Source organism: Pongo abelii, chromosome 13, assembly GCF_028885655.2.
Source record: "Pongo abelii isolate AG06213 chromosome 13, NHGRI_mPonAbe1-v2.0_pri, whole genome shotgun sequence".
NCBI lineage: Eukaryota > Metazoa > Chordata > Mammalia > Primates > Hominidae > Pongo > Pongo abelii.
In genome coordinates this window covers 77,464,433-77,608,611 of record NC_071998.2, presented here as the reverse complement: position 1 = coordinate 77,608,611, position 144,179 = coordinate 77,464,433, and the positions used below count along the sequence as shown (strand labels likewise).

The 144,179-nt window shown below is 39.5% G+C and overlaps 1 long non-coding RNA gene and 2 pseudogenes across 1 annotated transcript; 1 reads left to right on the top strand and 2 right to left on the bottom strand.

The window, feature by feature from the left end:
* Nucleotides 1-25,549: 25,549 nt before the first annotated feature.
* LOC100438985 (nuclear transcription factor Y subunit gamma-like) lies at nucleotides 25,550-26,771 on the top strand (annotated as a pseudogene).
* A 63,641-nt stretch (nucleotides 26,772-90,412) lies between these two features.
* LOC100448211 (cell division cycle protein 20 homolog) lies at nucleotides 90,413-92,124 on the bottom strand (annotated as a pseudogene).
* Nucleotides 92,125-107,782: 15,658 nt separating this feature from the next.
* LOC129047904 (uncharacterized) lies at nucleotides 107,783-122,181 on the bottom strand. The gene is made up of 4 exons (XR_008509779.2): nucleotides 121,559-122,181; nucleotides 118,447-118,550; nucleotides 110,074-110,163; nucleotides 107,783-108,883 (listed from the first exon to the last, which is right to left on the bottom strand). It is a non-coding gene; the product is annotated as an uncharacterized LOC129047904 (long non-coding RNA).
* Nucleotides 122,182-144,179: the final 21,998 nt, after the last annotated feature.

Sequence of the window (144,179 nt, the reverse complement as noted above, 5' to 3'; positions counted from 1 at the left end):
CTGGGAAAAATTTCCACCTGACATAAGACTTGAGCTCCAAATGGTTCCTGTCCTTTAAAACAAAGTGACAAAATAGAAATAAAATAAAAGTTAGGTATCAGAATGTGAAAAAGAATCCCTAGGTCGGCAATACCCAATATAGTAGCTACTAGCCACATGTGGCTACTATTAATAAGTACTTGAAATGTAGCTAACCCCAAATGAGATGTGCTAGAAGTGTAAAACCCATGCTGTATTTCAAAGACTTAATGCAAAAGAAGAAGGAGAAAAAAATAAAATATCTCATTAATATTTTTAATAATGATTACCTGCTGGAATGATGATATTTTGGGTATATTGAGTTAAATAAAATATATTACTAAATTAATTTTACCTGTTTCTTTTTGTGGCTACTAGAAAACTTAACCTTATTCACCAGGCGTGATGACTCACGCCTGTAATCCCAGCACTTTGGGATGCTGAGGCAGGCGGATCAGGAGGTCTGGAGATCGAGACCATCCTGGCTAATACGGTGAAACCCTGTCTCTACTAAAAATACAAAAAATTAGCCAGGCGTGATGGCGGGCACCGGTAGTCCCAGCTACTCAGGAGGCTGAGGCAGGAGAATGGCTTGAACCCGGGAGGTGGAGCTTGCTGTGAGAGGAGATGGTGCCACTGCACTCCAGCCTGGGTGACAGAGCAAGACTCTGTCTTAAAAAAAAAAAAACAACTTAATCTTATTCATGTAGTTTGCACTATTATCTGTTTCTGAGTGCTACTTTAGACTGAGATTTGGAACATTTCCTCCCCTCCTTTTTTTTTTTTTTTTTTTTAACAGGAATTGGAAAGTTTTCTATTAAAGGCAATTGACCTGCTTTAAAAGAAAATCACAACCACATGGGAATATAAAAGAAACTTAATTTCATTTTCTCATGTTTTGTTTTGTTTTTGTAAGAGAAAGATACCTGAAATGTCATGCTCAGTTGATCTTAAAATTTCGAACAGAGAAGATAAATATGTTTTTTAAATACAATGTTAAAGGCTCATAATCCACTTCGGTTCAAGTAGTGCTGATTAAGGGAAGGGAGCAGGGGGATGTGCTGGGAAGAATGAAGAGTGCTGTATTTTGGATATTTGTCCCCTTCAGATCTTATGTTGAAACTGGATTCCCAATGTTGGAGGTTCCACCTCATGGCCCATGTTTGAGTCTCGGGAGTGGATCCCTTATGAATAGATTAATGTCCTCCCCCTCACCATGAGATCTCTGCACATGGCTCCCCTTCACCTTCAGCCAAAAGTGGAAGCAGCCTGAGGCCCTCACTAGGAGCAGATGCTGGTGCCATGCTTCTTATACAGCCTGCAGAACTGTGAAACAAATAAACCTCTTTTTTTTTTTTTTTTTTTTTTTTGAGACAGAGTCTCTTTCTGTCACCCAGGCTGGATTGCAGTGGCACCATCTTGGTTCACTGCAACCTCCACCTCCCAGGTTCAAGTAATTCTCCTGCCTCATCCTCCCAAGTAGCTGGGACTACAGGTGCATACCACCACGCTCAGCTAATTTTTGTATTTTTAGTAGAGATGGGGTTTCACCATGTTGGCCAGGCTGGTCTTGAACTCCTGACCTTGTGATCCACCTGCCTTGGCCTCCCAAAATCCTAAGATTACAGCCATGAGCCACCACGCCTGGTCTCTCTTTTCTTTATAAATGACTCAGCCTCAGGTATTCCTTTCTAGCAACACAAAAATGGTTGAAGGCAAAGAGATAATGACTCATTGCTGATTTCAGAGCACTAATTTTACACTCATATTCCTAAAAACCTCGAAGGAAAAAAGATATGCATATGAGACAAACAAATATCTTCTTATACCATATATCACTTATCCATGATAATTACGGCCACTCAGGTGATTCACCTCAAATTATATGCAATGACTGTACCATTCAAAGTCTACTATGGATGTCCTATGGATATCCAACTATCTGCTATCCATAGTAGACTTTGGTACAGTCATTGCACATAATTTGGGGTATAACAAGATATTCTTCTGTGTATAACAAGATATTCCCTCCTATGAGTGCAGAACGAATTTTTCTGGTCAGGAACAAAGGTTTATTGGGGAAGGAGGAGGAGTAGTCACAGGGTCCATTTGAGCTTTACCCTTAGTACAACAGGTTTGATTTGGTCTTCTGTAGCTGCAGGGTCAGCACTGACACACTCCTGCACAGAGCAAAAGAGAAAAGGCATCAGACTTGGACTCCTTGGTTTAGGGTTTTCTCCCCAGATTACTGATGGGGGCCAAGGGCGAAGCTGAGAGCTGTAGGCTTTCCCTTGGTGTCCCAATTACCACATATTGCCAGCCCATTGTCTAATGCAACTGTTTAAAACTCTTATCAAAGGCCTTGGACAATGGTTTCCACTTCTACTGCCAACCCAGAGGCCAGGAAATGAGTTATAAAGCATCAGCTTAAGTTCAACACTGTCATTGATGCTATATGTAAACAATACGAAGCATTTTACAATTTTAGGCAATCTGCAAAGCAAAATAAGACAAGCAATGGAAAAAAAAATAAAGAAACGATTGACTTAGGAGATGAAATTGACGCACATGATTTTATTCTAATTCAAACTTCACTTTTCATGGGTGATAAAACTGAGCCAGCAAGGGGCTGAGCGATTTTCCAAACCACATCCCCAGTTGGGATTAGATTAGCTCTTAGTGTAGCTCCTCTTAGTCTCCCAGGGCTCCTTGGTCACTCCATAGTAGTTAAACTCCTAGGTAGTTAAATACACTTTGGGCCAGGCGCGGTGGCTCATGCCTGTAATCCTAGCATTTTGGGAGCCCAAGGCGGGAGGATCACGAGGTCAGGAGTTCGAGAACAGCATGGGCAACATAGTGAAACCTCATCTCTACTAAAAATACAAAAATTAGCCGGGTATGGTGGCATGCTCCCAGCTATTCGGGAGGCTGAGGCAAGAGAATCGCTTGAACCTGGGAGGCAGAGGTTGCTGTGAGCTGAGATCGCCCCACTGCACTCCAGCCTGGGTGACAGAGTGAGACTCCATCTCAAACAAACAAACAAACAACCACTTCAGGGCAATCTAACTCACCATGAATTACCTGCTTTTAGTTCCTTTTCTAAGCATACTAATAGCTGCCCACAGTCTGTTAAATATTTGCTGTACTGGATTTTACTTAAGAATCCTGTGAATTATTTTCTTACCATATGAGTTGAATGCTTAAGCAGAATCAGCTAAATTTGTTCCCAAACCTGTCTCTGTCAGTTGTCCTTATTATTATAATCGTCTAATTAAATTAAATATAAATCAATGAAAATTAAATTTAGAAAAATAATTTTCTCTGTAAAAATTAAGCTTAATGCTTTGAACAGTTCTAGGAGAACTGTAAAGTTTTTGGGAAAATAATCTTCAAATTCCAGAGAGATTCTGCTCTCTCATGGTTTTCTTGGTTTTGATTTAAGATCTTGCTTCCTTTAAGAAGAAATTGAAGCTGGGAACTACAAAATACTTATTTTTGTTGTGGTTCATGTATGAAAGACAATACAAAACTTCAATCAGCTATCTCCAAAACCAAAGAATAATCCTGGCCCTGCATCAAATGTTGGTAAACAAATGTAAATGTGTATATTTTGAATTAAAATAAATTACACAAAGTATGTATCATTTTTGTAGTGTATCTTCATGATATCTGTATTTTCTGATTGACCTGCTAGGTATTTGTCCTATGACATAAGATAACAAGAAAGCTGCTACTGTAAAAGAAAAGGAGACTATATTACAAAGTATAAAAGGTTAAGCCTGGGCGTGGTGGTTCATGCCTGTAATCCCAGCTACTTGGGATGCTGAGGCATGAGAATTGCTTGAATCAGGGAGGTGGAGGTTGCAGTGAGCCGAAATGGTGCCACTGCTCCCCAGCCTGGGTGACAGAGCGAGACCTTGTCTCAAAAAAAAAAAAAAAGAGCCAACATCCCCGCAAAAGTATTTTAGAGCTTTATTAAACTCGGCATTCTTTAATTCAGTGTTCATGGCAACTTTGTAGAACATAACTTCTATCAATAATGAGACTGTGTTTGTCTTTGGACATGACTAATTTGCATTGCCATCAATAATCTACAGCTTACAAAGTTGTAAAATAGTTCAAAATAAAAGACATAGATATCCCATGAGGGTACTCTGGGCACAACGCCCAGTTATCTTTTTTGCCAATTTCAAAATCTTACACAATTTTTTCTGACATGAATATTTTTCTTGGTCACTGGGTTGGTTCAGTTGTTTTGATAAAGTGAAATAAACAGCGGTTGTCAGTCTAACAAATAAGTTCTTTTAAAATATCTACTTGCCTACTAAATCCTAATCCTTTCACATTTAAAAATAATGTGATCTCACTTGTAGTCACATTTGCATATATCAATCATTTGATGATTTTTCTTGGGAAATTATGAGGCAAATGGAGTCAAAGGCAGGTGAGGAAGTATTAGGTAAGAGAAAGCAGGAGGTAGACAGATAAATGAACTCATTCAACCCTGGAACATCTCAGGGAAGCAGATAAGATTTAGCCATTTTGCAGAAGAGGAAACATAAACTCTAATAAGTTAAATAATGCTTAAGAGGTCACAAATGAATAAATGGATTCAATTCAGTTCTTCTGGATCCAAGCCCAGGGCTCTTTCCACCCACAAATACCCTCTCTATGTTCTATCACGAGTTATGAAAACCATTTGTCTCACCTTTTCCCTCTGGGTTGGTGGTAATGACTGGAAGACTGATTCATAGTCTTAGTGCATTATATTAATCTCTATGCCAAGTATCCTTGTTTGTTGTATGAAGCACTGTTTATTTGTTGATTTTTATTTTTTATTTTTGTTTTTGCCTATAGTCTCAATTTTGTTTTTTTACCTTAGAAAGAGGAAAGGAAAGTAGAATTGTTGGGCTTGGCTCTGAGAAAAAAAATAAAAACAAGCTACAAGTCTGAAGAATCTAGGAAGTGCTTTGAGAGTCAGAAGCTGAGCATGAGAGCTTAACAAATTCCCAATACTCATGTGTAGTTAGATATTTTTGTTTCTTTTGTTTGTTTAGTGTTTCTGTGTTTCCTATCTGTACCAAGATGTAATCTCTAGAGGCCAAAGTGAAGAAACAGCTTACATAACCGTCGATTCTTTTGGCTTTTGGATGAGTAACAGGTGTTTAGTAGTTAAAAAAATTACTCAGAGGTTACACCACCAATTTCTCAGTCTCTCAGCTATCAGTCTTTAGATATATGGCTGTGTGCTCATCAAAACTGTCTTTCTTAAGTGTATGTAGCACTCTCTGATTTTAGATAGTAAGTGGTAGGCAAATAGATAAATGATAGAAGATGTTAGATGGATAGATAGACTTTAGATGATAGACAGATATTAATGACACATACGTGTATACTACCTACATACATAAATACATAGCATAAATTTTTTTTCCTTTTTTTAAGTTCAAGGGTACATGTGCAGGATGTGTAGGTTTGTTACAAAGGTAGATGTGTGCCATGGTTGTTTGCTGCACAGATCATCCCATCACCTAGGTTTTAAGCCCAGCATCCATTAGCTATTCTTCCTGATGCTGTCCCTCCTCCCACCCAACCTCCAGCAGGCCCCAGTGTGTGTTGTGCCCCACCGTGTGTCCATGTATATCATTTAGCTCCTACTTATAAGTGAGAACATGTGGTATTTGGTTTTCTGTTCCTGTGTTAGTTTGCTGAAGATAATGGCCTCCAGTTCCATCCATGTCTTTGCTATTTGTTACAAAGATATTAGTGCCATGTAGATCCTGAATTTTCTCTAATCCTAATTTACCTGACATATGTTATGCTCAAGGATCTGTTTTGGCTGCAAGTATGATCAATAGACTCTACATTTTATATATAGGTGATACACAAATAGACAGGTAGCATTAATTTATTCCAATAAACACAGTATAATGAGACAATGATCCAAGGCAATGGCATACTCAAAGTGACAGAAAATCAATAATTCCATCAAGGAAATCCAGGAAAGGCCTCTATATACATATTCTTTTATATTTGTCATAAAGAAAAACCAAAGGCATCTGTGAATACAACAACAGATGTAACGTAGCATGGTGAGTTTTTACTTATCTAAGGTGGAGCTGGCTTTCCAGACTTCCCTTCACTGTTTAATTGTGGGTCAGGATTGGCCATAGGGAAATGTGTGTGAGATTTCAAAGGTGGCAGTGAGGCAATAGCCATTACACCCCTAAGGTCAACGTAGGGCACCTGGTGTCACAGCAGCTCCCCATGTGGGTGCTGATTAGTGAGCTCCCCTGATGGCAAGGGCAGTGGCTGGGCTTCAGGTGTCTTGGCTCCTGTCCATCTCCTCCTTCTGCCTGTCTGCATCCTGGGCCAGATGCAGGTGCACCTTGTGGTGAAGACTGCCAGCTTGTTATCAGGAGTCACCTACATAGCTGAGGTTGAAGGTAGAGAGACAGATGCAGGCTGGAGAAATGAACTTCAAGTGGGGAGATGGATTCTGGTCCAGGTATTACCACAGCCTCATTGTGTGTTTCTGGAACATCACTTGACTTCTCTGTATCTCTGTTTGGTCAGATTACATGAACGTTAGTTGCAGCTCCAACTCAAAGTTTGAGAATGTTAATAAAACACCACCATAGCATCTACAACTTATTGAGACATTATGTTCACCAGGAGTTTTAGAATTAGAAAAAAACAGCCGGGCGTGGTGGCTCACGCCTCTAATCCCAGCACTTTGGGAGGCCAAGGAGGGCGGTTTGAGACCACCCTGGCCAACATGGTGACACCCCGTCTCTACCAAAAATACAAAAATTAGCCAGGTGGGGTGGCGCATGCCTGTAATCCTGACTACTCAGGAGGCTGAGACAGGAGAATTGGCTTGAACCCAGGAGGCAGAGGATGCAGTGAGCAGAGATCGCACCACTGTACTCCAGCCTGGGTGACAGAGCGAGACTCTGTCTCAAAAAAAAAAAAAAAAAAAAAAAGAAGAAAGCTAGGAGAATGTTTTAGTCAAATGAAGCTATGAATCTAAGATCCCCATTAAAATATAACTTTGCATATTAATTTTTTTGCAAAGTTTGAAATTAACTTTGAATCATTCAAAATAGCAATCTAAATATTCACTGACGAATGAATGAATTAAGAAAAGGTGGTATATACATACAATGGAACATTATTCAGCCTTAAAAAAAGAAGGCAATTCTGCCATTTGTGACAACTTGAATGAACCTGGAGGACATTATGGTAAGTGAAATAAGCCAGACACAGAAGACAAATATCTCATGACCTCACTTACATGATGAATCTTAAGAGTCAAACCCATAGAAGCAGAGGGAGAACCGTAGTTGCCAGGCGCTGCAGGGAGGGGTTAATAGGAAGGAATTAGCCAAAGGTTACAAAGCTTCAGTTATACAAGAAGAATAAGTCCTAGACATCTACTGGATAGCATAGCGCCTATTGTTAGAAATGCTGTATTGTACATTTAAACTATTTGCTGAGGGCAGATCTTATGTTAAGTGCTCTTACGACAAAAGACTACAAATAATAATAATAATAAATAAAGAAGGCAGGAGGAAACTTTTGTAGGTAATGAATGGGTTTATGGCATAGCTTGCGGTGATGGTTTTCACAAGTGTAACTTATCTCCAAACTCATCAAGTTGTACAGATTAAATATGTAAAGCTCCTTGTATGTCAGTCATTCCTCTGTAAAGTAGTTTAAAAAATAAAAAAGAAAATTAACTTTGTTTACTTGATGTTGAAGTACACTTTTGTTATGTTTTTAAAAATTATTAATACGGGACAAGTACAGAGTGTCATGTACCATATGACTAACTCCAAAAATCTAAATTCCCAGAGCATATGTGCCTGTGAAACAGCCAAAAATATCAATTGCTGTAAGACCTGTGGTGTCCTAAATACCTGTAGGTGTCTGAATTACAGGAATCCTGTAACCGTGACACAGCACAAGTTTATGCTCTGTTCAATGAAGGGTGGCAGGAGAGTGTCTGTGGGTCATCTGATAGCCTTCCTTTCTTTGCCCTGCACATTTTTGATAATTTCCCAGGACATCTTATCTGGGCCATTAGGGTACAAACATTTCCCAGGAGCTCTTTCATTCTTATACATCAAATAACAGAGATGAAATGCAAAGTTGGAGTAAAAAGCAGATTGGCATGATTGTAGGATAGAATAGGGGCCCTCTGACAACTCTTTTCAATAAGAAGACAATGGGGTGAACTCTGGCAAGACCGCCCCACCCACCCCGCAGTGAAAAGCTGCATGTTGAAAACATGCTGGTGAGATAATTTTATTCGTCACCACCATCTCAGTACCATGATCCATCATCAAAGAAATCATGATGGTGTTGATAAGAGCTACTGCAATAACACCACCTTGCATTTCCAAGAGGCCCATTTCTGAGCTGCTATTGTGCTATTTCTTCCCCCATTTAATGACACAGATGTCTACATCCAAATGCACCTGTGTTTAGAAACATAAGGTTCATTATGAGAACAGAGCCCTGAGCCCCTCCTGACCATTCCTCAGGCGGGAACAATGGCCACATACATATAGCCGCAGAGCCAGCCAGCCCCGGAATTAACTTCCTCGATGGCAGATGTGTTCTTGGACTCCAAAATTCTAAACAAGTAAGAGCAAATTACAGGATTAAGGGATTTAATTCTTATTACATGAGGAATGCATGCACGTTGATTCTTTTCTGCTAGTGATGGGTAAACAATGGTTTTCATTTAAAACACAAATATCTCATTTAACAGAAAGGACAGGGGAGGGCAGGGAATAGAATGTGTAGGTGATTCTCAATAGGGTTGAAGGAGCTGAGGGATCATCTCTCAGGGGTCTGGTTTCTTACAAAGCGAGAGTGAATTTCTTTCCATATCTGAAGCATTTAATTCAAGAGTTATGCAAACATCTTTTTGGCATCTAATCTGTATTAGGCATTGGGGCCATTCTTGGAGAATTTTTGGTACAGCAAAAAAGAAACATTGGTTCTTCATCCATTTTGCTCATCTCCCTCAGCTGCCCTTAGCTTATTCTGTAGTATCAGTCCTCGGGGTGGTTGTTTGTGTTACCAGGAAACGTGAATAATTTTGGTGAGACAGTTTCCAACACAATTCCTTTGCAAGTACAGAGAACTCAGAAACTAGGCATAGGCCGTCGTGAGTGGTAGGGTATGTATTCCTGGGTACATGGGCTCAAGGTCTGTGCTTCCTCAGTAATTCAACAAATGTTTATTGAGTGCCTGCTAGATAGGAGGACCTGCCTGTATTCTAGGAAGGCAGACAGAGAGTCTGCAAGTAAGTAATACAGAAAGTATCTGACAGTTGTAAGTGTGATGAAGAGAATACAACTGGGTGATGTGACCAGGTGAATGGGAGACTCTTTTAGCTAGGATGGTCTAGGAGGGCTTCTTTGAGGAAATAACATTTAAGTTGAAAACCGATTGACGAACAGGAGCCAGACATGCAAAGAGGGAAAGGGAAAGGGATTCTAGGTAAGGGGAATTGATTATGCAAAGGCCCTAAGAGAGGAACCCACTTGGCCTCTGCATGACATAGAAAGAAGGTCAGTGCTGCTATGATCAGAGTTGGTGTTAGAGAGATGACAAGATCTTATAGGGCCTTGTAGGCCCTGGTGTGGAATTTAGATTTTAATTTATTTTGGTGTTTCTCAAACTTTAGTGTTAAAACACAGACCAATGGAACAGGATAGAGAATGCAGAAATAAGGCTTACAACTATCTGATCTATAACAAAGCTGACAAAAACAAGCAGTGGGGAAAGGACTTCCTATTCCATAAATGGTACTGGGATAACTGGCTAGCTATATGCATAAGATTGAAATTGGACCCCTTTCTTACATCATGTACAAAAATTAAGTTAAGATAGATTAAAGACTTAAATGTAAAACCGAGAACTATAAAAATCCTGGAAGACAACCTAGGCAATACCCCTCTGGACATGGAAACAGGCAGAGATTTCATGACAAAGATGACAAAAGCAATCACAATAAAACCAAACACTGACAAATAGGATCTGATTAAAGAGCTTCTGCACAGCAAAGGAAACTGTCAACAGAGTAAACAGACAACCTACAGAATGAGAGAAAACGCAAGCTATGCAGCTGATAAAGGTTTGATATCCAGTCTCTATAAGGAACTTAAATTCACAAGAAAAACAACCTCATTACAAGGACATGAATAGATACTTTTCAAAAGAAGACATACACACAGCCAACAAGCATATGAAAAAACTCAACATTACTGATGATTAGAGAAATGCAAATCAAAACCACAATGAGATACCATCTCTTAGCAGTCAATGGCTATTATTGAAATGGCAAAAAATAACAGATGCTAGCTAGGTTGTGGAGAAAAAAAAATGCTTATACACTCTTGGTGAGAGTGTAAATTAGTTCAAGCATTGTAGAAGACGGTGTGACAATCCCTCAAAAACCTAAAAACAGAAATACCATTTGACCCAGCAATCCCATTACTGGATGTATACCCAAAGGAATATAAATTGCTCTATCATAAAGAAGACACATGTACATGCATGTTCACTGCAGCATTATTCACAACAGAAAAGACATGGAATCAATCTAAATGCCCATCAATGGTAGACTGAATAAAGAAAATGTGGTACATATACACCATGGAATACTATGCAGCCATGAAAAAGAATGGAGTCATGTTTTTTGCAAGAACATAAATGAAGCTAGAGGCCATTATCCTTAGCAAACTAATGCAGGAACAGAAAACCAAAACATTTTCTCCCTTATAAGTGGGAACTAAATGACGAGAACACATTAACACAACAGACACAGGGGCCTATTGGAAGGTGGAGGGTGGGAGAAGGGAGAGGATAAGGAAAAATAACTAGTGTATACTAGGCTTAATACCTGAGTGACAAAATACTCTTTAAAACACACCCCCATCACAAAAGTTTACCTATATAGCAAACCTGCACATATACCCCTGAACTTAAAATAAAAATTAAATTAAAAAAACAACAACAACACAGATTGCTGAGCCCATCCCTAGAGATTCTTTAGTGGGTCTAAAGTGGGCCCTAAGAATTTGCATTTCTCCAAGCTGCCATGTGATTCAGATGGTGCTTGCTCACAAACTACTTTAGAAACAAACAAACAAACAAAACTTTATTGAGAAATAATGTACATACCATACAATTTACCCATTTTGAAGTGTAGAATTTATTTTTAGTATATTGATGGATATGTGCAACTGTCACCACAGTTAATTTTAGAATATTTTCACCCTGTAAAGAGAAACCCTTGACTCTGTAGCTAGTTCCCTGCCCTGCTGCCACCCACCCCTCCCCAGCTCTATGCAGTCACTCATGTACTTTCTGTCTCTATTGATTTGCCTGTGCTGGGCGTTTTGTATAAATGGAATTATGCAATATGTGGGCTTTTGTGACTGTCTTTTTTCATTTAGCATAATGTCAAGATTCATCCATGTTGTAGCATGTGTCAGAACTTTCTTCCTTTTTATGGAAAAATAACCTATAACCTTCCATGATATGGATATACCACATTTTGTTTATTCATTTGTTAATTTACAGACATTTTGGTTGTTTCCATCTCCACTGACCATACTTTGGTTGTCACTCATCTAGAAGCAGTTGGAGGACACTCACAAGAATTTGCATATTTTAAAAACCACTCAGCTTGCCATGTGGAAAGTGAGCTGCAGAGAGACAGGAGTGGCCACAGGGATGCTGGTTGGTAGGTTACTGCCCTGTCAAGGCAAGAGACCACTGTGGTCTAAACTAGTGTGGGTGATAATGTTAAACAGAAATAGAGGCGGAATCAGCAGGGTTTATTGATGGATGGAATATGAGGTAGTGAGAAATCAACATAGTGCTGGGTTTTGGACTTAAACAACTGAGCAAAGCACAGTGCTATAAACTCAAATGAGAAAATTATTATTATTATTATTTTAGATTTCTGGGGTTCTGTTTTTGGTGTGGCCATTAAGAGGGTGTTAGTCCAAAGAAATGTTTCCCAGCAATAAAGAACACTTTTTGATGAATGACTACTAATTCTATTTTTTTCCTAATACACCACTCAACCAGTTGTGCATGTTGCTGTATTGTGTTTGTTGTATTATTTGAAAATACTCAGTTCTGCTATAGAAAACAAATGGGATAGATGCAAATCATAAGATGTATAGGCAAGTAGCTTATGAGGAATATACAGATTCATGACATGTGTTAGATACAGATACGTTAGTAACCTGGGAGACATGTTATGCATGGACAACAAGAGTCTATGTGCACTACACAAAGAAACAAAGGGAAGTAGGGTGTGCTGTTAACTTTAGGTGTCAGCTTGGCTGGATTAAGGGATACCTAGAGGGGTAGTAAAGCATTTCCTCTGGGTGTGTCTGTGAAGTGTATTCAGATGTGATTGTGAGTCCATGGACCAAGTAGGGAAGACCTACTCTCATTGTGGGCAGGCGCCATCTAATCGGCTGGGAGCATGGATAGAACAAAAAGACAGAGAAAAGGTGAATTATTTCTTGTTCTCCTGGAGTGGAGACACCCTTCTCTTGTCCTTAAACATCAGAACTCCAGGCCTTTGGGCTCCAGGACTTACTCCAGCATCCTCCCTCAGCCCCATCTCAGCTTCTCAGGCCTCCCCCATCAGACTGAAAATTATACATTGGCTTCCTGCTTCTGAGGCTTTTGGAGTTGAACTTCTTAGCCTCTACAATCATGTGAGCCAATTCCCCTAATAAATCTCTTCCTATCTATCTATCTATCTATCTATCTATCTATCTATCTATCTATCATGTATCTGCCTAATCTATTCACCCATCCACCCATCTCATTATCCTATTGGTTCTGTCTCTCTGAAGAGCCCAGACTAATACATAGGGCAATAGAAACCAAATATCCATGAGCTATATGAGGCTCTGAATATTCATGACACCCTAAATATTCCCTAAATATGTAAGGCACTCCATATTCATGAGGCCTTACATCAGTTACCCATTAGTGACATCTATTCTGGCCTAACTTGTCCTCTCCCCAAAAAAGGCAGATAAAATCAAAAGCTATTTATCAGGCTCACAGGCAAGCTACAGCTTGCATCTGTGCAATAGAGTATGTATTGTTGGCTGTAGCCTATTTCATTCACTGGGCTTGCATTGGGCTTGCTGAAGCCTCACTCTTATGTCCTTAACATATGCCTGTCCGTGGGAAGGCTCAGGTAGCAAAGAGGAAGAGAGAGACGGGGCTGATCAATACTGCACGGCTGAGGATTCTGAGTGTAGTCCTTCCATCCTTTCGTGTAACTGGGTTGGCTTCTTACCCATCTCTTTTCCTTTGCTTCTGACTAATGGTTTAAATTGAGTTAATAAACTGTGTGACTCAAGGATATTCATTTGGTTTTGTCCAAATTGGTTGGGCATTAATTTGTGTCCAAATTTGGTTGGACATTAATTTGTGAGTCTTTCCATTCTGTGACCACTGGGAGTCTACCTGGAGGCCACTATCTAGATAAACTTCTCGTGCAACCTTACAAACTGTCACATACCAGAGAGCAAGAGAGGAAGAAGGCCACCTCCCTGAGATCCAGGGATGGAGATGACATGGAGTTTGTTCTCAGTGCATCAATCTTGTGAGTCAACTGCACTAACTTTAAAGATTTCCTCTTTCGCTCATATTTACCAAAAAATTCGAGGACTGCTAATCTGAAATCTGATGAATATATAATATTCATCTGTATTGATTATCCCAAAAAACACATCAGTGAACCACTTACACAAAGAAGGTAGCTACAACTCCAACAACGCAAATGTGGAGTGAAACTATTTCCTTAAGAATTAGTGTAACTGTGACAACTTACAAGAAAATGCTGAATTCAGAAAAAAGCAAAAGCAAAACCAAAAGGAAACAAAATCACTTATAATCAAACCTGGTTGAAAGTAAATGTTCAAGGAAGACTTACTCAAGGAGGCTGAGGCAAGAGGATCGCTGGAGCCCAGAAGTTTGAGGCTGCAGTGAGCCACAATAGTGCCACTGCACTCCCGCCTGGGTGACAGAGGGAAACCCTGTCTCAAAAAAAAAAAAAAAAAAAAAGACAAAGAAAGACTTGTTCCTTACTAAGAACCAAAGTGCCAAAAGAGGAGAATAACGTTAAGGGTTAGCACTAACTGCTCTCCTCTCTCTATCACCACCCTTTGAACCTCTTCTTTAGGAATGTATTGATAAAATTTTACAAAAATACAAGATTTGACCTTATTTCACATGCCCTCAAAAACCTATAGAAAACCCAAACCAAAATATTTTATGTAACATATAAATACTAATAAAATGGTTACAAAATAGTTCAGCAAAGGAGAGGAAGTCAGAGAATTCAAGAAAGAAAAAACAAAATGTTATCCTAGTGATGAGAGGCTCTTGGCACTTAAAATTTTCCATTTGAAATTTTATTCTCCCACTGTGGATTCTGAGAGCTGTCTAACACTTTTGAACAGATTCTAGGTCGGAAAGCAAGGAAAAAAAAGTTTTCCATTCAAAGTTCCCACCTTTCAAATCTATTTCCATTTCTTCATTTGGCACAGCCAGTATTGGATCCGGGTCTTAGTTCCACATCCATCTGGGGGAGTCATTTGGCCAAAATAAGAGGGTTAGCAAATTTTTCCCAGATAATTTATATTACATATTATGTGGCAATTTTGTCCATGTTTAAAAAATACATTTTAAAAGGGACTAGTAATATAAAGTCAAGCACTTAGCAGTCATATTAATTTTTACTCATGAAAACCTTCTACGTGCTTTTACATGTCATCTTGCTATTTTATCCTCAACACAACCCTGTTCAGAAGGTAAAATAGGATAATGTATCATGCCAGGAACTCTTATCTGAGAGATGCTTGAATAGTGCTTTCATCCAAGGGAAGAGCATGCCTTCCTTACTCATGTCTTTCTCCATGTTCTGCCAAACTTCATGAGCTGGGTACACAGATGCCATCTAATACAGTACAGGAGGGGCCATCAATGCCTCCACCTTAACTCATTCAGGGGCCCCATCACTGCCATGTGTGAGTCCCAGCAGTAAGAGTGAATGATGCTGTCAAACAAGAGCCAACATTCAGGATGACTGTTATTGCACCCTAACATCTAGAGTCTTGGTGGCTTAGCTGCAATTAGGTTGAGAAATAATATGCCTCCCACCTCACAGATGGACACAAGCTTCTCTGCAGTTCATGCCAGATGATGGTCAGGACTCTCCTATCAAAATAAATGGATATCAAAATCCCTTTCCAGGAGGAGCATGAGACATGGGATTACTGACAAGGAAATGCAAGATAGTCAAGGATCTTCAGACAATCATGTTCTGGGAAGCTTGAGGTCATGGTAAGAGCTTAGAATGGGGACTTTGAGAATTGACTGCAAATCTTGCTCCATTACAGACAAGCTTTTGACTTTGGAAGAATCTCAAAATGGAGAATTTGGGCCAGACAATTTCCAAAGTCCTTTCCAATTTCATCTCAAAAAACAGAATCACTGAAAACTGAATTTGTTCTGCAACGTGCAGTTGACATAACAGCAATTGTTACTGCCTCAACAAAACATCATACTTCTACTTTTAAAATAGAATGGAATATAACCGGATTACCATGACAAAAACTGGTCATAGCCATCCTAACACAACCAGACTAGATGCATGAAGTGTTGTAGCAAGGAAGGAAGCCATAGGATCAAAAGAATTAACAGGCGTCCTGACCTACAAATTCACAGTGTGGAGGCTGCCACTGTGAGGAGGCGAATTAGCTGCTCTGGGCTTCAGTGTGAGAAGGAGAACAACAGAGCCATTCTCTTGAGTGGGACATCAGGATCCCAGACAGGGGCGGTCATGCCAACGTAGCACAGAAAATCTCATTTGGATAAATGATTAATTTCATCCACGAGAGAGAAAAGAGATTTGGGGCTTTTGACTCCTGGGCATATTTGGGTGTAAGGAGACTGTACAGTGATAAATGAACAATTGCCAAACTTGTAACTAAAACATGCATTCTTTTTAATAGCTTCCTGTATTGCTGAATCGGGTGGAGGAACCAGTGCTGATGGAAGCATATTTCTCATCCAAATGTATATAGTATTCTCTCTCACTTTGCAGTTTCTGCAAAGTCCCTTGGGAACCAACTTTGGCATTGTGACTTGGGCTGGCTGCACTTGGCTGGGGAACAATTCTGGAACCAACATGCCAGTTGTCCAACACCAAGGGTGCTGTCAGCACTCTGAAGATAGCAACTCTAATCATATTTGTTTTGGCCTCTCAGCCTCAAGGGCAGATGGTTGTCATGCTGACTGAGAGAGAGGTATTGTGGCAGGAGCCAAAGCTAGCCAGTAAAGGACCTTGGGAGGCTTCCACACAAAACGACTATTTTCTAGAAACTTTCTAGACATTTCTAGAAACAAATGAGGCAGCAATCTGAGGATCAAAAATTTTCTCAAATTCACGGTGCAGCAGGACTCAGGTTTGAATGGAGGCCAATGGGAATGTGACGTAACGGGCTCTCTCTTGGGTAGAGGTAGCTTCACGACCCTCACCTTGGAAAATTGGATCCCATCCCCTCATATCATGGGGATTCATCTGGTCGATGTGGCTTTGGGGCATGGTCAACTTCTCTTGCATAAGAGTTAAGGGGAAAACCTTCATGAGGGGTCCACAGAGTGTCACAGATAGCCCTGAAGTTGCTGGACTTGGTATAGGCTTTTCCTGAGAATTCAGTAGCTCCCAAGAGAAAGAGTGAGCTGGGGTTCCACAGGGCCACAATTCCTGATGGGAGCAGTTCTACTTTTCCACATTCTTGATGAGCTCCTTTTTGGAGGAATTACTCCTTGTTACAATATGCAAATCAGAAAATATCTATTGGGCACCTATTTGGCACCCAGCACTATAGGATGACAGGATCCTCAAGGATCTCACCACCTGATCATGAACTTGAACTCCGATTAGGGGCTCACATGATAATCACATCATCCTACTACAACATGGGATTGTCAGTGGACCACTTAATAACACTCATAAATGAATATATTGCCATTTCTAGTAGTACTTTTATTTTCTAGCTTAGCTCCTAACCTTACGTATATGAGTTTTCTAGGGCTGCCATACCTAATTTCCACAAATTGTGTGCCTTAAAATAACAGAAAGGTATTCTCCCACAGTTCTGGAGGCCAGAAGTCTGAAATCAAGGTGCTGGCAGGGTGCCACTTCCTCCAGATTATGAGGAAAGATTGTGACTCCTTCAGCATATGACAGCTGCCAACATTCCTTGGCTTTTGGCTTCATCACTCCAGTCTCTGCCTCTGTGGCCACATTACTTCCTCCTCTTCTCCTATCTGTGTCTGTCTTGGGAAAATATATGTGATTGCATTTAGGGGTAATTCAGAATACCTCTTCTCATGATCTTTAATGTGATCACATTGGCAAAGCCCCTTTTTCCAAATGAGGTCCATTTAGATGTTCTAGGAATTAGGAACTGGACTTACTCTTTTGGAGACAACTATCTAGACCACTACATCTTATATTTTATAGTTTTCAAAGAGGTCTCACATGCACCATTTTATTTTATCACCTTAATGTATTTACTTAATATATTATTGAAAAAAGTAATCCAACTTTGAAGTCTTTCCCAACTTTGATTTTAAAATATAATTTTCACAACTCTATGGCTCACCAGCCTTTTACTTGCCCTAGAAGATGGGAGACAGCCCGATTTATGCTGACCTTTGTCATCTCCTTCCTCTCCACGTCGGTAAATACTTTCAGTTCTTTTTCATCTCCCTCCTCTCATTACAGCTCTTTATAACTGAGCAGAGTGGGACTAGTGCAGAGAAGCACAGGACACACAATTTAATGCTTGTTTCCTGCTATTAGCTGCCAAGTAGACTATGAAGTGTTTTTTGGCCTCTGGCCTCTAGCTCTTCTCAAGATCTGTTAATGAATATATTAGCTTTCCATAGCTGCCACAAATGACCCTAAATTTAGTGGCTTAAAATAATGCAAATTTATTATTTATAGTTCTGTTGGTCAGAAGTCTGACATGGGTCTCACTGGGCTAAAATCGAGGTTTCAGCAGGGCTACTTCCCTTTCTGAAGTCCAATGCGGGGAGAATCCATGACCTTTTCCAGCCCCTAGAGGCAGCCCACATTCCCCCATTGGCTTGTGGCCTCTCCCTCCAGTTTCAAAGCCAGTGACGTTGTATCTCATCTAGATAATCCAGATGAGCCCAGTCTAATCTGAAAGACTGTAAATTTACTCACATTGGTAAAGTCTGCTGTGCCATGTAAGGTGACACATTCACAGGCTCAGGGATTAGAGTGAGGGCCTTCACAATGGGTGGGCACTAGGCCAAGCTGACAGAGAGTGCAAATACAGCTCAGCACGACACATCCGCTTGGGATACTTCACCTCTAGACCACTGAAAAATGGCCTCAGCCAAAGGCCAGGGCAGAGAGGACTGGCATTGGAAAGCCCACGACGAGAAAAGGGGCAAAGCCACCTTGAGCACTGGCTCTGGCTCATGATGGTGCTTGCTTAGGTTCCCTCCCTTTCCTCCCCCTTCTGTGACTTTATTTCCCTTTTCCTTCTTGCCTCCTCTTTCCTCTGTCCTCTAAGCTGAAAGGTGCCGGGAAATATTTCCTGTGAAGGTTTGCCTATTTCTTGTCCTTGAGATACAAACGTGGCTTCCCTCGGCCCAGCTCGTCCTTTATGGATTCCTGCACTTGCCCACAGTCCTCTGCCTAGCCAGGGCGAGGCGGGTGAACCTTGGCTTCTCCTTGCTCATCTCTCACCCTTTCATCATGTGGGCGAACAGAGGCTTCCTTCAGGGCCATGAAACATCCTGGAAGAACAGGCCATTGTGTGTTATCAATGGAGGCTTCAGAAACCTCTGGGTCAGGGTTTAAAAAAAAAATTTTTAATAGGGAGGTGGGGAGTTTCTGTCTCAATCAGACAATGAGGACATTATCTTTATTTAAGAGACAGAGAGATCACAATCAAATCCGAGACACTGCTTACAGCTTTATCCTCCTCTCTGCTGTACGTTGAGCGCTCGTCCTCTGCGGATCCCAAACAATGGAAAAGGGAAGGAAAAATAAAAGTGAAAAGTAAATTCTATTCCCACAAAGCAGATTTTACTTTTTTTTTTTCTTTTATTATTATTATTATTATACTTTAGGTTTTATGGTACATGTGCGCAATGTGCAGGTAAGTTACATATGTATACATGTGCCATGCTGGTGCGCTGCACCCACTAACTCGTCATCTAGCATTAGGTATATCTCCCAATGCTATCCCTCCGCCCTCCCCCGACCCCACAACAGTCCCCGAAGTGTGATGTTCCCCTTCCTGTGTCCATGTGTTCTCATTGTTCAATTCCCACCTATGAGTGAGAATATGTGGTGTTTGGTTTTTTGTTCTTGCGATAGTTTACTGAGAATGATGATTTCCAATTTCATCCATGTCCTTACAAAGGACATGAACTCATCATTTTTTATGGCTGCATAGTATTCCATGGTGTATATGTGCCACATTTTCTTAATCCAGTCTATCATTGTTGGACATTTGGGTTGGTTCCAAGTCTTTGCTATTGTGAATAATGCCGCAATAAACATACGTGTGCATGTGTTTTTATAGCAGCATGATTTATAGTCCTTTGGGTATATACCCAGTAATGGGATGGCTGGGTCAAATGGAATTTCTAGTTCTAGATCCCTGAGGAATCGCCACACTGACTTCCACAAGGGTTGAACTAGTTTACAGTCCCACCAACAGTGTAAAAGTGTTCCTATTTCTCCACATCCTCTCCAGCACCTGTTGTTTCCTGACTTTTTAATGATTGCCATTCTAACTGGTGTGAGATGGTATCTCATTGTGGTTTTGATTTGCATTTCTCTGATGGCCAGTGATGGTGAGCATTTTTTCATGTGTTTTTTGGCTGCATAAATGTCTTCTTTTGAGAAGTGTCTGTTCATGTCCTTCACCCACTTTTTGATGGGGTTGTTTTTTTCTTGTAAATTTGTTGGAGTTCACTGTAGATTCTGGATATTAGCCCTTTGTCAGATGAGTAGGTTGCGAAAATTTTCTCCCATTTTGTAGGTTGCCTGTTCACTCTGATGGTAGTTTCCTTTGCTGTGCAGAAGCTCTTGAGTTTAATTAGATCCCATTTGTCAATTTTGGCTTTTGTTGCCATTGCTTTTGGTGTTTTAGACATGAAGTCCTTGCCCATGCCTATGTGCTGAATGGTAATGCCTAGGTTTTCTTCTAGGGTTTTTATGGTTTTAGGTCTAACATTTAAGTCTTTAATCCATCTTGAATTGATTTTTGTATAAGGTGTAAGGAAGGGATCCAGTTTCAGCTTTCTACATACATACATATGCCAGTTTTCCCAGCACCATTTATTAAATAGGGAATCCTTTCCCCATTTCTTGTTTTTGTCAGGTTTGTCAAAGATCAGATAGTTGTAGATATGTGGCATTATTTCTGACGGCTCTGTTCTGTTCCATTGATCTGTATCTCTGTTTTGGTACCAGTACCATGCTGTTTTGGTTACTGTAGCCTTGTAGTATAGTTTGAAGTCAGGTAGTGTGATTCCTCCAGCTTTGTTCTTTTGGCTTAGGATTGACTTGGCGATGCAGGCTCTTTTTTGGTTCCATATGAACTTTAAAGTAGTTTTTTCCAATTCTGTGAAGAAAGTCATTGGTAGCTTGATGGGGATGGCATTGAATCTGTAAATTACCTTGGGAAGGATGGACATTTTCCTGATATTGATTCTTCCTACCCATGAGCATGGAATGTTCTTCCATTTGTTTGTATCCTCTTTTATTTCCTTGAGCAGTGGTCTGTAGTTCTTCTTGAAGAGGTCCTTCACATCCCTTGTAAGTTGGATTCCTAGGTATTTTATTCTCTTTGAAGCAATTGTGAATGGGAGTTCACTCATGATTTGGATCTCTGTTTGTCTGTTATTGATGTATAAGAATGCTTGTGATTTTTGTACATTGATTTTGTATCCTGAGACTTTGCTGAAGTTGCTTATCAGCTTAAGGAGATTTTGGGCTGAGACAATGGGGTTTTCTAGATATACTATCATGTCATCTGCAAACAGGGACAATTTGACTTCCTCTTTTCCTAACTGAATACCCTTGATTTCCTTCTCCTGCCTAATTGCCCTGGCCAGAACTTCCAACACTATGTTGAGTAGAAGTGGTGAGAGAGGGCATCCCTGTCTTGTGCCAGTTTTCAAAGGGAATGCTTCCAGTTTTTGCCCATTCAGTATGATATTGGCTGTGGGTTTGTCATAGATAGCTCTTATTGTTTTGAGATACATCCCATCAATACCTAATTTCTTGAGAGTTTTTAGCATGAAGGGTTGTTGAATTTTTTGAAAGGCCTTTTCTGCATCTATTGAGATAATCATGTGGTTTTTGTCTTTGGTTCTGTTTATATGCTGGATTACATTTATTGATTTGTGTATATTGAACCAGCCTTGCATCCCAGGGATGAAGCCCACTTGATCATGGTGGATAAGCTTTTTGATGTGCTGCTGGATTCTGTTTGCCAGTATTTTATTGAGGATTTTTGCATCAATGTTCATCAAGGATATTGGTCTAAAATTCTCTTTTTTTGTTGTGTCTCTGCCAGGCTTTGGTATCAGGATGATGCTGGCCTCATAAAATGAGTTAGGGAGGATTCCCTCTTTTTCTATTGATTGGAATAGTTTCAGAAGGAATGGTACCAGCTCCTCCTTGTACCTCTGGTAGAGTTCGGCTGTGAACCCATCTGGTCCTGGGCTTTTTTTGGTTGGTAAGTTATTGATTATTGCCACAATTTCAGCTCCTGTTATTGGTCTATTCAGAGATTCAACTTCTTCCTGGTTTAGTCTTGGGAGGGTGTATGTGTTGAGGAATTTATCCATTTCTTCTAGATTTTCTAGTTTATTTGCGTAGAGGTGTTTGTAATATTCTCTGATGGTAGTTTGTATTTCTGTGGGATCGGTGGTGATATCCCCTTTATCATTTTTTATTGCATCTATTTGATTCTTCTCTCTTTTTTTCTTTATTAATCTTGCTAGCGGTCTATCAATTTTGTTGATCCTTTCAAAAAACCAGCTCCTGGATTCATTAATTTTTTGAAGGGTTTTTTGTGTCTCTATTTCCTTCAGTTCTGCTCTGATTTTAGTTATTTCTTGCCTTCTGCTAGCTTTTGAATGTGTTTGCTCTTGCTTTTCTAGTTCTTTTAATTGTGATGTTAGGGTGTCAGTTTTGCATCTTTCCTGCTTTCTCTTGTGGGCATTTAGTGCTATAAATTTCCCTCTACACACTGCTTTGAATGCATCCCAGAGATTCTGGTATATTGTGTCTTGGTTCTCGTTGGTTTCAAAGAACATCTTTATTTCTGCCTTCATTTCGTTATGTACCCAGTAGTCATTCAGGAGCAGGTTGTTCAGTTTCCACGTAGTTGAGCGGTTTTGAGTGAGATTCTTAATCCTGAGTTCTAGCTTGATTGCACTGTGATCTGAGAGATAGTTTGTTATAGTTTCTGTTCTTTTACATTTACTGAGGAGAGCTTTACTTCCAAGTATGTGGTCAATTTTGGAATACGTGTGGTGTGGTGCTGAAAAAAATGTATATTCTGTTGATTTGGGGTGGAGAGTTCTGTAGATGTCTATTAGGTCTGCTTGGTGCAGAGCTGAGTTCAATTCCTGGGTATCCTTGTTGACTTTCTGTCTTGTTGATCTGTCTAATGTTGACAGTGGGGTGTTAAAGTCTCCCATTATTAATGTGTGGGAGTCTAAGTCTCTTTGTAGGTCACTCAGGACTTGCTTTATGAATCTGGGTGCTCCTGTATTGGGTGCATATATATTTAGGATAGTTAGCTCTTCTTGTTGAATTAATCCCTTTACCATTATGTAATAGCCTTCTTTGTCTCTTTTGATCTTTGTTGGTTTAAAGTCTGTTTTATCAGAGACTAGGATTGCAACCCCTGCCTTTTTTTGTTTTCCATTTGCTTGGAAGATCTTCCTCCATCCTTTTATTTTGAGCCTATGTGTGTCTCTGCACGTGGGATGGGTTTCCTGAATACAGCACACTGATGGGTCTTGAGTCTTTATCCAATTTGCCAGTCTGTGTCTTTTAATTGGAGCATTTAGTCCATTTACATTTAAAGTTAATATTGTTATGTGTGAATTTGATCCTGTCATTATGATGTTAGCTGGTTATTTTGCTCGTTAGTTGATGCAGTCTCTTCCTAGTCTCGATGGTCTTTACATTTCGGTATGATTTTGCAGTGGCTGGTACCGGTTGTGCCTTTCCATGTTCAATGCTTCCTTCAGGAGCTCTTTTAGGGCAGGCCTGGTGGTGACAAAATCTCTCAGCATTTGCTTGTCTGTAAAGTATTTTATTTCTCCTTCACTTATGAAGCTTAGTTTGGCAGGATATGAAATTCTGGGTTGAAAATTCTTTTCTTTAAGAATGTTGAATATTGGCCCCCACTCTCTTCTGGCTTGTAGGGTTTCTGCCGAGAGATCCGCTGTTAGTCTGATGGGCTTCCCTTTGATGGTAACCCGACCTTTCTCTCTGGCTGCCCTTAACATTTTTTCCTTCATTTCAACTTTGGTGAATCTGACAATTATGTGTCTCGGAGTTGCTCTTCTCTAGGAGTATCTTTGTGGTGTTCTCTGTGTTTCCTGAATCTGAATGTTGGCCTGCTTTGCTAGATTGGGGAAGTTCTCCTGGATAATATCCTGCAGAGTGTTTTCTAACTTGTTTCCATTCTCCCCATCACTTTCAGGTACACCAATCAGACGTAGATTTGGTCTTTTCACATAGTCCCACATTTCTTGGAGGCTTTGCTCATTTCTTTTTATTCTTTTTTCTCTAAACTTCCCTTCTCGCTTCATTTCATTCATTTCATCTTCCAGGGCTGATACCCTTTCTTCCATTTGATCGCATTGGCTCCTGAGGCTTCTGCATTCTTCACGTAGTTCTCGAGCCTTGGTTTTCAGCTCCATCAGCTCCTTTAAGCACTTCTCTGTATTGGTTATTCTAGTTATACATTCTTCTAAATTTTTTTCAAAGTTTTCAACTTCTTTGCCTTTGGTTTGAATATCCTCCTGTAGCTCGGAGTAATTTGATCGTCTGAAGCCTTCTTCTCTCAGCTCGTCAAAGTCATTCTCCGTCCAGCTTTGTTCCGTTGCTGGTGAGGAACTGCGTTCCTTTGGAGGAGGAGACGTACTCTGCTTTTTAGAGTTTCCAGTTTTTCTGCTCTGTTTTTTCCCCATCTTTGTGGTTTTATCTACTTTTGGTCTTTGATGATGGTGATGTACAGATGGGTTTTTGGTGTGGATGTCCTTTCTGTTTGTTTTCCTTCTAACAGACAGGACCCTCAGCTGCAGGTCTGTTGGAGTACCTGGCCGGCCGTGTGAGGTGTCAGTCTGCCCCTGCTGGGAGATGCCTCCCAGTTAGGCTGCTCGGGGGTCGGGGGTCAGGGACCCACTTGAGGAGGCAGTCTGCCTGTTCTCAGATCTCCAGCTGCGTGCTGGGAGAACCACTGCTCTCCTCAAAGCTGTCAGACAGGGACATTTAAGTCTGCAGAGATTACTGCTGTCTTTCTGTTTGTCTGTGCCCTGCCCCCAGAGGTGGAGCCTACAGAGGCAGGCAGGCCTCCTTGAGCTGTGGTGGGCTCCACCCAGTTCAAGCTTCCAGGCTGCCTTGTTTACCTAAGCGAGCCTGGGCAATGGCGGGCGCCCCTCCCCCAGCCTCGCTGCCGACTTGCTGTTTGATCTCAGACTGCTGTGCTGGCAAACAGCGAGACTCCGTGGGCATAGGACCCTCTGAGCCAGGTGCGGGCTATACTCTCCTGGGGCACCGTTTCCTAAGCCCGTCGGAAAAGCACAGTATTCGGGTGGGAGTGGCCCGATTTTCCAGGTGCCGTCTGTCACCCCTGGAAAGGGAACTCCCTTACCCCTTGCGCTTCCCGAGTGAGGCAATGCCTCGCCCCTGCTTCGGCTGGCGCACAGTGCACTCACCCACTCACCTGTGCCCACTGTCTGGCATTCCCTAGTGAGATGAACACGGTACCTCAGATGGAAATGCAGAATTCACTCGTCTTCTGCGTTGCTCGCGCTGGGAGCTGTAGACTGGAGCTGTTCCTATTCGGCCATCTTGGCTCCTCCCCTCAAGCCAGATTTTACTTTTAAATATGTTCTTTATCTTCATTTTTCACACACACACACGCAAATAATGCAGGTAAGTTTTTGATATAACTACGCTCTCAGAATACCTCTTATATGAAATTAATTATAGGAGTCGGGGCGCCAGGGTAGGGGGAGGGGAAAATGGGAGACGGTGCAAACGGCGTGGCCGCCATCGTGTTTGTGCGCCAGCTTCGCGCGTGCTCCGTTCTCCAGGACTCACGCTTCCCCTTGCCCTCTGCGGTGCCTAAGCCTCTGCAGTGCCCGACTCCGCAGGAGCGCCAGGGCGGCTCCTGCTCTTCCTGGACTCCCTGAAGAGGCGTTTGTCGAAATGTCCACAGAAGGAGGATTTGGTGGTACTAGCAGCAGTGATGCCCAGCAAAGCCTAAAGTCCTTCTGGCCTCGGGTCATGGAAGAAATCTGGAATTTAGCAGTGAAAAATTTCCGAGTGCAGGAACTCCCACTGGCTCGTATTAAGATTATGAAACTGGATGAAGATGTGAAGATGATCAGTGCAGAGGCCCCTGTGCTTTTTGCCAGGGCAGCCCAGATTTTTATCACAGAGTTGACTCTTCGAGCCTGGATTCACACAGAGGATAACAAGTGCCAGACTCTACAGAGAAATGATATCGCCATGGCAATTACAAAATGTGATCAATTTGATTTTCTCATCGATATTGTTCTAAGAGATGAGCTGAAACCTCCAAAGTGTCAGGAGGAGGTGCTGCAGTCTGTAACTCCTGCTGAGCCAGTCCAGTACTGTTTCACACTGGCTCAGCAGCCCACCGCCCTCCAAGTCCAGGGGCAGCAGCAAGGCCAGACCACGGCCAGCTCCATGACCACCATCCAGCCTGGGCAGATCATCATCGCACAGCTTCAGCAGGGCCAGACCACGCCCGTGACGACGCAGGTTGGAGAAGGTCAGCAGATGCCGATAGTGCAGGTCCAGCCACAGGGTCAAGCCCAGTAGGCCCAGAGTGGTACTAGATGGACGGTGCAGGTGATGTAGCAGATCCTCACTAACACAGGAGAGATCCAGCAGATCCCGGTGCAGCTGAAGGCTGGCCAGCTGCAGTGTATCCGCTTAGCCCAGTCTGTATCAGGCACCCAAGTTCTGCAGGGACAGATCCAGACACTTGCCACCAGTGCTCAACCGATTACACAGACAGAGGTCCAGCAAAGACAGCAGTAGTTCAGCCAGTTCACAGATGGACAGTAGCTCTACCAGATCCAGCAAGTATCCATACCTGCGGGCCAGGACCTGCCCAGCCCATGTTTATCCAGTCAACCAGCCCTCTGATGGGCAGGCCCCCCAGGTGACTGGCGGCTGAGGGCCTGAGCTGGCAAGGCCGAGGACACTCAACACAATTTTTGCCATACAGCCCCAGGTCATGAGCACAGCCTTCCTCCCCAGAGGACCCAGCCGACCTCAGCAGCTCCTGCAGGCTAGGACGATGGTGCACTAGGCCCCATGCCTGGGGGCCGAGATTCTCCAACAGAAAGATGCAATATTTTTTGTTTCCTTTTTTTCTCCAAGGAATCAATATATCAGTATGCTGAGCTGTGTGTCCAATGCTATGAAATTAAAATATTAAATCACATATTTGTGGCTTTCTTGAAGAGTGTGGCTGAAGAAATATTTCTCCTTTTTTTTTTTTTTTTTTTTTTTTTTTTGTTTCTTACCGCCACTTCTTTATAGGAGCAAATCTCCCATGGGTGTACGATATTTCTTGACCCTGGGAACAGCTGCTGCCCCCAAGATTTACCATGTTGTTCTACCCTCAGATTGAATTAGGTCAATATGTGTAGCTGCTTTTTCACTAGTGGTCCTCTCCCCATCCCTTGCTCTTACCCCGGAGCTCTGTGTATTTGCATCCAGAGGCCATGGAAACATTCCTTGCATTTAAGAGACAGATTTATTCCCCATGGAGAGTGGGTGGGTTCATTGCCACACTCTTTTCTCCCAGGGACCCAGGACACTAGGACTTTATGTGTTTGCTGCCCTCCTCCCCTTTATTTTTTAAATGCATTAAAAACTGTGCTAGTCCCCTTTCCATGGTCTTCAAACTGCATGAAATGCAATAAATCTATTTTAGATTAAAAAAATAAATTAATAAGACCTTATCTTACTCAAAAGTTAGCCCTTAGATTTACTAACACAATAAGAGTTGCAAAATAGACATATGGTTTCAGAAACATGCATGCAACTGATTGTTTTTGATTATAAAATTTCTTACTTCCTTAATGATAGGAGTGGAAATGTGGATTTAGCTATTCTGTGGATAGCCACTGCAAAGATGAATTTAGCCCACGGTTTGATGATTGGACTATATTCCTTTCTTTATTCATCTGAACATTTCAACCAGATGGAAGCACTGTGCTAGGTGTTGGGGACAAAATGATGACTAGGCCCATCCCGGCTTTGAGAGTTTCACAGTTAATAATTTCTAAATAATGAAGTAAAGACAAAGAAAGAGAAATCACAGGGCCCCATGAGAGAAAGAGAAGAACATAAAACTTAGCTTGAATGTGAAGAAACGTCAGGAAGGAAGGGATATCCAAGCCGCGTTTTAAAAATCAGCAGAATTTCCAGAAAGTGAATGGAGAGTAGGAGAGTGGGGGCTGAGAAGGTGAGCAAGACGGAAGATGGAGAGGAAGAGCAAGAATGAGAGCAGGGACATGGCTTGAAAAGGACCTCAAAATGCTGGGTGTTCCTCAAGCACTGCATTAGAGGCCAGCCCGAGAGGGATGTGTGGGCTGTTGTGCACGTCGCGTTTGTTGTCTGTGCCGCATCTTCTCCCCCTTATTCTGGTAATGGCATCCTGGTTTTCTCTGGGGGAATTACTCCTGCTCTAACTTTTTTATGGTTGGGGATAGGGCTCTACCTAACTCAGGGCTCCAAAGATGAGCACATGACCCATGGCTGGCTGCTCAGAACATCCCATCATTTTTGATACTACTAATGGGTTCAACAAGAGGCGCAAATGCTCAATGGATTACATAGAATGAGTAACACTAGCTGTTGTAACAGTCTCTAAATCTCAGTGGCTTGTTTCCCCCTCACAAAAACAAACAAACAAAACATTGTGCACACTCCTGATCAGGTGGTTCTTCAGTATGGCTTCCTCCAAGTGGTGACTCAGGGATCTAGGCTCATTTCATCTAATGGCGCTGTCACCTGCTGAATGTTCTATGCCCAGACAATGAGTGAAGAAGTGAATGTGGAGTGGGTCCAGGTCTGGAGGAGATGGTCTTTCTTTTTACTTGCATTTCCCTACCTGGCACTGTGCATATGACCAGACCTAGATGCAAGGAACCTGGGAAATATGCTTAGCTGTGTGCTCGGGAGGAAAAGGAAACAGTTTGGGGAGCACATTCTATTAAGTGACTCTTCCACACTCAAGCAGGGGTAATAAGAGCCAATGAGCCCAAGTATTGGGGTCATTCTTTCCTGAAATAAATGGAAAAAGAATTTTAGGGAGGCAGAGGTGATAAGGAAAAGTCTGGTGATGTGGTAGAACCATGTCTGGTGCTTTGGTGAGCTTTTGTGCACCGAGCAAGAAGAACTCACCCAAGAAAGAAAGCAACATGAAAACAAAAGCTAAGAGAAAAAGAGGGTCCAGGGTAAGGCAGGCAAGATGTCTACAGTGCAAATTTAAGAAGGTAGGCCTGTGTACATGGGCTCTGTCTCTCAGGGCCCTGCTAGAGCAGAGTCAGTACTTGCGTGACCTGCTGCCTCAAATCTTGCACCCGAGGCACAAAGATTGCCCAGACCTCACCCTGAGACAGAGGAAATCTTGGCAGTATTATTTGAACTCCTGGATCCATCTGAAACCAGTCCCATGTGCTGGAATTTTCAGCCACATGAACCAATAAACATACTTTTAAGCTAAAGCTTTTTAAGTTAGGTTTTTGTGCCTTGCTACCAACAGAATTCTGATAAATATGCGTTAGTGCCACAGAGAATCTGTGAAACGTTTTAAGCAGAAGAGTAGCAGAGAGGGGCCAACATAGTTAACCCAATCTACGTGTAGCACATCCTGCCATTCTCACCAAAAACAGGCACTCATCTCATCTCCATGAAGGTTTTTCTCCGCATAAACAGTGTTAATCTTGCCATCAGGATTCACATCTGAATGCAAATTCAAAAGCTTTCTCTAAATCAAAATAGCCTTTATAAGACTGTATTTGATGCTTTTGACTTTCCTGCTTTTAGCTGAAAGTTTTTGAAGCTGGTACTGCAAGCAAAGGCCTTTCTGTAGCTTTTCTGGCCCCTCCAGGACCAATAAAAACTTGAAATCTTGCAGCAGGAAAATATGCTCCAAGTTAGCACTGAGTCTTAAGGAAGTGAGTAAGTGAAATGAGTGTTTGCTTTTTGGGATTGAATTTGATGCTGGGTAAGAACCAGAAAGTATACATAGTGTATTTGGGGCACTGCCAATGTTAATCCCATAGGTGGCCCCAGTGGGACAGTGGTGAACCCTACCTTGGAGTCCAGAAATTGAAATAGAACCCACTGTCACTGTAAACTATTTCCTGAGACAGTGATTGTCATTACCAACATTCCCTCTTCTGCTGTTTGTGAATCTCAAGGTTTAGATCAAAGTAACACTGGCAGCAATGGATATAAATAGCACAGTGGGCCATTTTACAGCCACTCTGTGGCCACACAGGGGCTAACTAGGGAGTGGGTAGGCAGGGAATGGTGATGTAATGACTCTTGACTATTACACAGATCAATTTCTTTTTACACAGAACAGATATGCCCTAGAATATTATGATACATGCTGCCTTCTTATTATCAAATACCCCTTTCTGTCGATGGTTTCGTAATTTGCAAGAGAGAGAAAGCAGACATTTCCCCTGAAGCTGTTCCTCCTGATAAGTATCCTAGATCATCTCAGGAATTTCCATTTGTCTTATCTTTTCAGCAATACTGCCAGGAAAAATGTCAGACTTTTCATTTAAAGAAGCCAGAAGGTATTTGAGTTCATATAAAAGATGATCAATATTTTGGTTGGTTTTTCTTTTTTTAATCTCACTATTAATTTCAGTTGTAGACTGTCCTATAAGTTAAATGGTAATTTTCCTTCAATCTTTTTATTTGGTCACCAAGTAATCTCTGAATAGATTTGAGAATGGACATTAGGAGGCTTGGATCTCCTGTCTTAGGGAAAATCCCTTAAGGAGTCTATTTCTCACGTGCTCCTGCAGTCAAACAGAAATAAAGCCATGTGACATTGTTGCCTGACAGTTTTATTTAAAGGTGAGTCTTCTTAAATTGGCATTAACATATATCTTCGTATTAGTCCAACTTCATGCTGCTATGAAGAAATACCCAAGACTGGGTAATTGAAAAAGAAAACGAAGTTTAATGGATTCACAGTTCCACATGGCTGAGGAGGCCTCACAATCATGGTGGAAGGCAAAGGAGGAGCAAAGGCATGTCTTACATGGTGGCAGGCAAGAAAGCATGTGGAGGGGAACTGCCCTTTATAAAACCATCAGACCTCATGAGACTTATTTACTGTCATGGGAACAACATGGGAAAAACTTGCCCTCATAATTCAATTACCTCCTACCAGGCCCCTCCCATGACACCTGGGGATTATGGGAGCTACAATTCAAGATGAGATTTGGGTGGGGACATAGCCAAACCATATCAATCTTCTACCTTAAAAATTGCCTATTATAGATTTCCCTTCTTCTTAGACTGTTCCATGAGACTTTTGGAACTAAGCCACTCTCTCCTTTTAAGAGGAGTCTTTTTGTTCACCAACATAGATCCAAAAGCTTTTTGCTTTGCATTATTTTTAATCATTATAATTCACCTGGGGATCCCTTGAAATGCTTTAATGAAGACATAATGAGTACTTATATGCTTAAAAACACCAAACTAGAAGTCTATGCTAAACATAAGGCTCTCTTGTCATTAGTCTAGGTATTTACCTCAGCTTATCTCTTCTTTATTTTACCAAAATACTACTTGTTCTAACGGAGTCTATCTGCATTCTAGAATCAGAAAGAATTCCTTCTCCTTGACTGCAGTGATCAGGGCTTGGAAGAGCAGACTAGCAAGAATAATGAGCCCATTTTGGGATGCTGTCAAGTAGCGTTCCTTCACACAAATCCCTAAATATTTTGCAAGGTGATTTGGAAAAGAGGTGTTTACCCCCATTTGGAATGGCTTTCTTTCTTTCTTTTTTTAAATTATTGATATTTTATTTTATTACTTTTTTACTTCCACCTTTTAAGTGCATGTGCAGGTTTGTTATACAGGCAAATGTGTGTGGTGGTGGTTTGCTGCACAAATCATCTCATCACCCAGGTATTAAGCCCAGCATCTGCTAGCTATTCTTCCTGATGCTCTCTCTCCTTCCACCCACCCTGCCCTCCGACAGGCCCCAGTGTGTGTTGTTTCCCCCCATGTGTCTATGTGTTCTCATCATTTAGCTTCCACTTACAAGTGAGAACATGCAATATTTGATTTTCTGTTCCTGTGTTAGTTTGCTAAGGATCATGTCTTCCAGCTCCATCCATGTTCCTGCAAAGGACATGATCTCATTCCTTTTTATGGCTGCATAGTATTCCATGGTGCATATGTACCACATTTTCTTTATCCAGTCTGTCACTGATGGACACTTAGGTTGATTCCATGTCTTTGCTATTGTGAATAGTGCTGCAATGAATGTACATGTGCATGTGCCTTTCTGACAGAATGATTTATATTTTGGTGGGTATGTACCCAGTAATAAGATTGCTGAGTTGAATGGTATTTCTGTCTCTAGGTCTTTGAGGAATTCCCATACTGTCTTCCTTAGTGGTTGAACTAATTTACCATCCCACCAGCAGTGTAAAAGCATTCCTTTTCCTCCACAACCTCTCCAGTACCAGTGTTTTTTTTTTTGACTCTTTAATATTAATAATGGCCATGCAATGGCTTTCTTCTTTCCTTTGGATTATTTAAAGCCCTCTTGTCTCGTCATATAAGACAGAATTCTAGACTCCTGTCAATCATTCATTCACTGATTTATCAAATATTTATGAAGCTCCTACTATGGGCCATGCCCTATTCTAGGCACGTGGGAAAGATTGTTGAACAAAATCAATCAAGTCATCAGCCCTCCTGATGCTTATGTTCCTGCTTTGAGTCGACATGGGTCTTGCTTTCTCTGAAATACTCCAACATTCACTGCTGAAAGGAACTGGGTTCTTACCTATATACCCTGATGGCTGGTGTCCTAATTGTTTCACAAGTTAGACTCACAGGGTTGTGTTAAACGAACAGGCTTTGGAATCCACTGGCCTGTGTCACATCTCACCTTGATGAGGCACTAGCTTGAGCAAAGACCAGAACTCTCTAGGCCTCATTGTCCTCATTTGGAGGTGGCACAAACAAAACCACCTAGTTCACAGAGTTCTGTGAGGATCGTATGAGAGTTCCACACGCTGTACTTAGCCCTGTGGCACACTGAAGTATGCACTGCATATTATTTTGTCTTGAATGTGAAACTATAGACTCAAGCAGTCAAGAAATACCTTTAAAATTGCTTCAAACTGACCTCATCCTCCTTCACTGGGCAGGCTAGAAAATTATTTTGAGTCACTCCTGTGACTTCTCCTTCTCTATATATTTTTCAAAAATCTGAGAGGCTTGTGTTTGGCATTCAGAGGCAGAAAAGGGTCTGTGATTTCCAGACACAGATGTGGCAGATCTCTGCTTTTGGGCCAAGCATGAGGCTGAATCTTCAGTGCTTGGGCTCCAGCCTCCCTAGGAGCCCAGTGCCACCACATTACCTCAGAGGCTCTGCAAACTCACTAGGGTGCTTCCAGAGACAGGCCTATAGGTCCCTGTTTTGCCAACAACTTTGGAACTTTACCCACTTCCTGGTCTAGGGTAAGCCGGTGCTTCCATCTTTTTGCCCTGAGAGATAAAACTCCTTATAGTCCTTTGTATCAAGGATGTCCAGGAAATTTCAATCCATCCAGGCTTTCACAAAGGCAAGAAGAGTTGAATTACCAAGCTTAAAAAGCTTCAGGTTCCTACCATACCACAAACCTCCCTGATGCAAAAGAGTTTACAGGTAGGAAGAGACCTGGAAACAGGCAGGCCAGGGGAGGAAGACTATACTCTATAGACACAATATCCTTTACAAAAATGGATATCTCCATACAATTTCCTACAACATGGAAATATTCTCTGCAGTTGGGATCACATCTTATGCTGTTGTGATATTGCTTACATCACCTGACAGACATAGCCATGAACACAATGAATAGATTTGAAATGCTGGCACAAGGCCTACTCCTACTCGGTGCATGGGGAGGTCAGGTTGAAATAGTTGAAATGGACGTGACTTACTTCCAGGATTTTGATTGATGAGTCATAGATCCAGGAAACCTCCATGTCCTGCAGTTCACTCCAGATGGCATTCCCTGAAAAGTGTCTGTCTTGGATCTTGTTCATGGAGGGGGAGTTACTAACAAGAGCCAGGAGCACCAGTTCACTTCACAACAAGGTCCTTGTTACCTGGACTCTGAGGCTATTGTTAGCTCTATGTCTTTCTCCCTTTTACTTTTATGCAAATGTTATAAATAAACTATAATACTCATCTTGTGAGATGCCCAGTTCCATTTCCTGATCCTTGGGACACACAGTGCCAACTCTGATGGTAGCATAGTTTCTATGCTCTTTCAAACTCAGCAGTCATAATTGTTTGTTTCTCTTTGAACAACTTGCATTCAGTCTTAATAGAAAGGTGTCAGACTTTATTTCGGAGAGCCATCCAAGAAAAAGCAGAAACACACTCAGAAATATTTGTTCAGAGACAAAGGAAAAGCAAAATACATATTATTAAGGGTCTGATGTTTATCAAATGACTTCTCCTTCGGCAAATTATGAAGTGCACAGACTTAAGATCCATTTATGTTTTTCTTTTTCTTTTCCCTTTTTTTTTTTTAAGATGGAGTTTCACTCTTGTTGCCCAGACTTGAGTGCAATGGCATGATCTTGGCTCACTGCAACCTCTGCCTCCTGGGTTCAAGTGATTCTCCTGCCTCAGCCTCCTGAGTAGCTGGGATTATAGGTGCTGCCACCACACCTGGCTATTTTTTCGTATTTTTAGTAGAAACCGGGTTTCACAATGTTGGCCAGGCTGGTCTCAAAGAGCTGACCTCAGGTGATCCACCTGCCTCGGGCTCCCAAAGTGCAGGGATTACAGGCATCAGCCACCGTGCCCAGCCCTGTTTATGTTTTGAAGTGAATATTTTGGAGAAAAACACACGGAGGAATAAAATTCATTTTGATTATCACTGCAGTGGTAAAGAGCACAGACTCTGTGAGCAGATGGCCATGTTCGAATCCCAGCTCCTGCACTCATTATCCCTGTGACCCTGGGAGAGTTACTTAGCTTCTCCAGGACCCCCCACTTCCTCACGCATCAAAATATATATAACAACAGATTTGCAATGAGTATTGTAGGGCTGCTGGCACCCCACTCAACCCCCCTTGGCATGCCTTCTCCCTGTGAACACTTATGTCTTCTTACCCCAGGCTCCCTACCTGTCTTTGCAGGGACTTCCTGGCCACCTAGTCATATTCAACACATGAGTGAGGCAGACCGGAGTGCTAGGAAGTCATGGCCCATGGGAGCAGGATTTCTCACCAACAAAACGAGAAGTGGGTAAGTAAGTGCTGCAGCCTTCCGGCCCCTGTGGGGAGCTGGGGGGCAGCTCTGAGGCTCTACATCCTCTCTCAGAGGTTCCCAACGGAACGGAGGCCTGGCTGCCCACAGCAGGAACTGTTCATGAACGCACCCTGTACTGGCTTCTATCCCTCCGCGCTCTCACCTCTCCAACCTTGCTAGCACTCCTTGGAATCACCTCCCAAGCAAAATTCTGGTCCCTGGGAAACACAATCTAAAACAACTATAGAGTAACGTAATGTTATAAAATGCTCTGCACTTTTCACTAAGTCACAGTAAGTATTAGGTAAATATTGGTCAAATGAAAAAAAAAAGGCAAAGTATAAGTCATTTTTACCAGCCTGAAATAGTCAAAACATAGGATAACATGCTTTACTGGCTTGGATTTGACGGGAAATCCTGGACCAAGAAAAAGTAATATTTAAGAAAAAGAGTATCTGGTGACATAAGATTAATAGTACTTTATTTTATTTATTTATTTATTTATTTATTTATTTATTTATTTATTTAGAGACAGGGTCTCTGTCACCCAGGCTGGAGTGCAGTGGCGCCATCTCAGCTCACTGTAGCCTCTGCCTTCTAGGCTCAAGCAATCTTCCTACCTCAGCCTCCCCAGTAGCTAGGACCAAAGGTGTGTGTCACCACACCTGGCTAATTTCTGTATTTTTAGTAGAGACAGGGTTTTGCTATGTTGCCCAGGCTGGTCTCAAACTCCTGAGCTCAAGTGATCCACCCGCCTTGGCCTCCCAAATTGCTGAGATTACAGGTGTGAGCCACTGCACTTGGCCAACTACCATTTTTTTTTGAGTGCCTACTATGTGCAGAACAAAAACTTTAGCAAAGATTATCGGTGAGCCTTAAAATTTTACCTCCAATTTGCCAAATTTCCTAACATTTACATATACACATACAAATTTATACACCCACGTACATACATCTATCTGCATATACACAGCATCCACACTCATGCCATGCTACTCACGCATACACAGACATATTTACTTACATTCATCAATGAGCAATGACTGGAAAGGCCATGGCCAAGGGCAGGATAAATTTCTGTAATAGGCAAGACTGATATTGGACTGGTATGGTGGAGCCCTAACCTGTATTTAAATACTGCAGTACCTCCACACTGGTTGGTAAGTAATCACTGCCCTTTACATTCAACTATTGTAACAGTTATCAACATTTCATTAGCAGAAAGTGTAGTAGTAAATTTTCAATATGGAAGTGCTCCAGTCCTAAGTGCAGAAATAATTGGCTTAGATATTCAATTAGAGCAGATTTGTTAGTATTGTCATCATAAAATTCATTTTCAATTGAGCAGCACAATTTTATAAAGTGACCAAGCAACTCTCCATCAAAAGTGGCAATTTTTGTTAAGCATGAGGTCCAATGATCCTAAATGGGAAATAGAGTCATAATAATATAATAAAATAAAACAAAATATTTAAAACTACCTTGAAATTGCTAACATTATTTTATGCCCATGTGTTCATGAGTTCCCCATGGATGCATAAGTCAAAATTTAGAAATATTTAATATAGAACAAATCATGAAAGTATATTTATAAAATCAAATTAAACATTAAATAAATCCAAATTAATTAAATCAACTTGATTTAATTTGAGCAAAATGCCCTCTATTACAGTATTTTTGTTAATTTGAATTTAATTAACTTTGTAGTTTCATTTGTATTTGATGTGCGAATATGTTTTGAGTTTGCAGTTGCATAAGCTTTGCAACTACAGAGGTCACACTTAGGTTTAGGTTTTTACATACTTAAGTGACATTCTAATAAAAATGATTTTTGTCAGGACCAGGGTTCCAGAGCATTTTTCTCCCCTTATAAAGATTTAGTGCCCACTGACTCAAGTTTGGCACTTGCTCAGTGTCTGGGGTGAACCAGCTAACTTTTCTGCGCCTACGTTCCCTCATCTCTAAAACAAAGATGTTCTCTGCTCACCACCCTGCACCCCCAACAACAACAAAACAGACTTTCTGTGGTGTCCCCAAAGCTCCAGCCCTGCTCCTGTCTGGAAAGGTCATGTGGTAAAAGTAACTTGTGTTCTTTTTCCCTTACCCCTTCACTGGGGAGACAGGTCATCTTTATCGGCATTGTGTTTTGTTTGTTTTTGCTTTTAATCTGTGAGCATTTTTTAAAAAACGAAGTCAGATAATTAACAATAATGTAATCAAAATTTCTGAGACGATAGATTTTGAACGTTCCCACTAGCTTGAGTTCATCATTCTGTATTGTATACATATTTCAACCACCACATTGTACCCTCTAAATATATACAATTGTTGTTTGTCAAATAAAAAAAAATGAGTCAGATCTTTAGAATCCCAGAAATGAGCTTCTCACTCAGGCTTGGCTGTATCATTTTTGGGGCCCAGTATAAAGTAAAATTGTGGGGGCGCCTGTGCAGAAAGCAGGGAGCAGTGTTAGGAATTAAAATATCAAGCATTTCTCCCCCTACTCCACTCCCTCTCGATCCGCGGTGGTGTTTTATAGTACCTATTTAGTGTCGCTGCCTGCAGGGCCAGTGCAGACCCTCACAAGCCCACAGAGGCCTTCAAAGCATGAGTGTGTGCACTGGCTACCATGATCCCCCTCACTTCCCTGGATCAACTTCCTCTGACCCAGGCAGATGGATGACCCCCTAGGTATTGTCACCCCTGTAACATGCAGTCAAGGCAGGCGAGAGGCTTACCTCCACCAAGTCATCCCGCCAATGCATCATGATGCTGCTGCCTTGAGACACCTGACAATCCCCATGCCTGTGCCTAGGCCCCGACCAGGGGCAGTTGCTAGGTGCAGGCAGGGAGGAGGAGGAGGCCGAGCAGGACCCAGAACTCCAGAGAGTAGGAAGGCCAAGAACATGTCCCGAAGAGGACCCTGTGTAAACCAAATCTCTAAGCCCTCAGCCTCAGTGCTTGCTTCCCTGTCTCATCAAATTTTATTTACAAAACACAAAGCCAAAGATGAGATGATTAAGAATAGCAGGAGGACAACCACACAATACTAAATTCTAAGGACAACCCTCTTGAGGGCAGGACCCTGTGCAATTGTTCTGGCCTCAGGCCCATGTTTCTGTTTCTAGTTAAGGTAGCCAATAGGCATGCTTATTGCGATGGTCATTTTCCTAATGTGAGGTCTCTCTCTCTAATGACTACACAGAAATCAGAAAATTCATTGCATGCATCAAAAGGTGTACATCTGAATGGGAGAAAATAGATGGGCTCAAGGAGAGCTATAGGTGGCAGAGCCTAACTCCTAAATGTAGCACCTCAGGGCCCTCCATCACCAGGAAACACCAGGCACACTGATGAATGTGCTAATTGCAGGTCTGGGTGGGCAGTGCATGGAGAGGCAGAGTTGGTGTGGGCTGTGTGGGATGCAGTGCAGGGAGGGTAGGCTTTCCTTCTGCTACACACACAACAGCAGTGTGGCTGGCACAGGAGCTGTCACCCTCCTGACAGCCAAGATTTCCCTTGATGTACCCATCTAGGCTGGACTCTCAATTCATTTTGGTTGTTTTATTTCCTGCATGCATTCTGTGGCCAAATGTAAGATGAGAGGTTGAGAATTTCCCAAAATATTCAATTCTGTTTATAACATCTGACTCCTAAAAAGAAAGCCAAATAAGCTGGTGTTATCAACCACCCAACAAGTCAAATTCCTTTTTTTTTTTTTTAGACAGAGTCTGGCTCTGTCGCCAGGCTGGAGTGTAGTGGTATGATGTCAGCTCACTGCAATCTCTGCCTCCTGGGTTCAAGCAATTCTCTTGCCTCAGCCTCCCAAGTAGCTGGAACTACAGGTGCATGCTACCAAGCCTGGCTAATTTTTGTATTTTTAGTAGGGAAAAGGTTTCACCATGCTGGCCAGGCTGGTCTTGAAATCCTGACCTGGTGATCCACCCACCTCGGCCTCCCAAAGTGCTAGGATTACAGGCGTGAGCCACGGTGCCTGGCCTCAAATTCCATTTTAATCCAGAATCTTTTCCTATAGTTAAAATTGCATAACTCCGGGACCTAATGCCTGCACAGGGTACACACCCAATAAATATTTGTTGAATGAATGGCTGAGTTATATGGTTTGGCTGTGGTCCCAACCAAATCTTACCTCAAATTGCAATAATCCCCATGTTTCAAGGGTGGGGCCAGGTGGACATAATTGAATCATGGAGGCAGTTTCCCCCATATTGTTTTTGTCATAGTGAATAAGTCTCATGGGATCTGGTGGTTATATAAATGGGAGTTCCCCTGCACACTCTTTCTTGCCTGCTGCCATGTAAGATGTGACTTTGCTCCTCATTTGCCTTCTGCCATGATTGTGAGGCCTCCCCAGCCATATGGAACTGTGCGTCCCTTAAACCTCTTTCCTTTATAAATTACCCATTCTTGGGTATGTCTTTATTAGCAGCGTGAGAACAGACTAATACACTGAGTAAACAAATGCATTGATTTGGAGTTTTCGTGTTTGCGTTGACACAATTTTTACCCACTTACAATAACTAGAAAAGGTAGACAGAACAAGTGTTATTTTTCCATTTTACATATGAGGAAATTGAGATTTGGAAGGATTAAGTACCTTGCTCAAAATACTCAAAGTTATTGGGCTTCCTGTGCTCAAATGTAGGGCTTTTCTGCTGCTACAGGGTACACAACAAAATTCCACCCTGATGGCTGTGCCACCTGCCCTACTTTGCTCACAAGCCACATTTATGGTTATCTTTTAAGTTTTGTCTTACAAATTTTGTCTTTTAAGTTTTACCCCTTTGTTGTTTAATTTTCTTTCAAAAATTAAAGTTGTTTTCTGGCCTTTTGAAAGACAGTTTCAGAAAATAAAGCTGAGATTGAAAAAAATCCTCATGTTGTTTTTTGCTAAATTCATCCCTAACTGTGACTGGGGATTTCATTTAAAATGAAATGACTCAGGACAATTTCTACTGGAAAATGAATTACTCCAGGCTTATGTTTCCTTAAATGTAAGCGTGTAGAAAGAGGGAATCTCTTTCTACAGCTTCTGAATGAACAGCTGCCTTGAACTTTCTCATAATCAACCACACGAAGCTCTCATCCTTTGCTTGGTTCCTCCTTCGAGATGAATCAGGGAAGGGAAAGATGAAAGGGGCTGGTGGGGAAGCATCCGAGCAATCTTCAGACAAGTGGAATTGAAGGAACACTTTCAGATCCTCTCTCAAAGCCTGGCTGCAGCCATAAGTGTGAGCTTATTATCACAACAATATTACCACAAGAGTGAACTCCCCATGCCAGCTCAGTTCTCATGGTGGCTTTACAGTGTACACGCCCATTTGTTCATTTCTGCTGTGTGGAAAACAGAACCATCCAAACCTTCAGTCACACGTTGCTTTTCTTTTGAGATAAAACCTGCTAATGGGTATCTAGAAATAGGCATCCATTTGATTAATGCTAAGCTTCTGAATAGCAGAAAAGACTAAGAAATCCAAGGAGAGAACAAATCAAGATAAAAGGATATTTTGTGATTCACTCACTTAACGAATATTGAGAACCTTCTGTCTTCCAAACACTGTCCTAGGCTTTGGGAATGGAGACATGAACAAGACAGATATGAAAACTGCCTTTTGGAGCACTTAGGTTAATGGGGGTAGACAGACATAAACATGTCTTTTAGGAAATATATTTTAGGGGCTTATATGTCAAAACAAGCAAGCAAATCACAGCCAGTGCATTTTAGCAGCTCGGTCTTCTTATCTGTGTTGTCATGCTGTGATTACTGGGAATTACCTCAAACCTGAGACTGTTTCTTCATCAGTAAAATGGGAATGATTCTACTTACAGGTTTGTGGTGAGGCTCAGATGAAACGATTGCTCTCTTAAAAGCATTGTTTGATTTTCAAATTTTGATAAGATCAATTTTTATTGAGCTACAATTTTGTATCATGCAATACACTAAAGCACTTCAATAGACAACATCTCACCCAGACTTCATGAGACAACTCCATAAAGTTGGCAGAGGCACCAAAATGGATGAGCTTAATACTAAGAACTAGTTTCATAGGAACTTATTGCCTTTACTGGAATACAAGATTCGAATAAACTAATTTGGAATAGGCCCCAATGAAATCAAACTGTTAACTTTTTCATTCTCAGATCCACTAAAAACCGGTTGTTACTTCTTTAATTCTTACCCTCCTTAAGTAGCCAAAATTAGGTTGGAATTAAACCAGTTCTGATTTGGGGATTTCTCTTTTAATAAAAATGATGATCCCCTTTGCCTCATACTTGAATGCCTAGGAGTCAACTAAGATTTAAAACATCAGTTTGAAGCTGATATAGAGACGCCTTCATTAATGGCTCATCTTCTTAAAGCTTGTGAATCCCTTTGATGGTTGGTGAGTCACTGTTAATTTCAGTTAACTCAGGGGAGAGATATAGGGGAGTTTCGAATGTGGCCACAGTTAGAATTTGGCCCACATAAAAAATTTACATTAGCTTACTCAACATACTTTTTACCTAGGGCATCTGAGTCTTGGCCATTACAATCCTAGACACAGACAAGTTTTCACTGCTCAGCATTGGGTTAGGCAGTTAAATCACTTTTGAACAAGTGGTCAGGGGTCGTTCTAGCTCATACAATGTCAGCATTTTACCAGGCTACTCTGCTGCCCGGAGAGAAATGCCTGAGAAAGTAGGGAAAAATATTACAGCCTTTGGATGGTATTTCAAGTCCTTCATTGCCTCCCCACCTACCCTCTCTATGGGCCACTATTTTCATGTTCTTAGAGAAAACTGCATTACACACACACACACACACACACACACACACACAATGCCTTAATGTACTCCAAATTTAACAAACATAATTACACATTCATATTTTAGAGAATGCTGTGTCCTATACTGGGGATGCTTCTCTCCATATTTGTGACCTCACAGAAACTTATTCTTCAAGTTTCAGCTCAAAATTCACATCTCACATCTTAGCAAGAACTTCTTTGATCTTCCCAAGTCAGAATGCACTGTTTTGGATTCTCTACTCCCTTACTCACAGACTTCCTGCTTACTAGGGACAGATGGGACAGATGGGGTGGTGGCACAGATATCCCTACATGCTGGTTAAGACAGACAAATACTGCCAACTTCACAGTATCCAAAAGCAGATCGACTATGGTAAGGGCTAGTCATGTTCACTATGCAGTGGCAGAATAGCTGTGATTAGAGGTACCCCATTAAATTCATCCATATAACAGTTAATTCATCTCCTGGTAACCCATGGTGTGTCATTCTCTCTGATTGGTCTTTTACAAATGTAGGCCCACAATCAACAAGCAACATTAGGGTGAGGCCCAACAAACTCTCCATAAATGGCAACATCTGTTTACTTCCAAGTCTTGCCATCCTTCTAGCAATTCCAAGGCATGTTCTAACCTCATTCTTATTCTCCAGGCGTTAGCAAAATATCTACCACTAATTTCTTAAGTTTCTGGCAGTGAGTACTTGTACCAGCAATTCCAAAGTCTGCTTAATTTTAAGTCCCACAGCCACAGCACATCATCTGATAGAAAAGGGCAATAACTTCCAACTAGTCTGGGCATTTCCTGCACGTACTTTCTCTTGATCTCAAAGTACCTTAATATTTTAGAACCTGGGTGTCAGAAGATGTTGGATGAAAACTAATTTTGAGCTTACCTGTTCTCAAAATGGGTTTCAAACACTGTTGTCATACAAAACTCACACAGCACTACAAAAGTTCACCTCTCCTGCATTCTACCATTCATCTCAACAGCTATTATTTGTCTTTACAACATATCTTCAGCTCTTCAGGATTATTCTGGCAATCATCAGTGGTTGGATTTAAGTGACTCTTTTGTTTTTATACCATTTTTCCAAAAATCTGCCTGCCATGGGGAAAATGCACTCTTAACTTAGGTCTAGGGTAACAGTTAACCCATGGTCTAGAAAATAGCCCCTGATATAGCCTCACTTGAAACCATGATCCATGAGGTGCAGCCTTAGAGCAATGGCACAGTCAGAAAGTGCATCTGATTAAACCCACAATAATCTTTCAATTACCCACATTCTTTATTTTTATTACAAAGGATGTACAAAACTCACTACAGTAACATTCTGTTTTCTCTCCGGTAAGATTCCCAGAAGTGTCCAACATCTTTGAGGCTTCCCCTCCAGCCCTGCCTTAAGCACCGCTTGCCTTTCTCCCCCATGTCTTTCACCATTTCCTCCAAACTCCATATCTCAAAAGCCCCCAAATCTATGTGAAAATGGCAGAGGGTTAGACAAGGATATAAATGGGATAGGCGAAGCTAGAAATGTTTTAGCAAATAATAGGATAGGAAAGAATGGAACCCTACATATATTAAAATGTCTAGTAATATATGATAAAAGGCTTGGTGATAAATTAGTTGCAAAGTAATACAAACACCCATATGAATTTGGAAGCTTTCTGATTCCATGTCATGTATGGTGTTTGGTGAGTAATTCTTATTCTGGTCTGCAAAGTACCAGTGGATGCTAACTTATCCTGAAACTTTTCTGTAGCTGGAACTGTGTGTAAAACCCAGGGAGGTCCTTGATTCTGATTTCAGTGCATGATGGTTTCAGGTCTCTTGAAGATCTGTCTTGATTCCAGTCTTTTCCCATTGGTAAGTGACATGTGCAGACTTCAGGATGAATTTGCTGTGGGTTTGTGCCATGGATTTTCCAGACTTCTTCCCCTTTCTGTTCGCTTACATATTCTTTTACATAAAACTGATTTCTGGCTCATCACAGATGTGGCTCAGTGTTGTTTTCCCGAGGACAAAAACAGTCTGATTTCCACCACTTGGGCTGCTGCAGAAGCCACGTGACTCCCTCATTTTGTGAGCTATTCAGATATTTTCTTTCTAAAATAAAGAGAATAGCACCTCTTTAATTTCTTTTTTCTTTTTCTTTTTTCTGTCTTTCTTCTTCTTTTTTTTTGTTTGTTTGATAGTTTACAATAGTATCTGCCTAAGGGACACTGTGAGTTGAATTGCTTCGGGCGCTCTTTTTAGCTACCTTGTTAGTTTTGACTACTCACTGTCTATCAGAGAACTAGCAGGCAATCCTGGAAAATAGGCTATTTTTTAAAAAAATCTAAAACACATCAGTGTTGTGTGTACCGCTAAGAAATTAAAAACCTGTGACATGGTACTCAGATGCACTCTGAGTTTAGAGATACTAAAATGTGAAAAAGCTTTCATTTAGAATCAGTAGAGTATGGTGTATACACACATACAATTTTTGTTACTTTTGCATTTTTGAGTGAGAAGAATATATGGATGGCATAAAATCCAAGAAGTCCCAAAATGGCACCCTTGTGCCAAGTTTTCCAGTTCACCATCTAAGAGACAGCCACTCTTACTGGGTTCTTCTGTTGGGCATACATTTTATTGTCATCGTTGTTGTTTGCTATTTAGTTTGTTTAAAGTCAGGTTTATGCAGATATACATATAGTAAGATTCACTCTTGTTAGTGTATAGTTCTATGAGTTTGGACAAGTTCACAGGGTCCCTCATGCTCCCTTGTACCCATCCCCTCCTTAGCCCCCAGGCCTTGATAATTACTAATCTGTTTTCTGTCCTGATGGTTTTTCCTAGTCCAGATATCATATTAATAGGACCACACAGTAGGTAACCTTTTGAGTGTGACTTTTTCACCTAGAATAATGCATTTGAAATTCATGCGTGTTGCGTGTATCCGAAGTTCATTCCTTTCTATGAGTATGTTTTCAAGTGCAACTCTTTTGAGTTTTTTTTTTAACCTAAATTGTCTGTGACTGATCTGTGAAAATTGTGTACTATTTCTGTTCTACAAACCTGCTCTAAAATCACATAGGCTGTATATTTTCCAGTGCAGTGACCACCATGCGGCATCCATGTTAAACTCTTTGGTTTAATTATAATTTAAAGTGCCTTCAAGAGTGGGAAAAAGTGTTAACTTTTCAATACCTGTGAAGCAAAAAGTGGCTTTTAAGGATATGTTTTCAGCCTACCTTCTAAGAATATTCATGATTTAATCTTGGGCCTAGGGTGGCCTCTGGTATGTAATTTAGAAGGATCTGAACAAGGCTTACAAAAATGTATTTTCTCCAATTATGTTTCTTTACTTCTTTGTGTCTCTACATTTTTCTGTCTCTCCATTTTTTTCTCTGTGTCTCTCTCTTTCTCCTGGTAAAAAGTGTTTTCTCACCTAGCAAAAAAACAAATAGGAAATTGGTGCTTTTAAATTTGGATAACCTCAAAATTTATAAACATTTTTTTCTGGATCAATTGCTAGCCATAAACAAAAAAAATTAACATGGAATGCATTAACTGGTAAGAGCGTTCTACAGAAAAGTAAATCAAGAAAGAGGACAGGGAGTGCCTGGGGAAAGGTGATCAGGGAGTGCCTTGCCAATACACCATGTGATACTCAAGTACAGCAAGTTCCAGGCAGAGGGAGTAGCAAGGTTGACACCCTGGGATAGGAGCTTGCCCGCCCAGTAACTCCTTTGCTAATGCTTTAAAAGGTAATCTGTTGGAGGTTCCTGATGATAGTAACTGTAAATCCTGAATATCCTTTGGATTAAAAACAAAAACATAACAAAATAGAAATATCAAAGCCCACAGAAAGCCCTAAATTTTGTCTTCACTGAAACTTCTATATTCTTGAGGACAATGACCTTGTCAGGGTTCCTTTAATAGAAGCTCTAACCACTAAATCACAATGCTCCGGCTCCAGCCTCTCAGACTACTCAAGGAGATTGTTGACTCTAATCCCACTTCATTTTTAGTTGAACCAAGGTTATAATGGAAACACACACACACACGCTGTACTTTGTGAATGACCCACAAGCCCTCAAATCAAAAAGTCAACTGGAAAGAATGTTTGTGGGTGTGCTATTGCAAAATAGAATAAAATGTTTTCATGATTTATGGCTATATTTTAGAAAGATAATCTCGGAAGCACTTTCCATATTTTCCTCTCATTTCTTGCTGTTGTTTCTCTGAAATCTCTTTCCACTCCTCATGACTTTCCTCCACAATCATTGACATTAACTGAGTAATATGGAGGGGAGATCTTCACCTGGAATCTGTAGTTTCAGGCTTGAATTATTTTGCAGGAGAGTTTGATAAGTAATTCCTCAGTGGATCTCCCATTAGGTCCTATGGCACTTAAGGTGTTTTTGAAATAAAGCAACATATTCATTCCCCCCAAAACTTCACATTTTGTAAAATTTTGCACCAAATATAACGAAGTTTATGAAAAAAAAGATGAGGAAGGGGAAGAGGCAAAGTGTTCAATGTCCATGCATTTCTTCATTTAGAGCACCAACGAAAGCAATGATTGGAACCTGGGGAAGATATCATGAACATTCCTGGTGACAGACACTAAAAGTGAATAAAACTGCCAGAGTGAAGACGGCCGCAATGCTTGGATTGGCTCAGAGCTGCAAAAGCTGAGTCCAGTCTGGACGGAAGTGGTTACTCTTAAGTTGCCAACTTGCCCTGAGACCAGAGCAGGACAGAGTTGGGAGCCCAAATCTTGACATGGGGTGGGAGGACGAAAGCCTGACTGTAAAAACTTGTTTCTCATTTTTTAAAAACATAGCTTAAAGGGCTCCTTCTATGATAGCAGCAGCCAAGTTAAGAGATTTTTTTCCTTTCCTACGAAGATTATAATCCTACTTTTACTTTTCTGTCTCCTCTTTTCCAGGAAAATTTGTGCATGAGCTAACATGATTTTCCTATGACACTGATGGCATTTTCCTATTTACCATTTATTTGTGAGCTTCTTCACATTACACAAACAGCACATTGCAGAGCAGACTGTACTTGACCAGTTAGAAATGGGATTCTCTTAAAGTCACAACTTCACTTATTGCCTAGACATAATAACAATAGTAACAATAATAGGGTTGGTTAATTATTTAGTGCTTTCCATGGGCCAGGCACTTTGTTAAAAGTTTTATAGATATCACCATATTTAATTGTTGCAGTGATCCCCTGTCTAAGGAATTTCTATCCCTATTTTCTGCATGATGGAATGGGAGCTGAAGAAAGCTGGATAACTGTACCCATGTTACATAGCCAGCAATGCAGAACTCAAAATTCATTTCCAAAACTCATGCTTGCCTCCAAATCATCTCTCTCTTTTTAAAAAATTTTATTTATTTATTTATTTATTTATTTTTTGAGACGGAGTCTCGCTCTGTCGCCCAGGCTGGAGTGCAAATGCTGCAATCTCGGCTCACTGCAAGCTCCACCTCCTGAGTTCATGCTATTCTCCTGCCTCCGCCTCCCGAGTAGCTGGGACTACAGGCGCCTGCCACCACGCCCGGTTAATTTTTTGTATTTTTAGTAGAGACGGGGTTTCACCGTGTTAGCCAGGATGGTCTCGATCTCCTGACCTTGTGATCCACCCACTTCGGCCTCCCAAAGTGCTGGGATTACAGGCATGAGCCATCACACCCAGCCCAAACCATCTCTCTCTTGAGTCTCTAAACTTTGAGCTGAGTCTTGAAATTCTTATTAATTATAACATTGACTTGAGACCAAGAGAAAATTATGAAGTAGGCAAGTTTTGTTGCCCGTGGCCCTTCCATGGCCATCTGTCACTACTATCGCCCCTCACTCCCATTATCCACATCTGTTCTCAAATATCTGTTGTTTCTGACCAATTCCTCTTCATATCCTGGTTACCTAGATTCTGTGTCCTCCCACCCACCCCTAAGTTAGCTCCTTCTGAAGTGCCCATGCCGCAGAATTCTTCTCTGAGCAACGTTTATGATTCCTGTGTTCTGTGTGCCTCAGGTTCCCAATCTCTGCACTGCAAAGGAACAGCTATACACTCTTAGCAGTGCATGTGTAGCATCCAACATCAGCAGGTGCATTTCACACATCGTTCTGTGCTGCATTTTACTAAATGTACTGCAACCAGAATGCCCAGAGAGGTCCACAGAAAACCCCGTCTCTACAAAAAATAAGGAAAAACTAGCCAGGCATGCTGGCATGCACCTATAGTCCCAGCTACTTAGGATTCTGAGGTGGGAGGATCACTTGAGCCTGGGAGTAGAGGCTGCAGGGAAGCGTGATCACACCACTAGACTCCAGCCTGGGTGACAGGGTGAGACCCTGTCTCACTCTGCAGGAGGCTTGGAGACCAAACTGACAGGCTATTTCTATGATTCCAGATAGATACGCTCAAAAACCGAGATGGTTTTAAAACAGAAGATTATTATTTGCATTTACTCTTTTTGAAAAAGAAAATAAAGAAATAGCTGGGCATGTGTAAAGAATATTATATGTGAAAATGAGACAAGGTATTGATAGAAAGATTTTAAAGGAGAAGGTGAAAGGGAAGCATCATGAAAATCCCAAGTCTAAGATTAAGTTGAGCAGAGGACCCCTTTATGCAGTCTTCAAACATGGTTGAAGCTCAAGGTTACAAGGTCCCTGTGTTGTGGTTACTGCAAGTGCCCTAGGGACAGTGTCAGAAGCCATAATATGCTAAATATCTATGTTTTCTTTCCATGTTCATTCATGTTTAAAACAACCCAATGCCTGATTTTTAAGCTGCAGCTAGAAAATAAAGAATGTTTTAGAGATGACGATCTTTTATTGTTTTCTCAAATATTTAGTAACTGACAAATCTGACCCAGGTCTCCAACATTACTGTATGTAGAATGCTTGCTGATATGGTGCTGTGTTCTGCACTAATGATAACATTGTGGTAATCTCTTGCTCTCTCAACTCTTGCTCTCCAAATTTTCACCATTTGAACTCAGCAGCTGAGCTTTCTAACTCTGTAGTAAAAATGAGAAGAAATTTTTGAATAAATTCCTTGCAGTCAAAGATTTGCTGCCTGCTCTCTGAAACTTAAGAGCCAAGTGGATTCAGAAGCAAGTCAATTCTGCCTCCTGTGCTGTTCAATCTCAGTAGTTGAACATTTGATATCTGAAGCAGGAACTGAGTAGAGTGGTGGGAGATGGGTATTTTAATCAACTCCCAAATGCATATTTCATGGGGAAGGAGGAAAGTTGGAGCAAAACAGTATAGATTTGAGAAGGCTTAGTAGATCCCTTTGTTTAATTGTGTTAGGCAATGAATTGTAAATTAATTAATGAGTTATTAGATCCATAATTCTATAAGAAAACTGAGAAATTATTTGGGAAATTGACACGAGGAAGGAACTCTATAGAGATACTATGATATTATATCATGTCAAAATCTCTTCTAGGCTGAGCGTGGGGGCTCATGCCTGTGATCCCAACACTTTTTGAGGCCAAGGCAGGGGGATAGCTTGAGGCCAGAAGTTCGAGTCCAGCCTGGGCAACATGGCAAAACCCCATCTCTACAAAAAAATAAAGAAAAATTAGCCAGGTGTGGTGGTGTGCGCTTGTGATCCCAGCTACTTAGGATTCTGAAGTGGGAGGATCACTTGAACCTGGGAGGTAGAGGCTACAGTGAGGCATGATCACACCACTGCACTCCAGCCTGGGTGACAGAGTGAGACCCTGTCTCAAAACAAAATAAAATCTATCCTAGTTACTCTTTAATAAAATGATTTTAGAATTCCCTACTTTCCTTTCTTCTCCTACCTCTCTTGCATCCTGCTTTTTTGTTTCTTGCTCGATAATCTAAGTGATAATTCTCCACATTGTCTCGCATAGAACTCTATTATCTGAATGGTTAACTCAACCAGAAGCATAAATGAAAGTGAGGCTGCTAATGAAACCAGAATTTGCTTCACAAACAGGGAAACATCTGGAAGACTTTGGGAATTACTTTGCTTCTTCAGCTGGGGTTTTGTTTGCCCTTTGCTTCTGATCTGCTCCTAGATTTTCACATATGAGACAAAAAAAAACTTTGACTAAAGCAATGTTTCCCAACCTTGCCGGATCACGAGAATCACCTGGGGACAACTTGTTAAATACACAGACCTTGGCATGACTGAATCAGAATTTCTAGGAACTTGGCTTGGAAATCTGTGTTTTAACAAGAGTTCCAGATGAGCCTCATGATCAAATGGGTTCAGGACTCACTGGACTAAGACAGGCTTTTGTGGCATGATCTAGAAGCATGAACCAACAGCACAGAGCTCCACTGTGTGTAAGTATGAATAGCACAAGCCATTCACGTGAGGACCTGAGACCTTCATGGGCATCTGAAACTCAGCATCATCATTCACGAGCTTTAGTGTCCATCAGAGAAATCAACTGCCAATTCCCTGCCCTGCTCCAGAAGATTCCAAACCAGTAGGCCCAAGGGGAATGCAAAGAGCAGTTTAAGAAGCACTCATAAATTAATGTCATCTGTCATCTCTGCTTAAAAGCTAGCCCTTCGCAAATTGTTGAAGTAACACAATTTTCCCAATCATCTTTCTCTTCTTCGCCACCCCTTCTTCTCTCTCCCCTGTATTAGGTTCATTTTCATACGGCTATGAAGAAATACCTGAGAATGGGTAATTTATAAAGAAAAGAGGTTTAATGGAATCCCAGTTCCACATGGCTAGGCAGGCCTCACAATTATGGCAGAAGGCAAAGGAAGAGCATGTCTTCCATGGCAGCAGGCAAGGCAGCATGTGCAGGGGAACTGGCTTTTATAAAACCATCTGATCTCTTGAGACTTATTCACTACCATAAGAACAGCATGGGAAAAACTCATCCTCATGATTCAATTACCTTCCACTGGGTCCCTCCCATGACACGTGGAGATTATAGGAGCTACAATTCAAGATAAGATTTGAGAGGGGACACAGCCAAACCATATCACCCCCTTTCCAAGGCTGGAAGTGGCCTTATATCACTTCACAAGGGCTTGAGTGCTCAGGCCCCATCAGGAATCCTCCTTTTCCCACAATGTTTCATCCCTTCCTCCCATTTTAGACTATAAACTCCCAGGCTATCCCCTCTCTCCCCCATTTATGCTGAGATCTCCCTAAATTTCTCCAGTCCATCAAGCTATCTCCCTTGAGCTTCAGAGCTTTTAACTTCAAAACTATCTAGAGCTTTTCCACTTGATTATATCAAGTGGATTATATCAAGGCATGCTTGAAAATTCACAAGTTTGAGCCACAGATTCCCGTGTTGTGGCTGTACCACATGCCTGAGGCAGACATGACGTTTTCTTGATTTTTTTACTCCATGTCACCTTTTCCCCAGCATCATGCCCATCCACAAGTTCTATCAATGCTATCAGCCACACGCAATTGTCTAAGTGCACTATTGTTGTTTGTTCAGATTTGGATTTTTGGTTGGGAGGCTGAGGCGGGTGGATCATGAGGTCAGGAGATCAAGACCATCCTGGCTAACACGGTGAAACCCCATCTGTACTAAAAATACAAAAAATTAGCCAGGTGTGGTGGCGGGCACCTGTAGTCCCAGCTACTCGGGAGGCTGAGGCAGGAGAATGGCGTGAACCTGGGAGGTGGAGCTTGCAGTGAGCGGGGATCACAGCACTGCACTCCAGCCTGGGCGACAGAGCAAGACTCTGTTTTAAAAACAAACAAAAAAACAATAAAACAAATACAAAACAAACAGATTTGGGTTTTTGGTTTTTTTCCTACCCCAAAGCAAAACAACAAACAAGTATGCAAACCCTGCTGCAACCTCTGGCTTTCCTATCTCAGTAAATGGCACCATCATCCACTCCAGAATCTCACGGCAAATAACTTGGAGTCCTTCTTGCCTCCTCAAATCTTCCCTACCCACATCCAATCCATAAGCAAATTCTCTAAAGCCTACCTGTAAAATCTATCCCCAATCTGAACATTTCTCCCTCTCTGCATTGCTCCCACACTGGTCTTTGCCCCCAATACTGGAATGACTGCCCTGTTTTTTCTGCATTCACTCTTGCCACCACCTGGTGACTGTTCACTGTAAAATAACCAAATGATCATTCTGAAATGTAAATCACTATATTAGTCTCCTGTTTAAACTCTTCCAGTGGCTTTCCATACACTTAGGATAAAATAGAGTCTCTTTTTTTTTAAGGTGTAATATCACATAACACTGTTATTAAATAATAAATCTGTGTGGTTGTAGAATTTTCTGTTGCACTCATCTCCATTATTTCTTTATACGATACTCTTTTGCAAAAAATGTAATTAGTTGAAACAAGTCTTAATGAACTTTAGAATCACTTTATTAAGTTCTAAGAAGTTGTCTGGCTTTTTAAGTTGAGTGAAAAGTCTGTCAATTCGGAGAAATAACATGTTTTAATATTCAGTTTTATAAATTCAGGAAAAGATTATACATTTTCATTGTTTCAAATATTTTTAATATCCCCTAGTTAAATGTCGTAATTTTTATTTATTAAAATATTTTACTACTTTAAAATGTGTTATTTTCTAAGAGCTTTTAAAATAAGGAATTGCTATTGAATTTTATGAAATTCTTTGAGAAAGCATTTCTTGTTGAAACTTGTTTTGTGATGCATAATATTAATAGACATTCTAACATTTTAAATTTTTAAATATTTAATCAACAAAATTATCAATTAAATATTTAAAAATTAAAAATGTTAGAATAACTACTATATATATAGAGAGAGATACAATGTCTATATATATTCAAGATGAAAAACTTGGTAATTTAAAATACATGTACATTGTGTTCTGATGATCACAGTCAAATTAAATACCACATCCATTACCATTCATAGTTATCATTTGTGTGTGTGGTGAGGACACTTAAAATTTGCTTTCTTTTCAAATCCCAAATAAACAACACAGAATTATCAACTACCTGTAGTCACCATGCTATACATTAGATCCCCAGAACTTATTTATTTTATAACCCAAAGTTAGTACACTTTAACCAATATCTCCTCATTTCTCCCCCTCCACCCTAGCCCCTGATAACCACTATTCTACTCTCTGCTTCCATGAGTTTGACTTTTTTAGATTCCATATAGAAGTAAGATCAAAGAAACTGAAAACAACACAAATAAATGGAAAGACATTTCCTGCTCATGGGTTGGAATAATTAATATTGTTAAAATGTCCTTACTCCCCAAAGTGGTCTACAGATTGAATGCAATTTCTATCAAAATTCTGTCATTTTTACAGACATAGGAAAAACAATTCTAAATTTTGTATAAAACCACAAAAGATCTCAAATAGCCAAAGCAATCTTGAACAAACAGAACAAAGCTGTAGGCATCACATTCCCTGCTTTCAAACTATATTACAAAGCTGTAGAAATCAAAACAGTATTGTGTTAGCATAAAAAGAGACACATAAGCCAATAAAAGAGAATAGAGAGCTCAGAAATAAACTCATGCATATATTGTCAAATAATCTTTGACAAGGGTGCTGATATGTTTGGGTTTTGTGCCCCACCCAAATCTCATCTTGAATTGTAATCCCCATAATCCCCAGGTGTTGTGGAAGGAACTAGGTGGAGGTGATTGAACCATGGGGGCGGTCTTCTCCATGTTGTTCTCACAATAATGAGTGAGCTCTCATGAGATCTGATGGTTTTATAAGCATCCGGCATTTCCCCTACTGGCACTCACTCTCTCCTGCCACCTTGTGAAGAAGTTGCCTGCTTCTGCTTCACTTTCTGCCATGCTTGTAAATTCCTTGAGGCCTCTTCAGCCATGCAAAATTGTGTCAATTAAACCTCTTTTCTTTATAAATTGCCCAGTCTCTGGTATTTCTTTATAGCAGTGTGAGAATAGACTAACACAGGTGCCAAGAATACACAACAGGAAAAGGACAATCTCTTCAATAAATGTGGCTGGGAAAACTGGGTTATCTATTACCAAAAGATGAATTGGACCTTGTCTTACACCATACACAATGTAAAATGGATTAAAAGCTTAAATATGAAATCTGAGACCATAACATTTTAGAAAAACACATAGAGAAAATGCTCCTTGACATTGATGTTGGCACTGATTTCTTTCCATGTGACACCAAAAGCACAAGCAACAAAAGCAAAAATAAACAAGCAGGCCTACATTAAAATAAAAACCTTCTGTACAGCAAAGGAAATTATTAACAAAATGAAAAAGCAACTTATAGTATGGGAGAAAATATTGCAAACCATAATAATATCTAATAAGAGGTTAATATCCAAAATATATAAGGAACTTGCCCCACTCAATAAAAAATAAAAAAACTTGCCCAACTCAAAAAAAAAAAAAGGAAAAAGGCAAAAACAAATAATCTGATTAGCAAATGGGCAAAGGACCTGAATAGATATTTTTCCAAAGAAGTCATATAAATGTCCAACAGGTACATTAAGAAATGATCAACATCACTAATCATCAGGAAAATGCAAATCAAAACCACAATGAGCTATTACCTCACACCTGGCTATTATCAAGAAAATGAGAGAAAACAACTGTTGGCGAGAGTGTGGAGAAAAGGCAACCTTTGTACACTGTTGGCAAGGATATAAATTGGTGCAGTCATTATGGACAACAATATGGAGGTTACTCAGAAAATTAAAAATAGAACTGACATATAATCCAGCAATTCCACTATTATGTATATTTCCAAAGGAAATGAAATCAGTATCTTGAGATATCTGCACTCTCATGTTCATTGCAACATTATTCACAGTAACAGAGATGTGGAAACAATCTAAGTGTTAATCCAAGAATGAATAGATAAAGAAAATACAATAGAATGTTATTTAGCCACATGAAAAAAGAAGAAAATCCTGTCATTTGCTACAATGTGAGTAAGCCTGGAAGACATTCTACTAATTGAAATAAACCAGATCAAATAGCACATGATCTCACTATACACGGAACCAATCTCTTTTGGAATTCTCCTAAACCCTGTACCATCTGGCTGTGTTGCATCTCTACCTGTATTTCCTGCCCCTCCCACCTCCTTTTCTCTCTGGTCTTCTTGTTGAGAATGTTTGCATTTACTGTACCTCGGCTTGCACCCTTCTCCCTAAGGTCACTGTGGCACAGGCACCTTCTCTGCATTCAGGACTCTGCCCACCTCTGTCCCCCTAGGCAAATTGTGCCCACCTAGTGAAGATAATCATAAATCTCACTTGGCTCAGGGCCAGTCCCCTCTTATGCTTCTTGTTCTGACATCCTGTTTAATGTGTTATTTGGCCCAGAATTTTTTTTAACAGAATATTGTCAGTAGTAGAGGCAATAACTTATCTGAGATATATTTAGTTGTCCTGCATTTTGTTCTTTCAGCTTTGCCACAGCATCGCCTGTCTAGTAACCTGTGAGGATCATGTGCAGTGAAAAGCACTTTAACATCTAATTAAATCTGAAAGACCTCTAGGGATTATCCTCTGCTATGGCCTGAATGTTGACATCTCTCAAAATTCATATGTTGAAATCCTAACCCTCAAGGTGACAGTATTAGAAGGTGGGGCCTTTGGGAAGTGATTAGGTCATGAGGAGAGAGCTCTCAGGAATGTGATCCATGTCCATATAAAAGGGGCCCAAAGTAATTCATTAATTTCTTCCATCATGTAAGGACATAGCATAGCAGGGAGGCTGCATCTATGAGCCAGAAAGTGGGCTCACCTGACACTGAATCTGCCAGCACCTTGATCTTGGACTTACCAGCCTCCAGAACTGTAAGAAATAAATTTCTGTTGTTTATAAGCCTAGTTTATGGTATTTTGCTGGAGTGTCCTAAGACACAGTCTTTTTCTGATCTTTTCCAGAAGCAACCTAACACCTACATTTCAAATATAGATGCAGGGGGTTCACTGATTAAAACAAAGTGTGTATAGGCAACTAACTCTTCCTGGTTATTGGGTGGTGGTGGGTGAAGTCTCTGCCTAGTACTTGGTGCCTTAGTCAATTGTGCCATGGCCTGCTTCACAGCCTGCAAGACACACAAAGCTACCAGGCCATTAATCTGCAGAGTAAGCAAAATGCGGGAAGTTATACATTGTGTGTACATGAGTATATTCGAGAAATACAAGTTTAGCAAGTCTATCACAGAATGTGTAGAGAAAGACAGAAGTTCTTGCTAGAGGATTTTTTATCATTTATAGTGTGATATCAATCTCCAGCTATGTGTGTACTGCACTGTTTAGCAAGACATTTTTATTTTTCAATACATCATTTCAACAGCAATAAGCTTAGAAAACTGAAAAGGAGTGTTTCATGACAAATTAAGTACTACATTTCCATGTCTCAAAAAAGTTGATGATAAATGTGCAACTTACACAAAATATCAATATCCACCATCACAGAGAGCATAGTGATACCAAAGACTATGTGAATCCCAGAAGACACCATGCAGCTGAAGAAGCATCTGTGTCTACCTCAACATCTCAGTGATTATTTCAAGAAGACTGTGAAATAATGAATTATATGTACATCCAACTTTTCCCTGTATATTTCTGCTTCATAGGCTTCTTAACTTACTGAAAACAGTACTTTTACTACAACACTTTGTGGTAGGCAGGAAAATGACCTTCCCTCACAAGATGTCACACCCTAATCTTTGAAACCTATGAATATGTTACCTTATCTTAGCTGGTGAATGAGATTGGACTGATGTTATTAAATTTGTAGCTGTTGAGATTAAGAGATTATCTTGAATCATCCAGGAGAGCCCCATCTTATCCCAAGGAGACATGAAGATGCTATGATGCTACACCACTGGCTTTGAAAATGAAGGAAGGGACCATGAGCCAAGGGGAAAGATGGCCTCTAGAAACTGGAAAAGGCAAAGAAGCAGATTCTCTCCCATTGCGTCCAGAAGAAATATAGCAATGATGTCACCTCAAGGTTAGGCCAGTGAGACTTCTGACCTATAGAACTGTAAGGTTAAAAAAAAAAAAAAAAAAAAAAGAAGTGTGTTATTTTAAGCCCACTATGTTTGTGGTAATTTTGGGTTTTTTTTTCTTTATTTTAAACAAATTTTCCCTTTTCTTCTTATTTTTTAGAGACAGGGTCTTGCTCTGTCGCCCAGGCTGGAGTGCAGTGGCATGATCTCGGCTCATTGTACTCTCCACCTTCAGGATTCAAGCAATCCTCCCACCTCAGCCTCCCGAGTAGCTGTGACTACACAAGCACAGCACCATGCCCAGCTAATTTTTTGTGTTTTTTGTAGAGATGGGGTTTTGCCATGTTGCCCTGGCTGGTCCTGTACTCCTGGCCTCAAGTGATCCACCAGCCTTGACCTCCCAAAGTGCTGGGATTACAGGCATGCACCACCACACCCAGCCAGTTTGTGGTGATTTGTTACAGCAGCAATGGGATATTAATTTGCACTCCAACCAAAATCTATATTCATGGTATCATCACAAAAACAAATATTTTTATCTTCAGTGTGGAGCGTTTTAAGTAAATTTCAATAGTATTCACGATAATAACATATGGTTTATCTTAGGATGAATTTTTTAAAAGCTTTACTTTGTTTCCAACAGTTGAATGAAAAAAAAAATCAAACAGTTATTGGAATCGACTTGGTTGATTTTCTATCCAAAGTAACTGATGACATCGTTTAACCGTTTGCTCAGTTCTTCTGTTGGTGGAGCCGCCTCGGGAGTCAGGTTAAAACATTTATACATTTCCATAACAAGAAAGACCAGATGTGAAGTAGAACTAAAAATATCCTTCATTTCAAGGTAAGAGTTATTTTTATCTCTTATCAACAGATGAGTTATTTGAATTTCAAATTTATCAACCATAAAAGGCAAAGTTTAAGATTGTAGGCATTTGTATGAATAAAAATAAGTTTATTTAAAAAAACTTTAGAAAAATATTAGTCACACAGAAATAGAGATACATTAGTCTAAGATTAAAGTAATAAATATATTTCTCAGAATATACTAGTTTGCTGGGTTTTTAGCACTTATCACACATTTGAAATTATCTAATTTGTATATTGGTGTTCATTATCCGTCTTCCCCTGCCCTTGTCAGAATGCAGGCTCCATGAAAGTGTGGCTTTATCTTTATCACGTAGCCAGTACTTAAATATGTTCAATAAATGAATAAACCTTCTAGCGATCTTCCTACCTCTGATTTTCACTCCTTGAATCTACTCTCATATGGTAGAGTTTGGAGAGAGCCGTTTCTAAAGTCGGGAGCTTGTTGCCAGGGTCAGGCCAGGGTGAGGCAAGTGAGGCACTGGGAGACAACATTTAAGGGGGTGCTCAAAACTGGGGGCTGCCCCTGCATATACATGGCCAGAGAGTGAATGGTGCCTTACATTTTGCTAGGCTCCTGGTTTGTCCCACCCTAGTACTGACCTGGCTTATAACTTACTATTTTATTTAAAACCTTTCTGTAAAATCCCTATTTCCCTGGACATAAAATGCAAGCTCTTCAGTGGAGCATACAAGGTTGTACATAATCTTGTTTACCTCTGCAGTCTCATCACCCACCACTTGACTTGTTTATATTTAGAGTGCTTTCCTGTAGACAGCATGTGGTTGTGTCTTGCTTTTACAACCAATCTGACAGTCTGCCTTTTTTAAAATACAGCTTTATGCAATGGGGAAAGGACTCCCTAGTTAATAAATGGTGATGGGATAACTGGCTATCCATATGTAGAAGAATGAAATTGTACCTCTACCTATCACCATACACAAAAATTTATTCAAGATGGATTAAAGACTTAAATGCAGCATTTGCTTTTCAGTTCCTGCAATAGTTTGCTAAGGATAATGGCTTCCAGCTCCATCCATGCTCTGCAAAAGACATGATCTTGCTAATTTTTGTGGCTGCATGGTATCCCTTGATGTATATGTACCACATTTTCTTTATCCAATCTGTCATTGATGGGCACTTAGGCTGATTCCATATCTTTGCTATCATGAATAGTGCTGCAATGAACATTCATGTGTATGTGTCTTTATGGTAGAATGCTTTATATTTCTTTTGGTATATACGAAGTAATGGGATTGCTGGGTCTCACGAACACGAAGGACAAAACAACAGACACTGGGGTCTACTTGAGGATGGAAGGTGGGAGGAGGGACAGGAGCAGAAAAGATAACTGTTGGGTACTGGGCTTAATACCTGTTTGATGAAATAATTTATACAACAAACCCCTGTGACTGAGTTTACCTATGTATCAAGCCTTCACATGTACCCCTGAACCTAAAACAGAAGATTTTTTTTTAAAAAAGACTTAAATGTAAGACCTAAAACTATAAAAGTTGTAGAAGAAAACCTAGAAAATACCCTTCTGGACATCAGCTTTGGCAAAGACTTTTTGACTAAGTCCTCCAAAGCAATTGTGACAGAAGAAAACACTGACAAACAGAACCTAATTAAAACAGAGAGCTTCTGCACAGTAAAAGAAACTGTCAACAGAGTAAGCAGAAAACCTATAGAATAGGAGACAATATTCACAATTTATGCACCCAGCATAGGTCTAATATCCAGAATCTGTAAGAAACTTAAACAATTCAACAAGAAAAGACAAATAAATTCATTAAAAAGTGCGCAAAGGACATGAGCAGACACTTCTTAAAAGAAGACAAAAAAGTAGCCAACAAACATATGAAAAAATGCTCAACATCACTGATCATCAGAGAAACGTGAATCAAAACCACAATGAGATACCAACTCAGACCAGTCAAAATGGCTTTTATAAAAAAGTTAAATAATAATAGATGTTAGTGAGGCTGCAGAGAAAAGGAAATGCATATACACGTTGGTGGGAATGCAAATTAATTCAGCCACTGTGGAAAGCAGTTTGGAGGTTTCTCAAAGAACCAAAAATAGAACTATCATTTGACCCAGCTATCCCATTACCAGGTATATATCCAAAAGAAAATAAATTGCTCTACCAAAAAGACACACACATTGTATGTTCATTGCAGCACTAGTCACAATAGCAAAGATGTGGAGTCAACCCAGGTGCCTATCAATAGTGGATTGGATAAAGAAACTGTGGTACATATACAACATGGAATACTATGCAGAAATAAAAAAAGAACAAAATCATGTCTTTTGCAGCAACATGGATCATCTGGAAGTCATTATCCTAAGCAAATTAACGCAGAAACAGAAAACAAAATATCGCATGTTCTCACTTATAAGTGGGAGCTAAATATTAGGTACACATGGTCATATAGTTGGGAACAATAGACACTGGGGACTACCAGAAAGCAGAGGGAGGGAGGGAGCAAGGGTTGAAAAACTACCTATTGGGTTTTATGCTCACCACCTGGGTGATGGGATCAACCATACCCCAGACCTCAGCATCACGCAATATATCTCTGTAACAAACCTACACATATACCCCTGAATCTAAAATAAAAGATGAAGTTTTTAAAAATAAGAAATAAAAATATATCACAAAATGATACACCTTTATAAGGATATAATTCACAGACCATAACATTGACCCTTTTAAAGTTTACAAGTCAATGGTTTTTATTATAGCTCAGAGTTGTGCAACCAACACCATGGTCCAATTTTAGAACATTCTTATCATTTCCCCCCAGAACTGTCCCCATTAGCAGTCACTCTCCATTCTCCCTCCCACACCAGCTCTATGCAGTCAAGAATCAATTTTGTATACTTGTTCATTCTGGAGGTTTTGTATAAATGGCATCATACAATATGTTGCCTTTTGTGACTGGCTTCTTTCACTTAGTGTAATGTTTTCAAGATTCACATATGTTGTAGTAAGTATTGGTATTTCATTCCTTTTTGTTGCTTAATAGTATTCCATTGTAAGAATATATTATACATTATTTATCCTTTCATCAGCTGATGGATATTTGGCTTGTCCCCAATTTGGGATATCATGAATAATCCTACCAAGAACATTTGTGTGTAAGCTTTTTTGTGGACACATATTTTCAGTTTCTTGGGAAATTTAATATTTTGGGAAATTTCCAAACTGTTTTTCAGAGTGGCTGTGTCATTTTTCATTCTCACCAGCAGTATATGAGGGTTCCAATTTTTCCATATGCTTGTCAGCACTATCTTTTTTTATTATAGCCATCCTAGTGAGTGTGAAGTAGTATCTCATTATGGTTTTTATTTCATTTCCCCAATGACTGATATTGAACACATTTTCATGTGCTTCTTGGTCATTTGTATATTATCTTTGGAAAAATTTCTATTCAAGCCCTTTCTCCCTTTTAAAAATTGAGTTATCTCTCTTTTTAAATTGTTAAGTTCTAAAAGCTCTTTATATATTCTAGATACAGGATCTTTATCAAAAATATAATTTGCAAATATTTTCTCCCATTCTGTGTCTTGTTTTCTCACATTCTTGATGGTGTTAGTTGAAGCATAGGAGTTTTCGATTTTGATAAATTCCAATTTAGCTATTTTTCTTTTGTCACCTCTGCTATTTTCTGACTTTTAAATGGTTTTAGATCATTTTCATTTAGTGTCATCATTGACAGGATTAGATTTAGATCTATCATTATATTCGTTTTTATGTCCTATATATTCTTTTTTTCCTCTCAAAGTCTTTTTTGCCTTCTTTTGGATTAATGGAATATTTATCTTTTTAGTGGTTGCTCTAAGTTTTACAATTTATATCTTTAATGTATTACTTCTTACCTTCAAAAGTATTATAGAATCTCAAGTATAGTCTGAGAGCCTCCTAACTGAGTACTTCCAGGTTTAACCTCCTAGCCTCGTTCAATTTTTTACCACACATTTTATTCTTAATTCCTACATGTGTTCTAAATATCATAATACATGGTTATTATTTTTGCCTTAGACAATAAATTATTGTATAAAGGGATTAAAAGTAAGAAAATATTTCTTTATTATTTGCCCTCATTTTCAATCATTTTCGGCACTCTTCCTTCCTTTGTTTAGATTCATATTTCTATGAGGTATCATATTCCTTCTGCCTGAAAAACATTGCTTAACATTTCTTATAATTCAGGTTGCCAGAACTGATTTATCTTAGCTTTTGTTTGCTGAAAAAGTCTTTATTTCACCTTCATAGTTGAAAGATATTATTGCTGGGTATAGCATTCTGGGTTGTAAGTTTTTTTCTTTATTTTAGACATCTACCCATTGTCTTTCAGCTTGCATAATTTACAATATGAAGTCTATAGTAGGTAATTCTTTTCCTTCTTCCTTTTGCGTTTCTCTGGCTACCTTTAATATTTCCTTTTTATCTTTGATTTTCAGCAGTTTGATCCTGAAGTATACTTGCACTTTGTATCCTTTTTCTTTTTCCTCTTCCTTTCCTCCTCGTTTCTTTGTCTTTCATCTTTATAAAGTTTTTTTTCCTGGGTTTGTTTCAGTTTGAGTAATTTCTCTCAAACTATTTTCAAATTCACTGATGTTTGCCCTCTTGGCAATGTACAGTCTGTGCATGGGCCTCAGAAAAAAAATTTTTTACAAAATCTCTGATTTGTTTTTTAATTTCTAGTGTCTCAATTGACACTTTAAAAAATGCTATTCATCTCTGCTGAAATACCTCATTTGTTTAATGAATGTTTCATTCAACCCTTTAAAATTATTCTCTCTTCCCTGACAATAGAATGCTGTGGTTTTTGTTGTTGTTGTTATTGTTTTCATCATTGTTTTAATCTTTTTCCACTATAAACTAAACTTTGTAAGGACAAGGACTTGGTGTAATTCACTGTCATATTCCAAATACTCATTACTATAGTAATGCTTTAACAAATTGTAATTGAATGAACAAAGGAACACACTTCTATATTAATGGCTACCACTGCCATGGTTTAAAGTGTTGCCACTTCCTGATAAAATGTACGTTAGTATCTGTTTCTGTTCTATATCTCAAAAAGATTACTAAACATAACGATTTATGCCTAAATAAGATAATCTAGGCTAAAACATTCAGACTGTAAAAATCGAAAATGAATGCATTAAATATGAGCTAGGAGCAGTAATGAATGATCAAAATGTTTTAGAAAAGCATAAATAGCAAAGTTCCCTACTGCAATGAAGAACCATAGTTTCTGGTCATTAGTTTTGAAGACTGGCATTCATCGAAAGGCAACTGATAGCTCATAGAACTGATAGGAAACTAGCAAATAGAAATCAAAGGATGTGTGAGAATGAGGCTGCTCTGGGGGTCCAAGGACCCAATCACTTTGTAAGAGGCCCAGTCAGACCAAGACACTGCTATTGACAAAAGACTCCTGTATAAATAGACTCCACCACTGACTCCCTGGAAGCCACTGTACCTAGCCGCTGATTGTTTTGGCTCATCCCTTTTGGTCTTCAGCAGTGGTAGGCAAAGTATAACAGCCACTATTGGTGACCTGCCACTATTCCCTCCTCTCATTTCACTGCAAGCCTCCACACTTTCTATTGTCAGCACCTGCACCCCTTAGCCTGAGGGAGCCCTCAACCAAAGGTATTTGTATTAGTCAGGGCTATCCAGAGAAGCCAACCAAAAGGCTGTGTGTGTGTGTGTGTGTGTGTGTGTGTGTGTGTGAAGATAGAGACAGACAGAGAGAAGAGATATTTTAGTAAATTCGCTCACAGTATTTCGCAAATCTGAAATCTGTGGGGCAGGCTGGAGATCCAGGATAGAGCTGACATTTCAGCTTGAGCCTGGAAGCAGTCTGCAGGCAGTCAATTTCTCTTAAGTCCTTCAAGTCATTGGATAAAGCCCAGTGACATTATGGAGGGTAATCTGCTGTATTCAAAATCTAGTGATTTAAAATTAGTCATAGCTAAAAATATACCTGCACAGCAATATCTAGACTGGTGTTTAACCAAACATATAGGCACCATAGCCTAGTCAAGTTGACATGTAACATTAACCATCACAGTGTTAATGTTTAAGTTCCCCAGCTCCCTCATCCTTCTGGTGTGAAAACCCTGAGAGTTGTGTTATAGGCTGTTTCCCAGAGTTTCTCATAAGGATTAAGCTCCTGTTGCCTACAGTGATGACTCACTTGATAATGCAGCATTTATTGTTTTTTTCTCCTTTGCTGTTTTACTTTCCTGCCATTTTACCAGTGTCTTTTGGAGTCATTTTCAAAGTAAACTCCTTGCAAGTAACTTATTGTCTCTCAGTTTGCTTCTGAGATAATTCAAACCGAGATACAGAGCATAGAATTACCACAGTAGCACATACAATAAGAGATTTCTCCTAAAAAGAAAAAGGACATTTGGGATGCTGGACAATCAAAAAGTATTTTTCTACTTATAGCACAGGTGACATTTAGACATTGATCTCTACTGAAGTTTTCTTTCTGAATCCATCTCTTTTTGTTAGATCATTAATAAAAAAATTTTTTAAAGTTAGAGAAGTAATTGTCTTCTTAATCATAATAATAAACATTAGAGACACTCACTTATTGAAAGAATTTATAAGTGGCCAAAAGAATACTGACAATTTCATTGAAAACAAAAGTATAATACAAAAAAAAGCCTGAATTTTGTACCAAAATTGGCCATGTAGTATAACGATCTTAAGGGTAGAAGTTTTGTCTCTATATATGTACTTATGTTTTCATTTATTAAGCAAGGCATAGCATTTAATCGTGGCTGGTGACTGTTTTTGTATTGCTGTTAAGTAATTACTTTCATGCAACTTATCAGAAAATTGGCTACTTTTTAACTCTCAAATATTTTATGAAGGTAGTGTAGTTAAACGTTTAATTTATGCAAAAAAATACAAAAACATCTACTATTATGTGTTTACTAATTAAAAGCATCTTATTCTTAATATAACAGTTTTCTATAAGAATATTTCCTGCTCTTATATCCTGCTTTTATATCTTTGACAGCATTTTTGAGGTCATAAACTCTACTAAAATATTTTGAAAAAGAAATCTGTGAATTGTATAATTGAGGTAGGATAATTATATAAATGAGGAGGCCATATACAGTATGAATTTTGTATTTAAAAGGCGTATTAAATAAAATGAAGGGTGGCAGGTTGGTTATTTAGTTTGAAAACGACTCCAAAAGACACTGGTAAAATGGTGGGAAAGTAAAACAGCACAGGAGAAAAAAAAAACAATAATGGTGAAATGTACCACAGTTTAAGTAGGATTAATGTCTGAAGTGACAGAAATCATTGCCCTAAGTTTTCCAGGACAACCTGACAAAGAGAATGTTTGAAAACAGAAATATCTGTCACAATATGTCTGATTTTTTATTCAAAATATGGATCTCATCACCCTAGTTTCTGGTCTCATTGTTTTTAGATTTATCTGCACTCCTATTCCCAATATTCTTCACTGAACATATTCTCTTACTCTTGATTTATAGTTCATGATTAACTGGCCAAGTTTTATTGAGAGAATCCTCAGTCTGAATATCAATGCACTGGTTATAATTGCCACGCACTTACATTGATGCATCATTTATTTTGAAATAAAAGTTTTTAAAATATGCTAATAGTCTTCTCTCCTAAACTGCGGAACCATGGTTTATAATTCTAAGGCCTTCCTTGTCACATAAATGTCAGTGTTTGTACTCGAACCTTTCACTTCTGAATGAGGTATATGGACAGGCTCTCTATGGCTGATTTGGATCTGTAGAAAACCTTGCAAAGCAAGTAAAGCTATTTGCCTTACAAATCAGGTCCTTCTTACATAGAAATAGTCATAGGCAGTTGGCTTACCTGGTCATCTCTGACTGAGTTTTAGTAATAAGAAGGTTTTGAGCACATAACTATTCAGATGAATGAGAATTCTTAGTACATTATGGCTAGTAAGCAATCTCTTAGAAACCAACAATATTGTTGAAATTAAATGACAGTCTCTGTCAGCACAGAGGCCTAGTTACCTTCATTGGCAACTTCTTGGTAGGATGAAGCAGTTTGGGTGAAGTATGTCAAACCCATTCACTATAACCAGAGGGATTTTTCCATCAGTGTGATGTCATTACAGAATAAATAAATGGTAAAATTTTGAAAATGATCATGATTTGATGAGGCAATAAATAGCAGTCATTAAGGACAAAGGCTTTTTTAAATAGGCCGATATGATGTTTACACCCCATCTAACCAACTAACTAAATAAGGAATGTACTGAGTCTCCATTCTCTCTGCTATAAAACAGCAACAATAATCACTTACCTCAGAGGGCTGTGTGAGTATTAAATGAAATAAAACACTGTGAGTGCTAGCTTAGCACCTGGCACATAGGACTGCTCAAATAAGCCCCAAAGGGTGCAGAGTGACTGTGTCACCATACTGATTGCATAAAACAGTTATATTCAAGGCTTGTTTTTCTTGTCTTTGCTATCAGCTCTTTACATATTGTAGCTGTTCTATGTCTTGGAATGCAAAAAAATCATCAAAACACCAAGGTCTACTCTTAGAAATGTGATCACTTTTGTCAAGAAAAATGTATTTTAAAATTCTCTCCATCACTAGTTTCTAATTCTATCACTAAGGTGAGTGTGCATACCCAGGGGATAGCAAGATGCTCCAACTGAATGAACAAAGAAATATGATTTTCTATGTCAATTTTCTCTCTTTTGTGTTTCGCTTTTGTGTTAGTGCAGTAGGATATATATAGAATTTATAAATAAATATGCATCTATGGGGGGTACTGCTCTGAGTACACAACCTTTTGGAAACCATTGTTCTAGAACAGGAGCTGGCAAACTAAGGCCCATGGGTTAAATCTGGTCCATTGCTTACTTTTATAAATAAATAAAGTTTTATTGGAACCACATCCCTATCCATTTATTTACATATTTTCAAAGGTCACTTTTGCACTACAATGGCAGAGTTGAATAGTTGCAACAGTGACTGGATGGCCTGCACAGCCTAAAATAATTGCTAACTGACACTTTAGAGAAAATGTTTGCCAACCCTGTTCTAGAAAATGATTTGTATAGGAGGAGAAACATAATGCATACCGAGACCTGGTTTTTATACCTGTTCACACGAGTACTCAGACCCACCAGCCAACTCAGGAAGGTGGATGATGTTTCCCAGTTCCTTGCTACTCAGAGTGTGGTCCAAGGACTGGCAGCACTGGTGTCATCTGGAAGCCTGTTTGAAATATAGATTCTTTGGTCCCATCTCAGACCTATCAGAATCTGCTTTTGAACAAGACCTTCAAGAGATATGTGTGAACATTAAAGTTTAAGAAATATCAGTCAAATTTATATAACTGTTAGGTGGCATGTTGGTGAAATACTTAGAAATGCCAAGGCACTATAAGTGGACCTTAGTTTTCTATTTATCATTGTACATAAATCTGCCTCTTGCATTGCACCAATGCACTGATTGGCCATATATAGAGAACTAGGGGAGCTGGCATGGTCTGGCTCTCCTCCAGTTAATATTTATATATGGAAAGACTGAGTCAGCAGTATATGAGCTTTGCGAGCTGTCTTTTTTATGAAAAGAAAAAAAAGTATCTTGTTCCTGAAAGTTAAACCTTAGCGATGTGTTTATTGTTGGAGAAACATATACCACATTGAAGGAAAATTGATCTCTAGATTTTTGTTGCCATAATTAAAAAAAAAATTCTTAACAGTTACAAAAGAAGGTTAAAGACAGGGTTTTTGTCCCCTACCTCACAAAGACGACATGCATGTAAGATTCACTGTAGGAGGGCAGCGCAGGGCAGAATGAGCTTCCTAAACACATGGGGAGAAGCCGAGGCTCCCACTCAGGACTGGGCACCTGGGCCTGTGAGCACTAAAGGAGCATCGGATCAGGCTCATTGTACATTTCTGGCTTGGAGCTGGCTGACCCTTTCCTTCTTGAGGTTTTGTCAAGGGGTTTCCAGTTTTCCTAATTAACTATTAATGAGGTGGGTGTAATTTATTGACTAGGGCGAGGTAAACTAGCTGTGCCTGGAGTTGAGTTATGTTTCCTGAGGGAAAAGAAAACTTATGAAATAAATCATTCTCTCTTTAATTAGCAGCTTTGGCTAGCTCACTTGAGATGACTGCGCAAAAAGTGAAAAGAAGCCAGAAGTTTAGTCAGAAATCTAAATGTGGGTCTCATTTGCTGCTTACTGAGAGATTTATGCAGTTCAGGGTGAATGTGTCAGGGGACCTGGGTGAGTTGCATGAAGCACCGTAATGAAATGTTCTCCTTCTGCTATGACTCTGGACAAAGCCTGAAGTAGGTTCCTTCCCTCTTTATTCCAGTGCATGCTCCACAGGAAAAAAGCCAGAGGACCCCAGATAGAAGACGGGAACTAATTAATGTGTTTTCCAACCTTTTAGCTTTATCTTCCTGTCAACTTATCTGCACCATTAGGTCTATGTATCATTTTTACTTTCTTAACACAGAGTGCTTATTCTCTGACTTTAACACTACAAGCTGTTGGATTACAAGCTGTTGGATTATAACTGCACCCAAGCTGGAAGCAAAACTTTATGTATTGATCAGTACAGGAAAAAAACACATTTGTTGTTTCAGTTCTGGTCAACATTCATTGGGTGCCTACTAGAATGTGTCAGATACTGTACTAGGGGGATGTAAAAATGACTCTACCTGGTAAGGGATCATAGATGCTGTGAGAGGAGAAGAATCTTTGAGAGTTCATGAGAAAAAACAAAACAAAACTGATTATGGAGAAGTTTTAACTTTCTCAACAGACTAAGATTAACCGAGATAATTTTCTTCATCTCACAATATTGATCATACTTAAAAGCTCAAAAGAACATTGACCCCTTGTCTTCCCCCAATTACTATCCCCAGCCTAAAAACTGCATGAGGAAAATGTATTCATTCTTCTTCCTGGTATTTCTCAGTAGAGCCTATTAGACTTTTTCAAGGTAGAGCCCACTCACACCTTGAGATTGAGTTTCAACTTGAACTTGCCCTTTCTGGGGTTAGAATCCACCTTCTGTGGCCAAACACGGTTTTCTGCCTTGAAGAAGAACGAACCGACAAGCTTTGTGGACACCCAATGGCTCACTGAAACATCTTGACGAATGAATCAAAAACATATGGATTACGTTTTCTTGAACATACTGGTGATTTTCACAGAAAATGAATTTGGCCCCAAGCATTTTGTTCTCCTGAAATTTCCGTCTGGACTCCAAACCTTAGCAAGAGGCTGGGCAGAGATGTAGTTGGCCCAGTGTTTTCGGGCTGATATGTGGATTCTATTAAAACCTGCAGCTTCTTTCCTGACTCCTTGTTTGAACGTTTTTGTGAGGGGTCCGCTGCAGACGAGCACACTTTTAGCTTCTCGAAGTCATCCCTTTCCCCAAATGGCGGACTTTTTACTCCTTGGAAACAGAGGAAAGAGGAATTCCCATGCTTTCCTAGGAAAGGCTCATTCCCCTATCTCAGACCTCTAGGAACAAAATCACCCCTACACGGTACCATTTTAAAAAGATCAAAACAAAAGGGTTCTGGGAGCCTTCTTCCTGCCACAGAGCTGTTATGAAAATCTAGCTCATGTTTCTATTTCGATCCCATTCACCTTTGTCAGCTAATACTTCATATTCGTTAAATCCAAACCTTGACACTCCAGTTTCTTTTCCGTGCCTTGGTGTGGAAGACAGAACCGGCTTTTCCCAGAGGCCGACATCTTTCCTTGTCCCCTTGACTAAAGCCACTCTGCCCACCTGCTGCCGAGAAAGCAGAGGCCAATTCAAACCTGGGCATGGCCCTTGCCGAACAGGGGCTGAGAGCTCATTTGAGGAAGAACAGACCACTAATAAATCGCATGGTCATTACCCTTTATGCATACTTGTTCTAATAGGTGTCGCAGATTCCTGCCTCCTAATAAGGAAAGGAAGTAGAAAAACACATAAATTCTCTCAAGGGAGTCAGACAGCCTGAAGCCACACTCGACAGCTGCGAACGTTACCATGAGCACAAAAGCAAAACAGGGTTTAAAAAAGTGATACATTGCCAGGGATTTTGGCAAGATTTCCTTGAATCCAGACTATGTTTTGCACTGTTTCAGTTGAAAAGAAGAACAGCACTCCTGCCTGCCACATGTGATGGAATTTGGAGATTAAATAAACAATGGTGTTAATTGATCTAAAAGGGCTTGATTGAAAGCATCCTAACATTTCCCTTTACCTTGTTTTGTTTGTTTGCCTGCTTGCATGTTAGCTGTTTTTTCTTTCTTTCTTTCTTTTTCTTTCTTTCTTTCTTTCTTTCTTTCTTTCTTTCTTTCTTTCTTTCTTTTCTTTCTTTCTTTTTCTTTCTTCTTCTTTCTTTTCTTTCCTTCCTTCCTTCCTTCCTTCTCTCTCTTTCTTTTCCTTCTTTCTTTTAAAAAACTCTTAGCAGTTCAAGTTAGAGGTGTTTTTTTCTTTTCTTTTTTTTTTTTTGCCTCCAATGCCACCGCATCATTAAGTCTTAACTATTGAGCATTGAAGGTTTGCTCAGGGGACGATTCTTGCCCTCCCCACCCCCTCTTCCTTTCTTCTTTTCTGGATTTACTTTCTCTGGGATGGTCTGGAGATTTGCTAGAGATGTACTGCCTACATATGTGGTGACTGCAAAAGGGGAAATTCATGTGCCTATTGAAAAGGCCATTACTCTACCCCGTGAGAATTTAAGGGCTTATGAAGAAAATCCATCAGAATATATAAGGCCAGAGTTCAAAGGGGACCCAAAAATCCAAAGCAGCAGATATAAATTGCTGCACATTCTGATTTTGTCCAAATTTGTTTTGTTAATTAAGACTGAGTCTTTCCTATGAGCTAGAATTAATTTTCCACAAAGAATACATTCTAGACTTTATTTCACAATTATTTCGTTTCATTTAGTCTTGCTCACACTGACTTTAGGAAGTTACTTTTGAGAAGAATGCATGATTCTGAGCTTGGGTTTTTATTGTTGTTTATTTTTAAAGTAATTTGTTTCATCTAATTTTGCACAAATGGAAGCTGAAATATTGCATTGCTAGAGGGTCTCTTATTCACATAAGAAGCAGAACTCCACAGAATTCCATGTCTTCATTAAATAATCAGAAAGGGCTTTCATCCATTACTTGGCATATTTTAATGCTTGTACTGAAATGCAGCATCAAATAAATGCTCTATTTCCTCCCTGACTGGGACCTATTTCCATTTTTCTAACAAGAAACTTAGTCTAGGAAGACAGGAAGTCAGGCCTCAGCTCCATTTTCTAGCATCCAGCTGGTATTTTTCTTTCTCTATTTTGTATCATAGGATAATCAAGGTATTTTACAGAGTTTCACATTTCTCAAAGGCCACATAGGCAGACATGGTAAACAAAATAGCTAAAAATCCTAGGTCCAATGGTTTTCAAAATGTTTCAAGAAACTCAAAGATTCCATAATCATGCTTCAGGTGTTGAAAGCTTCAATTTCAAATTCATAGCTTATGGGAAACTATGACAATCTCTATTAAAATTAAAAATACATACAATATTTGACCTAGCACCTATACTTTGGTGGAATCCTTCCATTAGAAATAAAATGCCTCAGTACATTAGGATGGATGGATGGATCGATCTATCTATGTATCTATGTATCTATCTATCTATGTATCTATCTATCTATCTATCTATCATCTATCTATATCTGTCTATCATCCGTCTTCCTATCCATCCATCTATCTGTCCATCTATCCACACACACACACAGGATTATTAGAACATTGTTTACTTTATTAAGGAGCTGGAAACAATCTGAATAGCTAGTAATAGGGTAAAGACTGAAAACATGGTGGCCCATCCTTGCAGGATATTTCTGATGTATCATTAGGTGAGACCCGCCAGAAATAAACGACACAGGTATTTAAAGATGCCAGTCCTCATCCACAATCACAGATGAAACATTCTTTTCTCTCTCAAACATCTTTATTGTCCTTATTTATGCTGACATTTAGCTTTCACACCTTCAGCATAAAGGAATTTTAGGTAAGATTTAATTAAAAAAAAAAAAAAAAAAAAAGCCCTACCAGATAATGAGCCCTTCAGAGAGAGAGAGGAACACAGCTGGGAGGGAACATGGGCATCTCACCTGTGTTGGTAATGTTTCATTCTTAAGGTGGATGGTTACTACAAGAGTAGTCATTATGTCAGTCTTTGTATTCTTTTGCATGTCTGAAACATTTCTCTTTTTTGAGACAGGGTCTCACTCTGTCACCCAGGCTGGAGTGCACTGATGCCATCTTGGTTCACTGCAGCCTTAACCTCCTGGGCTGAAGACATCCTTCCACTTCAGTCTCCCAAGTAGCTGGGATTATAGGCACCTGCCACCACACTCGGATAATTTTTTGTATTTTTTTTTGTAGAGACGGGGTTTCACCATGTTGCCTAGGCTGGTCTCAAACTCTTGGGCTAAAGGGATCCACCTGTCTCTGCCTCCCAAAGTACAGGGATTACAAATGTGAGCCGCCGTGCTTGGCCTCATAATTTTTAAAAAGATAGTTGAGCTTTAAAATGTGCAGAAATTCCTAGGCTGGTATATCATAATAATCATGGGAAACACAGGATAAGAGGAGCTATCACTATAAATCCAAGGATATCACACCTATCTTCAACATCTAGGCTTCCCCACCACCCTCCATACAAGACATCCCAGAGAAGCAAAATCATTTAACTTTTAGACATATTACAGTATGTTAATAATCATAGCATAAGAGATAACATTGATGTTAATTAGCTAAGAGAGATTTAGCTATGATTATGGTCAAACATAGGTCACATTTCTATTTGCTGTGATGGAAACATCGTAACTGCTTATCACGATAGACACATAGAGCATCATCTCATAGAAAAGTCTGCTGACATCTGATCATGTCCTAACGCCCAGGGGCAGGCTAAGTAGAAGTACTGTCTCCCAACTATACCATAGTGACACAGAGAAAGCATTGAACCCACGATTCTGGAATCAGATACATGGATTACAGAAGTAAATGATGGTAGAACTATCAGGTATAATCTCTGCCTTTTGCAGGAATTTTTTTTTTTCGAGACAGAGTCTCGCTCTGTCGCCCAGGCTGGAGTGCAGTGGCGCAATCTCAGCTCACTGCAAGCTCCGCCTCCCGGGTTCACGCCATTCTCCTGCCTCAGCCTCCCAAATAGCTGAGACTACAGGCGCCCCACACCACGCCCGGCTAATTTTTTGTATTTTTAGTAGAGACGGGGTTTCACCATGTTAGCCAGGATGGTCTCGATCTCCTGACCTCGTGATCCACCCGCCTCGGACTCCCAAAGTGCTGGGATTACAGGCGTGAGCTTCCGCGCCCGGCTGCAGGAATTTTTAAGGGAGCAGATCCATGAGTTTGAATGGCCTGTGGTAATTGCGGCTGGCTGGAGACACAGTTTTTCCTCCAGACCTGGCTTTCTGACTCCCATTCCAGTTCCTTTTCACTATATTACACTTCACACCGTCAATCACAGGGCCTCGCCCAGCTCACTTGAATCAAATAATCATCCTAAAGTATCAGTTTGCTTAATTATATTTAATTTCCCAAACTTCCTTCTGGGATAGGAAGCAAAATTCAACTGGGTATGGTTTTTCTCTTGTAAATATTTAGAGGAACTGTACTGAGTGTTAGAATAAGTGTCTATTTCTAGTCAGAGAACGTTGCCTTTCAGTGGTGATGAACCAAGGCCATTTGCCATCCAGAATAAGCCATATAGCTCTGGAACGAGCTGTTAACATTTAGATTGTGCTGCTCCACTTCTTAAAGAACTCAGAGTATAACTCTACAAGTTTCTTTATGATCATAGTATCTCCCCTGCCAGGTAAGTATAAAAAGTTATTTCAATTAGAGTTTATGGCAGTCATCAGATAAGCTCAGTGCTGCTAACTAGATCTGTTTATTATTTTAGTCGTCATTTATATATGATGATTTAATTTTAATTAACCTGGATGCATTGTATTGTAAAATATTCTGGTTCCCTATAGCAGGGTGGGAAGGGAATTATATTGCTGACTTGCATTAAAGTCAGCACTAAGAGGCAGGTTGAGTCGAAAGAACTCAGGCAAACACACAGGCCTCAGATGGGTCCACTACAAAAGGGGGAGGAGAAGCAGAAAGAGGAAGTTGGCCCTTAAAGAAGGAAAGAGAACAAAGGAGAGGCAAGCACAGAGAATATGATAGAATTAGACATAAGCAGACTGTTCAGAGAAAGGAGATTTGATCAGAAAAATAGAAAAGCATGTGCAGACAGCTTCTGAGTAGTAAAACTGTGTTGTTGTATTCTGCTTTATCACAAAGACTCATTCTTTTTGTTATTATTATTATTATTATACTTTAAGTTCTAGGGTACATGTGCACAACGTGCAGGTTTGTTACATGTGTATACATGTGCCATGTTGGTGTGCCGCACCCATTAACTCGTCATTTACATTAGGTATATCTCCTAATGGTATCCCTCCCCCCTCCCCCCACCCCACAACAGGCCCCAGTGTGTGATGTTCCCCTTCCTGTGTCCATGTGTTCTCATTGTTCAATTCCCACCTATGAGTGAGAGCATGTGGTGTTTGGTTTTTTGTCCTTGCGATAGTTTGCTGAGAATGATGGTTTCCAGCTTCATCCATGTCCCTACAAAGGACATGAACTCATCATTTTTTATGGCTGCATAGTATTCCGTGGTGTATATGTGCCACATTTTCTTAATCCAGTCTATCATTTTTGGACATTTGGGTTGGTTCCAGGTCTTTGCTATCGTGAATAGTGCTGCAATAAACATATGTGTGCATGTGTCTTTATAGCAGCGTGATTTATAATCCTTTGGGTATATACCCAGTAATGGGATGGCTGGGTCAAATGGTATTTCTAGTTCTAGATCCCTGAGGAATCGCCGCACTGTCTTCCACAATGGTTGAACCAGTTTACAGTCCCACCAACAGTGTAAAAGTGTTCCTATTTCTCCACATCCTCTCCAGCACCTGTTGTTTCCTGACTTTTTAATGATCGCCATTCTAACTGGTGTGAGATGGTATCTCATTGTGGTTTTGATTTGCGTTTCTCTGATGGCCAGTGATGATGAGCATTTTTTCATGTGTCTGTTGGCTGCATAAATGTCTTCTTTTGAGAAGTGTCTGTTCATATCCTTTGCCCACTTGTTGATGGGGTTGTTTGTTTTTATCTTGTAAATTTGTTTGCGTTCCACAAAGACTCATGCTTATCAGCCAGAAATCAGCAGACATAGAACACAAATACCAAGCAGTAGGGAGACAAGAGTAATCCTAGGGTCAATACATGAAATGATACAGAATTTTGCCCTTTTATTGTTACACTTGTTTGTGATGTACTTGTTCATTTCTATTTGAAATGGACACAATAATTGATCATGTCTTCATCCCACAACTGAAGCCCTCCTTTTCTGCCCTAACCCAGCACCTCCTCCTGTATTGCCTTTCCCTTTTGGGGATACCTATGCAGGAGGCCTCTCAACTTGAACCATAACTTTTTTTTAGTGCTTAATAAATTAATTTCATTCGTTCATTTACTTTTTTTCTTTTCAATTTTTATTTTAAGTTCTGGGTGTACATGTGTAAGTTTGTTACAAAAGTATATTGTGTGATGCTGGGATTTAGAGCATGACTGAACCTGTCCCTCAGTGGTGAGCACAGTACCCCTTAGGTATTTCTCAACCCTGGCTTCCCTTCCTCTCTCCCTCTCTAGTAGTCCTCAGTGTCTACTCTTTCCATCTTTATGTTCATGTGTGCCCGGTGTTTAGCTCCCACTTATAAGTGAGAACATGCCATACTGGGTTTTCTGTTTCTGTGTTAGTTTGCTTAGGACAATGGCCTCCAGCTGTTTCCATGTTGTTATGAAGGACATGATTTTGTGTTTTTTTATGGCTGTATAGTATTCCATGATATATTTGTACCACATTTTCTTTTTCCAATCCAGCATTGATGGGCACTTGGGTTGGTTCCATGTCTTTGCTATTGTGAATACTGCTGCAATAAATATACAGGTGCATGTGTCTTTTTGGTAGAATGATTTATTTTCCTTTAAATATTTACTTAGTAATGGGATTGCTGAGCTCAACTGCTATGAATATGGAAATTTTGATAGAGCTATGATCCTTCTCACTTCCTGATAATACTTCCAAATTGTTTCTTAAAGCCTCCTCTACATCTACTCCCCTTGCCCACTTCAGGCCTTCATGATGTCTCACCTGGACCATTGAAATAGACTCCTCCCTCCTCTTCTTGCCTTTACTCTTAACCGTTTCAATGTATTTTTCACAGAGAAGCCAGAGTGCCAGATTTCTAGAAGGAAATCTCAACATGTCACTTTCTTGATAAAAACCTTTCAATTATTTCATGAACTACAAAATAAATTCATTTCCATATATAGATTATGTGAATAGATTCATTTATCTGTGTAACTCTTGTTCCTCATATAAGATTTAGTTAGGGCTTCACCTTATCTAAAAACTAGCGGGAAGATCTTGCTTTTTTTACTTTAGAGTCCTGTGTAAACCATCATCATTGCACACCTTACATTATATTGTAATTACCTGTGCAATACATTTTTCTTTTATTACATTATAAACTCCTTTAGGGAAGTTGCAGCTCTTATAAAAACTTTTTGGGAGCTTAACACAGTAGTACCTGGCATATGATAACAGGTCAAAAAGGATAATTGGAGAAATCTTTTTCTTATAAAAATACTATTGAGTGCTAAGTGGTTTAAAATAAACCAGGTTTTTCCATGAGCAGAGCTTCCTATTTCTAAATGAAATCAACCCTAAAAATAGGAGCTACTAGATATCAGAAACTAGAGATGTACAGTGTGCATAAAGAAGTCACAAATGTTCTCATTATGATGTTAATTTTCTTTTAAAAAGAAGGAAATGAAAACAGTGTTGATGTTCTAAATCAAGACATATGGTTGCCTCAGGAAGCAATTCTTATTTAATATCAGCTTTATTGAGATGTAATTAATATACACTATTTTAAAATACGTAATTCATTGTTGTTTAATATATCCACAAAGTTGTACAGCCAACACCTGTGTCTCATTGTAGGACATTTTTATCACCCTACAAAGAAATTCTGTACCCTTTCAGAGACACTCCACAATGCCGCCTCCTCCTCCAACCCCTGGCAACACTAATCTGCTTTTCATCTCTACGGACTTGCATATTTTTGGACTTTTCACATAAATGTAATCATATAATGTGGCTTATTGTGTCTGGCTTCTTTCATTTAGCATAATGATTTTAAAAGTTCAACCATGTTGTACCATGTATCAGTATTTCATTCCTTTTTACGGCTGAATAATATTCTATTGTGTGTGGATAGACCACATTTTGTTTGTCCGCTTATCAGTTGAAGGACTTTTGGGTTGTTTCTGCTTTTTGACAATTATGAACAATGCTGTCATGAACACTCATTTACAAGTTTTTGTATGAATATGTGTTTTCAGTTCTCTTGAGTGTACAGCAGGGAGTGGAAATGCTGGATCATATGATAACTCTGTACATATTTAGCATTTTGAGAAACTTCCAAACTATTTTCAGAGTGGCTGCACTATTTTACAATTCAAACAGCAATGTATGAGACCTTTAATTTCTTCATATCTTCATGAATACATTTTTTAAAATTTTAGCCTTCTTCATAGTTGTGAAGTAGTGTCTGCTTGTGGTTTTGATTTACAATTCCATAGAGACTAATGGTGTTGAGCATCCTTTCATGTGCTTGTTAGTCATTTGTACATACTCTTTGAAGAAATATCAATTGAAATCCCTTGCTTATTTTAAAATTAGATTATTTGTTCTTTTGTTGTTGGATTATAAGTGTTCTTTATATATTATGCATTCAAGTTCTTTATCAGAGAATATGCATATATTTTCCCCATTCTGTGGTTTGTCTTTTCACTTTCTTGATGCTATTATTTGAATCACAGTGGTTTTACATTTTGATTGAGGTCAATTTACCAATTTTCTCTGCTTTTGATGCCATATCTAAGATTTCTGGTATCATGTAAAGTCACAAAGATTTGCCCCTATGTTTTTTGCTAAGTGTTTTATAATCTTTGTTGTCGCATTTAGTTCTTTCATCCATTTGAGTGAATTCTTATATGTTGTGAGGTAGGGGTCCAACTTTATTCTTTTGCATGTGGATAGGCAGTTTTCCCAGCATTATTTGTTAAAAAGACTGTGCTTTCTCATTTAATTGTCTTGACATCCCTGATTTTGTAGAAAACCAGTTGACCATAAATGTGAGGATATTTTCTGGATTCTCAATTTTATTCCATTGGTCTATGTTTAGCTTTATACCAGTATCACACTCTTTTGATTATTGTAGCTTTACAGTAAGTTTTGGAATTGAAAATTGTGATTCCTTTTCGTTCTTTTTTTCAACACTATTTTGGATATTATGAGTCCTTTCCATTTCTGTATAATAAAGATTGTGGCTGGCCTTTGTCCTCAATTGCTGGGCGATAACCTCTGAGCCCTTGGAATTTCTCAAAAATAGTAGTTTCTTTGTTGTTCATTGTGGGCCTTTGGACCATACCTGTTAGTTTGTGCTGACAAGGTCACTCAAAATGAGTCTGTAGATAGTTTATGATAAGAAAATAACTCAGGATGGGGACTGTCCATGCTGGAAAGATCAACCTGTGATTAGAAGGCTAGGGCTTTGAGCCATATTACAGCATACCTGACTTGGGGGAGGAGATGGAGATTAGAGATTGAGTTCAACCATGTGGCCAATGTTTTCATCAATTATACCTATGTAAAGAAGCCTCAGTAAGAACTGTGGACACTGAAGCTTAAATAAACAACGGTGAACTTCTCTGGTTGGCAATTCATTCTGAGTGAGTAGGAGCACATTTCAATGCCTAAAGGGTGGCACAGCCTAAGGAAGATGGAAGCTACACATTTGGAATCCTCTCAGACTTTTTTTGTGTGTCTCCTCCTTTAGCTGGTTCTAATTTATATATAATTAAAATACTTCTTTATTTGCGGAAATGAAGCTGTTGTCATAAGTATAGCATTTTCCTATGTTCTGTGAGTCATTCCAGTAAGTTATCAAAGTTTCTCAAACTCAAAGGCAGTTGTGGAAACTCTTGAATTTTTATCCAGCTTGGGAGAAGTGAGGATGGACTTGGGGACCCCTGAACTTGCAGCTGGTGTCTGGATTAGGGCAATCTCATAGAGAACTGTGTCCTTAACCTCGAGTTAGGCTAACTCCAGGTAATCTTCATATAAATTTTAGGAAGAGCTTATCAATTTCTGAAAAAAAAGAAAGCTGGAATTTTATTGAACCTGTAGATCAACTGGGGAACTTTGCCATCTTAACAGTAGTAAGTCTTCTAATCCACGAACAGGGGATTGTTTTACATGTATTTAATATTCTCTCGTTTCTTTTAATTATATTTTGTAATTTTCACTGCATAAGTATTTCACATCCTCGGTTAAATTTGTTCTTAGCTGTTGTTTTTTTTTTTTTTAAATGCTTTTGAAAATGGAATTGCTTTCTTAATTTTATTTTTAGGTTGTTTGTTGTTAGTGTATGAAAATACAATTGATTTTTGTAGATTGATTGATATGGTTTGGATCTGTATTCCCACTAAATCACATGTTGAATCGTAATCCCGATGTTGGAGGTGGGCCTAGTAGGAGGTGATTGGATCATGGCAGTGGATTTCTCATAAATGGTTTAGCACCATCCTCCCTTGGTACTGCTCTTAGGATAGTGAGTGAGTTCTCATATGATCTGGCTGTTAAAAAATATGTAGCAACTTCCCCTTCTCTTTCTCTTGCTACTGCTCCCACCATGTGGTATGCCTTGCTTCCCCTTTGCCTTCTGCCATGATTGGAAGCTTCCTGAGGACTCCCCAGAAGCCACTATGCTTTCTGTACAGCCTGCAGAACCATAAGCCAATGAAACCGCTTTTATTTAAAAATTACCCAGTCTCAGGTTTTGTTTTGTTTTGTTGTTGTTGTTGTTTTTGAGACAGGGTCTCACTCTGTTGCCCTGGCTGGAGTATAGTGGCACTATCTCGGCTCACTGCAACCTCTGCCTCCTGGGCTCAAGCAATTCTCCCACCCCAGCCTCCCAAGTGGCTGAGATTACAGGCGCCCACCACAATGCCCAGCTAATTTTTTGTATTTTTAGTAGAGATGGGTTTTTACCATGTTGGCCAGGCTGGTCTCAAACTCCTGACATCAAGTGATCACCTGCCTTGGCATCCCAAAGTGCTGGGATTATAGGCATGAGCCACCGCACCCGGCCCCAGTCTCAGGTGTTTCTTTATAGCAATATGAGAATGGACTAATACACTGATCTTGTATCTTGTAAACTTGATGAATTTATTTACTAGTTTTAATGGTTTTTTAGTGGATGCCTTAGGATTTTCTGTATATAAGAATATGTCATTTCAGAATAGAAATAGTTTTACTGAAAGAAGTCTTTTATTTCTTCTTATTGCCTAATAATTCTGGATATAACTCTCAGTAAAGTGTTGAATAGAAGTGTCAAGAGTAGACATCCTTGTATTTTTCTTGATCTTAAGGGGAAAGCATTAAGTATAATGTTGGCTGTGGGTTTTTCATAGATGGCCTTTATCAGGTTGAGGAAGTTCCCTTTTATTCCTAGTTCTTTGAGTATTTTTATTAAGAAAAGGTAACTATTGTTTTGTGAAGAGCCAAGAAGAACAGCTGAATGAAACACCCTATAAAGCAACAATATGAGGCCTCTTCCATTTAGTTACTTCCTTATTTTCCATTCCAGTTGTGAATCTTGAGAACAGAACCTCTGAATTGTAGGCAGTTGCCAATTTATAGCAAGCATGTTACTCTGCTGCCATTGGAAACTTACAATGAGACACATAGCTCCCTATTAACCTATGGGCTATAAATTTGTTCTTCTGAGAATACCCAGGGGAAAGAATAAAGGCAAGGGGATGTAGAGAGCAGATTACTCTTCTCAGTACATCCAGTCCCCTCTCTAAGCAACTGTGCTGGCAGCTTACACACACACACACACACACACACACACACACAATTTCACAACAGCAAATACATTTTCTTCCTTATCTGTGACTGGTCAGAACACTAAACTATTAATATCTCCAACTAGATTGTCTTTAACTTTGTACAAAGGTGAAGAGATACCCTTCTACCCTCTATTGACCTGCATGCAAATCATCTAATCAAGAAAATATCCTGTTAAAGTGCTCCTGATTTCTGAATGTATGAGCAGCAAAGGGGCCCTGAATCAGAAATAATTATTTCAAGGAAATACCTTTACAGTTCCAAGAAAGTTCCTGCTTCTTTATGAAAACAAATTCTCTCTAAATGAGATATTAACTTCCTCAAACAGGAGGTGCTTAGGAAGAAAGGACAGGGGATTGAGAATGGGAGCTCCTTTACTCCCAGTGGGAGTTAGTCAACTCTCCATACCATCCATGCATCCTCATAAGCATGACCTTTTGTAGTCACCTGATCCTAACAACACAAGAAAGGAATTTTAAAAGGAGGTTTAGAGAGAGCAACTGTGCCAGAGACAGCAGTGACGGAATATTCACTTAGAAAAAGATAACTATCTGATTGTGATATTGCTGTTTGCATTATTCTAGGTATGCAATGAAGACTCTGCTTCCTCTTGCACATCTAGTCTGATTGATTGTAGTGACTGTCTTGTGAGGCTGGGTCAGGGCTCAGGGAAACAACGTGCAGTGATGAATTGGCAATACCTGGCAAGACCGGAGGCAGAAGATATGTGGTCCTGCCTGACTGTTTCTCCAGGGTCATTAGTAATAAACTTCCCTATTTAGTAGAAGAAGAAAGTAACAGAGTGGGATTGAGAATTGACTTTGAATTTTAGCTGGAGTTCCACTGTTGCAGATATTCTTGGATAGAATGCAAGGAAAAATACATTTACTTTTCATGATCTGGGAAACTCATCGAGACAACTGCCTTAATTTTTTTTCCTTTGTGTTGCAAATACCACTGCTATTTCCTTCTGAACAGGTAGTAACATGGTTTTGTTAACTCAAAGAATACAGACTTTGAGTCTCTTTCACACATATCTAAAACCACCCCTGGGACGGCATGGTATGAAAGGAAAGCCAGTTTCTTATTTTCCTCTCTGACCATTCCATTTTGTCTTGGCTGCAAGAGATGCTGTTGTGAAGCTCAGGTTAGGAGAGAAACAAAGCAACATCTCTAAGTGGTGTTAAGATGAGCCAGAGCTCTGGGAGCTACACCAGGGCATGAACAAGTGCCGTGTAAGCCCTCAGGAACACTCCCAGCTGATATGCCATGGAAGGAGGTCAGAATAGCTGATGGAAAAAATAAAAGTGCATAGTGATTGCCATGTAGCCCATGCACGGAAGTTTTGATGGTGTGTGTGTTCTCCAAGACCGCCAGTACAAGGTTCAAATCCTGGCTGTGCACCCGCAAAATTCGGAAGGTCCTGGACAATGTTTTATTTCATCTTTGAATTTCCTCATCTGTAAAAAAAAAAAAATAATAGTTGGGGGGCAGTAAGAATACCTAATTTACTGGATAAGTGGAGGAGTAAGTGAAATGATATATAGATAATGAACATACAATAGTGTGTGAGTATGTGCATAAAATTTTGTATATATTTCATGCAGATAACATTTTGGACATCAAGGATTAGAGATCCTCTGAAGTAGATTCGATCTTCAATACTAGGTTTTCTAACTTAAATTGGAATTCAGTGTAAATAAGGGAAAATATTAAAATCAGGCTGAAGAAAAGCAACATAGACTAAAGGGATTTTGTGGAACCAGGGAGAAAAAGCTAAGAGGAACAGAAAAATGTGATTTCTCCTCCAGCAACAAGGGCATCGGCAGGCATACTCCACACCTCTATGGTGCCTGGCAGAGGACACACTAGGTATGATGTCAATGCCTACCCATCTAGGATGAAAATCTTCCATTACTGGAGGGTCCACTAGAAGACCAGGTGTGCCTGAGTCCCACAACATCATATGTGTTCCTACTGACGCAAATGACAATCACTTCATGTGTCCATTTGACATGTAACGTCTTGAGCCTTGTTCAGTATTTGTGAAATTGACTTCAGTTCCAAAACTCAAAAGACAGAGGGTGGGGGCCTTGTGTTCATGGTTCATAGTCTCAGGCTGCTCGAAAACCTCCCAACTTTTAGCTAGAAAGAACTCTTGATTTACAATTATGCCATGATGGATTACCTGAAAACTCAACCTTCAGGCAAACTGTGATTAACTTGACCAAAGACATCTGGGAGAGCCATCGATGGCCTGAAATTATGATCTTAGTATTCTAGCCTGAAACTAGACACCACTGGAATTGCCCTTCTGCAAGACTTCAGCACAGGGGCCTTTGTTTGCTATCTCAACAGTTTTTTGTTTTTTCTTGGAACAGTTCAGCAAAAAACACATCCGCAGGAACAGCCTACAAAGAATCAAAGATGACTGTCGAGCTTAGCAGAAGTTGCTTTTTAGAAAACAAACTTCATCTTGCTTAAATGCTGGGAGAAAAGCAATTAATGCCTTAATGATTAGCAACTGCCAAATAAGTAAGTTTGTCAGAGCCATGGACTAAGTATAAAATTTAGTGCTTGAAAAATCATATGCTCACAATTAGCTGGGGTTTGCTGCTGGATACTGTAAAATCACAACATGCTGTCAAGATTCATTTTCAGGGGCTGTTATCGGCAGTGAGTAAAGGTTGAAATGAAATGCAAAACAGATTTACAGGTGCTAACATGAGCAATTTATTAGCATGCAGCAGGCTCCCCTTTGTTCTCTGGACAGCCCTGGGGACTTTGGTGCCTTCTTTTGTGCTGGGGAGTTGATGATCCAGCAGCAGCCCCAGAAGTAGGACTTAGAAAGAAACAAGAAATTTAAAAAAATCAGTAAACCCTCTCACCCAAAGGAGCCTTCCAAGAAACTATTTGGGCTTAAAAACTACAGTTGTAGAGACAAGCTACATATTTTCTTTCTGTCCATTTCCCTCCTAGCCAATACACTGCCCTCTAATCTGGGTCATTTGTTCTAAGGGAATTTGATTTTTTTTTTTGTCTCCACAAAGTCTAAAACCCTATGCTAATGAGGAAAAGAAGCCTACAAAGCTTATGCCCGTTTGCTCTAGAGGATATGGCTTATTCATGGAAGAAAAATCAGCAAATTCATCCATTTACTTTATGTTTGGGAGTGCCTTAGGAGCAAATGGGTGAAGTAAAAGTATCTAGGTGTATAAAATTAAGTCAACTTTCCAAAAGGGCCAGGGACAACGAAGCAAGCAAGAAGATAAAACCATTTGAAGATAACTGTTGTGGAGGCCTTTCACATTTTGAAAGACCAAACTCATCCTTTTAAAAGAAAATAAATGTAAATTAGGGGATTATACTTAACTCTGAATCATAAACGTTAAAAATTTTACTAGAATTTAAACTTCTCCAATGAATTAGAAATATTTTCTTCCAATGAGAAACAAGTGGATGGGGTTAGCAGCAAATATATAAGAGTAACACATCTTAGAGGATATTTTCACATGGCAGAGGAAGAATGGAACAAGTTGTGGGGTTCACCTTGGGGTGAAGGACCTCGGTCTGTCACGCCTGGCTCTTGCCATTGCCATTCCGGCTGTCATCGTTGTCTCTCCTTATCCCTGGACCTTTCTCCTACACTTCACCCCCTGGAAAGTCCATTCTTTCAATATTGGCTTCCTTTGTAATTTTCATCAGCCATTCATTCTCTGTTTAGTTGGCTTCCACTGATGAACAGGGGTGATGGTGGTGCGAAGGGAAAGAAAGTAAAAGAGGTGAGAGGCGAGGTAATGTGCAGAGTAGTCAAAACCAGGCCTTACAAGAGCCAAAAATAGAGCCCTTGAAATCATAACTATCATGGAGATCACTTCAAATAGTATGTCTCCTTCCTAGTCTTCAGGCGCACCCTGAAGCTTCCATTCTAGCAGGTCAAGGTCCTGCTTTTGACCTTGCCTTAGGTAAAAAGCAGGTTTCATGAAGGGATAATGGAGAGGAAAAACATCTATACTTAAAATAAAGATTTGCTTTCTATTTAGGACTTTTACTTTGGACCGTTGGAGGTGTTAATAGTTTACACGGAGTGCCCCTAAAGAAAAACCACTGTTGACATTAAAAATCTGCTATGGTTCACCTTATACTTGCATTACAGAGAGGCCACGTCCTGATGAACTTCAAGTTCAAGTCAAAACTTTAAGATGTATTTCCCTAAATAGATTTGCTATCTTCCTAGGCATTAAGGAATATCATATTTTCATTAGACATTTTTCTCAAGTCAATGAGATATTTCTTCCTGTTTCATGGGTCTAAGGGAAGATGAGTATTTTTCACTTGGAGGCCAGCAGGGAAAAGGTGAAAGGGGAAAAGCAAGAGAAGCAGGAAGGTGCCCTTGCTTGCAGCCACAGGCAGTCATGCTGCAACACTCTCTTGCTTCCCTTCCTCGAATTCCTCCTGAATGGGTCAGTAAACAGTAAGAGACATGGGAAATTAATATATTTCATTTGCAGGGAGCAAAGGTGGCTCTGGACTTGCATTCCTGCTCATGATGCTCACAGATAGAGAGGTGCTCTTTCAAGGATAAGGGGAGAACCTGGAATGGAGTTATAATGAGGACATGGGAAAGCTGGGGAGCTTTTTACAGATTACCTCTTTATTTGTTCCTGTTTCATGATAAAATATGTTACGATCTTAGATCATTGGCATAGTTGGAACTACCATTAATAGGTATGAAATATTCTTAGAAAGCTAATGATCCATTACATTTGAAAACGGTAAAGTCCAGCAGATATTATTGAATCAAGGCTAACATTGACGGAGTCCAGGAGCCCATCTGGTTTTGACTCTACTTTGAGCCTTAACTCTACCTTGAAGAGTTCTCCAGGTAGCAGAGCTCAATAAATGTTTGCTGTTGAATTAAGTGACTAGAATTGAATACAGGATGAAGGCCACATTGTAAAGTTGTGGGAAACAATGGATTTCTTTTCAGAAAATAATGTTGGCTGACCATTTGAAGAAAATACTAATTTTCATATGATTTAAAAAAGAATTTTCAGATGAATGAAAAGGCCAAATGTAAAGACCAAATTTGTAAATGTAGAAGAAAATAAAGGAGACTCTCTTTACAAGCTTGATATGGGGACAGTCTTCCAAAAGAAGATAGAATACCCAGAACCCATAATGGAAAAGAAAATCAGATATAATGACCTTAAGGAAATTTTTTTGAGGAATGAAAGACACTATAAACAGCATTAAAACACACACACACGCACACACACACACACACATGCACGCACACACACAAAACACAAAACAGTCTGGGAAAAAGTATTTGCAAAATATATAACTGTTAAAGGAAAGACAACAGACAAACCACACAATAGAACAATGGTCAAAGGATATGAGTAGTTAATCCACAGAAGAAAATTCAGATAATCAACAAACACTTGAAAAGATATTCAACCTCACCAACAATCAAGAAAACACAGACAAAAAGAAAGACAAGATACTATTTCTGCTGCCCACTTGACTGGAAAAAATGAAAACAATTGTGAATCAGGTGTTGGCATCCTGAAGACTCCCTTGCAGCATGCTGCTAGGAGTGTACATTGGTAAATTTGTGTAGGTAAATACCGAAATGTAAAACATGTGAATTACTTCACATCTATAGACAAACACCTGATGCATTTACTGCAGTAGAGTTAGCAAGACACAGGGGGACTAAAAGATCCAGAACTAGATTATTTTTGTAGGGGGTGAGCAAAAGTCAGGAAGTAGTGTAGGGTGAATTGGGTATTGTAGTGTAGGCAATGAATGGGTTAAAGAAACGGCCATGGGAAAGGGGAAGGGAGGGAGAGTTAGAGAGAGGAGCCTTCCAAGGAACAAGGGAGAGTCTTCATGGTACTGTTCCCATGGCCCAAGCCATTGGCCAAGAAGTCGTTCCTGGGCTGCAATCCACTCACACGCGTTTTGTTTATTGGGCTTACATTTTCTTGTGGCAGCCATCACCTGCAACTCTTTGTTTTGCCACAGTCAGCACCACTTACTCCCCATTGTTTTCATCTGGCCAGGGTGATTCATTTATGTTTTTGAGCTGGCCTCTGTCAAAAATTTCAAGTATTTTTGTCCCATGCCCTCTGGATTAAGCCTGCATTGTTTGTTGTGCAAGAAAATAAGATAGTGAGACCTGGAGTGCAACCTGATCTCATCCCTCATCCTCCATCCCTCTCCTGGACTTGTACATGTTTGGGAAAGTACCTGGATTCCCATGGAGTCCAAAGGGTAAAACATATCCAGACAGATAAGAAGTAACCCATCCCCATGCCATCCACAGGTCATCACTAAGACTCTGGGGGTAACAATGAGGGCCCAGAAACATCTGCCCTTAGGTGCCAACCTAGAAGGCAGGCCCCAGAGTGGAGCTTGAGACATCCCTATGGAATGGGAAAGGCTCAAACTCCCTGTAGGTTGCAGATAAATAAGGGGGACTATTAAACTTTATGTTTAGACATCATTTTTCTTGTTTCTTGATTCTGTGATGTTTACAGAACACAGGACATGTCCTTGTCTTTCGGAAGTTTACCCCTGAGTCCCAGAAACAAAGGCATACAAACTCAGTTGATAGAAACTCCACTTTTCCCTTTACCCTTGTACTGTCTCATTTTTGTCCCCTCCCTTTCTTTCACACCCCATCTTGAATCCCTCTGCAAACTCTGTTAGTGCCACCTTCAGAATAGATCCAGGGTCTGACCACTTCTCACCACTTTCCCTGCTACGGCTTTGGTCTAAGTAAATCCTCTTCCTACCTGGTCTCCCTGCTTCCACCCTTGCCTGGCCTCAATCTAGTCTCAATGTGGCAGCTAGAGTGACCTTCAAAAGTCAGAGGCCAACAGTTCTTCATTTAAAATCCTGCAATGGCTCCCTCTTCAGCCAGACTAAGTCAAGATCTTCATAATGGTCCAGGAGATCACATGTAATCTGTACCCCTCCACCCCATGACCTTTCTGACCTCACTCTCACTGGGCCCCCATCCCTCTCACAGCTGCACTGCTGTTCCCCCACCCCTCCCCTCCCACTTGTTCTCTCCCTCTTCAGGACTCCTGCACCATTCATTCTGCCAGCCCAGGCCACTCCCTTTGCTTGGCTAACCTACTTTTCTTTTGCGGGCCTTTGAAAGTCACCTTCTCAGTGAGACTGACACAGAACCATCCCCAACTAAAATTGCAGTCCGCTCTCTCCATATCTCCCTACCATGTTGTATGTTTTCCAAAGGGCTTAAAGTACCATGTATTTTACTTATTTATTATGTTTATTCTCCACCTACTAGAATTTTAGCTCCTCAAGAACAGAGATTTTTTTAACCTGTTTTGTTCCCTGGTATATGTAATCCAGAGGGCTGTGAATGAACGAATGAATTTATGAACGAAATGGTCATTAACTGATATGGATGGCTGTGTCCCCACCAAAATCTCATTTTGAATTGTAGTTCCCATAATCCCCAAATGTGGTGGGAGGGACTCGGTGGAAGGTAATTTAATCATAAAGGGATTACCCTCATGCTCTTCTCATGATAGTAAGTGAGTTCTTGTGAGATCTGATGGTTTTATAAGGGGCTTTTCCCCATTTTGCTCAGCACTTCTCCTTGCTGCTGCCATGCGAAGAAGGACGTGCTTCCCTTTCTGCCATAATTGTTAAGTTTCCTGAGGCTTCCCCAGCCATGCAGAACTTGAGTCAACTAAACCTCTTTCCTTTTTAAATTACCCAGTCTCTGGTATGTCTTTATTAGCAGTGTGAGAACAGACTAATATATTAACAAAAACTTCATTTGTTAAATATCTAGCAAGAATCAAGGATTAGTTCTAAAAATTTAATGAAATGGAGATGTCAGGTTTTCATAAATAAAGATGTATCACCAAAGTGCAAAAGGCCTTAATTTGAGGAATGGTTTATCCTTCCAGGTTGAATTCATACAGTTTAAGGACAATAGTGTGCAATTTAAAGATAGTGTGGTTCAAAAATAAAGACAACTCCCAACTTTTTAACCCTCTCCTGAACTTTGGTATTTGTTTATCCAAGTACTGGATTGACTCATTAGAACTAGGTATTTGGAATTGTATTTCAGGAATTCATAACTGCTTTTAATTACTGTAGCAAATATCCAAACACAAGAAAATAAACTGCAAAAAGATTAACAGGTATTAAGTACTATTTGACAGTGGATTCAAATGCTGTCAGATCTAAAAACTCAAGTCATGCATTTTCCAGCCGTTTTAAGTCTCAGAGCAGAGCTGAATGTCCTGAAAACTTGTTTCTACCGTGAAGATTATTAGCACCAACTGGGAATCGTCAGGTTGGCTCCAAAGTGGCTAATCTCAGAGATGCTGCTCCAGGAAAAAACTTTTTTCTCATAATTACAGGAGATTGCAACCATGGAAAAATAAAAGGCAGGAGAAATGGAGAAGTAGATACTCTGGAAATGTAATCTTGGTTAAAGAGAGAGAAACCACCTGACACAGAGAAAACAAAAAGCTATGTTTCCTCAGCCATGCACACAATTTAGTCCTGCTATTCTATTCTGTGAATATCTGAAAGTGAGATAGTCATAGCTCACATTTTTAACCTAAACAGAATTATCTTTTGTGACCATTGGCAACCTAGATTTGCTTAGAGTTTCTAGATATGAGTGTGAACTTATTTAAAAGTATTTTATTGTATTCAGGTTTTCGGTGCCTATTTTAACATTTTTTTCTTGTTTAAAAAATGCTCATTTTAGAGAATTCACACTGAAGAGTACAAAGAAAAAAACTAAAATCACCTCTAACATCACCATATCATTAACATTCTGACACTATTTCTTTTCAGTCTTTTTCCTCTGCTTGTGTGATGACTCCAGACCTCCATCTACATTTTCAACAGGTTGTCTTTCATGTCTACCCAGTGACCTCCAAACATTTTTGATATGACTGAGGGGTCAACCCCCTTTCTTATCATCACTTTGTGGAGAAAATACCAGGACTTTTAACCATTGGCTAGAATGCTCCATTCTGGGGACTAAAACTCAGGAAGTCTGCAGCAAGGCCAGGAGCCTGGAGGGAGGGTCCTCGGTAGAACAAGAGTCTGGAGGTCTAAAACATTCACCACTACGTGAAACACAAGTCTCACTGCCAGGTCACTGGTAGAAGTTTCTCTGGAAGAGGAGGCTCAAAGGCAAAAGGAAGGTCCTCCTTGCATTGCTGCTCAGGCCATGCAACTACAGCCTGGATCGCTCCTTGTATTTGCCCACTCAGGAGATACACTGGGTTTGTGTCAAGGCCCTTCTGCTGGGGTGGTCAAGTCAGGAGGAGGTTAACGTTAGCCGTACATTGTGCCTCAATCCAGCCTCTCCCTGGAACAACTTCAACCCTGGTTTTGGGCTCAATACCAACTATCAACCAATCTAAATGCAACCTTGTCATCACCAAGCAGAATATTAGTGGAGCTCTATAATGGGAATATTGGAGAGGTTGCCTCATTGCCCCCCTAAGAACTTGACCATGCAGTGGGTTAATGGGAGTGGGCGCATGCTTTATTTATTCATCTCATAAATACCACTGACTCCTATTTTTTTAATCACACTCTGGTGTCAACCAATCTCTTCTGTCCTCCATCTTCTCTGAAATGATTCAAAGCACATTGCTGCAAGTGAGTTACTGTAAATTGTCTCTTATTTGTTAAAACAGGATTGAATACAATTCTATAATTAGACAGCAGTTTTTTTTTGTTTTTTTTTTTGAAGGGAGACATGACTTTATTAGAAAAATAAAAAACAACTGAGGTGATGGGTTGGTCTTCAGCGGATGCCTTGGTGGATGAGGCTGCTTTTGACTGCGCTGGCCTTCTCCCGCTCCCGCCGCCACGCAGGGTCCAACTCAAAACAGTGCCATAGCCTCAGGGTCTCATCTGCTGCTGCGGATGCTACTGTGGCCCCATCTGGGCTCATGGTCAGACTCAGGACCCTGGATGTGTGACCTTTGAGTTCAGCCACCTTGGCCATTGTTGGGTACTTCCAAAAGACCAGCTGGTTCTGTGCAAAGCCATGGCCTGAGATGAGCTCCTTGTAGTGGGGAGACCAGAGGATGGAGCACACCTGGGAAAGGGCATCTACGGCACTCAGACAGGCCCCAGAGCACACGTTCCAGATGCGAGTGTGTTGATCACTGGTGCCCCCTCCTGTTGCCAGGACATTGGACTGCCAGGGACACCATGCTACGGCCTTGACAGCCCCTTGATGCTGGGTGAATGTCTGCAGAGGAACCCAGCCACCCTCTCCAAGAGCACTAGGCCACACATTGACCAAGTTATCATTGCCACCACTGGCCAAATGTCATCCATTTGGGGCTCAGTGCAGCCCACACACTTCCTGGCTGTGGCCACTCAGTGTGGCCACATGGTGTTCTGCTACCTGAACATCATGGTGGTGGATGTGGCCAGAATGTGAACCACTGGACAGGATGTAGCTGTTCCAGCTTAGGGAGCCCACTCGGGCAGAGTGACTGGTCATATTTCGAAGCTGTTTCTGCTGCTGCACATCCCATAGCTGCACCTCAGCACTGCTGATGCCCACAGCCAAGTAGTTGCCCTCTTTGATCCAGGCCACAGAGGATACATATTCCCCAGGCTGCTCCATTTGCAAAAGCTGCAGGATGTCACCAGAGCTTGCGCTCCATGGGTACACACTGTTGTCCAGTGCCACGGCCAGTAAATTCCCAGAGCTCCTATCCACAAGGTACAGGTAGTAGTCATTTCAGATTTCAGGGGCATCCAGGATATGGTCTGGCAGGGAAGGAATGTAATGGCAGGCCTTCTGGCTGGAGCCAGGAGTGGCCTTTTGGCTGTACAGTACTTTCAGTCTGTTCTGGTAACCCTCTGGCGCATTTTGTGGTTTTCCACTGAGCCGAAGGATCTTGGCTTCTTCTACATCAAAACCGTTCAGGTTCAAAGTCCAGGCTTTCTGATGTTCCTTCTTGGTGGGCGTCTGGCTGTTTTCAGGCTGGTTCTCCTTGCTCAGGAGGAAGCTGGCCACCTCCATCTGGTCAGCACTGCGATGGGGGATATAGCGGTCACCGCCAGGTTTGCTAGGAGTGGTCTGTACCTTGGAACTGGATTTGCCAGGAGTTCGGCCCGGAGTCCTGCCGGCGCTGTGGGATCGGCTGGCGGCCCGCATGGGTGAGGGGGCCGGGCCTGCGGCTTCCTTGGCTTTGCGCTGCCAGGGCGCAGGGAGTGCACTGGGGATGGGTGCATCCAGCTGAAGCAGCGAGTGCAGGTCACTCTCGAACGCGAATTGTTTCATGGAAGCACCCGCAGGGGAAGAGGTCCTCGCAGTTGGTGCCTACGGAGCCCGTGCCCTCCGGAGCAAGTTGCCGTTCCGACCCTAGACAGCAGTTTTTAAAAGCATCAAAAAAAAAACAGAAAAACAGGCAATAAGTGAATATCATTGTCAGCTCCATTGCTTCATTATCAAATGGTTTTCAGCCACAGCTTATTCATGACGGTGTAGACACTGTTTTGAACATAAATAAATTATATTTAGGTACCACAGTACAAAAATCTTGAATATGTTTGAAATATACACAAAAATATAAAACAAAGGATGATATTATGATAGACACATACATGTGTATATTCACATACACATGTATATATATGTTCATTCATGTACATTTCTATGTGTGTATATAAATATGCGTACATTTTTGTATATATACATAAATGTATGAGCACCAATATTTTCTCTCTGTCTCTCAGGGAACATTCCTATATGACTATTTTTTTAAAATCCTGGTTAAAGAATATATTTTCTACCTTGCAATATGTTACAATTGAAAGTGAGCGTTGTTAACATAATAGAAGACAATAATTCTACAGAGAACATCTAAACCATTCACACGAACAGCAACTAATACCCATGAATGAACAAACAAATAAGATATGTACACTATTTATGTATGATGGTTTATTTCATACTTAGAGGTTCTGTATAAGAAAAAGCACAGGAGGAAAAAGGCTTTTCATATTCAGGAACATCTTGATACTTCAAGAAATATGTGAAGGAAAGAGAGGAAGGAGTGGGCCAAACATCGCTGGGATGAAATTTCTGGCATGAAAGAGTGCGGGTGAAGACCTGATGTTGTGAGTGAAAAAACACATGAAAGTATAATGCAAACACCAGATGGCTTGCAGAGAGAGAGAGAGATTTCATAGGTCCTAGGAAGAGACGGGACATTTGCAGGATACTGACAGCCCATCATCTTTCTAGAATATTGAGAAAAATTCAAGTTTTAACCTATATTTGTTCTTTATAGAGTCCCTTTACGTAATTCTGCTTTAAAACAATTCTTCCAGAAGGAATAAATGCAATTTATTTGCTATCCAGTAGAGCTGCAGGGATTTCCATCAGTGACTTCTTCCTTTGAGAATAATTATCTCGGAAGTTAAAGAGTACAGACATCATGGCATATGAAGATGCCTCAATGGCTTTGCAGGAAAAGTGAGTTTGCACAACAGCAACAGACAGCATCAGAAGTGGCCCTTTGAAACAGGAACAGGATTGGGAATTCCAAGTCAAATTTTTCTGCTCCTAAACCTTATAAACCTTTCTTCTCTGTGCTATTTGCTCCCCATCTTTGGTCCCCAGTGAAGATGTCCATCCTTTTACCCTAAGGCATTCTTGAAATTTATTTTTGGAAGCAGTCTTCCTTCTCTCTGGCTCTAATCCTCTCTTTCTTCCCTATTAGAGTCCAACCAGGATGGCGACTTGACTGGGTTTTACAGTTTCATTGATATGCATGAGCTCTATCAAACTTTTGGGAGTTTTTCTGAAATGTTTACACGGAAGGCACCTGGAGCCCATTGAATTTCCCTCTTCAGATGTTTAAGTTTTCTTCTGTCTTGGTGGCTACTGCCTCCTTCTCACTTTCTGCCTTAGGTCAAGATAAATGAGTTTTCCACCAAGAAAGCCATATGGATCTCTGAGGTTTTGAACTCTAACCAATGCTATCTCATTGATTGCCTTTGGGTTTCAGGGTCTTATTTTACGTCAGCCTCAGCCTCTCTCTTCTGCAGTTCCATATCCACATGAGCTACAAGAGTCCCATGTAGGTCCCTTCCTCTGCTAATAACTGTCTCATCGTACTGCTTCTGTATTCACTTCAGAGATAGAGGATGACATGGTAGAAACTTTTGGCAAACTTTTAACCAGAGAATGGCTTACATGGGAATTAATTATGCACTTGTTCATTTTACTCTATAGAACAATCCCATCTGTATTGGATCTTTATGTTCCATCTCCCATGCAAAAGAAGCACCCTACAAAGATACCTTCAGTCCAGGCACAGTGGCTCACACCTGTAATCCCAGAACTTTGGGAGCCTGAGTGGGGAGGATCGTTTGAGCCCAGGAGTTCGAGACTAGTCTGGGCAACAAAGAGAGACCCTGTTTCTAAAACAAAAACAAAAACAAAGATCTTTTCAGAGCCTGTTTAGTCTTTGGTCCTGGTTTAGATATAGGTATATAGAGAGAGCTATTTGAGTAATCAATTCCCAATATGGTATGATTTGAGCATTTGGAGAGGTCTTCTTTACATATCATAGTCCTTAGATTATTACCAATAAATATTTTTCTTTTGGGGTTAACATTACAGTAATAATATATTTTGAATCTAAAATTTGTATGGAGACACAGGACACAGAATATATAATGCTCAAAAAATGTAATGCTCAATGAAGTGAATGTCTCTATCATATTCTTTTTTGTTGTTGTTGTTTTTACATAGATGAGGCCTTCCTATATTGTCCAGGCTGGTCTCAAACACCTAGCTTTGCCTCATTATGTGCCAGGAAAACAGGCCTGAGCCACTGAGACTCTCAATATATTATTAAAATATGAACAAATTACTTGAAGTGGTACCCCTCAAAATAATATGTCATTTTCACTTTAATGTAAATTAGTCTTACTATAAAATCACTTTCCTGCTTTCAACAAGTTGCAATGTAAGACGGGACATTTTCTGAAATGGAGAGAAGATAAACATGAAGTAAGAAGCTTTGTCCCCAGCAGGCTTTTCCTGGCAGAAAATATGGACATCTGGGTGGTGTCATAGTCAGGAGGCCAGGAGGAAGGATTTGCCAAAATAGGTAAACTGGACAGTGCATGAAAACTGGTGCCTTTGCTGCTATGGGCCATCATCCTGTTGATAGTGAGGTACCAAGAGAAGTGCTGATGGTAAAGCCCTGTGTCCTCCCCATCCATGATCTTGGCCGAAAGCATTAACCTCCGAAGAGTCTCGGTGCTTTTAGAGACTTCCTGGTCTGAAGTGACTGCCTGTTGTGGACAAAAGCCGAAAACAAAGAACATAAAAACAAACTAAAAAGGTCAGTTGCTCAAGGATCTAGACAACTAGCCAACACCTCCACAAACAAACGGGAGTTTAATAGACTTTGCAAAATTACTTTTTTTCCAGTTCTTTCTTTTTTTTGCTTATTTAATAAAGTTGAAAATACAATGCAGTTCTGCGAAGCATTTTTTTTTTCTTTCATTGTGTCATTTACTGCTTTGCTTAAGGGGGAAAAGTCTTTTATACTCTTGCCAAAAAAGAAGCAGGGGAGGACTAAGAAGGAATGTTTTATTTGGGATTCCTGTCTGTATCCGTCAAAATGAAAGAATTGGCAAGATGATATTGAAATAATGGTGGATAGTCTTGCTGGCCTCATTTTGGACACTTTCTTGAAAAGGCTGTTTATTAGATTATGCAAAGCTCTTAAAAATTCAAAGAACTCTTACTTTGACAAAACATTTTTCCATCATCTGGTTAGAATTTCTGGGCCAGTTAGCTCAGATCTACTGTTTCCTCCCCATGTGTTCTGCAAACCATTGGGGGAGAGGGTCATTATTTCGCAGGAGTCAGGAATGAGATGCAATTATGGGGCCTGTGGACAGGAGAGATGATATCTTCTCCCAAGCTCACTAGCATAGAAGGCCACTTGTCTACATTCAGGAGTCGCTGATTGAATTTGGCCTGGTATATCCTACAAGTGCCTTATCAGCCAACTCTCCTCTTCTGTTTATTTAGAAAGAAACCATTGTGTTATGTGGTTATTCTTATGAGGCCTGCAGAACAAGTGCTGCCTTTGACATGCTGAGTGTGCAGTGTACACATATGCCCTTGTCTATGAGTTCACATGCATGCGAACACGCGCACAGCTCCAAATGCCCTCCTGCTTGGTATGAAGGGGAAAGCCTCAGACGGAGGCCTGCATCTCTGTAATTCAAGCAGATGGATTTGGAGCTGGCCAGAGGGTTTCCTCTCCTCCCTCTCTTCCTTAATATCTTGGGGGTCAGTTTATATTCAGAAATCCAGCGTATAAGAATGCTGGAATAGCTGCAATTTGGGGTAATTTGCCTGGGTTTGCATTTGTGCTTTCTTTGGCCTAATCTGCTTGAGACCTGAACTCAGGCTGGCTGCCAGCATTCACAAAGCATGTGGGCACCAGACTGATTGACCTCTATTTCTGTCAACCGAAAATGCCATCCCTCCCACTCCTTTAGCCTCTCACCCCAGGAAAAGTCATATACGGAACCTACTTGCCTGAAAATAAATTAAAATTTTCAGTAAATAAAGAAAGTAAATGTACCCATTTTCACACTTATCCCTCATTCTCCAAAGATGGAAACGTGTTAACAAAAGAAATGTGTCATCTAAAAGGGAAATCAATACCGGGCCAAAATTCATTCTCATTTATCAGAAGAGAGTTCACTTAGAAGGAAATATTCAGACACGTATTGACATGTCTACTGAGCAGCTCCCATCCTCAAGCAGCCTTGGGAATTCCAGACAAAGTTTCCTGGACCTTATTTAACTTGAGAAAGGGAGAGGGATGCATGTACAGTGTACTCTCATACAAGACAGCATGAAAGGACATAGATCTATTTTAGAGATAAAAGCAATCCGTACAGAGAGGGGATTCAGTTTGTTCTGGGAGTTGGGGAAGGAAGGTTCATGGAGGAGTCCCCTTCTAAACTGAAACTCTCTTCTACCAGGAACATACTGTGCACAGACATGGAATAGTTAATGGGAGCACTACTTTCACTTTCCAGGTGTGAATTGAAAAATACCACACACACACACACACACACGTATAAATATATATGTATGTGGTATGTGTGCACATGTATATATGTATTCCTATGTGTGTGTATATATGTAAATGTACATATATAGGGAGTGAGAAATTGTTGGGTTTTTTAAATGCTATCTTTAAAATGGTATCTCTTTTAAATTGTTGAAGCATTGTGATAAATTTAGGAGACGTTAAACAACACTTAATTTATGGAGATATAGGCATATATGCCATTATTGGTCAGGTTTATATCTACTTACTGATAGAATAGACATAATTTTCCACAGTGCTTATAGCTATATGTGATAAGAAAAATTGTTGTCTTTCTATTAATTTTAGTATTTTTTCTTTCAGCAACGCTACTACAGAGGTGCTCTACCTTACCTTCAAATAATATGTCTGGAAACACTGGTGGGATTTCTGGCAGACAGTAGCTATATCTGAGGTTCATATGTGGCAGCTGCACAACCAGCCCAGTGCAGCCTGTGGTGGTAGAGCATGACTTCCCTCGTTTGAATCCTGGCTCTACCTTGTTCACACTGCCTGATCCTGTAGTTACTTTAAGCTTTAATTTTCTTCTCTGTAAAATAAAGATCATGACTAGGCCTACCTCTTGGGATTGTTACAAGTCTTTAGTGGGATGATAAGGTCAGCCCAACATATCTGTGGGTTCTGCATCCAAGAATTAAATTATCTGGGGATGGAAAATATTTGGAAAAAAATAACAGTACAACAAGAGGAAATAATATAAATAAAATACCAATATAGTATAACAATTAATTATATTGCATTTACATTGTATTGGGTACTATAAGTAATCTAGAAATTATTTAAAACATACAGGAGGATATGCATAGGTTATACCCAAATTTATTCATTTTATATCAGGGACTGGAGCTTCAGCAGATTTTGGTATCTTGGAGGTGTGTGGAGGGTGGGGGAGTGAGGAAGTGGTCCTGGAACCAATCCCCCATGGATACTGAAGGATAACAGTATATACTAAACATATTGCACAATCCTTGGTACAGAGAAAGCATTCTAAAAATGTTATCTATCATCATATACAGAGTGTAATAAATACTTGGACACACAGTACACAACTTAGACAACATAATTATGATTTCCTTAGAATTGTTTTATTTTACTTTTCTAACCTGAAAGTACAATTAAATTACTAGAATATCATAGAGAAAGCAATTGACCAACACTTTCTTTTATATGTATAGTATTGACTTTATTTCCAGTTCTGCTGTGATTCAAGTCCTGCTAATTCAAGGGCAGGGAGATTGGTAAAGGCTGGGCAAAGGGATCTTTCTCAGTTGTTGCAGTTCATCAAGACAGATTCGATATCAATGAGAACAGTATTTTGAGAGTCTTATTATCCATAGTGCTTCTATCTAATGAATCACAGGAGACAGGTCTCCATAACTTAACAGAGCATTCAGGTAAATTCAATGAAAACAAGTCATTATTGGATGTTTTGACTTGTAAAGCTCCTCCGCTAACTCCTGAGTTCCTTGAAGTTAGCCATATTCATCACAGTCCCTCCCACAGCCCACGGCAGCACGTTGGGCTCTGCCTAGGACTTTTGGCATGAAGAAGGAATGAAACAAACACAGCAGCTCCCTATAGTTGGGTGCAGGTCACATGATGTATGACTTGGTCAACTTGAGCCAATGACACAGAGTTATGTGGCCTTTGCCTGCTCACAAACCTTCAATAGCTCTCTCTGACCAAGAAATCAAGCCCAAAATCTTTAATCTGTGTAGAAAAAGGATGATATTTGCAGTCTTTCTGCAAGGCAGTAGGTTAGGTTCTGAGAATACAAACATGAGCGACTCAATCTTTGTATTAGGGAGCAGTGCTAGTGCCAGAGGGCCTAGGAATGTTACCTATTAGAGATTGATGGGAAAGAACCCAGATCATCTGGGTTTTTCATCTGAGAAAAAAAAAATCATAAATGCTCACAACGGTGTGATATGGACTATTTTCTTAAGTATTTCTAAGGAAACTCAAATATTCAGTTAACAAAGTTTCCATTCAACCTGGAGGTAGAGAGTGGAAAGATAGACAACAGGGACTGGAAAGAGTGAGTGGGGGCTGGAATAAGATGAAGAGAAGTGGATTAAAAGGTACAAACATAGAATAAGATAGAAGAAATAAATTCAATGTTTAATAGCAGAATAGGGTGACTATACTTAACAAAAATGTATTGTACTTGGGTGGTAGACATCCTAAACACCCTGACTTGATCACTATGCCTTATATACATGTAACAAAACTTTTCATGTACCCCTAACAAATTAACAAATTAACAAACAAAACAAAACAACCCAAAGATTCCAACTAGTTTTATAATTTCAAGATATTTCCACTCACATTGTGAAGACTTTCATGATCACCCTGCCTTCTCATAGTCTAGTTCTTTATCTTTCAAATTTCTAGAACGATGGTCATCTGTGTGCCTTTACTGGCATAGGACACAGTAAGGTGTAGGGTTCATTATGTTTTCTGTATAAATGCACCAGCTCCCAATCTTGATTCTAAGCTTTGTCAAGCCCTAGATTCTTCTCCTGTGATGAAACACGACTCAATCCCAACATAAACACCTATGAACACCTTGCCACCTCACAGTCCCTTGTCAAGTGAGTACTTCATTCTTAGTAAGCCTTTTGGGACTTAAATCAGTCAATATGTGAAGTTTCCATGTTTCTTGGTTTCTGCAGTGGTGATAATGTTTGGTTAGCAATATCCCAGTGTATTTTATTGCTCTGCAAGAAATTCCCTCAGGCCTGTAGAAGAACATCCTTATGCTGTATGTGAGACAAGAGTTATTTTAGTTACCTGAACTGAGATACCACTGTCTGCTGAGTAAACATTCTGTTCAGGGGTTAATGTGTTCTCTCTGAACCGTTGCTCCAGGAATTTGGAAGATGGATAACTAGACTATCAGAAGGTAGGGTGATCAGGAAAGTCTTTGTGATGTGGGTGGCAATATTTTGAAATCATAGAATTAAATTGAGCCTTTGGATTTGGGGAGGGTTTTGGGGGTGTTTTATTTGTGCAAATGTATGGGGTACATGAAATTTTTGTTACATTTATATACTGGGTGGGAGTCTCTCCAGTTTATGTTTTATGTTGTATGTGAAGCTACTGCGACAAGTAGAAAGAAGGAAATAATGAATTTGAGTAAAAATTACTAACAAAGAAAATGAATGTACAAATAACACATTTACGAATAAACAAGTATACCATAAAGAGACTTGAGAATACCAAATGTAAGTTATTGGAAAAAGAAAATAAAATTGACAAACCTCAGGTATGACAGAACAAAAATAATCGTCTAAAAAATAGATTGAACCTTCAGTCTTTGCAAAAATGGAAGATCAGGAACAAGATCTCAGGATCAACCTGAAGCAAACAAAACAGAAAAAAATATGTGAAATAATGGTTTTCAATACACTGGACATCAGCAATGAAACACAGTGATCTATGAAAGAAAAGAAAATAAATCAGGTAAGGCAGGGTTGTTCCACAGTTCTGCCTTACAAGAGATTTCAGACCATGGCCTGGGGTTGGAGATCATAGTAGAGTCACAAGTTGAGGAGTCAAAGCTAAAAATCTGAATAGATGAAAGTGGCTGGAGTTTACTGGGAAGCATGCTAGAGAGGGCAGCTGCACACAGAGAGAACTCAAGAGATCTGTAGAGATTTTCCTTTATTTATTCAACAGAGCAGTAATCAGAGCATGTTTGTGAAGAAACTGCCCAAAGTTGGGGAAAGAACTTCCCTAAAGACTTGGAAGGAGCACTGTCTGGAACTCACGTAAGGCATGCCAGTAATGGTGCCTGTACTCCCCATCAAACTAAAAAAATAATGTAATTCACCTAGCATTAGGTAGAGTATTTAGAAGGGATTTAGCTCAGTAGTTTCAATAATTAGCACTAGACCGAACACTGTTCTGGTCCTTTTAAACAAATCTTAAAATCCAGACCTAAAAGGATCAAACTGTCTCCAAATAACACAATCGTATCCCAGAAAAAAAGCTCAAGATATTCAAAAGAAAGCAAAAAGTATCCAGAGCTCAACAAGGTAAAATCCACAATGTCTAGCATCCAATAAAAAATTATCAGGCATTTAAAGAAGCAGGAAAATATGAACCATAGTGAGAAGGAAAAAAATCAAACAATCAAAATATTAAACATTGCAAAAAGAAAGACTGGTGAGTTAAAGACATCACAAGATACACTATCTAAAGTAAAACGCAGAAGAAAAAATGACTCAAAATAAGAGAAAATAACAAAAACAATAGAGCATCATTGATGTGTGGAACAACATCAAATGACCTAATATACCTGTAATTGAAGTTTCCAAAGAGGGGAAAGATGAGACAATGACTTTTTAAAGAAATAATGGCTAAACATTTTTCAAGTAGATAAAAAGCTATAAATTCACAGATTGAAGAATCTCAATGAACTTCAAGCCAAAGGAATATGAAGAAAACCACACCAAAGTATAATGTAGTAAAATTACCAAAGTCTGTAAAAAGAGAAAATCTTAAAGATTTTTATTCTTCTGGAAATAATGCCAGCAAGAAGATAATGGAGTAACATTCTTAAAATACTGAAAGAAAAAAAAGACAACATAGAATTTCTTACCTAACAAAAAATATTTTCAAAAATAAAAAAAGTTTTTTAAGTACACCAAAGCTGAAAAAATTCATCACCAGCACCTTCAGGCAGAAGGAAAACAATACCAGGTGGAAATATGGATCTACACAAAGAAATGAACAACACTAGAAATTATAACTATGAGGTTAGTATATATTTTTATTATTTATTATTAAGTCTAAATAAAATATTGTTTAAACAAAAATATTACAAAATCATGTGGAGTTTATAACATGTAGAAGAAAAATGGATGACAAGAATCGCACAATTACTGGAGGAAAATGAAAGTATACTACAATAAAGTTTTTATACTATGTGTTAAATAATATAATATGACTAGAACATAGAATGTGATAAGTTGAAGATGTTTACTATAAACCCTAAAGCAACCACTAAATTAGCAAAATAAAGTTATAGCTAATAAGCAAACAAAGAAGATGAAATAGAATTTTAAAATACTCAATACAAAAAAAGGCAAAAAAAGAGTTTTTTGAAACAAAGAACAAATGGGACAATTAGATATTCAATACCAAAGTGGTAGATTTGAACTTAATACATATTAATAATCACAGTAAATGTAAATGATCTAAATACATTAATTAAAAAGCAAAGATCATCAGATTGGATTAAAAAAGATCCAAATATATGCTACATACAAGATATAGTAACATAATATAATATAAATCATATATGTAATGTCAATATAAAGATACATTGGGTTAAAAGAAGAAGGATGGAAAAAAGATATAGCAAGCTAACACTAACTGAAAGTAGAAATAGTTTCAGCTAGAAATTTCTAACTGAAAGTAAAAATACACAAATCCATGATTATAACTGGAAATATTGACACCTTTCACTAATTGATAGAGTGAGTAGAAAGAAAATCAGTAATAATATAAAAGACTTGAACACTGTCAACTAACTTGACCTAATTCACAGTTACAGAACATTCCACTCAACAATAGCAGAAAACACATTATTTTTAAGTGTGCCAGGAATGATTACCAAGATAGACCATACTCTGTGCCTTATAACAAGTCTCAATATACATAAAATAATGCAAGTCATACAAAGTATTATCTCTGATGACAATGGAATTAAATTTAAAACAGATAACAGAAAAATATCTAGGGAAAAAAATGGATACAAAGGGGGAACAGAACTTCACATTCTGCTGAGATTTAAATAGTAAGAGGTTATTAATACAACTTTAATCTGACTTGAAGATGTAAATGAAAAGTAGAATTTTCTGGAAAAATAAGCTGTATTACAAAAATAAAATAATGATTAAAAAAATCAGTATTTTATCTTCCTCCAAAAGGTCTAGAATTAAGTGCCTTTATAGTGAATTCTGCCAAGTATTTAAGGAACAATTAATTTCAATAATACATAAATTATTCCAGCTGGTGAAAAGCGGAAACTGTCTTCAACTCACTTTATAAGTATTATATAATCCTTGTACCAACCAGGCAAGGACAATATAGGAAAGCAAAGGCATCAGCCAATCATACTAAATTCATTAATGTTTGTAGAAGATATCATGACCAAGTTAACTCAGATATGTAAGGCTGGCTTAACACTCAAAAAAATCAAAGTAAAGGAAAAACTACAGTAACAAAAAGCAGATCCATGGTTTACTGGGCCTGGAGAGAAGGTGAGTATTAACTGCAAAGGGGCCTGATAAACTTTTTGTGGTGATGGAAAAGTTCTAAACCTGTTTATTGTGTTATTTGCGTACATTTACCAAAACTTACTGGACTGGATACTCTAATAGGGTAAATTTTATTATACATAAATTATGCCTCAATAAACCTGATTTTAAAATATCAAAATAATAAATCTTTATACTAAATTTTAATAATCATGTGATCATCTCAATAGAAATGCAATGGAGAAATTTTGATAAAATTTAACATTGATTTATAATAAAATCTCTTAATAAACTAGAAATGAAAGCAAATTTCTTAACCTCATAAAGACTCTCTACAGAAAACTTAAAACAAACATACCCAATTATGAAAGGCTGATGCAAGAGCAAAGACCAAAGGCCAGAGTAGTGCAAATACTGGAAATCATAAAGAGTGCAGCAAGGCATAGAAAAAAATTAAACCTGTAAAGATTGTGGAAAAGAAATAAAATTATCTTTACGATGAGTTATAATACAATTGCATAGAAAATCCAGTAGAATAGGCCAGGGCGCGGTGGCTCACGCCTGTAATGCCAGCATTTTGGGAAGCCAAGGCAGTCGGATCTCCTGAGGTCAGGAGTTTGAGACCAGCCTGGCCAACATGGTGAAACCCTGTCTCTACTAAAAATACCAAAAATTAGCTGGGCATGGTGGTGGGAGCCTGTAATCCCAGCTACTCCGGAGGCTGAGACAGGAGAATTGCTTGAACCCAGGAGCCAGAGGTTGCAGTGAGCTGAGATCATGCCACTGCACTCCAGCCTGGGCAACAAGAGTGAAACTCCATCTCCAGAAAAAAAAAAGAAAATCAAATTGAATAAATAAACTCTTAGACATTCTAAGAGATTTTAACAGGTTTACTGAACACAAATCTACATTTTAAAAATCCATTTAAGTTTTCTATGTGAAATAGTTAAAAATGGATATATTTTTAAAAATACCATTTATAACAGCATCAAAAATATTAAATACCTAGATATGAATCTAAACAAAAGATACATAAGGCCTCTAAAAAGACAATTATAAAATGTTATTGGAAGAAGCCATAAATTGGTGAAAAAATAGATCATATTCATAGATTGGAAGTTATAATACAAGAAAAAACTGCAAACTTGCCCAAATTGATTTAAGGATAAAAAATTTTGCCTTTTATTTTTTCACACATGACAAGTTAACTGAAAAATGTAGGTGGAAGCACAAATGAACAAGAATATCCAAAACACCCCTGGATTTAAAAACAAAAGAAACAGGGTGGGGAGTGAGTATTTGCCTGATCAGATACCAAGAATTACTACAAAATTATATAATTAAGACAGTTGAGTATCATTAGAGAAAAAATGCATATCAATCAAATGCATATAATTTTCATATCATGAATCAAATGAAAATTTGATTTCATATCATAAATCAAATGAAAATTTGATTTATGACAGAGCTAGCATTATAGTTCAATGAAAGAGAGAATAGGCTTTTCAACAAATCATGTTAAAACAATTGGTTCAATTTTTATGGAGAAAAGTTAAGTCAGACTGTCCTTCAGAATATGCACAAAACTCAATTCCAGGTATATTACAACCTAATTTTGAAAGGCAAAACTTTGATAATTTTAGAAGACAATATAAGGAGAATATCATCATAAGTTTGGGATAGAAAATGATTACTTAAAATGCAAACTTTATAGACATATAGAAAGAATTTGATAGATTACATATATATGTTTTGTACTTTAAGTTCTGGGGTACATATGCAGAACGTGCAGGTTTGTTACATAGGCATACACGTGCCATGGTGGTTTGCTGCACCCATAAACCCGTGATTTACATTAGGTATTTCTTCTAATGCTATCCCTCCCCTAACCCACCACCCCTCGACAGATCCTAGTGTGTGATGTTCCGATCTCTGTGTTCAACTCCCACTTATGAGTGAGAATATGTGGTGTTTGGTTTTCTGTTCTTATGTTAGTTTGCTGAGAATGACGTTTTCCAGCTTCATTCATGTCCCTGCAAAGGACATGAACTCATCCTTTTTTATGGCTGCATAATATTCCATGCTGTATATGTGCCACATTTTCTTTATCCAGTCTATCATTGATGGACATTTGGATTGGTTCTAAGTCTTTGCTACTGTGAACAGTGCCACAATAAACATACGTGTGCATGTGTCTTTATAGTAGAATGATTTATAATCCTTTGGGTATCTACCCAGTAATGGGATTGTTGGGTCAAATGGTATTTCTAGTTCTAGATCCCTGAGGAATCACCACACTGTCTTCCACAATGGTTGAACTAATTTACACTCCCACCAACAATGTAAAAGTGTTCCTATTTCTCCACATCCTCTCCAGCATCTGTTGTTTCCTGACTTTTTAATGATCGCCATTCTAACTGGTGTGAGATGGTATCTCATTGTGGTTTTGATTTGAATTTCTCTAATGACCAGTGATGATGAGCTTTTTCTTCACATGTCTGTTGGCTGCATAAATCTCTTCTTTTGAGAAGTGTCTGTTCATATCCCTCACCCAATTTTTAATGGGGTTGCTTGTTTTTTTTCTTTTCTTTTTTTTAATTATTATTATACTTTAAGCTTTAGGGTACATGTGCACAATGTGCAGGTTAGTTACATATGTATACATGTGCCATGCTGGTGTGCTGCACTCATTAACTCGACATTTAGCATTAGGTATAGCTCCTACTGCTATCCCTCTCCCCTCCCCCCACCCCACAACAGTCCCCAGAGTGTGATGTTCCCCTTCCTGTGTCCATGTGTTCTCATTGTTCAATTCCCATCTATGAGTGAGAACATGCGGTGTTTGGTTTTTTGTCCTTGTGATAGTTTACTGAGAACGATGATTTCCAATTTCATCCATGTCCCTACAAAGGACATGAACTCATCATTTTTTATGGCTGCATAGTATTCCATGGTGTATATGTGCCACATTTTCTTAGTCCAGTCTATCATTGTTGGACATTTGGGTTGGTTCCAAGTCTTTGCTATTGTGAATAGTGCCTCAATAAACATACGTGTGCATGTGTCTTTATAGCAGCATGATTTATAATCCTTTGGGTATATACCCAGTAATGGGATGGCTGGGTCAAATGGTATTTCTAGTTCTAGATCCCTGAGGAATCGCCACACTGACTTCCACAATGGTTGAATTACTTTCCAGTCCCACCAACAGTGTAAAAGTGTTCGTATTTCTCCACATCCTCTCCAGCACCTGTTGTTTCCTGACTTTTTAATGATTGCCATTCTAACTGGTGTGAGATGGTATCTCATTGTGGTTTTGATTTGCATTTCTCTGATGGCCAGTGATGATGAGCATTTTTTCATGTGTCTTTTGGCTGCATAAATGTCTTCTTTTGAGAAGTGTCTGTTCATATCCTTTGCCCACTTTTTGATCGGGTTGTTTGTTTTTTTCTTGTAAATTTGTTTGAGTTCATTGTAGATTCTGGATATTAGCCCTTTGTCAGATGAGTAGGTTGCAAAAATTTTCTCCCATTTTGTAGGTTGCCTGTTCACTCTGATGGTAGTTTCCTTTGCTGTGCAGAAGCTCTTTAGTTTAATTAGATCCCATTTGTCGATTTTGGCTTTTGTTGCCATTGCTTTTGGTGTTTTAGACATGAAGTCCTTGCCCATGCCTATGTCCTGAATGGTACTGCCTAGGTTTTCTTCTAGGGTTTTTATGGTTTTAGGTCTAACGTTTAAGTCTTTAATCCATCTTGAATTAATTTTTGTATAAGGTGTAAGGAAGGGATCCAGTTTCAGCTTTCTACATATGGCTAGCCAGTTTTCCCAGCACCATTTATTAAATAGGGAATCCTTTTCTTGTAAATTTGTTTAAGTTATTTGTAGATTCTGGATATTAGCCCTTTGTCAGGTGGATAGATTGCAAAAATTTTCTCCCATTCTGTAGGTTGCCTGTTCACTCTGATGATAGTTTCTTTGGTTGTGCAGAAGCTCTTTAGTTTATAGATTACATATATTTTTAAAAGTCTGTCAATCAAAACGTGACCACAAGAAAATGATAAGAGAAGCCAAAGCTGGAAAAGGACATACATCGCAAAAATTATTGACAATAATCTTATATCCAGAATGTAAAACAAGTTTACATAAATTAATATTAGGCAAAAACAGAGAAACGGGAAAAGACATAAACAGCTATTTCACAGAAAAAGAAATATGAGTGGCTTATAAACAGAAAGTGGCAGATTATATTCCTAAGGGAAACAAACACTAAAATCTAATGAGATACCATTTCTCACATCCCAGATTGGCAAACATTTAGAAAGTTAGGCAGTAAGTGTTAGTGAGGTTATAGAGTTAGAGAAACTCTCATACAATGCAGGTGAAAAGATAACTTGGTTCAACCACTTGTAAAATAGTTCAGATAGGGCATTCACATTTGGTATGTAAATATGCACATCCTCTTTCACTCAGCAATTCCAGGAAGTATACCAGTGAATATCGTGTACATGTTCACCAGAGGTCATACTAAGAATGTTTCTATAGATTTATTCAAAATAGCAGAAAACTAGAAACAGCAAAAATAACCATCAAACAATAGACTGAATGAACAGAGACAGTCTCATGTAATAGACTCTCAAACAGCAATAAAAGCCAATGAACTTCAGCCATATACATCAAATTGATGAATCTCAAAAACATAAAGAACAAATTGCCCATAATTTTATTTATATTAGAGTCAAATATGTGAAACTAAACAATTAATTTTCTTAAAAGGAAAGATTGGTACAGAGTATAGGGGAGTGGCTGCCCCTGGCGATGGAAGAGGGAATGGGATCAAGAAGAGATATCTAGGGCAGAAGTCTGCAAATGCTTTCTATAAAGGGCCAGACAGTATCTATTTTTGGCTTTGTGGGCCATATGTCTCTGTTGCAACTACTCAATTTTGCTGTTGTAACAAGAAAGCAAGACAGATAATATATAAATAAATGGCCATGGCTGAGTCCCAATAAAGTTTTATTTACAAAAACAGGCCGTGGGCTGGATGTGGCCTGAGGCCCATAAATCTGCCAACCCCCGATCCAACATATTAGTAATGAATTTATGGGTGTTCAATAATTATTATTTAAAGAGTATATACACACATTACACATATTCATGTGCATTCACTATTTATGCATGCTGTATTCCATAGTAAAAACTTAAAAATATATAAGCTAGATAAATGGGTTTTATTTTTTCCGTTGCCTAAAAGAACCTAGCCAAATGCCACCATGTTGACTTCTCAGGCAGAGCTTGAAAGGTGAAAGACCCCATTGCCGAGAAGTAAAGAAAATGAGAATCAATCCAAATGTCACCCAAGGCCTGGCATGTAGCACACGTCAATACCTAGTATTCTTATTATTACTTTATTATTTCCCAGCCATCCTAAATCTTAATAGCCATTCTTCCATTGAGTTTTTTAGTTCCACACTCTTTGCTTCACCTCTGTAGATGGGACCTGTCTTCCTTCTGAGAAGGGATTGTCACCAGGTTATCACCCCCACACCTAGGATACCTTTGCATAGTATCTGAAGCTGGATTATTTGGGCTTAATTTGTAGTTCTACCACATAGCAGTGTGTTGCCTTGAACAAATTACTTAAATTCTTGGGGTCTCAGTTTCTTCACCTGTAAAATAAGGATAATAATAGTATTTGTCTCAGGATTATAATGAGGGTTAAATAAGTTAATACTTGTATAGTGCTTAGAACAGTGTCTGGTACACAGTAAGCTATACATAGATTTTACTTTTTATCACTAATAACAAATTGATTAACTTTATTAACATACAATTTTAGTATTATGTCTCATCACTCTAGAGATAGTCTCCCTTAGAAATGGAGAACTGTATGACAGGATTTTTTCTGTGGAATACTACTGTGTATTTGGATTCTTAAAAATGCAAAGATATAACATAGAATAATTGATTTGAGCTTTGTTTTCATGAGTTTTACTTCTCTCTCTGCTCCCTTCATTTCTAATTTTTTTATTATTGTTCAGTACAAGTATGATAAAAATTATCCACATCTGTTATTTATCTTTCCATCCTGGGGCAAGGCAAATGTGTATAGTTCCCCTCAGGATAACACAAACCATATGGAGCCTATGGAATTATATGTATTATCAGTTTATAAATTCAGACTTTGCCAAAGACTGTCCACAAGCAGCCCAGAGTTCTTGGGTGCAAGAGTTTGCACTGGGATGTTTATATTCAGCAAACATATTGGTGTAAAACATGCTTGCAGCTGGTGCCTCCTCAGAGAGAGGGGGCTTGACGGTGCTTTGCTGCACATTAGGATCGCCTCAGAAACTTTAAAAAATATCAATGCACAGGCCATACTCCATACCAATTAAAATAGAATCTGTTGGGTAGGATCAGTGGCATCAGTATTTTTGGTTTTCCAAATTCTCCAGGTGATTCCATTGTGCAGACAAGCTTGAGAACCACCAAGAGCTTTAGAAAAGAAGATTTTGCATCTTTTTAGCCCCTATAGGAAAATGCCTAGGAACACAAACACACCCTCATTTGGAACCAGTTTTTGCCATCTCAATTATACGATGCACATGCCTGGGTAGAAATTTCATCCTGCTCAAATCCGAATTAGCATCCCTGAAGTACTATACCTCAAGAATATCCTTCTTAACAACAGCAAGCACTGATTTGACTAGACTAAAGATGATTTAATCTAGCCATATTGAGATGGAGAAAGAAAAGAGAGAGTAAAGAAACGCAATCCCCATCCATCCAATTTTCAAGTCAATTGCTATTCATTCAACAAATTACATCCTGGGCTTAACACAAACTCTGTATCTCTTACCCTTAATCATATGCAGCTGGTCCTCAAACAGAGACCAGAAGGTGACAACCAAGGTAAGCTCCTTACATCAGCTGGCTCCAATTCAGTGTCCTGGAAAGAGTCATGCAGAATTGTGGGTCACTTTTCAGAGGAAGGTCCACTGGATGCCACTCTTAAGACAATTTGCTTTGATTTCCTATGAGCATTTTCACTTTCATGAAAATCTCTGGGTCCTGCAATTCCTTATGATGGTCTCAGTGCCTACAGAATCCTTTCCCAAGTTTTCCTCTTGTAGCAGAGAAACAATGAGGCATTTAAGTTACTAGCAAGAGCTGTGTTGCCATCAAGAATTGGATTCCTCATCTTGTTTTCTTAAATATTAAATAGAAGTAATATTTCAGCCGGGTGTGATGACTCATGCCTATAATCGCAGCCCTTTAGGAGGCTGAGGCAGGTGGATCACCTGAGGTCAGGAGTTCGAGGCCAGCCTGGCCAACATGGTCAAAGTCCGTCTCTACCAAAAATACAAAAATTAGCTGGGCATGGTGGCGGGCAGCTGTAATCCCAGCTACTCAGGAGGCTGAGGCAGGAGTATCACTCAAACCTGGGAGGCGGAGGTTGCAGTGAGCTGAGATCGTGTCACTGCACTCTAGCCTGGGTTACAAAAGCGAAACTCCATCTCAAAAAAAAAATGGAATTAATATTTCAATCTATAATTTTCCTTTGTATGTTAAGTTGCTTTGCTGTGTTCCTGCTCCTGATTGCTTTAGGTAAACGATTTTAGTGATTACAGATTATCTGTAAAATGAGGAATTATTTAATAACATGATCTCCAAGGCTATTTCTAGTCCTTAAATCTAAAATGATCTGAATTTGAGCATTTAGAGGTGGTAGTGTAGTTGAAAGACAGACAAAAGTTCAAGTACCAATTTCATTACGTATTTTGGACAAGTTACTTATTTTTTCTGGGCCTCAATTCCTACACCTCTAAACAAGGAGCTGATTATGGTATTTGCCTCCTACGTCTGGAGAGTCAGGTAGCAAAGCATGGGTTCTAGAGTTAGGCTGCATGGCTTGAACCACAGTCCAAGCAGACTCGGTTATGTCACTTTGAACAAGGTATGTAACATCCTTCTACTTCATTTCCGTCACCTGTAAAATTGGAATATGACAATGAATATTTCATAAGGGAATCATGAAATGATGTAAGTTAATGGATATTAAATTTAGCACAAAACCTGTGTTAAATAACAAACATTTAAAAATAACTATCGCTATCATCACCGTGTCATCAGTGTAAAACAAGATTGCACAGATAAAGTACAGATGCTAGAGACGTGCACACTATCATCCTCCTTGTCTTCCCCTCCACTTATTTCCATAAGATTCTCCAGCTGCAACATCTTCCTAACATCTTAGATTAAACCTGTGGGATCCCTGAGGATATGGAAAATTGGCTCATTTTTCACTCTCTAATGCTATTCCCTGTACTCAGTAAACACTCAGGGAATGAATAAATGAATGAATAAAAATATTTGCGAATTAAGAGAGATGTGATAAACTGGGAAGTGATGATGAGGCTTAGAGAAGCCTCAGAGAAGAAATGTGAAATTATTTATACAGAGGGAGGAGGGGAAAAATTAATGGATAATAACAAAAGTTCTTAAGGAGCATGTGAGAAAGAAATTAAACTTCCCCATCTATGAATATGCCTAATGGAGTCAAAAGTTATATGTAGCATTAAGCCCATCTTCATACTTCACCAGCAGTGTGGCTATCAGGCGCTTTCAGGGACTTTCTGTGGGAGATCAAAGCTGCCTTCCATGATGTCAACACAGAGGCTTAAATGTTCAGTTTATATACTTGTGACTAAATAATACACATCTAGATAGACGAAAACTAAGAAAGTCACTATGGGTTCTAAATGACAAGTGTGGAAAGCACACATCTATCCTTCACTTTCAGATCCCCTTTGAACTGACACACCAAAACAAAAACAAAGAAGAAATACCTGTGCAAGGGACTATTTAAGAATGTCATATGTATACTAAAAATCTTGAGGAATTTCTGTGAGATGTCTGGGAAACAGGGCAGATTGAGGAAAAAGTCTGCCAATCACAATTCACTACATGAGAAGGTGCCATTTTCTCAGCAGAATCTCACCAACTTCTAAGTGTCAGAGCTAAGGTCAGTCCATAACACAGCATTTGTAGGAAAAGTTTGATCCTAGCAGGCACTGAAGGTCGCTTGGAGTAAAGACCCCATGAACACACTCAATCCCACTTATCCTGATGTCTGAAAGTAGGATCAGGCAATAACCAGGGAATTTGAAGAGGCAGTTATGCCAAGGGGAGGTGGGAGTCTCAGAACCAGCTGAGAAACCAGTGACAAACAGGAAAAAAGAACTCTTTGGAACCCAGGTGACACTGCCTCTAGCTCTGACTCCTTCCTTATTTCTTTTCATTTTCTGAAATTTTGTGTTAGTGAAATAAAATTACAGAAAATCTAATCTTTTCCCTTCTCTCTTTACCTACACCACTCAATGCCTTAAAAATATTTCTTAGTTTTCCAAAAAGGTAAAATACAAAATTTTCTTTCTGCAGGAATGAGCAAATGGACACAAAGTGCCAGGCACAGAAATTAAAAATGTCTTCTAAAAGTTTTAAGGAATCAGAAACAATATCCTCTCAAGAAACAGAATTATTATGTGAAATATGTCTGGAAATAAACTTAAGAAAGTCTGGAATTAATATTCTTGATAGGATTTAGAAAACTATTGAATAAGCAGTCCGACGAGAGGGAAATGCAACTTGAGATAAGAATATAATTGTGTAATTTGAAACCCTAGCAATGGCAGGGAGAGGCTGAGAACATATTGCAGCAAAGAGAAACGGTGATGCCCAAGTTAACTTTCAGAAAAAGAGAAATACATGTTATATTTGCTTTTACTTGCATGAAAAAAAACTGTGGAAGGTACTCAAAATACAATAAAAGTAATTAAATATTGTTGGTAGTAACAGTGGTAATGGGCAGGTGGGAGTGGAATGGGAGAGAAACTTCCACCTAAAAAGGAAACTTGTGTAAAAGAACCTTATATGCCTGATCTCTGCTACAAGTTTGCCATTTTAAATTACTGATATTAGTGGGATCATAGAATATTTGTTCTTCTGTGTCTGGCTTATTTTGTTTGACATAATGTCTCTCAGCTTCATCCATGTGGCAAGTGACAGGATTTCCTTCTTTTTTAAGCATTAATCCAACCCCCTTTTTAAGGCTGAATAATATTCCATTGTATGTATGTATCACATTTTCTTTGTCCATTTATCTGTTCATGGACATTTAAGTTGTTTCTGTGTCTTTGCTATTGTAAATAATACCATAATGAATGTGAGTGTGCAGACAGCTCTTGGAGAACTTGGTTTCAGTTTTGCAGGGTATGTACCAAGAAGAGGGATTGCTGGATCATCTGGTAGTTCTTTTTTTAAGTTTTTGAGGAACTGCTATACTGTTTTCCACTGTGGCTATGCCAATTTATAGTTCCAGAAAAAGGTGTACAAGAGTTTCCTTTTCCCTATTTTTTTGATAATAGCCATCCAAAAGGTGTGAGGTATTACTTCATTGTGGTTTTAATTTGCATTTCCCTTATAATTAATAATATTGAGTACTTTTTTATATATTTGTTTACGATTATTTATGTTTTTTTACAAAGTGTCTATTCAGGTCTTCTGCCCATTTTAAAAGTCAGATTGTTTTTCTGCTATTGAGTTGTAGAACTGACTCATATATTTTAGATATTAACTTTTAATCAGATGTATGATTTGCAAATATTTTCTCCCATTCCACAGGTTGCCTCTTCATTCTGTTAATTGTTTCCTTTGCTGTGCAGCAGCTTTTTAGGTTGATGTAGTCCCATTTATTTATTTTTGTTTTTGTTGCCTGTGCTTTTGGTGTCATATTCAGGAAATTATTACTAAGGTCAATATGAAGAATCTAGAAATTGGTATTTATTTAACTTTTGAACAAAGTTAATGTGTTACATATTCAAAAAATAAATAAAAACCACGAAAATTTCTATTTTAAAACATGCTATTTAAAAAGGTAATGCCAGAAGAAAAGATAATACTTTAAAGTGACTTCTGAAGAGAATAAATACAAGTAATATATGAGATACTGCCATTTTTTTCAAAAGCTTTTAGCTTTTGACTTGTAAAACTGTGCATATGTGTTTTTACATCAAAAACACAAAATTAAAAACTTCTCCAAGAAATTGAAGAAAAAAGATTATAGATTTAGTGAGAAAGAGAGCTATAGATATTACCAAAAGGAGAAAACAAAAGAGTGAGAAAGTAATCAAAGATATAATAGAAAAAAATGTATTGAACTAAAGCAGGGGTGTCCAATCTTTTGGCTTCCCTGGACCATACTGGAAGAAGAATTGTCTTTGGCCATACATAAAATACACTAATACTAATGATAGCTGACCAACTAAAAAAAAAAAGTGCCAAAAAATCATTTATGTTGGGCTGCATTCGAAGCTGTCCTGTGGGCTGCAGGTTGGACAAATTTGAACTAAAGCATTTGTGTTGTTAAAGCAAATAGGCTCACTGAATATGAGGCAAAATAAATAAACAAAGACAGACATGGAGACAAATCCTTTGGAAACATATTTTTGAGAGGATATAGCAAAAGATTTCATACTGGCAAAAGATTCTCCTCTGCAATACTAAATTGTAGCTACTGCTTTTTCCTGTTTCCATCTTCAGCACCAGAATATCTTTCTTTCTTTTTTTTTTTGAATGAAGTCTTGTTCTGTCTCCCAGGCTGAGTGCAGTGGCACGTTCTCACCTCACTGCAACCTCTGTCTCCTGGGTTCAAGAAATTCTCCTGCTTCAGCCTTCTGAGTAGCTGGGACTAAAGGCATGTGCCACCACGCCCAGCTAGTTATTTTGTATTTTTAGTAGGGACAGGGTTTCACCAAGTTGGTCAGGCTGATCTCGAACTCTTGACCTCAAATGATCTGCCCACCTCAGCCTCCCAAAGTGCTGGGATTACAGGCTTGAGCCACTGCACCCAGCCAGCACCAGCAATATCTTAATGGCCAGCATTTATGGTTGCTAAGATCCAGGCACAGTGCTTAGGGTTTGCATGTGCTTTTTCCTTGAATCTTCAGGACAATGCCATGAGATGGGAATTTAAGTATCTGAAATGCTAAATAACTTACTCAAGGACACAAAGCCAAGAGCTGAACTGATGCATTCTGACTAGATGATGAATATTCCTTATCACTGAACTCTATAGGAATAAAAAAATAAGGTTGTAGTTTACAACCCCAACTGCAAATTAGAATCTCCTAGAAAGATTTTTAAAATCTTGCTTCACTAATGGTGAGTCTGGCTTAACTTGTCTGAGGAAAGAATGTGGATATTAAATTTATTGAATAACATTTAAATTCTAGTGTGAAGCCAAATTTGACAGCCACTACATGAGAGCAAAACCTAGGGAGTTTTGAGGATAAAAAATGTGCTCTAAACGGGACTAAAGTAAGGTGAATGAGGTCCTGAGGTGCAAAATTTTAATGAACACCCAAAAATTCAGTAACCAGGGGAAACAACATTTACTGCAATTTTAAAAAATAAGAATTAAATGAAATGTAATGAATTATAATTCATGCTGGACGAAATACTAAAATTTTAAATTGGGGAGATCTGATGTTGCACTTGTATGACTCACCCCACCCTAATCTTGCCTTGTCAAACTCTATTTCAAATTTTTATATTTTGTCTATCATAGATTTTAGCATAATTTTTATTTTATAAAATACTTCATTAAAGTACTCTGTCTCTTGATATTTTAGGTTTGTGTTTGTTTGATTTTGGTTTTCTGACATGAAGAATAGGGAAAAGTACATCCACTCCACCTTTCTGGGTGTCCTAAGAGTTTTACATCTAATGAAACAGTCAAGTAAAAGCAAATGAAAGTCATCCTCAGAAATTAAAGTCTTCAAATAGAGTTTCACATATATACTCTTCTTTCAAACATTGCTCAAAGGGCCAAGTGTGATGACTCACACCTGTAATCTAATCTTAGCACTTTGGGAGGCCAACCTGAGCGGATCACTTGAGGCCAGGAGTTCGAGACCAGCCTGGCCAACATAGCAAAACCCCATCTCTACTAAAAATAAAAATTAGCCGGTTATGGTGGTGCATGCCTATCATACCAACTACTTGGGAGACTGAGGCAGGAGAATTGGTTGAACTGGGAAGGCAGAAGTTTCAGTGAGCCAAGATCGTGCCATTGCACTCCAGCCTGGGTAACAGAGTGAGACTCTGTCTCAAAGAAACAAAACAAAAGAAACATAAGAAATTGTTCAAAGAAATACTATAACATATTCAAGAATGAGGAAGGCATAGTATTTTCATCAAAGATGAACAATGAAATCAGAAAACTACAAATAAGTCTAAATAATTATTGTTAATGTGAATATTAAGCATAATGCAAATATCAACAATAAATCTTAAAATAGAAGACATATACTATAAAAATAATACTGTGTATCTAAAATTCTAATATATAAAAAATTGAAAAGAAATGTAGAAAGAGCAGAAATAAAAATATATTAAATGTATTACCTTTCAGAGAGGAAATGAAGCGATTCTACTTTGTTCTTTGCAGTTTGTTTTTTTCAAGTGAAACTCACGTAATGTAAAATTAACCATCTTACAGTGAACAATTCAGTGGCATTTAGTACATTCAGAATATTGTGCAACCACCACTTCTATCTAATTCTAAAACATTTCATCACCCCAAAAGGAAACCCTATACCCATTAAGCAATTGTCCTATTCTCCTTTCTCCCAGCCCTTGGTAACCATCAATCTGAATTCTATCTCTATGGATTTACTCATTCTGGACATTTCATGTAAATGGAATTATGCCATACTTTTGTGTCTGGCTTCCTTTACTTAGCAGAATGTTTTCAAGGTTCTTCATGTTGTAGCACACATCAGTAAAACATTATTTTTATGACTGAATAATATTCCATTGTATGCATAACCACATTTTATTCATCCATTCATTGATGGACAATTGGGCTGTTTTTACCCTTTGAGTATTGTTAATAGTGCTGCTATGATCATGTGTGTACATGTATTTCTTTGAGTCTCCATTTTCCAATTCTTAGAATAAAACATAGGAATCTTGGATTTAACAATGATTCTTAGATGTGACACCAAAAGCACAAGCAAAAAAGAAGATGAATAAATGGACTTAATAAAAAATAAAAACTTTTGTGCATCAAAAGACATTATCAAGAAAGTGGAAAGACAGCCTACAGAATGGGAGAAAATATTTGCAAATTATGATGTGATAAGGGTCTAGTATACAAAATATATACAGAACTCTTACAATTCAACAGCAAAAAAAAAAAACACCCAATATTTAAAATGGCAAATGACTTGAAGAAACACTTCTTCAAATAAGCTCTACAAGCAGCCAACAAGCACTTGAAAAGATGCTCAACATCATTAGTCATTAAGGAAATACAAATCAAAACCACAATGAGGTACCCCTTCACACCCACTAGGATAGCTATTAACCAAAAAGGAAAATAACAAGTGTTGGTGAAGATGTGGAGAAACTAGAGTCCTCATATATTGCTGGTTGGAATGCAGAATGGTTCAGGCACTTTGGAACAGTCTGGCAGTTCCTCAAAAGAAATAAACATATTAAGTTTGTATCCTAGCAACGTCCCCTTTCAAGGTACCAGTTTCTGTATTAGGTATGGCCAGCTAAGTTGCAGTGAGAAAGGGTTGTTGTGCTAATACAGATGAAAGAGCATGATGGCTTAGACTAGAGTTTTAGCAATAGAAATGACAGGACATGGTCAGATTCCAGATGGAACTGAGACATAGAATCAACAGGACAGACTAATACATGGCATATGGGGGGACTGGGAAAATTGGTAAATAACCTTCCAGGCTTTTGGTCTGCATAACTGGGTGAGTTGGTGAGGGGTAGGGGGGGACATATTTTCTGAAATAGGAACATTTGACATTTGACCTGAACGAAATACAAAAGACAAAAAGGACCCAAACAAGCAAGTATTTCTGGGAAGAATGTAGCAAAAAGAAGAAACAGTAAGTGCAGAGACTTGAGGAATGAAATCAGCTTGGCTAATTTGTGGAACGAAAAGGTTAATGTGACTATGCTGAGAGTTGGGGGTTTTCTTGCCACTGAAAAAAGATCACTTCAGTTTGCCCTCTTTAAAATGATAAGAATTACTGATCGTTTTAATTAAACACAGTACTAATTACTGTTCATGGTATACCCAAAACAGGATGAGATATTATCAGCTTTAAAACTTGCTGAAATTGATTTGTAATTTAAAAAAACATACCTTTAGTTATGAGGTAGATGATTTTAAGTTAGTTTCTGAAAAGTTCAACAGTTCTAAATCATTTTGTGTACATTTTTTGTGTCTTCAAACAAGGCAGGCAAACACTGTTTTTAAAAAACAAGTATTCACTTAAAAAATAGGTATACACTTTCAAAAAGTTCAAAGAAGTATTCAATTCAAGGCCTTATCTACTAGAAACAGAATCTTCACCAAGTAATATTATTCAAGTAATTACAGATTGATAATATTAGGATTTAATATTTGAATAATTCAAAAGTCAGCAAAATCTTATTTTACCTCTTATATTTCAGTGTTGTCCAGGCCTTAGCTTGGTTAAAATACTTAGTTGTCAGAACTGTATGGCAAAACCCGATAGTGCAAGTGGAGTGCTAAAAGTTAGACCACTGAGCCTAAGGCCACAGAACAAGGCAGAGGCTGGATGAGGAGGGTCTTACAGACCAAATCTGGTTGTAGGGGATCTGGTTGGCATGAATTACAGCCACCAAATCTTCACATCACATGTTCTGCTGTGTTAGTTTAGACACTGCCTAAGTAGGTTTCTACCATACTGAATTATTTTTGGCATGAGCACCCACTTTCATATGCTAAATAAATATGTTCAAACTTCTCTCCTTCTCTTTGAATATAATGTTTCCTTGGTCTAATGTAGACAATCACAATATTTTGTATTCATAGAAAACTTTTTATGCATGAGATTTCAAGTATGTACTTTGGCAAAATAAACAGCTCTAATAATTTTCCCAGGTCCCTGATGTCCCAATTGCACTGGAACTTGCAGTTTTCTTGGCAGGGGCCGGGAGGAGGGCCACTGGGCCAGTTCAGATACCATTCTGCCTCTATCCCCCCCACTCTTTCATATTAGATAATATGCTAAAGAACTGCACATCATACATTTTCTTCTGAGAAGTTTTTCTCCAGGAAGTTGAGCTTCCATAGGGGGTCCCCTCCTTTTAAAGACCTTCCTTACTCTTCCTCCTACTTCCCCCACTCCTAACTTCCACTCCCTGCTCTAGTACCCCCAGCAAAATTAACTCCTTCCTCCTTTTCAAGCTCCACTTTACCCTGTTGGAATCTCTACCATGGCTTGGTTGTCAGGATTATGAGCTTTGCAATTAGAAAGACCTAGATGTGAATTCTAGCTACTCCATTAACTAGCTGTGTGCATTTGGGTCTCAGAGGCTCACCTCTAACACAGGCATGACAATTGGACTGACCACGAAGAATTGTTATAAATATCATAAAAGACAGTATTTACAAAGTACTTGGGACAGTACCTGGGGCAGGGGAGGTGCTTGATCACTGGTAGTCATTAACAGTAGTAATCCCAGTAGTGTTTCATCATTGTTATCACAATTTTGGCAATTACGATAGCTTTTTGCGTATACAGTTGCCCCCTTCCCCGACTCCCATTCATGGGTTCCACATACGTAGACTCAATAAACCACGAATAAAAAATATTTGGAAAAAAATTTCATCTGTGTTAAGCAGGTACAGACTTTTTTTTGTTATTGTCCCTTAAACAATACAGTATAATAACTATTTACATAGCATTTACATTGTATTAGATGACTTAGAGTATAAGGGAGGATGTGCATAAGTTATGTGCAAATACTATGCCATTTAATATAAAGGGCTTGAGAGTCCACAGATTTTAGTATCCATAGGAGGTCCTGACACCAATCCCCAATGGATACTGAGGGATGATTGGACTTGTTCACTTATCTTTCTTTACTGAGTTGTCACATATCTTTCTCCACTGAATTATTGCTAAGCCCTGTAATGACAGGGCACTAACTTATTTGACCTTGTTTTCCCACCACCTGATTGAGGACCTTAATAAATGTTGATTGAATTTGCGAATGAACTACTTTTGCTCATGGCTAGCATTTTCAGTCTTTTTTCTACTCTCTAGACAACTTATAATCCACAAATAATCAACAAATGACTCAGTTACAACCTCATTTGCCTGCAAGTTGTTTATCCAATCAGTGACACTGACAGATTTGAAATTCAGCTCAGGCCAAAAGGATAAGTTAAATAGGCTCACAGCTAACAGGAGAGAATGGAATCGCTTGGACAGCCATAAGTAAAATCATTCAATCTTTAGTAATGAGAACTATTGGTTTTTACTATTTCTTTATGTCTGAATTACAACATCTTCAAGATAATTAATTTTACAATATTATATTATATCACAATATTGGCTTTTTCCCACCATCCCTTCCATCATCATTAGCATATTTGTATTCATCCTTGTGCTGTCACCTCATAGGGTCAAGATGGCTGCCAGTTCTCCAGGCATTACATCCGCCATCAACAACCAAGTGGAAAGTAGTGGACAAAAGGCTTATTTCTCTTGGGGCTCCATCTTAAAACCTCCATTTTTATTTCTTTGGCTAAAAGTGGCTATCATTTATACTCCCCCTAGAGCACTCACTGGTAAAAGAAGAATGGAGCTAGTATCGTTACATTAGATCAACCAGAATTTGTCCACTGGGTTTGGGTCTTCCCTCATGTTGAGAGACCTCTGCTGGCTACATGGACCCAAAATCTAGGCCCTCTGTGCAGAGAAGAAGGTATTAAATGGCTGTTTTGTTGGAAATGAACTGCATCACAATTATTATCAAGAACTTATAGATAAGAACATAGAGGCTCAGAGAAGTTAAACAATACCGTCAGCAGTACACAGCTCATGAATAAAATGCAAGATTTCAATCTTCAATACCATCACTAAATTAAGCAGTTCTTAAAATATATAAGGCTTACAAAGAAAGAAGGGAACCCCTTGGAATTAGCGCATTCCTGAAGAAGCAAATTAGTAGAAGAGTGAAGAGAAAAGGAAAAGTTTTACTTAGCTGTCTACTATAAGCCAGGTGGTATGTTATTTACACTGTTTCCAGACTTAGAACAATTGATTTTACAAAGAAGGGCCCAGAGAAGTTAGGTAACTAGCCCAAGGTCACACAGTTTGTTAATATGGTACAGCTATTGAAAAGCAGGTATTCTTATTCCACAGCCCACGATCTTTGCATGCCTTTGCCCTGTCCTTTTGTGTAAGCACACAAAATGGGTGTCTGGAATCAAAACTTACACCATGAGAGGGAAAGTCCAAAATTGAGCCAAGGGATTGCTGCGAGAAGGAAGGTAGAGAGTAGATGGCCACCCAGGAATCCCCGTGTTCCTCTAATTGCCTGATGCTGTGTTTTCAGATAGGATTCATTGTCCGGCTGCCCACTGAACTAGTCCCTCAGAAACAACTCTGCTTCTGACATTTTCCCATAAAGCTGTCACAATCCAAATTCTTACCTATTTAAAACCAGTCATTTGTTTAAAGCCACATGAACACATTGGTGGCTGTGGGTGGCTGGGGGCCAGCAGAGTGATCTAAATGGCCTAAATTATATGGAACCCTCATTTTCTATCCTGACAGCCTGCCTCTGAGATAGAGTCTGGGTCCAAGAGTGGAAATCAATTTTGAGCTGAGGTGTGTTAATAATTACTTCTGCAAAGCTCTTGCTGCCATATCTAATTCTGTCTGTGGGAACTCTCTGTGATGAGGGATTAGATGAGAGATAAGAAGTTTAAAAGAGCAAACATCAAAGTATCTTTCTAGAAGTTTCTGTTGGGAGTAAAAATGGGGCTCTGTGGATAAGTAAAGCTTCAGAGGCAGGCAGCCTTGGTTTGCAATGCCAGCTTTACCATGTACTGGCTTAAGATTGTCAAGCTATTAAATTTCTCCATGAATTTTATTGGTAAAAGTAAGACTGACAAAATTGGCCCTTTGAATGCCTGTGGGCATAGTGCAAAGTAAAGCTCAGCCCATTGCTTGGTACACAGCAGGTGCTGTTTACTGTCACATCTTCCCAAAAGCTCCCTTCTCAACTGGCTCTCTTCCACCCATTTGGGTAAGGACTGAAAAGCTATTCAGATACCTGCTCCAAGGCCAGGTATCTAATGCCCAGTTGTAGAGGCATGCAAAGCGGGCTGACAGCGCCCTTAACATTTGGTAGTCATCAGATAAACGAGACCCCGATGCCATAGGTCAGATTCTGACATTACAGCTGAGGGAAGCCAGTTGCCTAGAAATGGAGAAACTGGCTGGCAATTAAGCAAATTTATAGATATTTCTAAAATTCCTAGGAGCCTAGATTTAGTGGGGAAGGAGAGGTAGGAGTAGTGGTGTATTTTACCACAAGCTCAAATAAATCCAAATCCAACAGAATCACTGCTCAGAGATGTAAAAAGACAAGAAAACAATGAAAGGGCAGAAAAAGATTATTTTTCAAAGGTTTTCTGGTTGGGACAACAGGCACACACACACTCTGTTTCTTTTCTCCATCTTCTCAGGTTGGCCCCAGGGTCAGAGGAAGAACCATCCTCCTCTGGTTTGTTTTTATCAACAGCCTCCAAAGGAAAGATTTGGGAGAACTTTTTTTTTTTGCCAATTTGGATGATGTCTTGCCCTCTAGTCCAGAAAGTGGATTTTTTTTTTCACCCAGTCTTGGAAATCAATGCCTATTTATTTATTTATGTAGAAATTTTGCACAATTTAAATATGTGCATTTTCACATTGGCTTCATTTTTCTTTTCTTTGCATAGATTTCCAACTTAATCAGGAATGGCTGGATACTGTAACTTTTTGGCACAAATAGCAAAAAGAAAGGGGGGTAAGGGTGGGGGGAGTTCTTTTCCAGGACTGAACTGTTTGCACTCTTTGTTTTGATGGTGCCACCTGACCCCCCTGGGAAGAGTTGAGTTTCTCCACATCCATCACGCCTACAGAGGGCTGTGTCAAAAGCCCAACCAGGCCTCCCCCTTGCCCATCTATGGCTGATTATTCACTGCATTGTGTTCTGAAGACGCACAGGCTGTCACGGAAAAGGTGCATTCCTGCCTAGCCTCTCAGGACATTGACCCTTTTGTGAGCCGACTTTCCTCTCTTATTCCCATATCTATGACCTTTCCTCACTGTTCAGAGCCGTTTCAAGTGTGAGCTTGCAAGGTATCGTTTTTCCAAAAATGTTGGCCCATAACCATCAGCATTCAGATATGAGTAAAAAGATATGTTGGTAATAAAGCCAAACATAACAATTAATGCGTCAGGATTCCAAAGCACATTTTGCAATACCAGCTCATGTTGCAGCTGATGTCAGAATGTACATGCTGTTAATCTAATGAAAGGGCACAAGGATTTCTCTAAGTCCTGCACATATGAAGACGCTATCAGATCATCTGACTTTTTGTTTGAGCACATTATGTACCACATTGAAAGTATTCCAGCTTGATTTCTATCCTTCTAAAAATTCTCTCCTTATCTGCTGAAGTCAGATTTGGATATATTCGCAAGGGAGTAAAGATTTAGCTGATCAGAATTGGAGTCATTAAGCAGGCCTGGAAATTCCCTATCAGGCACCCAAGCCAGTATTTCTTGGTGCTGCATAGGTTAAGAATTTGGAAGGAATGGGGCAATGGGCCAATCTCATCTCTGAGGTTTTTTTTCTGAAATTGATGAAGGCACTCTTTGCAATCACGCAGGATGAAACATTGCAACTAACTAGACTGCCTTTAGTACCTTACCCTAATTAAGCCAGTATTGAAACTGCATATAAGCAGTGTACCAGGAATTGCAAACTCAGGTGCCCAGAGGACCACATAGGACAGTTGGGGGGGATGCGAGACGGTACAGTAGTGGGGATAGTGACAACCAGAGAGAGCATTCTTTGTCTAGAGGGACATTCACTACTCTTCTATCCTGAAAATGCAAATATGGCAAGATTTCCTATTTTTTTCCAAGAAAAGTCAAAAATCCTGATGTTTAGGATAAATTTTTAAATCTTGGCTACCAATTCAATTAAAGAAATCCATGCAAGTAAAAGAGTCTGCTGAATTTGGCCCATATGATATTAGCTTTTAATCTCTACAACAGACTAGAACTTGGAAATTTGTTTCTACCCACACAATTTGAAGCTTGACGAGTTGAGAGTTATAGTGACCTTTTCCTTGTGACTTCTTGGACAGTCTGTCACTCAGTCCTGCACAAAGAATGATTCAAGATAAGGGCTTCTTACCCATAGGCATCCCGGTGTCCTTCACCACAGTTAACACACATTGGGGGTGATTCAGTGATGCTGCTCTTTGTTTCCTATGACTGCTAGCCCAAATTGCCACAACCTTGATGGCTTAAAACAACACTAATTTGTTTCTTGACAGTTCCATTGGCTGGAATTCTGACATGGTTCTCACTGGGCTAAAATCAAGGGATGGGCAGAGTTGCATTCCTTTCTGGAGATTCTGGGAGATAATCCATCTCCTTGCCTTTTCCAGCTTCTCGGCACTTCCTGCATTCCTTCCCCTTTCTCCATCTTCAAGGCCAGCAGTGGCAGGCAGAGTCCTCACACGATGTCCATCCTACCTTGCTTCCATCACCATGTCCCCTCGGACTTTGGTTCTTCTGCCACTTCCTCCACATTTCAGGTTGCTTCTGATTACACTGGGCCCTCCTGGATGATCTCCCTATTTTAAAGTCAGCTGATTAGCAACCTTATTGCCCTTTGCCATGTAGCCTAACATATTTTCAGGAAGGCCTGTTGAGATGTGGATGGGAGAACCTGAGGTTGAAGCTTTAAAGTGAGACCAGTGAGCCACTGGCTTTTAGCCTAAGGAACTCATGTTCCATTGACTCTTTGGGAACCTTCCCATGAATGACAGCAAACTTCTGGTGACTTACTACCTGGTTGCTTATCTAACGTGAGGGCTGTAGACGGCCTTTGCTTCTTGTCATGATTTCTCCTCTTGTTGAGTTTGGGAATCACTGGCCATTCCAGAGTAACCAAAACCAGAGTACAAACAGCGTTACATGGGGCAAAGAGATCAGCAAGGGATGAACATAGAACCAAGTGTTCTCAATGTCTGCTTTAAATGCCTGGTTTTCTGGAAGGTGTACAATGGTCTTACCATTCATCACTTTCGTAAGTCATATGATATTTCAGCATGCCATTCGTTCCGTTATTTTTGCATTGAACCAAAGGAAGTTTTCTTCAACTGCACTTTTCTTCCCTAATCTTTGGAGGCTCATACTGTCCCCTCCAATTAGCTGCTCAGCTCCTCTGCCTGAAAAAGATAAAAAGATACAGGTAGCAAATGCAACTTCCTGTCTACTCACTTAAGATCCCTAAAATCAAGGACTTTGTTTTGTTTCTTTTCTTTGCATTTTTGTTTTTCAACTTGCTAAACCTTTATTGAGTGGCTTCACTGTCTGTAATACTCCATTAGGGTTGGGATGGGGAGACTAATTTTTCAAAGTAAATTAAATGTCTTCTATTCCTCATTCTCTTATTGAGTATACAACTGGGTAAAAGTGGAAACAGAGGAGAAAATGAGTGAATGTTGGAGAGCGGAGAATGCTGCCTGGGGACTAAGAATGGATCTAATGAGCTTCAAAATATCAACTGGAATGTTGCCATTATAATCTGGTTTTCTGCCTTAAATATTATTTCGTGCTACAATTGAAAGGAGAGAATATTCCACGTTGGGTGAAAAAGTTGAAAGTAATGCAACATGGCAGGTCAGGGTCAGTGCTGCGGCGGGAATGATGGGGCAATTGAGAATGGGTCTCCCTTAGATTCCACCTCATTTTTTGCAGTTTTTGGCCAATGCCTTGATCAGAACTTCTTTTCATGGTCATAAATATGTGCCAACTTGTGAAATTCAAGAGAAAAAAGTACTCTATCAAAATAAAACCACAAATTTCTGAATGTTAGTTATTGATGTTGCATGTAGCTGATTATATTGCAATTTATTTAAAAATAAACCTGTCTTCCCCTTGAGGCTGAGGTGTTGATGAAGCAATGAGTCCTGACTTAACTTGTCCTTCCAAACTTGAGTCATACTTAGCACCTGCTAGGTGCTTAATGAAAATGTGATTTAGGTTCTGCCCTTCACTCCTCTGAATTCCATTCTCCCACCAGCTTATGATATCACAAAAACATGGTGCTAGGCAGGATTTTGGCCCCCATGACTTTCACCCCATGTTTTATGCTTGTGATTATGTTATGTAATTAAGGTTGATAATCGACCTTCATTAGGGAGATTATCCTGGATAAACAGGGTGAGCCCTGGGTAATCACAGGGTGCTTGAGAGTGGAAATGGAAGGTAGGTAGACAGATGAATCAGAATAGATGTGCAGCATGAGAAGATTCTGATCCTGAACTGTAGGGATTGGACCATTGCAAGGTGTGGAGAGAGGTCTTTGAGAGCTAAAGCTGATCCCAGCTGACAGCCAAAAAGGAAACGGGAACCCCAGTCCTACAACCACATGGAACTGAATTCTGCCAACAATCCAAATAAGGCTGGAAGCAGATTGTTCCCCAAAGCCTCCAGAAGGAATTAAGTCTTGCCAATGCCTTGATTCTAGTCAGGTGAGACCATGTCAGACTCTGACCTACAGAACTGGAAGGTAATAAATTTGTATTGTGCTAAGCTACTAAGTTTGCAATAATTTGTTACAATAGCAATAGATAACTAATTTTAAAAAAGTATTTGTAGATCCCTAAAAATCCTTCTTGTAGACACTTTATATCTGGTCTATCCAAAGAGAAGTGTCCCCTCCCTCCTCCTAACCACAGAGCACCTGCTATCCATTTGACACTTGTAGCATAAGACTTACCATAACATTAGCTCAATTTTCTTGTACCTTATCTGACGCAATTGACTGTAAGTTCCTTGAAAGTAAGGACCAGGTATTAGTTATGTTTGTCTCTTTTTGCATAAGGCTTAAGGGAAGCCATTTATTTCTGACACGAAGGAGTCCAGAACTTATTTGGGAGAGAGGTGGTAGCAGGCTTGACTATGGGAATTGTTTCACAGGCTGGAGTCTACAATGGGTGGAAGTGTTCAGCTCTAGTCCACCAGGAGGGTCACTGCCAAACCTGAAGGAGCACCAAGTCAGATATAGCAGCTACCATAGGAACCCAGATATCTGAAGCCAGGAAATGAAAGCAAGTACATGCATGTTGGGAGCAGCGGGGAAGGACCTGGAAGATTACATAAAACATCTGCTGAGTTGAAAGATTTGCCTTTGGAGCCCAGTAGGATATAGTTGACCTGACTTAAAGGACCCAGGACCTCATGGGTGTCCAGAGATAGCCATTTTCCTAGCTGGCAAGCTATAGGCATCTCCCTATCACCAGACTACCATCAAGATAATAGCCTTCAAGCAATGTATTATCTCTAGTAACCTAGAGAGTAACTCCCCACAAAGAATTCTAGAGTCTGAATTTATAACTAACTAACCTTGAGTGGGTCTTGCACCATTTCACTTGATTCCATAATCTGAGTCTAAAGCTTCAAAAATAAGATCTGTTCCCCCACCTCCCCTCCACCCGCTACCACACACACATTCCCACTTGGCTAGCCTGGAAAGTTGAACTATAGAGACTACCTTCCATTTGGATCTCAGTCAACCCTAGGTGCTCTCGTGGTTGTCTCAGAAATACGGATCGTCCGCAAATCACTTTTCAGCTCACCAATCCCAAGTGGTAACCTCTCTAGCCAAGTCACCCCTGGAAACATATTTTCAACTCTTTTAGCAGAGAAAAATATTTGGATCTCTGCCTATTTTGCAAAGGCTTAGCATCAAATTACATACTCAGGGCTTCTGTTTTTTTAATATTATGTGTCTGTACTATTTAAACATACATGGAAAGTAGTATTTTTTTCCTAACAAACTAAAGCTTGCTGGCGCCAGAGTTGCGTTGGTGACTGTGACCGTTGTGTGAGTCGTGTCACTGGGATGCAGTTAAAGGCCTCAGCAAAGTGGTCTGAATGCTCAGGATGGAGCCAGCCAGATTGGGACAGGGAATGTGGCCCTTCCCTTTGCTTTTCTGGAAAGCATGTTCATCACTGCTCCTACAAAGACTTTCCATTAATTACTCAAATGTCACATCCTGTGTCTCCAAGCTGACCACAGTAAGCCTTTGGATATTGAAATGTTATTCTCCTTTTATTTCTGGATACTCTTTTCATTAAATATTTTTCCTGTCTATAATCTTTTTTTTTTTTTTTTTTTTAGTTTAGAAAACATTCTTAGCCTAGGTATCTAGGCTATGTAAGCACATGTGCTTTGTAACACTACATATTTCAAGAGGAAAAGAAAGAGATTTTTGGAACATGTTTTCCAAGTCTCAACTGATTAAGAATCTATTTTATCTTCTATGTCCATGAATAGTTCACCAATGATGTGGTCCAAGTCTTTCACCCTTAAATATCGTATAGTGTCATTAGTGCAGACTTCCCTTGGGAATTAAGGAACATTTGAGCAGCAGCTGCACTGAAGCTTATGGTCCCACAGTCCAGGGAGGAAAAGTTAGCTGAATAAATTAACAATATAAATAATACTTCAGAGGTTTTTTAAAACCCGTTAAGAAAACAAGCTATTTCCAATCTCTCCATATGAATTATTAACATTCTAAATTCTAACACTAAATTTGTTATTTTGTTTTATTAAGCCAGGCATTTTCATTTTTCCTGCTAGGAAGGCCCTTATTAACATAGCTTAAGTTATTATATCTACCTGAAATAAGTAAAACTCTATATCTTTAAAAATTAATACTTTTTAAACATTTTCAACCAGAATTTTGCCCCATTTAATGATGTTTGACTCCAGCTTTAATTACATAATAAGCTGTTTGGCTGTTCCCTTCTTTTCTTTCCCTTAAGAACCTCATTTTGACTTCGGACAGCTTTCTTTTTGCTTGACAAGTGTTGCAAAGTCCTCGCTTAATTTACCTGGATCCGCAGTGCTGGCTGATGAACAAGTTGTGTTTCCTAGAAGGCTGTGATGGTAAAGTGGACTCGCAGAATCTGTGCCATCCAGCTCAGCCATGCCCTCATCAAACAGAACTCACTCTCCTGTAGGCCTGCCACAAGTGGCAGCAGCTCACATTTTTGGTTCGCCTACTATGTGTCACATGGTGCAAATCACTACAAATGTATTACCGTATTTTATTCTCCCAGGACACCTAAGACAAAAGTGCCATTGTCCTGATAATTTCCTACTCTACTTAGAAGAGCAGGGTTTTAGGCTAAGGACCATCTGATCCCAAGGATCATATGAGTATATGTAAATAAATTGGTCCCTTAAGTCCAGTAAAAGATCCAATAAATTACAACATCCTTTAAAGAAAAGTAGAAACAATTTCACAAGTCAACCACTTCAGTGGAACTAAATATTTTGTTGAATTTAAGGAAAGAATTGTCTTACATGTAGTACTTTAAATTGTAATAAAGAGTTTTGAGTAAAACAATGACAGGCCTGAAAATTCTTGTAAACTGAATATTTTGGAGGTGATTCAGATAAAGATTAAGGCAGGAGGCTGTTTCTTCTTTCGCTTTTCATAGTTATTTTCTGACTTTCCCCTGATTAGGGTGAGATGAAATTTTTTGCCTTCCCCTCAAACCTGCAAGTCTTGTCATAGCAATAAGAGAAAAGCATGGCATGGCTGAATCATCTTTAGAATATGCAAAGTCAGGCATGTCATTTCCCTGTTCTAAATGCTTTAAGGACTCCCTGATGTCCACAGTAGAATAATCTAAGCTCCTTGGCAGAGCAGACAAAGACTACAGAATCCCACTGTGACTTGCTGTGCAGCCTCTCCCATGGCCCTCTACTCCTGCATTCGGTAACAGAGACACAACTCCAGGCCCTCATGGTCTGGATGTCATTCTGTCTGCCCAGGGAGGCCATCTCCACTCTACTTCAAGCATCATAAACCACTGCCCTCCTCACTTGTTTCTGCCCTACCCAACTCTATTCCTGCCTCAACAGGGCATCTGCCTTTGTGTACTGTAATCCTGGGGCTGTGTGTTGATTTCTCACTAGATGTCCAGCCTTCTGAGGACAGACACTGTGTCTTTTCAGCTCAGCATCCCCACAGTTTTACTAAGTCACTTTGCCTATTGTGGAATGAACAACTTTCCTTTGAACCCACTCTGAGGTCTATAAGCCCAGGTTTAAGCAATAGAAGTTAAGGACAAAATGGCAAAATAAGAAAACTGACCTTTTTACATTGGGTGGTCTATGAAATTCTAGACGAAATTTTGTATGTCTGAGCATTGGTTTCCTCATCTATAAAATGTAAGAGTCTACATAATTGGCTCTAAATGATGTCACCCACAGCTAGAAAGAGCTAGAGTCAAAGGCTGACCTCCCATCTCCAGATCCTCGTCTATTTTCCTTTTATCACAGGTCCTGTTTATCACAGGTCTAGTCTTGACGCTGTAGCCAAAATCTTAGCAATGTGAATTCTTTTAGGGCCGTTGAGACCTAAATCTCCAGTTTCAACATTTTTTAAGTGATTTTGTTCAAAAGAAATAAGCACTGGGCACATTACAATTCAGGGACAATGATGAAAACTACAGATCGTGTGGTACTGGAAATAACACAAGGAAAACCTTTTCTTCTTTCTTTCTTTCTTTATAAAATGTATAAACCGTGGCTGTCTATGCAGCAAAATATTCTTGAGGTATAAGATATCAGTAAATAGCTATTCATAATATCCTGAAATATACAACTTTCAAAATTGAAAAAAAAATTTAAAGGAAATAAGTAATACTAAGAGGATTGGAGATGGTTAATAGTTTAGAGGAGGAGTTAATAGTTATCGACAGTTATATTCACTATGTTGTCTCCTAAGTAAAAGAATGCATGGAGTCGACTTAGGAATTTAGTTACAAAGAACAATAAAATGCATTTGAAAAGCAAAATTATTGGATCCAGATAAAAAAAAATGTCAGGCCCAATTGTGTGCTGCAAATAATAGAAAGAAAATTTTAACTTCAAATATTTCATAACCAACTTAAAAGAAAGACTTCCTTCAAAGTAAAATCATAGTAGTTTACAAATTAGAAGATATTTTCACTATCTGAACTTCAGGCACATGGAGAAACTATATACAGTACACAGCTGTCTTTACATTGCCCTTTTTGTTACTATAAAGTACAGTAAAAAGAGACCAATCCCTGTAGAAATGAGACATGCTCTTTTTTGTCAAAAAGAGTTGCACTTTCATGATTTCCCACAAAACAGCTGCAAAAATACCTACAGTAGGGCATCTGGAATTCTTAAAAGTGACTTGAGGATTTGTGGCTAATGAAACATTGTGAAATAACACTCACCATGTTGTAAAAACTACCCTTAACCATTTACTGGTATTTTTTAAGACAAAAATGAAAGGTGCCCTAAGCATATTAGCCTAGCTTAATTAGAAGAAAACACTAAAGTGACAAAGAAATAGTGTAAATAAATGCCCTGCCAGAAACAAATCTTGACACAGTAGACATTTAAGTCTCTTTTGAAAGTTATGAAGAACAGTGCAGTAAAATCATAACGTGACGGCTGTCGCTTAAGTGTTTGATCAGATTGCGGGACATCATCAGTAATAACTTTCATGTTCTTAAAAAACGTGGTTTCCTATTGAGACTGAGCATTGTTCCCAGGGAAAAAAAAAAAGATGGAATTCTCTTAAAGATGTTTTTCATTTTTACCTCTCGCAAAGCAGGACTATCAAAATGAAAGCAATGGCCTTTTCATGAGAACTTGGGTCAAATAAACCACATATTGTTCCATCTTAAAATGAAACATCTGGTTGATTTAAGAAGAAAACGAGCTTAATTATTCTTGAGCATCTAACAGAGAGAGGTTAACTTCAAAATCTATATGTCTTTCCAAGCTAAACATGGAGGGGGGAAAAAACTATGAAGTTATTTTTGACTCAGGAAAGTAGATCTGGAGGTAATTTAGTGAACACAAATTACCATTGACAAGGGAAGAAATAATTTATTCTCCTGGTGAGTCTTTTTTATATGAGTGGGCAGTGTGGAGCTGTCAGCAGAGAAAAGGCATTTGGATGGATTTAAAATAATTGAAACCCAAGTCCAAAATCCTATAAGATATCCAGGGTATCATATATAGTTGTGACACTCCTTGGAGAAGTTTAACTTCTAAACTGAAGCATGAGGGTGAAGCCATGAGATATAAATTTGGGTAGAGGAGAGTTCACAACTTGGAGATAAACAGGTTGGAGGGATAGCCATCCTAAAGTATTTCTTAACAAATCCTTTTCTTTTAGCCTCACTTTCCATTTTTTCCTTGGGTTGTCAACCTAAAAGTCTCTTCTCACTTGAGTATTTATGGATGTCTTCTTGGAAGTCCTATCTCAGCTCAAGTGCTCCTCCCTATGGCCCCTTCCTTGAAGGTGGACCTTGACTCGCTGTTGATGGTCATTACCAAGCATAATCCCCTTGGAAGGGTGTTGTCCTTTCCCAGCTGGAACCATAAGGCATGGGTGGGATTAGGCATTGATTTGGTACCTGGCCAAGCTTCCCTCAATGTCCTGTTTCCTCTTCTTCACTTGCGTGTCACTGAAGACTAAAGGGATGATCAGATTTTCCTGAATGTGTGGAGTAACTTCAAGGCAACTACATCCTAAGAGTAAAAAACTTTTAAAAAACTTACAATTATTCTTTAAAACTGTCTTCTCTCACCGTTCTGGTGGAAAGCACCTATAGTTGAAGGGAAAAGTGCCTTCCTAAGGGATCTCCTCCAGGTCACACTCAAGTTATTCACCTTGACCTTGACCACCTGACCTGTACCTCCCTCCACCATTTCTTCTTCTAATCTCCATGGTGTGAAACTCTGCAGGCTTTTTGGCCCTTATCACAAGCTCAACTCATAATCTGTCCTTTTCTCTGCCCAGCACTATATTTCCTCCAGTTTAAAACACTTTCTCTCTGAGAGGAACAGCAGACTAGAAGGAATTGTGATTGCTGGTAATTAGCCTTTTAAGTCAATGAACAAGCCATCTAGCTTCCTTTACATGATGGAGAGACTGCTGAACACACATACTTACATATCTCACAGAGACAAACTTTAAATCTCAGAGAGTATCAACTAAACTTGGAGGGAGAGGAGTAATTACCTGACTGCACCATAATTTGCAAAACTGCCTCTCTCCCAGTGGAGTTTCACTTCACCATATTACACAGAGCTCTGTTAATGCAATCCGTTAAACCCCAACAATGCTCTCATTCTCTCTTTACCATCTGCAAGGAATAACCATATAGCTTTGGTTAGAACACCTTTTAACTTCACAAATACTCCTCCGACACTTTGAGGTTGCCAAATACACCAAATTCTTATCTGAGCGTCATTGTAGTCTTTTTCTGGGGTAAGGAAGTTATAGTGACACCTGAAATTATTTTATTGATGAAGATTTCATAGCTGGCTATTGGTCATATAATCAAATGCAACGTGGGTAGTCACATGGATAATCTCAAATAATTTATGCTCAAAATATTCTTAATCTAATGGTTTATGTATATTGGAAGTGAGATATGTTAAAAATTTGAAAATCTACTATAACTCAGAGAACAGTGAAGCTCTACTTTAAATACCAAATGCAAGAGGCCCTGAAGACTAGCAGCATATTTGCAACGACTCTTCAATGCCACATCCATGTTTCTGGGGATTGAAGTGATCTACCTCATCATTAGGAATATTCTGGAACTCAGGCAAGTCCTATCTCTAGCTCTGTGATTCTCAGACTCTTTCTTAAGGGAGAAGTGTGTGTGTGTGAGGAGGAGGAAGGGGAGCAGTAGCAGCAATGTGTGCGTATGTGAGAGGAGGAGGGAGATGAAACAAAGGGAAGGGCTACCAAATGCTTTTCATGGCAAAGATGGCTCAGGAAAGCCAAGTTTCATGAAGAATCAGGAATGGCTATAGAAGCTCTATATTTTCAGGACCCACCTTAAGCAAAACTGTCAATTTGGTCAACTATACTTTGTAAGACTAGCTGGTAAGCTAGTCTTACCAGGAGTTAGGTTGTATGACAAATCATTTGCTCAATGAATCCCACAAAACAGGGGAAGCAGAACATCCCTCATATTACCTATACTTTTCCTCACTGTAATTTCTTGGTTTCATACTTCTGCCTTTATTGTTTAAATTGGTGTGGGAAGGGAAGGGTGAGAGAGAGAGCAAGCGGGGAGAGAGAAAGATCATTTGCTAAGGAGGATCTGAGTCCTGGGGATGGGGAGAGGAGTTGTAGGCAAGGCTCATCAGAGAAGAAGCTTGGAATAAGCAGCTTGAGGCCCCGTTTCTAGCACAGTTGCCTATGCATTGTGGGATCTACCATGTTCACACCAGGGAAAAGAATTGAATCTACATTAGTAGGTTGGTTGTGTGTGTGTTTAATGCCCCATGTAAGAGAAATGAAGATTATCTCTACTTTAAAAATAAATTAATAATAAATTCAGGCACTAGAGTTCATTTTCAATTGCATTATGAAAGATTAATAATGTAACTAAAACAAAGACATTTGACTTTATTTCTAAAGGTGATATTAACTTAGGAATTCAAAATACTGACTAAGATGAATGCAAAGTGATCAGGTGACTTTAATATTATGCTGAACAGCAAATCTTAAAAATGAGTGCTACTAATGGGTCTTTTTTTTAAAAGGATAAGAACACTGATTCCCAGCCATGGTTTGGAGTTGTTAGGAGAGCTTTCTGATCATCCAAGGACTCTTAAGGAATTCGCCATTTTAAGTCCTCTGAAAAAAATACAGATATTTGTTACTCACTATTTGATTATTTCAGTGGGGGGTTAGAAGGTTAGGTGGAGTCATGAAATAAGGCCAAATAATTTAATGTTGCAACTCACTTAATAAAATTAAATCCAGGATACACAAGTCACTGAGTTGGGAGAGAACTTTCTGGAAAAGGTTACAATTAAAGTAAGAGGTCTTCTCATCAAGACAGGGCCTCAAGACTTTGGCACTGAGGCATAGCCTTGTTTCCAGGGAAAGAAAAGAAGTTTTACACATTCTTTGAACTTATCTTCACTGATTTAAAAAAGAGAACAAGATGGAGAGCTAAAGCAAGAGAAAGAAAGGGAGGAAGAGAATGTTAAGGAAACTATGACACATAAGGGATAAAAAGAAGGAACATCTGCAGGATAATTAGCAAATTCCTTCACAAACAGAACATTTAAATCTTTAAACTTTTCAACACCAACTAGGCTGCATTGCTTTCAAAATACTGTTTACTATTATTTTCTATTCTAAATTCAGGAACTTCTTTACAGAGGAACATGGGGAGAGAGAGGGGAGAACCACCTTCTTATGGAACTACCATTTTAAATCTCAGTCTATCATGAATGTTCGGTATTTTGTTTCCACCGAGAGGGGAAAATAGCTTTAAATATAACTTCCAGGCCTGCTAGATATTCAATTTTGCCCATGCTTTAAATCCAATTAATGTGATATCCAAAGGCACCACTTTTTAACAAACCAAACAGATGGTGTATTTCACCTCCTTCGGTGGAAAGTTAAGGGATGAATTGGATTTTTCATCTGGCAAACGTAAAAAGGAACTTCAAATGATTGTGTCTCATATCTAGCTGGGAGAATGGTGAACCAGCAAACAATTAGCTTACAAGATTGACTGGGTTTCAAGAAGAAAATGGAGGTGAGATCGGTTTTTATACTTAAAAATTTAAGAATAAAAGTATACTTTAAGTATAAAAGAATAAGAGAGGTAAGCTAAGGAAATGAAGCTTGCCTCCTATCAGAGTAAAAAAATGAAAACAAATAGAAAGCCCCACAAGCCATCCCTACTGGACTAATGCAGTGCAAGAAGGGTCCCCATCCCTAAGGCAACAGGACAAGCAGGTAGTAGCTCAGACAACAGCATCTGGAATGGCCATGGCCTTATCCGTCACTCCTCCTTAACTCTTTGTCAACCTTCCCTCCTCCCCTCCTCTTCCCTTTCTCCTCCACCCCTTTCTTCTTTTCATGTTATCAGAGGATACTCTGATACTAAGTTAGGGCTATTACACCTCCACTGAGCCCACAACTGGAATTTAACAACCTCTTTCCCTCTGAGGCTAACATAGGAGGCAGTTTGACAGGAAAGCAAGAGTCTAGGAGTATCAAGGAAGAGCGGTAAAAGATGCTTGTTATTCCAAGCTCTGACGTTCACCTCTAAGAGGCATTAGATGATTTCAGTTAGTGAAAATGGTCAATTTCTTGGCATCCCTCAAAATACCATGATTTATAACATCAATAAGAATTTGTATACATGTCCTTTAGTAAGTAAAAATATGCACAACTCTTCAGTCACCACAGGCCATTTGTGATGAACCTAGCCAGTAGCTTATTTGCTCACAGGAAGTATCGGTTACATCATGAAAAATCACAAAATGCTGCTCTCATAGCTCCCGTCTTCTGTGTCTTCCTCATCATTCCTAGGGAATTGGTTATCAGTGTGTGGACCTCGCAGGTCTCATAGGTCAATGCCTGATGCTATAGAAAAGGTCTTAATCGGCCGGGCACGGTGGCTCACGCCCGTAATCCCAGCACTTTGGGAGGCTGAGGCAGGCAGATCATGAGGTCAGGAGGTTGAGACCATCCTGGCTAACACAGTGAAACCCCATCTCTACTAAAAATACAAAACAATTAGCCGGGTGTGGTGGCAGGTGCCTGTAGTCCCAGCTACTCGGGAGGCTGAGGCAGGAGAATGGTGTGAACCTGGGAGGCGGAGCTTGCAGTGAGCTGAGATGGCGCCACTGCGCTCCAGCCTGGGTGACAGAGCCAGACTCTGTCTCAAAAAAAAAAAAAAAAAAAAGGTCTTAATTACTCACTTAGCTCAACACCAGACTGCTTATATCAAGGGCAGGAGGAAATGTGGCTCACCCGCTCTTCTGAATATGATCCCAACTTTTCCTGCCAAATGAATCAGTTGAAATAATAATAACAATAATTTATTTGGATAGAATTTTTGGTGCTCTGTGAGACTATGTACCAGCAGGCGATTTGATGGCACCCCCATATAACAAGCCTTGACATTAACACTGCTCAAACGAGAACATTAATAAATGTTTCTGTCTCCTAATATCTCTTATTAAGTGCAGGCAATAAATCAATTGTGCTGATTACATTCCAGTGACCTGAAAAGAACGTTCTTCAGATCGTCTCATCTTTTTAGATGCTGGCTGTGTAACAATCAATAACTACTCACCTACAAACTTGTGTTGTGCATAGTAGGTACCCACTGAATGTTTGTTGAATTGAAAGAAAGACCCCTAAACTGTATCTTACCAAAATCTCTCAAAGGCAATTCATAGGCATCTGAAACATTCCTAAATGTGACAAAAACTAGCGTAATTATATTTATCAGGATCCACCTAGGAAGGCAGAAACCACTGTGGGTACATCAAAGAGAGAGAATTAAATTCCTTACATAGATAATAGACGCTAAGAAGCTGAACCAGGCACAGCGGTGTAACCCAGAGATCTGCACGAGCAGGGAGCTGCCACGTCTCCAAGGCTAGAAGGACAGAGAGAAAGATCATAGTTACCTGAGCCCAAGGGTCAGGTCACAGGAACCAGTGAGAACTATGGCAGCCAAGTGGGTAATGGAGGTGTGGAGTTGGGGGATGCTGCTTGAGGCAAAGAGGGACAGGAAAAACATCCTGGATTCTCCCTTCTTTCTTTCTCCTTTGTCCCTCACCAGTGCCTCCCCTCAGCCAAACCCTGCTGAAAAACAGCTTACAAGGAAGCCTGAGAAAGTCAGCCAGCAGGGTAAAGCTCCCGGTGATGCAGAAGAGTGGAGAGAAGGGGAAGGACGGGGACTGGATCTGGAACCAATGGCTCAACGATGGCACAATGGTGGAGTGTCAGCTTAGTTAACATTAACACTAAGTGGCTAAATACATTCAGGAAAGAGAGAGGCACCGTTGTTCCTGGCACATTATAATGTATGTGCTCAAAACAGCTGATGTCCCATATACATTTAGCTATGCACACAAATATCAGAATGACTCAAAGAACTCACCAAGAAGCTCATACACAAAATGGAGAATAGGAACATTTGAAATGACACCAAATAATTTTAGACACATTTCTCTCCAGTGTTGCCTAAACAATCAAAAGGGATCGCTCTGCACATGTGTAGTGTTGAAATCGGCATCCTGAATCCAAGGCAGCTAACTACTTAATCTTCCTTCTCTTTAGGAAAGCAAAGGTTGGCAGCCTTGGGAAACTGGCTGCCCACGGAATGCACGTTTCCCACCAATCTATTTCGCCCAGGCTTTTTACCAGTTCTTGGAGCCTACTGTGTCTGGCTTGTGGCTAGACCACAATTCTGACAGGAATTGTGAGTGGGGGCCACGCCAGGCTGACTTCACCGTGATGATATCAGAGCTGAGGCGGGGTTGCCAGTCTCGACATGCTGATGTCAAAGCCAGCCCATTCTTCCAACCTGCTTGGTTTGTTGGCTAAAATAATTGGCCAACATTAAACCAGAGACTAAAGACCAAATGATTGTTTAAGGCCCCAGCAGACCAGTTTCCCAGCAGCTGCTCAAAGTAAGCACTTGATAGCACATCATGTAAAATGAGGCAAGTGAGGCAAGATGTTGGAGTCAGAGAGATCTAGCTCCATATCCCAGTTGCTTGCTAGCACTATGGCTCTGGGCATCTCAAGCCATGCATCTGCAAATAGGCAGAATGATGTTAGGATTAAGGGCATGATGCACATATAAACCTAGTACACTCTAGCGTAGAGTATGTGTTCAGCCCAAGACATCTCCTGAAAGTAAGAATGCTCAATAAAAATTAATCATCAATGGCCAGGTGTGGTGGCTTATGCCTGTAATCCCAGCACTTTGGGAGGCTAAGGCGGGCGGATCATGAGGTCAGGAGATCAAGACCATCCTGGTTAACGTGGTGAAACCCCGTCTCCACTGAAAATACAAAAAATTAGCTGGGCGTGGTGGCGGGCACCTGTAGTCCCAGCTACTCGGGAGGCTGAGGCAGGAGAATGGCGTGAACCCAGGAGGCGGAGCTTGCAGTGAGCCAAGATCATGCCACTGCACTCCAGCCTGGGTGACAGAGCGAGACTCCGTCTCAAAAAAAAAAAAAAATTAATCATCAATAATAATGATAATCCTTGGCTGGGTGCGGTGGTTCACTCCTGTAATCCCAGCACTTTGGGAGGCTGAGACGGGCAGATCACGAGGTCAGGAGTTCGCGACCAGCTTGGCCAACATAGTGAAACCTTGTCTCTACTAAAAATACAAAGATTAGCTGGGCGTGGTGGTGTGCACCAGTAATCCCAGCTACGGGGGAGGCTGAGGCAGGAGAATTGCTTGAACCCAGGAGGTGAAGGTTGGTTGCAGTGAGCCGAGATCACGCCACTGCACTCCAGCCTGGATGACAGAGCAAGACTCTGTCTCAAAATAAATAAACAAATAAATAAATAAATAAATAAAATCCATGAAGGAGATAGTTTTGCAAGGTGGAATATTGGGCTAATCACTAAATAAAATTGCAATGTAAATGGCAAAATCAGTTGCCCACGTGTATTAGTCTGTTCTTACCCTGCTGTAAAGAAATACCTGAGACCAGGTAATTTATAAAGAAAAGAGGTGTAATTGGCTCATGGTTCCACAGACTATACAGGAACATGGTGTCGGCATCTGCTCGGCTTCTAGGCAGGCCTCCAGAAAACTTACAAACATGGTGGAAGGCAAAGTGGGAGAGAGTACTTCAAATGGCCAGAGCAGGAGGAAGGGGGAGCGGGAAGGTGCCTCACACTTTTAAACAACCAGATCTCTCGTAAGAACTCACCCACTATACAGTACCAAGGATGGGTGGTGCTAAACCATTCATGAGAACAACGCCCCCATGATACAATCACCTCCCACCAGACCCTACCTCCAACATTAGGGATTAAAATTGGACATGAAATTTGCACGAGGAGACAGATTTAAACCATAGCACCATGTGTGTTTAATAAATATGTCCTTCTCTTGCTTGAGACACAGAGTTCCCCAGGTTGTTTATCTGGCAACTGACCCTCCCAACCAGGCTTCCCATACTCTCAGATGATAATCCTGATTCATAAAGTCAACAGCCCCTAGAAAGGAACTTTCTACCCTGGGTCAATACATAGGAAATCATTAGAAACACCGTTACCCCCCTGATTTCACTGTTACTGAGAAAAAACAGTCCTAAATACGTTTCACTTTGAATATGAAGACTCTGCTTTACTGGTTATACATGACATTGAAGCATTAATATTTGCTGTAGTAAAAATTCAGAGACTAGGCTGAGCGCTGCGACTCAAGCCTGTAATCTCAGTACTTTGGGAGGCTGAGGCGGGTGGGTCACCTGAGGTCAGGAGTTCGAGACCAGGCTGGCCAACATGGCGAAACTCCATCTCTACTAAAAATACAAAAATTAGCCAGGTGTGGTGGCACACACCTGTAATCCCAGCTACTCAGGAGGTTGAGGCAGGAGAATTGCTTGAGCCCAGGAGGCAGAGGTTGCAGTGAATTGAAATTGTGCCACTGCACTCCAGTCTGGATGACAGAGCAAGACTCTGACTCAAAAAAAAAAAAAAAGAATTCAGAGACTACAAACTTCAAAGGAGATTACTATTTCCTAAGGCAGCACTCTCAAACAATTACGTCTAAACATTGCTTGCTGTTCCCTTTCTTCTTTAGCTTCCCTGCCCTCCTATTTTTTCCTTCTTGCCCTATATAGCTGTACCATTAAATTAGACACATGAAATTATTTGTAGCAAAGTATCCAACAGGCCATCTAAAAAATGTGAGTCATATCCAAGTAATTATTTTAAGGATTTTGTTATTTCAAAATTTGAGAAATCTGCACATGAGAAGAGTCCAAAAGCTAGGCAACTGCTTTTCTTTCAAGGGGTATGTTGACATATTCAGCAAATAATTTCCAAAACACCATGATATGTTTGAAGTTGTTTTTCTCTCTAGACAATTGTGTCACTAGAAAATCACATTTGTGCGGTATATTTTCTTAGATTGGCTTGCCATGTGACTGGAAATAAAAGGCAGGTTCTTAAAAATTACCTCCTCCGAGGCCTATCTCCCCCAATCGAGGGGGTTCAGTGCATTCCAACTGTACATTTTTTGCTTTAACGCCCTGTGTGGCCTTGCTCAGTTTAGATTTGAACCCAGTTCAAAAAAGCACAAGTCCAGGAAAAGATTATGCAAGACTTCCGTGTTTATGCTGCGCTGTACATTCTTAGCAATACTAGCCATGTCATCCATAAACTTCAATCTAAATCTTATAAGATTACCAATCAACTTCTCAGCAAATATGACAAATTTCAAGACAAGAATGGAGAAAATTATTGAAAAGCAATGTTTTCCAAGAAGTTTATAGATGATAATGAATATGAGTGCATTTATGAAACCAGTGAAGCAAACGTTTGTGGAGTGTCTTCTTTAGGCCTCACACTGTTGCTACGTGCTCAGAGAAACACACAAGTGAGTGAGACCTAACTCTAATACTTATATTAATATACTTTAATATTTAATACTCTAATACCGTAATACTGTACTCATAGATACAATACAATATTATTCCACTTAGTGGTATAAAATAACAGCCATATTACTATGCTCACAGATTGTCTGGATCAGTACACTGGACATAGGAAATCAGATGGGAGTGATTTGTTTCTACTCTACAACATCTGAAGTCTAAGCTCGAAAGACCTGAACAGCTACAGGTGAACTGACCAACTGACCAATTGCAGGGGGATGGAATCATCTTGGTGATTCTTTCTACACATCTGACATTTGGCCTGGGAAGATTTGAAGGCAGAACTCAGTTGGAACTGCAGATTGGAGCACCTACTTATTGCCTCTCCATGTAGTTTGAGGATACCCCCAACATGGCAGCCTCAAAGTACTTGTACTTCTTACATGGCAGCTCTGAACTCCAAGGGCAAGGGTTCCTGTGAGCAAGGCAGAAGCTAGATCACCTTGTGTACCTAGTCTTGGAAGCACTACTTTTGTTGTATTCTACTGATCAAAGCAGTCGCAAGACTGCTCAGAGTTAGGGGTGGGAGGAACATAGACCTTACTCTCCACGGAAGCAGTGTTAAAGAAAGTGTAGCTATGTTTAAAATGGCCACAGATGGCTCTTATTAATACCTGCATTCTACAGATAAGACAACTGAGGCATGGAGGTGCAAAGTAACTTGTGCAAGATTACTTACTAAGCAGTAAGTAGAGCCAAGTTACAAACCCAGCCCACCTGGCTCAAGAGCCCATGTTCTTTCCTAGTGGCTACGCTGTCTCTTAATTCAGTCTTGCCATTTATTCAACAAATGTTTATGAAGGTTTATGTGCTGGTCTCTGCTCAAGGCTCAGGGGCTCTAGCACTAAACAAACTATATAAATGCCCTTCTCTTAGCATTTTACATTCTGTTTGTGGGTGACAGATAATAGTAAAGTAAGTATGTAATATACCAAGTGATAAGGGCTAATTAAAAAACTAAGCAGAACAAGGCAGGTAGAGAGTCACAACTAGTTACTTGATTAATGTTATTCCATGTAGGGAGGTTATGAAAGGCCTCTGTGAAGATGACACAGTGACACTATTGGAATAATAATAATAGTCCATCATGTGGATTTCTGGAAGGGTTGTATTTAAGGCAAGGAATACCACCTCCAAAACCTTGATGGAGAGGGAAGGACGGAGGAAGTTTAGGTCCACCAACAGCAGAGTGAATGGCAGGAACAAAGGACCAGATTTGGGAGCTGGCTTGCCAAATATAAGTGACAACACAGCCACCTGAAGGTCTCCAGCAGATTGCTTGTGGGTCAGTGAGAACAGATGAGGTCAGAGAGGTGCTGGGGGATGGGATCGTGTAGGACCCTGTGGGCCACTGTAAGAACTTTGGCTTTGACTTGGAATGAATTGGGGGAACTATTAAAGGGATCTGAGCAGAGAAGTGACATGATCTGAATAGTTTATGAAGAACAAGGATAGAGGCAGGGACAAGTTAGGAAGCTGTTGTCATAGGTTAGGCCAAGGATAATGTTGGTTGGGCTACAATGGTGAAGTTGGAGGCAATGAAAAATAGAAAGTTTGTTGATTGATTTTGAAAATATAGCTGCAGGATTTGGTTATGGGACTATGGAAGAAATGGGTGTTCAAGAATCGCTTCAGAGCCTTGTTCTGAGTTATAACTTGCTGAGATGAGGAAGAGGCTGGGGGAGAAGTAGGTTTGAAGAAAATGGAAATTCCAGCTTGTGCTTTTGATGTGCTCCATTGACAGTGACAATTGGACTTCTGAGTGGAGATGTTGAGGAGGCAGAAAAACAAATCTGAAACTAAGGGGAGCAGCCTCCTTGAATGAAACCTTGGAGTCATCCTCCCTTCCTTCTATTACAGCGGGTAGCTAGTCAGGCATGAGCGGGGCAGCAGAGGGCTCCCCCAACTAGGAGTGTCAGGTCACCGTCAGGAGATGGTCAGGCAGTTGTTACAGTTTCTCTAAAGTAATAATTGGTCGCAGCCAGAATTAGGGAAACGCAGTCTCCCAACAGAAAAAAAAAAAAAAACCCTTAAACTGGTGATCAGCAGCTTCCTGATAAGATCTCAGGAGCTGTGGGAGTGAGCTCAAGCATATGCATTAAGAAGAGGCAAAATGGTGGAGTTTATCTGGCATATGACCTTCTAGGAACATTCGAATGGTAACGGAAGAACGCCTCAAGTGAGAATACGTACAACTCCAGTAGACACACTAGGCATGTGGCCCCTCCCAAGTGCCAGCAGTAGACACACTGCACATGTGCACAGCCCACCCCAAGGGAAGAATCAGGG